This window comes from Giraffa tippelskirchi, chromosome 10 (assembly GCF_054371585.1).
Source record: "Giraffa tippelskirchi isolate mGirTip1 chromosome 10, T2T-mGirTip1v1.2.pri, whole genome shotgun sequence".
NCBI classification, from domain to species: Eukaryota; Metazoa; Chordata; class Mammalia; order Artiodactyla; family Giraffidae; genus Giraffa; species Giraffa tippelskirchi.
The window spans coordinates 42,045,980-42,190,158 of record NC_137284.1 but is presented as its reverse complement, the minus strand read 5'-3'; the positions used below and the strand labels follow the sequence as shown (position 1 = coordinate 42,190,158).

Here is a 144,179-nt window from a genome sequence, read left to right as displayed (position 1 = left end):
ACAGCCGCCGGGAGGGTCGCAGCCAGAGACCAGCTCCCCAGAACCGACACAAAGCACACCGGAGCCGGGTGAGCCCGTAAACCGAGGCAGGGACCAGGGAGGTGATAAGCCGCACTGCCCCAACAGGGGAGAGTGCGGTCGCCAAACTCCTGGCTGCCTGAGCTGCTCCGACCGGGAATGGCACAAACCGTGGGCCCAACCGAGCCTGCGCCTTTGTGGAGTACCCGGGAACCTGAACCTGAGCGGCTTAGACATGGGAAGTGCACGCATCTCAGGGCCCACTCCCCGGCCGAGTAACCTGAAGCCTGAGCAGGGTAGACGGGGAAAGCACACACGCCGTGAGCGGGGGCGAACCCAGTGCGACCGAGACACTGTGAGCTCTCCACACACACGCCAGTGATATTGGTTTGCAGTGCTCCTCCCTCCCCACAGCAGGACTGAACAAGCGAACCTAAAGAGACCACCTCTGCCCCTTTGTGGCAGGGAGGAAATTAGACAGTGAAGAGACCTCCAAACAGAAGCCAAATAAACAGAGGGAAGAGCGTTGGAAGTGACAGGCCAACAGATTAAAATCCCTGTAGTTAACACCGACTGCATTGAAAGGGTCCTATAGATCTTGAAAAGTATAAGCAGGAACAAGGATCTATCTGAAACTGAACAGACCCCACACTGCTCACAACAGCTCCAAAGAAAGTCCGGGATATATATTTTTACTATTATCATTTTTTTTTTAATTTTTTAAAATGTTTTTTCTTTCTTTTTTCTTTAAGTCCTCTATTACACCTTTAATTTTCAATTTCATAACCCACTATTACCTTGCAAAAAAAAAAAAGACCCTATTTTTAAAGCAAACTGCATACATATATCTTATAATTTTGTGTTTTCTTTTTTTACTGTTTTTTTCCTGTTTTACTTTTTTTACTGTTTTACTGTTTTTCTGTTTTTTTCTTTTTATACTGTTTTCTTTTTTTATTATATTTTTTATATGAGTCTAACGTCTACTCTATATTTTTAATCTTTGTTTTACATATTTGATATCAATTTTGTACATTTAAGAATACAGTCTTTAGTACCCATTTTTACTCAGGAGTGTTATTACTGGCTTGATTACTCTCTCCCCCTATTGACGCTCTTTCTTCTCCCCCAGGGAACCTCTATCTCCCACCCTCCTCCTTCTCTTCTCAACCCAATTCTGTGAATCTCTGAGGGTGTTCTGGGTACTGGAGAACACTTCAGGAACAGAATACTGCCCAGATCTCTCTCTCCCGTCTTGACTCCTCCCTCTGTACTCATCCTCACCTCTATTACCTTCCTCCCCGCTCTCTATGTGTCTCTGTGAACCGCTCTGAGGGTTCCAGACTGTGAAGAGCACAGAGGGAAGTGTTTACTGGCTAGACTGCTCTCTCCATGTTTCAGTCCCCCTCTTCTCCTCCTGGTCACCTCAACCCCCCCACCCCCCACTTCACCTCTCCATGTAACTCAGTGAACCTCTCTGGGTATCCCTCACTGTGGAGAATCTTTTCACCATTAACCTAAAAGTTTTATTATTGATGCTGTATGCATGGAGAAGTCTTGAGGCTAATGCAAGAATAAGACTGAAAGCCAGAGGAAACATTAATTAATAAGAGATCATCCAATAGCCTCCACATATACACTGAAACCAAGCTCCACCCAAGAGCCAATAAGTTCCAGAGCAAGACATACCACGCAAATTCTCCAGCAACGCAGGAACATAGCCCTGAGCATCAATATACAGGTTGCCCAGAGCCACACCAAATCCACAGACATCTCAAAACTCAATACTGGACACTCCATTGCACTCTAGAGAGAAGAAATCCAGCTCCACCCACCAGAACACCGACACAAGCTCCCTCAACCAGGAAACCTTGACAAGCCACCCGTCCAACCCCACCCACAGTGAGGAACCTCCACAATAAAGAGGAACTTCAAACTACCAGAATACAGAAAGGCCACACCTAACACAGCAATCTAAACAAGGTGAAAAGGCAGAGAAATACTCAGCAATAAAGGAAAATGAGAAACGCCCACCAAACCAAACAAAAGAAGAGGAGATAGGGACTCTATCTGAAAAAGAATTTAGAATAATGATAATAAAAATGATCCAAAATCTTGAAAGCAAAATGGAGTTACAGATAAATAGCCTGGAGACAAGGATTGAGAAGATGCAAGAAATGTTTATCAAGGACTTAGCAGAAAAAAAAGGAGTCAATATATAATGAATAATGAAATAAAGGAGATAAAAGACACTCTGGAGGGAACCAACAATAGAATAACAGAGGCAGAAGATAGGATAAGTGAGGTCAAAGATAGAATGGTGGAAATAAACGAAGCAGAGAGGAAAAAAGAAAAAATAATCAAAAGAAATGAGGAAAACCTCCGGGACCTCTGGGACAATATGAAATGCCCCAACATTCGAATCATAGGAGTCCCAGAAGAAGAAGATAAAAGGAAAGGCCATGAAAAAATACTCGAGGAGATAATAGTTGAAAATTTCCCTAAAATGAGAAAGGAAATAGTCACAGAAGTCCAAGAAACCCAGAGAGTCCCAAACAGGATAAACCCAAGGCGAAACACCCCAAGACACATATTAATCAAATTAACAAAGATCAAACACAAAGAACAAGTATTAAAAACAGCAAGGGAAAAACAACAAATAACACACAAGGGGATCCCCATAAGGATAACAGCTGATCTTTCAATAGAAACCCTTCAGGCTAGAAGGGAATGGCAGGACATACTTAAAGTAATGAAAGAGAAGAATCTACAACCCAGATTACTGTACCCAGCAAGGATCTCATTCAGATATGAAGGAGAATTCAAAAGCTTTACAGACAAGCAAGAGCTGAGGGAATTCAGCACCACCAAACCAGCTCTCCAGCAAATGCTAAAGGATCTTCTCTAAACAGGAAACACAGAAAGGATGTTTCAACACGAACTCAAAACAACAAAGTAAATGGCAACGGGATCATACTTATCAATAATTACCTTAAATGTAAATGGGTTGAATGCCCCAACCAAAAGGCAAAGGGTTGCTGAATGGATACAAAAACAAGACCCCTATATATGCTGTCTACAAGAGACCCACCTCAAAACTAGGGACACACACAGGCTGAAAGTGAAAGGATGGAAAAACATATTCCATGCAAACGGAGACCAAAAGAAAGCAGGAGTCGCAATACTCATTTCAGATAAAATAGACTTTAAAATAAAGGATGTGAAAAGGGACAAAGAAGGACACTACATAAAGATAAAAGGATCAATTCAAGAAGAAGACGTAACAATCATAAATATATATGCACCCAACATAGGAGCACCACAATATATAAGGCAAATACTAACAAGTATGAAAGGGGAAATTAACAATAACACAATAATAGTGGGAGACTTTAATACTCCACTCACGCATATGGATAGATCAACTAAACAGAAAATTAACAAGGAAACACAAACTTTAAATGATACAATAGACAAATTAGATTTAATTGATATTTACAGGAGTTTCCACCCCCAAACAATCAATTTTACCTTTTTCTCAAGTGCACATGGAACTTTCTCCAGGATAGATCACATCCTGGGCCATAAATCTAGCCTTGGTAAATTCAAAAAAATTGAAATCATCCCAGCCATCTTCTCTGACCACAATGCAGTAAGATTAGACCTCAATTACAGGAAAAAAACTATTAAAAGTTCCAACATATGGAGGCTAAACAACACGCTTCTGAATAACCAACAAATCACAGAAGAAATCAAAAAAGAAATAAAATTATGCATAGAAACGAATGAAAATGAAAACACAACAACCCAAAACCTATGGGACACTGTAAAAGCAATACTAAGGAGAAGGTTCATAGCAATACAGGCGTACCTCAAGAAACAAGAAAAAAATCAAATAAATCAACTAACTCTACACCTAAAGCAACTAGAGAAGGAAGAAATGAAAAACCCCAGGGTCAGTAGAAGGAAAGAAATCTTAAAAATTAGGGCAGAAATAAATGCAAAAGAAACAAAAGAGACCATAGCAAAAATAAACAAAACTAAAAGCTGGTTTTTCGAGAAGATAAACAAAATTGATAAGCCATTAGCCAGACTCATCAAGAAACAAAGGGAGAAGAATCAGATCAACAAAATTAGAAATGAAAATGGAGAGATCACAACAGATTCCACAGAAATACAAAGGATCATAAGAGACTACTACCAACAGCTATATGCCAATAAAATGGACAACTTGGAAGAAATGGACAAATTCTTAGAAAAGTATAACTTTCCAAAACTGAACCATGAAGAAATAGAAGATCTTAACAGACCCATCACAAGCACGGAAATCGAAAGTGTAATCAGAAATCTTCCAGCAAACAAAAGCCCAGGACCAGACGGCTTCACAGCGGAATTCTACCAAAAATTTAGAGAAGAGCTAACACCTATCCTGCTCAAACTCTTCCAGAAAATTGCAGAAGATGGTAAACTTCCAAACTCATTCTATGAGGCCACCATCACCCTAATTCCAAAACCAGACAAAGATGTCACAAAAAAGGAAAACTACAGGCCAATATCACTGATGAACATAGATGCAAAAATCCTTAATAAAATTCTAGCAAACAGAATCCAACATCATATTAAAAAGATCATACATCATGACCAAGTGGGCTTTATCCCAGGAATGCAAGGTTTTTTTAACATCCGCAAATCAATCAATGTAATACACCACATTAACAAATTGAAAGAAAAAAACCATATGGTTATCTCAATAGATGCAGAAAAAGCCTTTGACAAAATTCAGCATCCATTTATGATTAAAACCCTCCAGAAAGCAGGAATAGAAGGAACATATCTCAACATAATAAAAGCTATATATGACAAACCCACAGCAAACATTATCCTCAATGGTGAAAAATTGAAAGCATTTCCCCTAAAGTCAGGAACAAGGCAAGGATGCCCACTTTCACCACTACTATTCAACATAGTTTTGGAAGTTTTGGCCACAGCAATCAGAGCTGAAAAAGAAACAAAAGGAATACAGATAGGAAAAGAAGAAGTAAAACTCTCACTGTTTGCAGATGACATGATCCTCTACATAGAAAACCCTAAAGACTCTACTAGAAAATTACTAGAGTTGATCAATGAATATAGTAAAGTTGCAGGATATAAAATTAACACACAGAAATCCCTTGCATTCCTATACTCCAATAATGAGAAAACAGAAAGAGAAATTAAGGAAACAATACCATTCACCATTGCATCAAAAAGAATAAAATACTTAGGAATATATCTACCTAAAGAAACAAAAGACTTATATATAGAAAACTATAAAACACTGATGAAAGAAATCAAAGAGGACACAAACAGATGGAGAAATATACCGTGTTCATGGATTGGAAGAATTAATATAGTGAAAATGAGTATTCTACCCAAAGCAATCTACAGATTCAATGCAATCCCTATCAAGCTACCAATGGTATTTTTCACAGAACTAGAACAAATCATCTCACAATTTGTATGGAAATATAAGAAACCTCGAATAGCCAAAGCAATCTTGAGGAAGAAGAATGGAACTGGAGGAATCAACCTGCCTGACTTCAGACTCTACTACAAAGCCACAGTCATCAAGACAGTATGGTACTGGCACAAAGATAGAAATATAGATCAATGGAACAAAATAGAAAGCCCAGAGATAAACCCACGCACATATGGACACCTTATCTTCGACAAAGGAGGCAAGAATATACAATGGAGAAAAGACAACCTCTTTAACAAGTGGTGCTGGGAAAACTGGTCAACCACTTGTAAAAGAATGAAACTAGAACACTTCCTAACACCGTACACAAAAATAAACTCAAAATGGATTAAAGATCTAAACGTAAGACCAGAAACAATAAAACTCCTAGAGGAAAACATAGGCAAAACACTCTCCGACATAAATCACAGCAGGATCCTCCATGACCCACCTCCCAGAATATTGGAAATAAAAGCAAAAATAAACAAATGGGACCTAATTAAAATTAAAAGCTTTTGCACAACAAAGGAAACTATGAGCAAGGTGAAAAGACAGCCTTCAGAATGGGAGAAAATAATAGCAAATGAAGCAACAGACAAACAATTAATCTCAAAAATATACAAGCAACTTCTGCAGCTGAATTCCCGAAAAATAAATGACCCAATCAAAAAATGGGCCAAAGAACTAAACAGACATTTCTCCAAAGAAGACATACAGATGGCTAACAAACACATGAAAAGATGCTCAACATCACTCATTATTAGAGAAATGCAAATCAAAACCACAATGAGGTATCATTTCACACCAGTCAGAATGGCTGCTATCCAAAAGTCTACAAGCAATAAATGCTGGAGAGGGTGTGGAGAAAAGGGAACCCTCTTACACTGTTGGTGGGAATGCAAACTAGTACAGCCACTATGGAGAACAGTGTGGAGATTCCTTAAAAAACTGGGAATAGAACTGCCATATGACCCAGCAATCCCACTGCTGGGCATATACACCGAGGAAACCAGAATTGAAAGAGACGCGTGTACCCCAATGTTCATCGCAGCACTGTTTACAATAGCCAGGACATGGAAGCAACCTAGATGTCCATCAGCAGATGAATGGATAAGGAAGCTGTGGTACATATACACAATGGAATATTACTCAGCCATTAAAAAAAATACATTTGAACCGGTTCTACTGAGATGGATGAAACTGGAGCCCATTATACAGAGTGAAGTAAGCCAGAAAGAAAAACAACAATACAGTATACTAATGCATATATATGGAATCTGAAAGATGGTAACGATAACCCTATATGCGGGACAGAATGAGAGACACAGATGCATGGAACAATTTTATGGACTCTGAGGGAGAAGGTGAGGGTGGGTCGTTCTGGGAGAATGGCATTGAGACATGTGTATTGTCATATGTGAAACAGAGCACCATTCCATGTTCGATGCATGTGACAAGGGCTCGGGGCCGGGGCAGTGGGATGATCCAGAGGGATGGGAGGGGGAGGGAGGTGGGTGGTGGGTTCGGGAAGGGGAACACATGTAAACCCATGGCTGATTCTTGTCAATGTATGGCAAAAACTATTACAATATTGTAAAGTAATTAGCCCCCAAGTAAAATAAATAAATTTATAAAAAAAAAAAAAAAAAAAAAAAACAACAAAGTAAATGGCAACGGGATCATACTTATCAATAATTACCTTAAATGTAAATGGGTTGAATGCCCTAACCAAAAGACAAAGACTGGTTGAATGGATACAAAAACAAGACGCCTATATATGCTGTCTACAAGAGACCCACCTCAAAACTAGGGACACATACAGACTGAAAGTGAAGGGACAGAAAAACATATTTCATGCAAACGGAGACCAAAAGAAAGCAGGAGTCGCAATACTCATTTCAGATAAAATAGACTTTAAAATAAAGGCTGTGAAAAGGGACAAAGAAGGACACTACATAATGATCAAAGGATCAATCCAAGAAGAAGATGTAACAATTATAAATATATATGCACCCAACATAGGAGCACCACAATATATAAGGCAAATACTAACTAATATGAAAGGGGAAATTAGCAATAGCACAATAATAGTGGGAGACTTTAATACTCCACTCACACATATGGATAGATCAACTAAACAGAAAATTAACAAGGAAACACAAACTTTAAATGATACAATAGACAAATTAGATTTAATTGATATTTACAGGACTTTCCACCCCAAAACAGTCAATTTCACCTTTTTCTCAAGTGCACACAGAACTTTCTCCAGGATAGATCACATCCTGGGCCATAAATCTAGACTTGGTAAATTCAAAAAAATTGAAATCATCCCAGCCATGTTCTCTGACCACAATGCAGTAAGATTAGACCTCAATTACAGGAAAAAAACTATTAAAAATTCCAACATATGGAGGCTAAACAACACGCTTCTGAATAACCAACAAATCACAGAAGAATTCAAAAAAGAAATCAAATTATGCATAGAAACGAATGAAAATGAAAACACAACAACCCAAAACCTATGGGACATTGTAAAAGCAATGCTAAGGGGAAGGTTCATATCAATACAGGCATACCTCAAGAAACAAGAAAAAAAAAAATCAAATAAATCAACTAACTCTACACCTAAAGCAACTATAGAAGGAATAAATGAAGAACCCCAAGGTCAGTAGAAGGAAAGAAATCTTAAAAATTAGGGCAGAAATAAATGCAAAAGAAACAAAAGAGATCATAGCAAAAATAAACAAAACTAAAAGCTGGTTTTTCGAGAAGATAAACAAAATTGACAAGCCATTAGCCAGACTCATCAAGAAACAAAGGGAGAAGAATCAGATCAACAAAATTAGAAATGAAAATGGAGAGATCACAATAGACTCCACAGAAATACAAAGGATCATAAGAGACTACTACCAACAGCTATATGCCAATAAAATGGACAACTTGGAAGAAATGGACAAATTCTTAGAAAAGTATAACTTTACAAAACTGAACCAGGAAGAAATAGAAGATCTTAACAGACCCATCACAAGCACGGAAACTGAAACTGTAATCAGAAATCTTCCAGCAAACAAAAGCCCAGGACCAGACGGCTTCACAGCGGAATTCTACCAAAAATTTAGAGAAGAGCTAACACCTATCCTGCTCAAACTCTTCCAGAAAATTGCAGAAGATGGTAAACTTCCAAACTCATTCTATGAGGCTACCATCACCCTAATTCCAAAACCAGACAAAGATGCCACAAAAAAAGCAAACTACAGGCCAATATCACTGATGAAGAGAGATGCAAAAATCCTTAATAAAATTCTAGCAAACAGAATCCAACATCATATTAAAAAGATCATACATCATGACCAAGTGGGCTTTATCCCAGGAATGCAAGGTTTCTTTAACATCCGCTAATCAATCAATGTAATACACCACATTAACAAATTGAAAGATAAAAACCACATGATTATCTCAATACATGCAGAAAAAGCCTTTGACAAAATTCAACATCCATTTATGATAAAAACCCTCCAGAAAGCAGGAATAGAAGGAACATATCTCAACATAATAAAAGCTATATATGATAAACCCACAGCAAACATTATCCTCAACGGTGAAAAATTGAAAGCATTTCCCCTAAAGTCAGGAACAAGGCAAGGATGCCTACTTTCACCACTACTATTCAACATAGTCTTGGAAGTTTTGGCCACAGCAATCAGAGCTGAAAAAGAAATAAAAGGAATACAGATAGGAAAAGAAGAAGTAAAACTCTCACTGTTTGCAGATGACATGATCCTCTACATAGAAAACCCTAAAGATTCTACCAGAAAATTACTAGAGCTAATCAATGAATATAGTAAAGTGCAGGATATAAAATTAACACACAGAAATCCCTTGCATTCCTATACTCCAATAATGAGAAAACAGACAGAGAAATTAAGGAAACAATACCATTCACCATTGCAACAAAAAGAATAAAATACTTAGGAATATATCTACCTAAAGAAACAAAAGACTTATATATAGAAAACTATAAAACACTGATGAAAGAAATCAAAGAGGACACAAACAGATGGAGGAATATACCGTGTTCATGGATTGGAAGAATTAATATAGTGAAAATGAGTACAGTACTCAAAGCAATCTATAGATTCAATGCAATCCCTATCAAGCTACCAACGATATTTTTCACAGAACTAGAAGAAATCATTTCACAATTTGTATGGAAATATAAGAAACCTCGAATAGCCAAAGCAATCTTGAGAAAGAAGAATGGAACTAGAGGAATCAACCTGCCTGACTTCAGGCTCTACTACAAAGCCATAGTCGACAAGACAGTACGGTACTGGTACAAAGATAGATATATAGATCAGTGGAACAACATAGAAAGCCCAGAGATAAACTCACGCACTTATGGACACATTATCTTTGACAAAGGAGGCAAGAATATACAATGGAGAAAAGACAATCTCTTTAACAAGTGGTGCTGGGAAAACTGGTCAACCACTTGTAAAAGAATGAAACTAGAACACTTTCTAACACTATACACAATAATAAACTCAAAATGGATTAACGATCTAAACGTAAGACCAGAAACTATAAAACTCCTAGAGGAAAACATAGGCAAAACACTCTCCGACATAAATCACAGCAGGATCCTCCATGACCCACCTCGCAGAATATTGGAAATAAAAGCAAAAATAAACAAATGGGACCTAATTAAACTTAAAAGCTTTTGCACAACAAAGGAAACTATAAGCAAGGTGAAAAGACAGCCTTCAGAATGGGAGAAAATAATAGCAAATGAAGCAACAGACAAACAATTAATCTCAAAAATATACAAGTAACTCCTGCAGCTGAATTCCAGAAAAATAAACGACCCAATCAAAAACTGGGCCAAAGAACTAAACAGACATTTCTCCAAAGAAGACATAGAGATGGCTAACAAACACATGAAAAGATGCTCAACATCACTCATTATTAGAGAAATGCAAATCAAAACCACAATGAGGTGCCATTTCACACCAGTCAGAATGGCTGCTATCCAAAAGTCTACAAGCAATAAATGCTGGAGAGGGTGTGGAGAAAAGGGAACCCTCTTACACTGTTGGTGGGAATGCAAACTAGTACAGCCACTATGGAGAACAGTGTGGAGATTCCTTAAAAAACTGGGAATAGAACTGCCATATGACCCAGCAACCCCACTGCTGGGCATACACACCGAGGAAACCAGAATTGAAAGAGACGTGTGTACCCCAATGTTTATCGCAGCACTGTTTACAATAGCCAGGACATGGAAGCAACCTAGATGTCCATCAGGAGACGAATGGATAAGGAAGCGGTGGTACATATACACAATGGAATATTACTCAGCCATTAAAAAAATACATTTGAATCGGTTCTATTGAGATGGATGAAACTGGAGCCCATTATACAGAGTGAAGTAAGCCAGAAAGAAAAACAACAATACAGTATACTAATGCATATATATGGAATTTGAAAGATGGTAACGATAACCCTATATGCGAGACAGAATAAGAGACACAGATGCATAGAACAGTCTTATGGACTCTGAGGGAGAAGGTGAGGGTGGGACGTTTTGGGACAATAGCATTGAAACATGTATATTATCATATGTGAAACAGAACACCATTCCATGTTCGATGCATGAGACAAATGCTCAGGGCTGGGGCAATGGGATGACCCAGATGGATGGGATGGGGAGGGAGGTGGGAGGGGGGTTCAGGATGGGAACACATATAAACCCATGGCTGATTCATGTCAATGTATGGCAAAAACTACTACAATATTATAAAGTAATTAGCCCCCAACTAAAATAAATAAATTTATTAAAAAACAAAAACAAAAACCAAAACCAAAAAACATACCTTTCTGAACACATTAAAATGTGTTACTTTTCAACAACAACAACAAAAAAACTGCCAAATTGTATTCATCAATATTAAAATTTTCACCCTTCAAATGAGGTATTTAACAAAATTAAAAGATAAGCTATAGATTGAGAGAAAAAATTTGCAAAACACGTATTAGCTAAGGGTTTTGCATCCAAAAGAACACTTACAATTTGATAAGACCAATAATCCAAAGGAAACCATTGCACAAACTAGAAGACTTGAGTAAACACTTCACCAAAGAAGGTATTAATATCTGGATGGCAAATAAGGCCATTGCCTTTGTCTGTTCTAGCTTCAATGACAAAAATACCATAGAATGGATGGCTTTTAAGCCCCAGAAACTTTTTTTTTTTATAAATTTATTCATTTTAGTTAGGGGCTAATTACTTTACAATATTGTAATAGTTTTTGCCATACATTGACATGAATCAGCCATGGGTTTACATGTGTTCCCCTTCCTGGAGCCCCCACCCACCTCCCTCCCCATCCCATCCCTCTGGGTCATCCCATTGCCCCGGCCCTGAGCCCTTGTCTCATGCATCGAAACTGGAATGGTGTTCTGTTTCACATATGATAATATACATGTTTCAATGCTATTGTCCCAGAACATCCCACCCTCACCTTCTCCCTCAGAGTCCATAAAATTGTTCTATGCATCTGTGTCTCTTATTCTGTCTCGCATATCTCACAGTTCTAGAGGCTGGAAAGTCAAAGGTCAAGATGCTGGCAGATTTGCTGTCTGCTGATGGCCTGCCTCCTGGTTCACAGACAGTGTCTTCTGGTGTCGTCACATGTTAGAGTGAGTAAGGGTGCTCTCTCTAATAGGACTCCAATTCTGTTCATCATGGCTTCACCCTTATAACCTAATCATCTCCAAAAGTCCTACCTCCAAATATTATTATGATGTTGATTAGCCTGTTAGGCTCCTCTGTCCTTGGAATTCTCCGGGTAAGATACTGGAGTGGGTAGCCATTCGCTTCTCCAGCCCAGGGATTGAATCTAGGTCTCCTTCAAAAGGCAGATTCTTTACTGTCTGAGCCACCACGGAAACCTGATTAGGCTTTAACATATGGATTTTGAGGGAAACAGACAAGTCTAGCATACATAAAATGATGCTCAACATCCTTAGTTATTAGTAATACATGTGCAAATTAAAACTACAATGAGCTACCACTACACAGTAAAAAGTGAAATGGCTTAAGTAATGAAGGCAAACAATACTAAATGCTGGTGAGAATGTGGAGGAATTAGAACTCTTATAAACAGCTGGTAGCAAAATGAAATGGTCCAAAAATAAACAAAATGGTCCAGCTATCCTGAACAACAGTTTTACAGACTCTTAAATGACTAAATATATAAAAGTAACTCAGCACTTCCACACATTAGTATCTACCCACAATAAATGAAAGACACATGAAATTTCATAGCAGTGTTATTCATACTAGCTAAAAACTCAAAATAATCCAAATGCCCATCATTTAATGAACAATTATGTAAATTACAATATATTCATAAAATGCAATGCTACTCAGCTAAAATGGAATAAATTACATTTATGAAAAAGGCATAATAAACTCAAAACATTTTGTTAAGTGAAGGGGGCCAGACACAAAGGACTATGTGCAGTATGATTTCATACATGTGATGATTCTAAAAAGACAGAACTATAGAGACAGAAAGCAGGTATCTGGTTGCATGGAGCTGCGGATGGGAGTAGGGACTGACTGTGAAAGATCAGGAGGGATCTTTTGGAAAGATGGAAGTATACTAGAAGTGGACGTGATGATGGTTGAATAAAATAAACTTAACAAACATTTATTAGAAGTCATTAAACTGTACATATTAAGTGGGTGAATTTTATGGTATATAAATTGTATCTCAGTTAAACTAATAAATTATTGTAGAGTCCCACAAGCTTTTTGTTAACTGGGCTTTTTTTTTTAATGTCATAATATGCCATATCCCCTGGAGAAGGAATAGCAACCCACTCCAGTATTCTCGCCTCGAAAATTCCATGAACAGAGGAGCCTGGTGGGCTACAGTCCATGGGACTGCAAAGAGTCAGACACGACAGAGACTAACACACACACACACACACACACACACCATATTAGAAATTAAATCTAAACATAATTAAATATTTATTTACTAAATAATTTAAAATAACATTTATAAAACCATCTAGGCCACAGGACAAATATTCTCTAAATATTATTTTAAATATAATTTTGACTTCACAGATTCCCACGGTTCTCATAACCACACTTTGAGAACCTATGTAATAAGGACATATTTCCTGTGAGGTCGGGATAGGGAAAGGAATGATCCCAAGGTGGGCTCGCTGGGCCCCTGGACAAGAGGCCTGCACCTTGTTGCTTGATTTTCTGGGCCCTGCAAGCTAAGGATGCATGGCGGTACTCTTGCACTCCTCCTGAGGCCCTGTAGCTGTTTGAGCGAAAGAGCCAGCATTTTCAGCCACTTCATTCTTTCCACCACCGACTATAAAGGGTGATAGTTGCAAGGTCACAGTGCACTTCCAGCCTGTGCTTCGCAATAAGATTCTTTTTAAACTATCCTTCCTCGTACAACCTAAAAGTATCACCTGTAATAGACGTAGTCTCAGTCAGAGATTCTCAAATTATGGTCCAGGAAGCAACACCAGTAACAGCATCTTGTGAGCTATACAAACTCATCTTTCATTAGATATGCAAATTCGCATCTCACTAGATATGCAAACTCTGTGACCCCAGACCTACTGAATCGAGAATCTTTGTGGTTGAAACCTAGCAGCCCGTGGTCTACCAAGCCCTGCAGGTGATTCTGATGTACCTACTGGGCTACATCAGCCTTGACAATTAACATCAAATCGGCCTAGCATCCCTTCTCAGAAAGGAAACAGCACAGCTGGGAAGGGCAGCTTCTTTCGCTCTCTCTCGTCTCCTCGCCTTCCTGAACGTGGATAGCGGGCAGAGACAGAGAATCAGTTCTGGTGTTGGGGACAGACAAAATCAGGCAACAGAGGTTCCTTGAGAAGAAGCACCAACTGAAAGGTGAGAAATGTGAGTTGTATAAAACAAGATTGCCTTGCTTTTGGTTAGTGTTTGTCTTTCCTTGTAGTTTTAATTGAGCTTTTAAGAAAGCCTGTAATCAAAGTTCCAGCCTCCTCTCTGACCTTGTTTGAATAAAAATGAAACCAGGACCATATTATGTGGAACAAGCCCACCTGTGGTCCCCTCGATGGTATCGGGGTTATTCAAAAAATCTTCAAAGAAGTGGAGTTGTGGTGAGAGCTGCTCTCTGCACCTGGAGACTCCCCTCTGGATGCCTTAGTGGTTCTGAGTTTGCTTCCGTTAATGAAAGAGGCTTCATTAAAGTTCATTCTAAGGTCTGTGGATACCGCAGAGACAGCCATCTACATCCTCTTTCCTAATACAGTCTTGCACTCCTATTTTTGCTACTTGCAAATTTGTAAAGTACCAAGTAACAAAAATAAACTACTTTAACCCATAATACATAATTAGCATCTATTAGTGATTTTGTTAATGTTTGTTAATATTTTTGGTATGAGTATTTTCTTTATTTTAATTTTGTGTTTCATTGGAGAAAGTTTTATTACAAAAATTAGCCAACAAAATTTACTGAGATGGACTGGTAAGGTTGCTTTCATATATATTGAAATAAGGATTGAGGGGAAGATAAATAGAAAAGATCTTCATGGTGTGAAATCAGTTATAGGGTTGATATCTTCTTGGGAAAAATTCTGAAACACATATCAATTCAGTTCAGTTGCTAAGTCGTGTCCGACTCTTTGCAACCCCATGAACCGCAGCACACCAGGCCTCCCTGTCCATCACCAACTCCCGGAGTCCACCCAAACTCATGTCCATTGTGTCGGTGATGCCATCCAACCATCTCATCCTCTGTCGTCCCCTTCTCCTCCTGCCCTCAATCTTTCCCAGCATCAGGGTCTTTTCAAGAGTCAGCTCTTCACATGAGGTGGCCAAAGTATTGGAGTTTCAGCTTCAACATCAGTCCTTCCAATGAACACCCAAGCACATATTCTAGGGATTAAATAATGTTTTAAAATGTATTTCACAAATCACAGCAATCTCTGTATTTTTTAAAGACTCTTAAGTGTTAGTGTGGTCTGGCAGGCGCACATCCACATCAGAAGGGTAGAGAAGAAAGTCTGATATTCCCACCTTTCCAAAAGATTTTGTCATCTTTGAGGGGAATCTTGTCTCTGGAGAAAAATAGCCTGGTGGGCTATAGTCCATGGGCTCACAGAGTCGGACACAATCGAGCGACCAAGTACAGCACAAGATCCTCTTTTTCCCCAAAGACCCAACTCAGCCCACAATCAGAATTCAGCTTTCCTTTTGCTTGATGAGACCCATAGTCCGTCAATTGTCCCTGAATACAGGGACTTAGAACCCTGAGTGTGGAAAACAAATGAAATCTCCAACCTGGATTATAAACACAGACATATCTGTTTTCCTACATCATTCTTCTATAATAAATTTTAAAAGTTGCAAAAATCTTTTAAATGCTTTTGCTAAACTGAGCTACCTTTCGATGAGGTTGTTTTTCTTTCATCAACTGCCATCTCAAATTTGGTTTTTCTTTTCTCTCTTGCTTTATTTTTATTAGCTTTTCCTTAAGTCTCTCGACTTTTCTTCCCATTCTTACCTTTTTGTCTTTCTTGTGACTGAGCTCCCTCTCTCTTTTGTTGTCATTTTATACTTGATAATAGTAGCAATTAACTATTCTACAAGGTGCTGATCCAATTACCCCTCTTTGAAATAGGTACCTGGTTTGTTTTGCAAATGGAGATATAGAATAGTCTCAAGATGGCAGGGTCTAGAGAACAATGGGTCTAACTCAGCAATTTAGCTTCAGGATCTGTACTGTTAACCACAGACCATAGTGGTATCCGATGTCTTTTTCATTTTGGGTGTTAAACTGCAGAAGCTTCATGCCAACTTCTTGAAATGGGAGTTTTCTACCACCAAGAATTGGAGAAGGAAATGGCAACCCACCCCAGTATTCTTGCCTGGGAAATCCCATGGACAGAGGAGCCTGGTGGGCTATAGCCCGTGGGGTAACAAGAGAGTTGGACACAACTCAGCAACTAAACAGCAACCACCAAGAATAATTTTGAAAAGTGCAGAAAATTTTGCCTGTTGCCCCCTTTATCAGTATCTCATATTCTCTACAACTTTGCTGATATTGCCCAAGGATTATCTTTCTCTTGGGTTCATCAATTAAAGCAAGGGCAGTTTACTTTGGACCAGGCACTGTTTGAACCTCTTTTTCTCTATAACTGCCTGCAAGGTCACTGTAACACTTTTAAGCAACTTTCTCTACAATTACATTTTTTTTTTTTGTACGCTTTCTCTAAGTGCCTCTCTACTCCTGATATCTCTTTTGTTTCACTCTCACCTCTGATCCTTTGGACTTTACTTTCTTCTTCCTCTCTTCCTATGATGTAATACCCCAAATCCCTTGTCCTTTAAGTCATGACCTCCTCATATGTTTGTGGAATCAGTCAAAACAGGAGACCCTTCACTCCAGTTTCTTGAAGTCACATCATAGGAAAAAGACTGAACATTCTGGAAAACTTCACCTTTTGTACCTCCTGTTTAGGATCCTATATACTTATTGCTAGTTCTCAGGTAAGAACTGGCAGCCCTGATTCTTCATTCTGGGATATTTAGACAATCAACACACCTTATGTTATGAAAGCAAAAAGGAAGAGCAAAGCCCTGGAACGTAGCTTTGTACTGAGATCTGGGCCAGACAGGGAACTGGAGGAGAAGGGAAAGGATTGCAGGGGCTTTGTCGGACATCCTGATTCAGTAGGACCAGAGTAGAGATACACACAGGAACACAGTCAAAACTGTGTGGCAAGGACGGGTCCTGTTCCTTCACAGCAGAATGATAATACAGGCACTAGATTTTAGCAAAGAGGTGCCATGTCTCAGAGACCACATCAGAAGAGTGGGAGGTCAGCAGAGCTTGCCTGACTGTCCCTCAGAGTCTGGTAGGCACAGAGACTGTGCGAACACAGCAGTTTCTAAAGATGGGGCCAGGTCTCCAGCTCTGCAGGCCGCACTGACTGGTAAGGTCCAGGGAATGGTTCAGCTACGGGTTTTGAACATCTGTCTATTACAGGCAGGATATGCTACCCTCTCCTCAGGAAGACACACATGGACAGAAGTCCACAAGGCCTGTGTTTCTACTTTTTATCATTTTATTTACTTATTTCTGTCTGTGCTGTGTCTTTTTTGCAGTGCACAGCTTCTTAGCGTGGTGGCTTCTCTTGCTGTAGAGCGTGAGCTCCAGTAGTTTCGGCAAGTAAGCTTGGGAGTTGCTGTTTCCCAGGTCCAGAGCACAGCTTCCACAGTCATGGCACCTAGCCTTAGTCACTCCTCAGCATGAGGGATCTTCCCAGACCAGGGATTGAACCTGTGTCTCCCACACTGGCAGGCAGGTTCTTTTACCACTGAGCTCCCAGGGAAGCCCCAAGACCTGTATTGATGAGACTTTCCAGTGAAATATGGAGACATCAGAAGGGGCTTCCTGCTGAAAAGAGGTACTGACCTTCTTTACTCCATTGGCCTGGAATTACCAAGTCTGTTCCTGGTGCCCATCTTCTCCTCTGGAGGAGATGAACATCTCTCCCATTCAGAATTGTGCATATCTGTATCAATATGCCTCTTACTGTGTTATGTTCAGAGTGATTGTCCAGTTGACACCAAACCCTTAAAGGGCCCTCCTACATAAAAAAATATTTATTGTACCAAATTTCCAGAGAGCTAGATAACCATTTAATAGAAATCTGGATCTTGAAAGGTAGATCTATAAAAGACTCATTGAATCCAGGGCCTTCACTCTCTGGATTCAGATCCCTGAGGTCAACTTATCAGGAAGAGCAGATATAGCAAGATTTATTCCTCCCCTCCTCATCCCCAAATAGACTCAACAATATCCCATTTCCCATTCTTTTCCTACAATGTAACTTCAGTCCTGCTCACAATTGAAGGTGTCCCATCCCTTTGAATCTGGGTAGGGTTATGACCACAACAGGCGAGATACTCTGAGTTGTACAATTCCTCCTGACAATATTGGGATGGAAATAACTAGGAAACTAACTACCAGGCTGTGAGGAAGCCCATGAAGCTACATGAGTGATTAGGTGAAGATATTCTGGGCAACAGCCCCAGCACAGGTAACCCAGATGGTGTCATCTGCCAGACTTGTGAGTGAGGTCTTTCGTGTTTCCAATACATATTCAGCTTCCAAGAGAATGACTACTAGGTGGGTCTATAGACCCAAGAAACTCAGGATACTCTGGAGTCTTCCAGAGCTGCTTTTCTTAAATGATTCTCATTTGTTTTTAGTCTAACATGAAATGAGGATTATGCTTCAGGTCTTCAAGTGTCAATTAAAACTCCTACCTTGTGTGAAATCAAATTGTATGCTTATTCCCATTTTTCTAAGTCACTTTAGTTATTGACCATAGGTCCCTTTGCATAAGGACTGGGTAATCTCTACAGTATATACTCGTCATGATGTCACAGAGAACTTACTCCTAGGGATGTGGTCACCTTAGCAATCAAGGAGCTCTAAGTCTGAAAATAACCTCAGTCTGGAAAGAAGGATCATTAATTAGAGAAAAAACCCCTCTGCCTCCTGATCATACTTTCTTGATTTCTTCTGTTTATATCTTATAGCAGTTTTCTTGGCTTCTCTTTTATCTATTCTGCCCCTGGGGGTGCTATTCATTTTATTAACTATCTTTGCAATTCCAGGTGGGTCAAGCCATCTTGGTTCCTGTTCAACCCTTGCTAGTCATTACACAGATGCAGTCTGCTGCCACCTGGCAGTTAAACTCCCTATCATCTGATTGAGATCAGTAGCCAAGCTCTGTAAAGACTTTTATCACCATCCCAATCCTGGGGAGGACAGCTGCCATTGAACTTCATTTTGACGCTAGATCTCTCTCAGCAGCACATTTGTGATGATCTGGGTGGATAGTGTATCCTCTTGGCTTTATTGATAAACACAATGCTGTGATTGATCTTCTGATTTCATAACATATTCACTTCAACATGAAAATGCCCTTTTGCTTTTTAATCCTGTCCTGTCCCATCTTACACAGCAATTCTTGCATTTCATTGTTAAGCATGGGCCATCATTTTTCCAGGCTTGTAGGAGCCTGCAAGCATCAAATGTGCCCCCATCTTCTAATGTCCTTGTCAGACTGTTATATTCTGTATCCTGAGGAAGTGTCCCCAGACCAGTAAACTCTCTCTTATCCTGTTTTATGTCCCAGCTCCTTGATCAAGTATTTCAAAATCTAGTCCTAAGGGGACTCTCACAATCTCTGCCAGTGTACACTGGATAATTCTCCCAGCTTCTTTAGGATATAGTCCCTTAATTCTCAGTTAGACCCAATGTCTTCATGGTTAGGTTTTGCTGAGGATTAAGGAAGCCAGGAGAGAATCTGAAGGGCTCCCTATTGACTCTTAGGGGAGAAACCTCTATTGTGTCTACATAGCAGTTCCAGGTTTAATAGGAAGAGTGAGATACCTCTGTAATCTTTGTGGATCCAGAGAAGTCTTATCTTCTGTCTAGTCAGTCTATTTGATTCATTTGGATAAATATGTTGGAGTGAAATAGAATCTGCTTGCAATGCAGGAGACCCAGGTTTGATCCCTGGATCAGGAAGATCCCCAGGAGAAGGGAATGGCAACCCACACTCCAGTATGCTTGCCTGGAGAATTCCATGGACAGATGAGCCTAGTGTGTTAATTTCTTTCACAGATTGTGCTTTTGGTGTTTTATCTGGGGAAAGGCTATTCTTTCTCCAGTGAAGTGCTGATGAAAGTGAAGTGAAAGTCTCTCAGTAGTGTCCAACTCTTTGAGACCCCATGGATTATACTGTTCATGGAATTCTCCAGCCCAGAATACTGGAGTGAGTAGCCTTTCCCTTCTCCAGGGAATCTTCCCAACCAAGGATCGAGCCCAGGTCTCCCGCATTGCAGGCAGATTCTTTACCAGCTGAGCCACAAGGGAAGCTGAAGAATACTGGCTACTGTTACACTTGTTAAAAAAAAATCAGCTGACTCTATCTCTGCAGGTCTCTACTTTCAGTTTAGTTCTAGTAATCAGTATGTCTTTCCTTTTCCCAATACTGTGTGTTTTTAGTACTATACAATTATAATAACTTTAAAAATCAAATAATGTGAGTATTCTGATTTTATTTATTAGTATTGTTTTGGCTATTCTATTTGTTTGGTAAGCCATAATACAGTTTAAAACCAGTTTGTATATACCTAGAGTTTTATTAGAGATTACATTAAATTTAAAGATCATATAGAGGAAAATGGCCATTTTAACAGTATTAAATTGTCCAGTGTATAAACATGATATAATTCTCCATTTATATAGATCTTAATTCTTTTCTTCCATTGATAATTTATCAAAATTATAACTCAGTTCAGATCAGTTGCTCAGTCGTGTCCGATTCTTTGCAACCCCATGAATTGCAGCACACCAGGCCTCCCTGTCCATCACCAACTCCCGGAGTTTACCCAAACCCATGTCCATCGAGTCAGTGATGCCATCCAACCATCTCATCCTCTGTCGTCCCCTTCTCTTCCTGCCCCCAATCCTTCCCAGCATTAGGGTCTCTTCCAATGAGTCAACCGTTCGCATAAGGTGGCCAAAGTATTGGAGTTTCAGCTTCAACATCAGTCCTTCCAATGAACACCCAGGATTGATCTCCTTTAGGATGGATTGATTGGATCTCCTTGCAGTCCAAGGGACTCTCAAGAGTCTTCTCCAACACCACAGTTCAAAAGCATCAATTCTGTGGCACTCAGCTTTCTTCATCGTCCAACTCTCACATCCATACATGACCACTGGAAAAACCATAGCCTTGACTAGACGGACTTTTGTTGGCAAAGTAATGTCTCTGCTTTTAAATATGCTGTCTAGGTTGGCCATAACCTTCCTTCCAAGGAGTAAGAGTCTTTTAATTTCATGGCTACAATCATCATCAGCAGTGATTTTGGAGCCCCCCAAAATAAAGTCTGACACTGTTTCCACTGATTCCCCATGTATTTTCCATGAAGTGATGGGACTAGATGTCATGATCTTAGTTTTCCGAACGTTGAGCTTTAAGCCAACTTTTTCACTCTCCTCTTTCACCTTCATCAAGAGGCTCTTTAGTTCTTCACTTTCTTCCATGCGGGTGGTGTCACCTGCATATCTGAGGTTATTGATATTTCTCCCGGCAATCTTGATTCCAGCTTGTGTTTCTTCCAGCCCAGCGTTTCTCATGATGTACTCTGCATATAAGTTAAATAAGCAGGGTGACAATATACAGCCTTGATGTACTCCTTTTCCTATTTGGAACCAGTCTGTTGTTCCATGTCCAGTTCTAACTGTTGCTTCTTGACCTGCATACAGGTTTCTCAAGAGACAGGTCAGATGGTCTGGTATTCCCATTTCTTTCAGAATTTTGCACAGTTTATTGTGATCCACACAGTCAAAGGCTTTGGCATAGTCAATAAAGCAGAAATAGATGTTTTTCTGGAACTCTCTTGCTTTTTCGATGATCGAGCGGATATTAGCAATTTGATCTCTGGTTCCTCTGCCTTTTCTAAAACCAGCTTAACATCTGGAAGTTCACGGTTCATGTATTGCTGAAGCCTGTCTTAGAGAATTTTGAGCATTACTTTCCTGGCGTGTGAGATGAGTGTAATTGTGCGGTAGTTTGAGCATTCTTTGGCATTGCCTTTCTTTGGGATTGGGATGAAAACTGACCTTTTCCAGTCCTGTGGCCACTGCTGAGTTTTCCAAATTTGCTGGCATATCGAGTGCAGCACTTTCACAGCATCATCTTTCAGGATTTGAAATAGCTTAACTGGAATTCCATCACCGCCACTATCTTTGTTCGTAGTGATGCTTTCTAAGGCCCATTTGACTTCACATTCCAGGATGTCTGGCTCTAGGTGAGTGATCACACCATTGTGATTATCTGGGTCGTGAAGATCTTTTTTGTACAGTTCTTCTGTGTATTCTTGCCACCTCTTCTTGATATCTTCTGCTTCTGTTAGGTCCATACCATTTCTGTCCTTTATCGAGCCCATCTTTGCATGAAATGTTCCCTTGGTATCTCTAATTTTCTTGAAGAGATCTCTAGTCTTTCCCAATCTGTTGTTTTCCTCTATTTCTTTGTATTGATCGCTGAGGAAGGTTTTCTTATCTCTCCTTGCTATTCTTTGGAACTCTGCATTCAGATGGGAATATCTTTCCCTTTCTCCTTTGCTTTTCGCTTCTCTTCTCTTCCCAGCTATCTGTAAAGCCTCCTCAGACAGCCATTTTGCTTTTTTCCCTTTCTTTTCCATGGGGATGGTCTTGATCTCTCTCTCCTGTACAGTGTCGCGAACCTCTGTCCATAGTTCATCAGGCACTCTGTCTATCAGGTCTAGTCCCTTAAATCTATTTGTCACTTCTACTGTGTACTCATAAGCGATTTGATCTAGGTCATATCTGAATGGACTAGTGGTTTTCCCTACTTTCTTAAATTTAAGTCTGAATTTGGCAATAAGGAATTCATGATCTGAGCCACAGTCTGCTCCCGGTCTTGTTTTTGCTGACTGTATAGAGCTTCTCCATCTTTGGCTGCAAAGAATATAATCAATCTGATTTCAGTGTTGACCATCTGGTGATGTCCACGTGTAGAGTCTTTTCTTGTGTTGTAGGAAGAGGGTGTTTGCTATGACCAGTGCGTTCTCTTGGCAGAACTCTATTAGCCTTTGCCCTGCTTCATTCTGTACTCCAAGGCCAAATTTGCCTGTTACGCCAGGTGTTTCCTGACTTCCTACTTTTGCAGTCCAGTCCCCTATAATGAAAAAGACATCTTTTTTGGATATTAGTTCTAAAGGGTCTTGTAGGTCTTCATAGAACCATTCAACTACAGCTTCTTTGGCATTACTGGTCAGGGCATAGACTTGGATTACCGTGATTGAATGGTTTGCCTTGGAAACAAACAGAGATCAATCTGTCGGTTTTAAGATTGCATCCAAGTACTGCATTTTGGACTCTTTTGTTGACCATGATGGCTACTCCATTTCTTCTAAGGGATTCTTGCCCACAGTAGTAGTATAATGGTCATCTGAGTTAAATTCACCCATTCTAGTCCATCTTAGTTTGCTGATTCCTAGAATGTTGACGTTCACTCTTGCCATCTCCTGTTTGACCACTTCCAATTTGCCTTGATTCATAGACTTAACATTCCAGGTTCCTATGCAATATTGCTCTTTACAGCATTGGACTTTGCTTCTGTCACCAGTCACATCCACAGCTGGGTATTGTTTTTGCTTTGGCTCCATCCCATCATTCTTTCTGGAGTTATTTCTCCACTGATCTCCAGTAGCATAGTGGGCACCTACTGACCTGGGGAGTTCATCTTTCAGTGTCCTATCTTTTTGCCTTTTCATACTGTTCATGGGGTTCTCAAGGCAAGAATACTGAAGTGGTTTGCCATGCCCTTCTCCAGTGGACCACATTCTGTCAGACCTCTCCACCATGACCCATCCATCTTGGGTGGCCCCACACGGCATGGTTTAGTTTCATCGAGATAGACAAGGCTGTGGTCTGTGTGATCAGATTAGCTAGTTTTCTGTTATTTTAGTTTCAGTGTGTCTGCCCTCTGATGCCCTCTCGCAACACCTACCATCTTACTTGGGTTTCTCTTACCTTGGATGTAGGGTATTTCTTCACAGCTGCTCCAGCAAAGTGCAGCCGTTGCTCCTTACCTTGGACAAGGGGTATCTACTCACGACAGCCCCTCCTGACCTTGAATGTGGAGTAACTCCTCTCGGCCCTCCTGTGCCCACACAGCCGCTGCTCCTTGGGCCTGGGGTAACTCCTTTTGGCCACCGCCCCCGGCCTCGGGTGCCGGCTAGCTCCTCTCGCCACCGCCCCAGGCCCCCGGCCCAGCCTAGCTCCTCTTGGCTGCCGCCCCCAGCCCCCAGCATGGCGGCCGCCCCCGGCTCCCGGCCCGGCCTATATTATAACTAGTTAGTTCATTTTTTTGGCATGCACATGTGCCAAGTCACTTTACTTATGTCCAACTCTTTGCGACCCTATAGACGTAGCCCCCCAGGCTCCTCTGTCCATGGGATTCTCCAGTTAAGAATACTAAAGTAGGTTGCCATGAACTTCTCTAGGGAATCTTCCTGACCCAGGGATTGAATCTGCATCTCTTATGTCTCCTGCATTGGCAGACATGTTCTATATCACTAGTGCCATCTTCATTTTTTTTTAATTTAATAATTGTGTTCAGACATAATTGACAAAAAATAAACTCTATTTACTTAAAATGTACAATTTGACAATCTTTTGATACATGTATACACTTACAAATCCTCCATCAAAATCGGGATAATGAACATATCAATGCATTATCTGCAAAAGTTTCCTTTGCCCTGTTTTTTTAAATTGTAGTATAAGAACATTTAACATGAGATATATCCATTTAATACGTTTTTGATGATACAATACAATATCATTAACTATAAGTACAATGTTGTTTATCAAATCTCTAGAACTTATTGCATTTGGCTAATTCATTTTTTGAAGTTATTATAAATGTGAGGTTTAAAAAAATTCAAATATAAATTTTTCATACAGGTATGTGGGATTAAAATCAATTTTTATATATTGATCCTTTGTTTTCTGACCTTGCTAAATTTGGTTATTACTTCCAGAATGTTTTTTAGTAGATTCTTTGGGATTTTCTACACTCATAGCCTTATCATCTATGAATATAAGTAGTTAGCTTAAAATATTGTTGTTGTTTAGTCACTAGCTCGTGTCTGACTCTTATGCGACACCAAGGACTGTAGCCTGCCAGGCTCCTCTGTCCATGCGATTTCCCAGGCAAGAATATGGAACGGGGGTGGAACAGGTTGCCATTTCTTCTTCAGGGAATTTTCCTGACCCAAGGATCAAACCTGCATCTCCTGCATTGCAGGTGGTTTCTTCACCACTGAGCTACCAGGGAAGCCCCATTCAAAATATACCTCTTTAAATAATCTTTGTCCACTTTCAGTAATACTATATTGCTTTTCATTTAATGTAAAATCCATATAATAGTTCCAATTCCTCCTTTCTATTTCTTGTGTCATTTTTGTCATAAGTTTCATAAACACATGGTACATTGTTAAGCTATTGCTTTAAATAGTGAGTTAAAGAAATAAAAATATAAGAGCTTATGTTCTCCCTTTATTCAATTTCCAGTGTCATATTTTTTTGTGAGTAGATCAATTTTCTTCTTAGCATTATATGCTTGTTTTTATTTTTATTTTTTATTTTTTTTATAAATTTATTTATTTTAGTTGCTTTTAAATGAAGAGCTTCTTTGTGTATTTCTTGTGGCTTAGACCTGATAGCACCCTCAAGTTTTCTTTCTTCTTTTTGAAAAATTCTAATATTTTACTTTTGAAGTATATTTTCACTAGATATGAGAATTTTGGGTTAATAGTTGTTTTCTTTCAGCAATCTAAAGATGTCACTTAATTGTTTTCTTGTTTGCATGGTTTCTGCTATAATTTTTATCTTTATTTTTCTGTGCATAATCTTTATTTTTATTTTTCCTATTTCTGTGGCTCCCTTAATGAATTTCTCTTTGTAAAAAAAAAAATAAAAAGAAAGAAAAAATTTCTCTTTGTTATTGGTTTTTATTCAGTTTTAATATAACTTGCCTAGTTGTGTTTTTGTTTGCTTATTTGTGTTTTTGTTTGCTTATTTGTTTTGTATTTTTCTGTTTGATATTCTCTGAATATCACAGATCTCTTTTATGGTGTCTGTCACTAATTTTGGAAAAGCCTCTAAAATTATTTCTTTAAATGCTTCTTTTGCCCTGTTGGATTTCCCTGGTGGCTCAGCTGGTAAAGAATCTGGTGTAGTGTGGGAGACTTGGGTTCGATCCCTGGGTTGGGAAGATCCCCTGGAAAAGGGAAAGGCTACCCACTCCAGTATTCTGGCCCAGAGAATTCCATGGACTGTATAGTCCATGGGGTCACAAAGAGTCGGACACGACTGAGTGACTTTCACTTTACTTTGCCCTATTATAGCTTCTTTTTCTTTCTGGAAATCTAATCATACAGATGTTAAACAAAGTTGAACAGCATTTAATGTTGTCTTACTGCTCTTTGATGCTCTGTTCTGTTGTCACTTTTTACTCTTTGTGTTTAGTTTTTGTATTTTACACTGACATACTGCCGTGCTCACTGATAATTTTCTTACTTGTATTGCACCTACTTCTGAACCCAAACATAAAATTCTCTACACATGTTATATCTAGCCTATCTGCTTGTCTTATAGTTTTCATCTGTCTCCTGAAATTACCTATCTTACATGTTGTCATTTCTTTTCCATGGGGATTTTCTTGATCCCTGTCTCCTGTACAATGTTACGAACCTCTGTCCATAGTTCATCAGGCACTCTGTCTATCAGGTCTAGTCCCTTAAATCTATTTGTCACTTCCACTGTGCACTCATAAGGGATTTGATCTAGGTCATACCTGAATGGACTAGTGGTTTTCCCTACTTTCTTCAATTTAAGTCTGAATTTGGCAATAAGCAGTTCATGATCTGAGCCACAGTCTGCTCCCGGTCTTGTTTTTGTTGACTGTATAGAGCTTCCCCATCTTTGGCTGCAAAGAATATAATCAATCTGATTTCGATGTTGACCATCTGGTGATATCCACGTGTAGAGTCTTCTCTTGTGTTGTTGGAAGAGGGTGTTTGCTATTACCAGTGCGTTCTTGTGGGAAAACTCTATTAGCCTTTGCCCTGCTTCATTCTGTACTCCAAGGCCAAACTTGCCTGTTACGCCAGGTGTTTCTTGACTTCCTACTTTTGCATTCCAATCCCCTATAATGAAAAGGACATCTTTTTTGGGTGTTAGTTCTAGAAGGTCTTGTAGGTCTTCATAGAACCATTCAACTTCAGCTTCTTCAGCATTACTGGTCGGGGCATACACTTGGATTACCGTGATATTGAATGGTTTGCCTTGGAAACGAACAGAGATCATTCTTTTGTTTTTGAGATTGCATCCAAGTACTGCATTTTGGACTCTTTTGTTGACCATGATGGCTACTCCATTTTTTCTAAGGGATTCTTGCCCACAGTAGTAGATATAATGGTCATCTGAGTTAAATTCACCCATTCCAGTCCATCTTAGTTCACTGATTCCTAGAATGTCAACGTTCACTCTTGCCATCTCCTGTTTGACCACTTCCAATTTGCCTTGATTCATGGACCTAACATTCCAGGTTCCTATGCAATATTGCATCTCACATGCTAGTAAAGTAATGCTCAAAATTCTCCAAGCCAGGCTTCAGCAATACGTGAACCGTGAGCTTCCAGATGTTCAAGCTGGTTTTAGAAAAGGCAGAGGAACCAGAGATCAAATTGCCAATATCCACTGGATCATCAAAAAAGCAAGAGAGTTCCAGAAAAACATCTATTTCTGCTTTATTGACTATGCCAAAGCCTTTGACTGTGTGGATCACAATAAACTGTGCAAAATTCTGAAAGAAATGGGAATACCAGACCATCTGACCTGTCTCTTGAGAAACCTGTATGCAGGTCAGGAAGCAACAGTTAGAACTGGACATGGAACATCAGACTGGTTCCAAATAGGAAAAGGAGTATGTCAAGGCTGTATATCGTCACCCTGCTTATTTAACTTATATGCAGAGTACATCATGAGAAACGCTGGGCTGGAAGAAACACAATCTGGAATCAAGATTGCCGGGAGAAATATCAATAACCTCAGATATGCGGATGACACCACCCTTATGGCAGAAAGTGAAGAAGAACTAAAGAGCCTCTTGATGAAGGTGAAAGAGGAGAGTGAAAAAGTTGGCTTAAAACTCAACGTTCAGAAAACGAAGATCATGGCATCTAGTCCCATCACTTCATGGGAAGTAGATGGGGAAACAGTGGAAACAGTGTCAGACTTTATTTTTTTGGGCTCCAGAATCACTGCAGATGGTGACTGCAGCCATGAAATTAAAAGACGCTTACTCCTTGGAAGGAAGGTTATGGCCAACCTAGGTAGCATATTTAAAAGCAGAGACATTACTTTGCCAACAAAAGTCCGTCTAGTCAAGGCTATGGTTTTTCCAGTGGTCATGTATGGATGTGAGAGCTGGACGGTGAAGAAAGCTGATCGCCGAAGAATTGATGCTTTTGAACTGTGGTGTTGGAGAAGACTCTTGAGAGTCCCTTGGACTGCAAGGAGATCCAATCAATCCATCCTAAAGGAGATCAATCCTGGGTGTTCATTGGAAGGTCTGATATTGAAGCTGAAACTCCAATACTTTGGCCACCTCATGCGAAGTGTTGACTCATTGGAAAAGACCCTAATGCTGGGAAGGATTGGGGGCAGGAGGAGAAGGGGACGACAGAGGACGAGATGGTTGGATGGCATCACTGACTTGATGGACATGGGTTTGGGTAGACTCCGGGAGTTGGTGATGGACAGAGAGGCCTGGCGTGCTGCAATTCATGGGGTCACAAAGAGTCGGACATGACTGAGCGACTGAACTGAGCTGAACATGTTGTCAACATTTTTTAAATAAAAGTCTTTAGTATACTAATCATAGTTATTATTTTTTTAATGAATTAATTTATTTTAATTGGAGGCTAATTACTTTACAATATTGTAGTGGTTTTTGCCACACATTGACATAAATCAGCCATGGGTTTACATATGTCCCCATCCTGAACTCCCCTCCTACCTCCCTCCCCATCCCATTCTTCTGGGTCATCCCAGTGCACCAGCCCTGAGCACCCTGTCTCATGCATTGAACCTGGACTGGCAATCTGTTTCACATATGATAATATACATGTTTCAGTGCTATTCTTTCAAATCATCCCACCCTCGCCTTCTCCCACAGATTCCAAAATCTGTTATTTACATCTGTGTTTCTTTTGCTGTCTCACATATAGGGTCATCGTTGCTATCTTAGTTATCTTAATAGTTCTAATATCTGTTTTATATCTAACTATGGTTCTGATGACTGCTTTGTCTGTTTAGACTACATTTTTCTTGCCTTGTGATATCCCTCATGATTTTTGTTGAACCCCTGACATATTATATATAGCAATAGATACTGTGCTAAGTTCTTTTTGTATGTGGTGGGAAACACAAACTTTCTTTTGCTAGGGTTTTAAGTGTAGAGATTTGTGTTAATTTAGTCAGGAATTGGCTTCTTCAGAATTAGGTAACTATTGTTCAATGCCATTGTTAAAAACCATTTCTTTCCATGTTTTTGTTCTCCTTAGACTATTGGCTTTTCTCCTCAGGCTAGCTCATGCTGTGATCACAAAATGGCTATGCAAGTGGGCATTATATCTGGAAAATGTCCAGAAACAGAAAAAGCCATCTGTTTATTCTGTGCATCTCTTCTGGAACATGAAAATTTTTTCTAAAATTGTCCTAGGAGTTTTAACATCTTATTTCATTGGCCAGGATTGGAACAAATACCTTGTGCTAACCAATCAGAGAGAGTAAAAAAGGGGAAAATTGTGATAGCTTTGGACACAGTGTGACCAGCTGCCTATGAATGATCCCAGAACCTCTGATTTCTTTGTCTTTGAAACAGAGATAATATATGTGGAAAATACTGGATTTCTAATAGGGAACTGAGAAGTAATGCTGGAGGCCAATAGTGGAAAATAATAATGCATTTTACTGGTCTGTAGGACTCTCTTTTCCTTACCATCCTCTAAACGTGGGCTGCCCTCCTATAGTACATATGTGAATTAGCGAGAGAAAGCTTAAGCTCAGCTCACATGCCAAGCGTAAAGAATGTCCTTTCCTTTTGTTTTCTTAGAAACATGGCGTTTGCTTCCACACAGTGTCTCCCCAGTGAGATCGTCTGCTCCATCTGCCAGGACACGTTCACAGACCCTGCCACCATTAGGTGTGGGCACCGATTCTGTACTCCCTGCCTCTGTCTCTTGTGGGAAGATGCCCCAACAGTGACTTGTTGTCCTGTGTGCAAGGCGGTGTCTCTGAAAATGGACCTCAAAAGCACTATTCTTGCTAAGAAGCATATTCGTTCTACCAGAAACTCAGTTATCTGCCAGTTACCTAGCTCTGCCAAGCAGATGTGTAGGACACACCAAGTGATAAAGCTCTACTTCTGTGAAGTTGACAAGAGCCTGCTGTGTTTGTTCTGCTCTCGTTCCGCAGGGCATGCCACTCATGAACACTATTCAATAATGCAGGTTGCAGAGCACTACAGGGTAAGTAATATCTCTGACTGCACTTTACAATGTGGAGGACCCTGTATCTGAGAGACACTGAGGAAAATATTTTGGTTAATAACCATTATCATTTTATGCTATTAACAAATACAATTTCTGAACACCGTGTGCCAGGCACTATTCTGAAATCTAGAGATAAAGCAGTGAAGAAACTAGGTAACATCTTTGCTCTCCTGATGTTTAAATTCTGTTGGGCTGAAAGAGAGGAATGATGATGAAATTGATGAGGATTAGGATGCTGGTATTTCAGAAGTAATGTGGTAGATGGGCTTCCCTGGTAGCTCAGACAGTTAAGAATCTGCCTGCAATACAGGAGACCTGGGGTTGATCTCTGGGTCAGGAAGATCCCCTGGAGAAGGGAATAGCTACCCATTCTAATATTCTTGCCTGGAGAATCCCGTGGACAGAGGAACCTGGTAGGCTACAGTGCATGGGATCACAAAGAGTCAGATACAACTGAGCCACTAAGCATGCACACAATGTGGTAGATAAATAATCTAGTTTCAGTAACAGTCATTGGCTACTACAAACATGATTATAATGATCCTGTTCTAATTATAGCAGATTTAGAAACATTGGCCAACATTTCCTAACAGTGCCACAGGAAAACTGAGGGCTAATATTTCACAATTAAATATAAAGCAAGAGACCTCACAGAATGAATTAAAAGGTATTCCTTCCTCTTCTATTATTTTAGAAGAGTTGGAGAAAGATTAGTATTGATTCTTCTTTAAATGATTGGTGCATTTCATCAGTGAAATCATCTGGTTCTGGCCTTCTCTTTGTTGGAAAATTTTTCACTATCGATTCAATCTCTTTACTACATACAGGCCAGTTCACATTTTCCATTTCTTCTTGAGTTAATTTTAGTAATTTGTGTCTTTCTAGGAATTTGTTCATGTTGACTTAAAAAAAATGCATAACGTGAAAAAAAACAAAAACAAAAGCAAGATTCTCTTCTGAAAATTGACCAGGTTATTATAAATTCAATGCTAGATTCCTCAGATAATGGATTACATTTTTCAAATTTAGACATTCCATCTTTGGTTGATCTCCCCAGATTTAGGAGTTAGTATTCCAAAGGAAAATCACTGACATCTCTGCTCTCTTTACTGTTTGTTCCATGTTCATCCTCTTACATCTTCTTTTAAGTATCTGAAATGTACTAACTTTGCTTTTCTAGTGTTCCAAATTATAGTTATTTTTCAGGAGAATCTTCTGATGCAAATGAAGTCTATTTGGAAAAAGAAACAGGAAAATCAACAAAATATAAAAAAAGTGACCAACATATTCAGAGCATGGGAGGTAAGCCACAGACCCTGAATCCCTTGGAGCTAGTTTGGAACTAATATCCTGGTAACTTACAGTGGAAGAACTTGAATTAAATCATAATGTCCCCTGAGAGGGTGATCAGAGAGAGAACTGCATATGGAAAAACATGACCTTCAATGTAGGATTTCATGCTGAATGACCCCAGTATGTAACTAAAAGATTTTTCCTGATTTTCTTGATAAAGCAATATCTACCACTAATACCTCAGCAGAGACAAGAAAATGCAGTATCACAAAACAAAATGCAATGGTCAATCGGATGGAGGTAAAAAAAAAAAAACAGTTCTATAGGAGTTTAATAAACTTTGAATGTTAAGCTTCTCAAACAAATAAAAATCATCCTGAAGGTAACGTTTTAGTAGAACCTGTAAATTCATAACACAGAGGTCTAAGGGACAAGAAAGCTAAATATGAGAAAAAAATCATGGAATTATCTGGGGCATGTAGATAGCTCCTATTAATTAGTATATAGGATATGAGGCAGGCAGTGAGAGACATGGCTGGCAATGTAATTATAGCCATGGCAAGATGCCTAGCTAAGGATTTGGGGCTTTATTATTCATTGGTTCACATTTATGAATGGAGAACCTGAAACTAAAGAAGTTAAACTACATTTTCATTTTCAAAGAACTCAGTCACTTCTAAAGAAGGCATATCAGCAGGCTATATTACAGAATATTTCATTAAAGAGAAATCTGTACGTAGTGCTGTGAAAATACTAAAGGGCAATAACAAAATTACCCTGATCATTTAGGATGGCTTTCCTAATGAACTATTCTTTCATAGGAGGGTGTGTGATGTGTTGCTCACTGTTCTAGGTCCACAGAGAGATATGGAAATAGACAAAAAGAAACAAATCAATGACTTCAGTAGGATATAATCTTGTAAGAGGAGTCATATAACAAATAAAGAAGAATAACATTTATAATACATCACATTTGTAAAGTTCTTGGAAGAAAATTAAAACAGGGATATATATAAATAGTACAGGTTTGGGGGACATATGCTGGCCCGAGAACACCCATCGTGAAGGTTCCATGTGGGTAGACATCTACAATATCAAAGGGAGTGAGCCAGAAGCTCTCTGAGAACACATCCTTCTGGAGCACAGAAGACAGAAGTCTGAAAGTTTGGGTCCGCCCAATTCAAATGTTGAAATTCTAACCCCCAAAGTGATAGTGTTAGGAGGTTTGGCCTTTGGGAAGTGATTAGGTCATTAGAAAAGAATCCTTATTAATAGGATTCTTATAAGAGAAGCCCTAAAAAAGAAAAAAAAGAAGCTTAGTAGAGACTTGCCCCTTCTGCCATGTGAGGACACAACCAGAGGATGGTTCTCTAGCCAAGGCATAAAAGAAACCTAAATGTTCGTTGACAGAAGAGTTGATAAAGACAATGTAGTATATTTACACAATGAAATACTGCTCAGCCATGAAAAAGAATGAAATAATGCCCTTTGCAGCAGCATGAATGGACCTAGAGATTATCATACTAAGGGAAGTAAATCAGAGAAAGGCAAATATCATATGATATCACTTACATGTGGAATCTAAAAGAATGATACAGTTACACTTATTTACAGACCAGAAATAGGCCAATAGTCCCAGAAAACAAGCCTATGGTTATCAAATGGGAGAGTGAGGGGAGGGATAAATTAGGAGTTTGGAATTAACATATATACACTATTCTACATAAAAATAGATAAACAACAAGGACCTACTTTATAGCACAGGGAACTATCAGTTCAGTTCAGTCGTTCAGTTGTGTCCAACTCTTTGCGACCCCACAGACTGCAGCACGCCAGGCTTCCCTGTCCATCACCAACTCCTAGAACTTGCTCAAACTCATGTCCATCTCATCCTTTGTTGTCCCCTTCTCCTTCCGCCTTCAATCTTTTCCAGCATCAGGGTCTTTTCCAATGAGTCAGCTCTTCGCATCAGGTGGCCAAAGTATTGGAGCTTCAGCATCAGTCCTTCCAATGAATATTCAGGGCTAATTTCCTTTAGGATGGACTGGTTGGATCTCCTTACAGTCCAAGGGACTCTCAATAGTCTTCTCAAACACCACAGTTCAAAAGCATCAACTCTTTGGCACTCAGCAGGAAACTATAATCAATATCTTATAATAACCTATAGTGAAAAAGAACTGGAAAAAAGAATATAGCTATACACATGTCTATGGATAACTGAATCAGTTTACAGTATACCTGAAACTAACACAATATTGTAAATCAATAATACTTCAACAAAAAAATACATGCATATGGTAAAAAATGAAAACCAACTATGTGAATGTGCTTTGTAAAGTGGAGTATATTTTAATTATGATTAAGTGAAAAAAAAAAAAGATGCCTATTTAAGAGGTGGGCTCTCACTGTACATCAAACCTGCTGGCACTAATCTTGTATTTCTTACCTTATTGAACAGTGAGAAGTAAATGTCTGTTATTTATAAGCACTCAGTCTTTAGTACTTTTGTTATAGTAGTCCAAATGTACTAAGACAAGCATTCTATATATAACACATAGACAACAGATGATATGGGAAGAATAAAACCATCCAAATACATTATCTAATTAATCCAATGTCACTGCAGGGTTTTATAAATCTACGACTGGTGATGATACGAGCTGAATACCCTAAAGTGTGTCAGTATCTCCAGGAAGAAAAGCAAAAACATTTAGAGATGTTGGCAATTGAAGGCACAGTTATTTTTCAGCGACTCAGTAGAAACGTAGCCAGAATGATTCATATGGGGAAACTCCTGAGAAAAATATACGAGGAACTGAAGGAAATGTGCCTTAAAGCAGATGTGGACATGCTCCAGGTAAGGACTAAGGAAGAATGTTGTGTGCAGAACACCAACCCGCTTGGAAAGCATTTATATCATTTGACATTATATACTCTTTGACTTCTGTTATTTTTCTGACTCCAAAGTCCAGATTCTGACTCTTCTACCTCTGTGATGGCAGGTTTTGTTCCTCCAGTATAACTTGGAGACAAAACATCAGTTTTGCCTTCTATGGAAGAAGGAGGACTATGTGGAAAGATTCAAGTAATAGAGCCAGAAAAAAAATTTCCCAAACCTTCTTATATTCTTCTACCCTACAGTTGCCCTTCCAACTTTCTACAGGTTTTGCATCTGGGGATTCAACAAACCACCGATGGAAAATATTTTTTAAGAAAATTCAGAAATTTCAAAAAAGAAAAACTTGAATTTGCCAGTGCTGACAATGATTTACATAGCATTTACATTATATTAGATCTTATAAGTAATCTTGTTATTTAGTCACTAAGTCGTGTCCAACTTTTTGCGACCCCATGACCTATAGCCTGCCAGGCTTCTCTGTCCATGGGACTTTTCAGGCAAAAATACTGGTTGTTCATGGTTCAGTTGCTAAGTTGTATCTGACTCTTTGTCACCCTGTGGATGGCAGCACGCCAGGCTTCCCTGTCTTTCACTATCTCCCAGAGAATACTGGAGTGGGTTGCCACTTCCTTCCCCAGGGGATCTTCTCAACTCAGGGATCTAACCCTTGTTTCCAGCTGGGCAGGTGCATTTTTTTACCACTGAGCCACCTGGGAAGACTTTAAGTAATCTAGAGATGCTTAAAGTATACAGGAAAATGTGTGTACATTATACGGATATACTGTGCTATTGTATATAGGAATTTGAACACCCGATGGATTTTAGTATCCAAGGGGGATCTTAGAATTAATTCCCTTCATATAATGAGGGATGACTGTATTGAACAGATAATTTAACTTTATATCTGCACTTGATAATATGTGTAACATGTGTAACCATAGGATGTATTCATCCTTTCCATTGTGAAGTTCTAGATTTGGAGTCCACACACCAAAGAACTTTGGGGAATCCCCTGTGAATACTTCTGTATATCAGGACAAAGAACAGTCACTCGTGCACCCTAAGAACATTTGACTTTCAATTTTATCAAGATTGTGATCTTGTCAATTGTATGTAAATGTGAGACTGGATTTCATATTTATAAGGATAAGGGAAATGACAAATGATTTTATCCAAGGAAGAAAACCGGAAATAATGAATTTCCCAGTATAATCTCATATCCTCAAACCAGACTTAACAGGAGAGTTTGTGCTGAAACCTAAGCCTTCCTCTCTTTTTCTTTATAGGGTGTGGAAGACGCGATGAAAAGGTAACTTTGCCCCTTTATTTAAATCATGATAATTGTGACAGTGATCAGGCGATTTCTGCTAAGATGAACCCTCCCTTTCAATGAGAAGTTTCTTTCTCTCTGTATTTATTCCTTCCTTCTCTAATAGTCTGCCAGGTTTTATATAGTCTACCTTTGGTGACAGTATGGTTGAGAGGAGTGCAGTTTCTATTACAAGGCTTTCTGTAGAAGTTTCAAAGAGATGACAATTTATCCTGCCCCTAATTTCCAAATCCTAGTTATCCAAGGATTATTCCTGGTCATCCATGGGAAAGGCAGATAAGCTCAGAGAAGCAGTAGGTAGAAGGATGCTGAGAAAAGGAGTGAGGTAGAATTCATCAGGAAAGAACATACAATAGTGCTGATATTTCATATGTATTAAATGGCAAGTTTCAACAATTTTCCGCCCATTAGATTTCAGGAATTAGATGAGAATTGCTGTGTGGATCCCCTAGGGAAGCTAGAAGGAAGGAAACAGACACAGTTTTGATTGAGGCATCACATTCTACTAGGTTTGATATGCCAAGAGCAAGGAAGCAGATTGTAAAATATAATGGCAACTGCAGTGTTCCTCCATCTGAGCAGTTAAATTCATACCCTTTAAAGGTAATTATGAGGATTTTGTTGAAGCATCATCAGTGGGTTGCTAATGATACCTTTGGGCCTATTAGTAAGTGGGCCTTTCTCTTTACAGGAGTCAGTTAATGCAGCTGTACATTCCCCAGCCTTTGGATCCACAGCTCAGTACATGGACCATCACTGGGATGTTGGAAAGGCTTAACGGCTTCCGAGGTGAGAGGCAGCACTCTGCGTGAAGGCAATCACATTTCCTACATGAATAGATAATACGTTGACGATATCTCTTCACCACTCTGTCTGTTCTTTGTAGAGAACAGGGGAGCAGGTACATATGCAAACCCTTATAACTTATTTATTTTATTGCTAATTATCAGTCAGAAAAGTTAACTGAAGCCTGTCAAATATAATCAAATATGACACATAGTTTTTTACATAACTACTTACAGTGAGTTAAAATAATAATAATTAAAAAGAACACTTTGACTTATAAAAATGCATATCCATTCAGTGTATTTCATCTTTTAGTTAGCTGTGGATATTTAGAGTATATGAGGATATTGAGATTCTTAGAATTACCTTAATGCTGTTATTTAAATGTTTACCAGAATATTAAAGGTAATGATTATATGTGAAAAATCACAAGACTTTCAAAAAGCTTGAAAACAATCCATAATTCATTGTGTAGAGGCCTCCCTGAGACAAATGCAACTGGAGGTGAGCCCAGCAGACAAAGGAGAAGCTGGACTGAGATGGGATGAGTTGGATTCTGATTTAGCAGTGACTCCATTAGAAATTCTGAGAGAAATCACTGCAAAAAAAGAGCATATATAGATACTTGGTTTATTTTATTTTCACTTCCTTAGATGTTAAGCCCTTATATCCTAGGCAATGTGATCCCTATTTAGGACTAAAAATAACAACAGTGTCATATAAAATATAATATATATTTATTACGATTATTTTTCATTTTGTGATGATTGATTAATGAGATGACTTGAGGGTCATTTTGCTATTTTCTTGACATCTATGAATGGACTCCCAAATTTTTGGTCAGGTAGTGAAAATAAGCCAGAGTCTGACATCCTATATCTTTATGTATTCTCAAAGTTTTTCTTTCTCCAGTTGTACAATTAGAGATTTTCTGGCTCTTTAGATAGATGAGAAGCCCTTCCTGTTCTTTCTATGTATTTCCAGTGACACACTCTGTATAAAAGGGTGTGGTAACACAGGATATCTAACATCTGTGATTAACAGGTATTCTGGAACTAGCCAGTGCTGCCACACTCAATGGGAGCTAATTGTTACAAGTTCCAGAATTTTAGGAGCAATTACCAAAGGACTGGTGCCTTGAAACTGGTCATGGTGGGTTGAAATATTCCCAACAAATAAAACAAATCAGTTTTGCTTCGTTTCAGAGATTTGGTTGCTAAACATTTGTCACAACACCACTGCACTTACATGTTCCTCAGAACTTGAAACCGCTGTTCTCTGACTTCATTGTTTTTGTTTTACTGAAGTGTATATTACGTTGGATGGTAAAATAAGAAACTGTCGCATGCCTCTGATTGAAGACCTGAGACGTCTACAATGCGGTCCTGTCCGTCGAGATGTGCCCTGGGCCCCAGCACATGCAGAGAACACTCCTACATGGGGTGCTCAGACCTTCACCGCTGGCAAACATTACTGGGAGGTGAATGTGGGAGACTCCTGTCATTGGGTTATAGGACTCTGCAAGGAGTCCTGGACAAGCAGGAATGATATGCTGCTTAACTCTGAGGACATTTTTCTACTTCTATGTGTCAGTAAGGATGGCCATTTCAGTCTCTTTTCTACCTTCCCATTCTTACCCCACTATATTCAAAGACCCCAGGGCTACATAGGGGTGTTTCTAGATTATGAATGTGGTATGATAAGCTTTATTAATGTTGCCAGAGGTTCCCTCATTTGTAATTTCCTCTCACAATCTTTCTCTTTCCCTCTCAGACCTTTCATTTGGTGTGGACACAAATGATCAGGAACAGGTCACAAACCTGACCAAGGTTTTGGGAATTCTAGTAGCTGAGGGGGCTGCTATCCTGGTGACTTCTAGAATGGGGAAAATCAATTATAACTTCACTGTGTTTAACTTCATTTTACCTTTAGGACTTATAATGGCTGCATTATTTTTTTAAAGTGGTGGTAATGTTAATGATGTACATTTGTCTTTTATATTTTATTTAAATAAAAGCAATCACTTTTATTTTTGGGGGTAGGATATAGGCACTTTTCATTTGTCATCTGAACTTGCTAGAGATGAAAGAACACATGGGCGTGGAAACCCAGTCAAATGCATGGATGCAAAGCACAGAGGATTCTTCTTCCAGAGAATCCTTGTCAAAACTCAATGGCAGCATAGAATTTTCCTCTTCTTCCACTCATCTGGCTAAATTCTATTCCTCCTTTAATCCTTGGTTTACTGAAGTAGAGTAGATCAATTATAATATGACCTCAAGAACAGCTTATTCTTTCCCTTTGCAAAGCTTACAGTAGATTTTGGATCTTCTTTTGTAGTTTTCAGACTCCAAAAAAGGAAGGCCAATGTCCGTCCTCTTCATAACCACATTCCAGGGACAAAACACCAGGTTAAGGATATGAAAGACATCTGAAAAATATTTGAACAAACAAATGAATATGTAGGAAAAACATTAAAAGCAAAGGCTATATAACCAAAAACATTTACTATCATGTAGACACAGTCAGTAGCTCGAGAAGTGATGAGAAACATTAAAGAAGTGAATTAAGTTATTGTTCAGGTTCATGGCTCAGAAATTCATTTCAGTGGGCAAGGTATAGATTTTGTATGATTTGATTCCCTCGGTGCTGCTCTTAGTTCTCAATGATGAACAGATTTTCAGGAATACACACATATTTTTACCAGAGTGATAGTAGTACAGATAATATGGCCTTAGCTGCTTGGAATCTGTAGTATTTTTAAGGAAGATACACAGAGTGAAAATACTCTGAATATGTATTTTCAAGGATGGAAAATGAACTTTATTTCTCACATATACAAAACATCCAAGCTGTCAACAAATTTCATTTCAAAGAATGTTACTGACTTAGAGATTTAAACTTTGCAAAATAATGAGACATTGAAATCCATCTCTTTGGGGATGTATTGCCCAACATAATGACTCTAGTTAACACTGTTGAATGATAGATAAGAAAGCTGTTAAAAGAGTAGATTCTAAGAGATCTCATCATAAAGAATTTTTTTCTTTTTTCTTCTATTTTCATATATTTATATATACATATATATATATATATGAAGTGAAGTGTGAAAGTGTTAGTCACTCTACAGTCTGACTCTGACTGATTCTGTCAGTTGTGTCCAACTCTTCCTGACCCCATGTACTGTAGCCTCTGTCCATGGAATTCTCCAGACAAGAATACTGGAGTGGGTAACCATTTTCTTCTCCCAGGGATCTTCCCAACCCAGGGACAGAATTGGGGTCTCCTGCATGGCAGGCAGATTCTTTACTGACTGAGCCACCAGGGAAGCCCATATATATACATATAAATATTTCTCTTCCCACTCTCCTTTCTTCCATCTCTGCATCTTTTGTTCACTCTCTTTACAGAGAAAGTGGCTTAGGGAATAATCTCAGGATTAAATGTATTTCTATGAGGTTGTAGCAGAAAATAAATTTTAATTAGAGTTTCAAGTATTTGCTTAGGGATTATTTACAGCAATCTAATAATGCCCAGGTGGCGCTCAGTTCAGTTCAGTCGCTCAGTCGTGTCCGACTTTTTGCAACCCTACGAAGCACAGCATGTCAGGCCTCCCGGTCCATCACCAACTCCTGGACTTTACTCATACTCATGTCCATTGAGTCAGTGATGCCATCGAACTATCTTATCCTCTGTCCTCCCCTTCTCCTCCTGCCTTCAATCTTTCCCAGCATCAGGGTCTTTTCCAATGAGTCAGTTCTTCGCATCAGGTGGCCAAAGTATTGGAGTTTCAGCTTCAGCATCAGTCCTTCCAATGAACACCCAGGACTGATCTCCTTTAGGATGGACTGGTTGGATCTCCTTGAAGTCCCAGTGACTCTCAAGAGTCTTCCCCAAGACCACAGTTTAAAAGCAGCATTTCTTTGGCGCTCAGCTTTCTTTATGGTACAACTCTCACATCCATACGTGACTAGTGGAAAACCATAGCTTTGACTAGACCGACCTTTGCGGGCAGGTGGCGCTGGTGGTAAGGAAACCGCTTGCCGGTGCAGGAGAAACGAGATGAGGGTTCCATCCCTGGAGGAGGGCGCAGCAACTCACTCTAGTATTTTTGCCTGAGAATCCCAGGGACAGAGGAGCCTACCGGGCGACAGCCTATAGAGTTCCAAAGAGTTGGACACGACTGAAGTGGCTTAGCACACACGCACAGTAATGTCCTTATTTTTGGAAGGGATCCAAAAATTGTTGCATACCTAAACTTTTTAGATTGATTCTGGCACCGGCCAAAATGGGATAAATTATCAACAGTATGTCTCACGTACAGATAACTGAAAACTCAGAATTGACTATAAACAGTAACTATGTGAAGACTGCGAAAAATTAAAAGTGAAAAGTGAAATGAGGAGAGAAGTTAAAACTGGAATCTTGACCGCAATGGAGTTGGATTTTGTGGAATTGTTTTTCCGCTTCTCTTTCCCGGCATTGACTGAAAGGAAGGGAGACAGAGCTCTGGGGTCTGCACGGCTTGATCATGCAGCTAAAGGTCACACACAGACGCCCGCTCTCTGGTCAAAGAACCGGGAAAAGATGTTTCTGCAAAAAGAAAAGTGTGGCAGAAAGATTTTTTTTTTTTTCTTTTTTCTTTATATCTGCTGGGAAGTTTCCCTCCGGGCCCTGGATGGGTAGGCCTCCCGGCTCTCGGCGGCCCCCGAGGGCCTCAGCTCCCTTTAGGAGGCTGGGGCGCCCCGGCCACCGGCCTCTCCGCGCGCAGGGCTGCCACTCCTCCCGGAGGGTCGCGCAGCACCGGGGCTCGGGAAGCGCGGCGGCCGCCCTCTGAGTCCCTACTGCGCTCGCCGAGTCCTGCCTTGGCCCCCGTGACTGCTGCAGCCCCTGTGGCCGGCTCCCTTCCCCGCAACTGAAAGAAGAATTTACTAGGTTGTCGGTGACCTATGCACGCGTGAGCAAGCGTCTGTGCTCCTTGACTGCCATCGTGGCCTTCCCTCGATGACCCCATGGACTGTAGTCTCCCAGGCTCCTCTGTCCTTGGGATTCTCCAGGCAAGAGTACTGACTGGACAGGGTAGTCATTCCCTTCTCCAGGGGATCTTCCCAACCCAGGGATCCATCCCAGGTCTCCTGCATTGCAGGCAGATTCTTTACCATCTGAGTCACCAGGGAAGCCCCAAACCACCTATTCTTCAATTTAATAAGGAGGGGAACATTTTCTTTCGCAATACAGTTGTTCAGGGGCCCAGTCGTTTGGGACTCTTTGCAACCCCATGGAAGGCGGTACGCCAGGCTCCCCGTCCCCCACCGTCTTCCGGAGTTTGCCCAAGTTCGTGATCATTCATCGGTGATGCCTCCAGCCATCTCATGCTCTGACGCCCTCTCCTCCTTCCTCCCTCAATCTTTCCCAGCATCAGGGACTTTTCCAGTGAGTCGCCTATTTGTATCAGATGACCAAAATACTGGAGCTTCAGTGTCAGTACTTCCAACAAGTATTCAGGGTTAATATCTCTTAAGATTGACTGGTTTGATCTCCTTGCTGTCCAAGAGACTCGCAGGAGTCTTCTCCAGCACCACAGTTGGAAGGCATCAATTCAGTAATACGGTAGTAATCAATTAACAATACAGTAGGCTGTATCAAAAAACTGTTTAGATCTTTCAGAATTCAAAGATATTGCTGGCCATGTCCACACTTCAAATTTCGCACATTGGTAAACAGCTTGGTATTGTGACTGGTTATTTCTTAACTAAAGGAACTTGCCACTGTGGCAAAAACAGAATATTCCAGTCAAAGTCAGATTTAGAATTATTATAAAGATTTCCTAACTAAGAGTCATCACCCTCTCCAACAGTTTTCCTCTTGTATAAAAAAACAAAACAAAATAAAAATACGGTTTTGTTGTTGATGTTAGTTTCCTCCAAACAGCTTGGACTTCCGCAGTTTGATTCATCCTATAGCTCCAGGTAACGAGTCCTATTTGGTCTGAAAAATCAAACAATACTAGTACCAGCCAGGGACTGGTTTAACAAAGAGTAGTTAACTAAACTTTTCTACTTCCATTATTTCATTTAAGTGTCACAACCATCCAAGCAGGATTTCTTGTTCAAAATCACCCTGCTGAGACATGTGGGAGTAAGAAATCACTTTTGACCCAAATTAAAATCCTCAAGTCATCAAGTCTTCTAGATCAGGCAAAATACAAGCAACATGTTGTTTTCTAAGCAACTATGTTAATTCAATCAACAAGTGTTTTCTGGCAAGTTGACAGTTCAAGGGACAATCTACCAGCTTGAGGATATAATGGTTAATAAAACAACATCCTTATAAGAGATAATCAAAGATTAAAAAAAAACCCACAGCTGTTAAAATGAAGAAATGTACACAGTGCCCCTGATCTGTACTTCTTCTGCCCTCACCCATGATCTAGAAAATGCTTTAAGGCCTCCTCTGGCGGTCCAGTGGCTAAGATTCCTCACTCCCAATGCAGAAGGCCCAGGTTCCATCCCTGGTCAGGGAACTAGATCCTATATGCCACAACTAAGATCGAAGTTCCAGTGTGCTACAACTAAGACTCAGCACAGCCGAAATAAAATAAATAAATAAAAGTAACATTAAAAAAAAAGTTTAAAAAATGCCTTTATTGCAACCCACTGATTAAAATGCAGGAAAGTGTGCATACACAAGATACAGTCACAAACTAAGTGGTTTCCTTTGATATCCTTTATCTCAAATAGAATTTGTCATTAAAAATCAGTTTCCGAGTTTATGAATTAATAGGATTAATTTTTGTAAAAGTGGGTTAGATTTCAACTAAAGTCTTCTTATATGAGTATAGCTACATTTTAAAATTTGCCCTTCTATTTTTATTATGGACACCTTTGCACTTAAAAACAAAACGTTGAGGAGAAGGGATTATTCTAAAGTTCTTTGAAACTATTATCAGGAACTCCTCCCCACTGTGATGTAACTCTCATTCCTGACAGACAACACCAGAAAACAAATCCTTTTAACATTTTATTTTGTAAAAAAACATTTCAGTTCAGTTCAGTCCTCTCTGACTCTTTGTGACCCCATGAGCTGCACCACGACAGGGTTCCTTGTCCATCACCAATTCCCAGAGCTTGCTTAAACTCATGTCCACTGAGTCGGTGGTGCCATCCAACCATCTCATCCACTGTCGTCCCCTTCTCCTCCTGCCTTCAATCTTTCCCAGTAACAGGGTCTTTTCTAAGGAGTCAGTTCTTCGCATCAGGTGGCCAAAGTACTGGAGCTTCAGCTTCAGCATCAGTTCTTTCAATGAACATTCAGGGTTGATTTCCTTTAGGAGGAATTCCCTGGTGGCTCAGATGGTAAAGCATCTGCCAACAATGCGAGAGACTCAGGTTCAACCCCTGGGTTGGGAAGATCCCCTGGAGAAGGAAATGGTAACCGACTCCAGTACTCTTGCCTGGAAAAATCCCATGGACGGAGGAGCCTGGTAAGCTATAGTCCATGGGGCCACAAAGAGTGGGCACGACTGAGCGACTTCACTTTCTTTCTTTTCCTTTAGGATGGACTGGTTCAATTTCCTTACTGTCCAAGGGACTCCAAGAGTCTTCTCCAACAACAGTTCAAAACCATCAGTTCTTGATCTTAATTTCTACATCCCATGAATAGTCACTTTAATATTTATGCACAGTTACAAATGCCACTTTCCTATAGATACATTCATTGTTGCTTGCTGCAAGTCAGAAGCTTCTGAAGAGTCATTTGCCAACACTCAAAACCAACTTCTTTTTTTTCTCAAATCATTTACTGCACTATCTATTTATCTATTGCTAAACATTCTCTCTAACACACACACATATTACCACTTGTAATATGTTTATATGAGTAGAGCAGGATACCCTTTTTAGGAGCTACACAAATAGAAAACTAAACAGCACCTGGAAACTACATTCTGAGTGCTTAAAATCTATGTAAATGACCAAGGAATTCATAGATAACAGACCTAAAATTAATCATAATCATCAAATTATTCCAAAAATATATAGCAAGACAAGATGGCAAAATGGTTTAACTTATAGAACGGTTGAAAGAATGTAATACTTTTAAAAATTTGACAAATGAGATCATTACATACAAACAACCTCAGCTTGGCCTCTGAAATCCCATGCCAAATCAAATCCCAGAGACAGTTTTGGGTGAAGCAGAAAAGGATAGCTTTATTGCCTTGCCAGTCAAAGGGAGACATACCAGGCTTCTGCCTCAATAAACTATGTGCCTCAACCCCAGAGGATTTGATGAAGGTTTTTTGTAACATTGGATCAAAGGTGGGGTCTGACAAAATTAGGGTGTGAGCAGGGCTTGCACTCCTTTAATCTCCTCTCAGCAAGTCTGTCTCCTAATCGTGATGAGCTTCTCCAGTCCCTTTAATCTTACCGAAGGTGGTTTTTTGGCTGTTCCTCCCTTGATTAGCAGCTGTTTGAATCCGCCCTTTGGAGCTCAGGGAACATCATGGAGGCTGGCTTCATGCCTACAAGAAATGGAAGCAGAGAAAAGCCTCCATCCTGGGGAGCGGTCCCCAACCTTTTCGGTGCTAGGGACAGTTTCATGACAGACAGTTTTTCATGGACTTGGGAGGGGGCATGGCGCAGGCGGTAGCATGAGGGATGGGATGGACACACGACCCTCGCTTGCTCACCCGCTGCTCGCCTCCTGCAGCATGCCCTGGCTCCTTCCAGCCCTTGGACTGGTGCCGTCAGCGCCTCAATGTTGGGGACAACTGCTCTGATTCCTCTGAGGTCTGGGAGCTTCCCTGGGGTTAGCTGTGCAGGGTTAAGGCAGAAGGTGCTTTTTGGTTCTGGGACCAGAGGACGGGGCTTCAGCAGGAGACCCAGTGAGCCGGTAACCAGAGTGTGTGACAAGTGTGGGTAACGTGGGCTGTAACCTTGAGGAAGCTGCATGGCCTGCAGTTCTCCTGACTTGAACCGGGTCAAATCAGTTCTCCCTGATTTGAACCTGGGGTCTCCTAACCAACTGAGCTATCAGGGAAGCCCTGTTTTGATGCTACTAGACTGAAAATCCCAAGAGGGTAGGGAAAATATTTTTTATTATTCCCACTATCTTATACATGCTTAGAACATAGAATACTATAAAAATGTGGTGAATGAATGAAAGAGTGAATATAAACAATATTATTCTGGCATTAACAAAGTTTTCCAAAATGCAGCTAACATAATAGGACTGAAAATACTAAAGCATAATGTCAACAAAAGGCAAGTCATAAATTGATTTCCAGATTGATAGGCCAAGGAAATTCCATTATTTTGAGATTTGAAATGATTATATATACTATAATTTTATTCTACAGGTTTGATTTTGAGATTTCCTCAGGGATGGGCTTCCCTGATAGATCAGTAGGTAAAGAAACCACCTGCAATTCAGGAGACCCCAGTTCCATTCCTGGGTTGGGAAGATCCGCTGGAAAAGGGATAGGCTACCCACTCCAGTGTTCTTGGACTTCCCCTGTGGCTCAGCTGGTAAAGAATCCACCTGCAATGCGGGAAACCTGGGTTCGATCCCTGGGTTGGGAAGCTCCCCTGGAGAAGGGAAAGGCTACCCACTCGAGTATTCTGGCCTGGAGAATTCCATGGGGTTGCAAAGAGTCTGACACAACTGAGTGACTTTCACTTTCAGGGATGCCAAATATATATTATGGAAGATAATGTTCCCAGTGATAAAAAAATGGAAAACAATACTTAGAATGAGATAGGATTTTTATTTTTAAAGTTTTTATTGGAGTATAGTTGATTCACAATGTCATGTAATTAGTTTCAGGTGTACAGCGAAGTGAATTGATTATACATGTATCCACTCTTTTTTTAGATTTTTTCCCCCATATAGACCATTACAGAATATTGAGTAGATTTCCCTGTGCTATCCAGTAGGTCCTTTTTAATTATCTATTTTATATATAGTAGTGTGTATATGTTGATCCCAATAGCCCACTTTATCCCACACAAACACACTTACCCCTTGGTAACCATTGTTTTGTTTTCTACACCTATAACTCTAATTCTGTTTTTGAGACTAGTTCATTTGTACCCCTTTTTTAGATTCCACATATAAGTGATATATGATATTTGTCTTTTTTCAGACAGTCAGGATTTAAATAGACATATATACAAAATCACCTCCTGGGACTTCTTTGGTGGCAGTTGCTAAGACTGCACTCCCAATCCAGGGTGCCCAGGTTTGATCCCTGGTCAGGGAACTAGATCCCATATGCCACAACTAAGACCCAGCACAGCCAAATAAATAAACATTAAAAAAAGAATCCTTACTAAAGCTTTAGATGATATAAACATTACACATTGAAAAAACAAAACAGATTTGCTTTTGAAAGAATGATGCACATGACTGAGAATTCACATTTCTATAAACAAAATGATAACATGCCTCATAAGAAAGAAAGAAACCAAGAAAAAAAAGCAGGGAAAATACTTTGGGATTTGGTTCTTGGGCTCCAGAAGCACTGCAGATGGTGACTGCAACCATGAAATTAAAAGACGCTTGCTCCTTGGAAGGAAAGATATGACAAACCTAGACAGTATATTAATATTCATTGGAAGGACCACAGCTGAAGTTGAAGCTCCAATAATTTGGCCACCTGATGCGAAGAGCTGGCTCATTGGAAGAGACTCTGATGCTGGAAAAGATGGAGGACAGGAGGAGAAGGGGACGACAGAGGATGAGATGGCTGGATGGCATCATCGACTCCATGGATATGAGTTTGAGCAAACTCCCGGGAGATAGTGAAGGACAGGGAAGACTGCTGTGATGCAGTCAGTGGGGTTGCAAACAATTGGACACGACTGAGCAACTGAATAACAACAAGATGGCATGTTAAAAACCAAAGACATCGCTTTCCCTACAAAGGTTCATCTAGTCAAAGCTTTGGTTTTTCCAGGAGTCATGTACGGATGTGAGGATTGGACCATGAAGAAGGCAGAGTGCCGAGGAATTGATGCTTTTGAATTGTGATGCTGGAGAAGACTCTTGAGAGTCCGTTGGACTGCAAGGAGATCCAACGGGTCAATCTTAAAGAGAATCAGCTCTGAATATTCATTGAAAGGACTGATGCTGAAGCTCCAACACTTTGACCATATCATGTGAAGAACTGATTCATTGGAAAAGATCAATGATGCTTTGATCTTTTCCCTTTTTCCTGATGCTGGGAAAGATTGAAGTCAAAAGGAAAAGAGGGTGGCAGAGAATGAGATGGTTAGATAGCATCATTGACTCAAAAGACAGGAATTTGAGCAAACTCTAGGAGATAGTGATGGATAGGGAAGCTTGGTGTACTGCAGTCCATGATATCAGAAAGAGTTGGACATGGCTTAGCGACTGAATATCAACATGGCCTTGGGATAAATGATGACTTAAATGTGAAAAAATTACACAATTTGTAATGTACTAAATTTCATGAAACCGGGAATTCACTTCTTACATATATTTCAGGCAAGTGAAAATCTCTCAAACAAGTTAGAGGACAGGCTAATTTTCTCTAACAAACACCCCCAAACTTAAATGAATCAGAGTGTGTATTTCCCAGGTTCTCCTCCTGTCACCTTTCCTTTGATTTGTCGCTAGTGACTAAGAATTCAAGATTATGTTAAATATAGTTACTGTTATTAGATAATGAAAAGTACAGAAAAATGTGATTTTTTGGCCTCACTTCCACTACTGATGTAAGTATGATTTTGGTCAAATTTCTTCATATCTCTTTGATTAAAAAATTTTTTTTTCTTTCCTTTTTAAACTTGGCTACATTTCATGGCACGTTGGACCTTAGTTCCCCAACCAGGGATCCAACCATAGCCCCTGCATTAAAAGGCAGAGTCTCAACTACTGGCCCAATAGGGAAGTCCTTTTTTTATTGCATGTTTAATAGAACATTTTTTAAGCATTTTATCTAAGTTTCTATCCCTTTAATAGGATTTAATTTCCAGTCACCTAAAACAGTGGTCTTTTAGACTATGGAAACTTTCAAACTTTGGGGGGGGGGCAGGCTCTGAATTCTACAAGCGTGCCATTGTTTTAAAGGGAAAGGCCTGAGTTTATTGTTTTCTTACTAGAGAAAATAATAAAGGAAATTTCTTTTTTGAAAAGATAGGCGTAAAATCTACAAAAAAACTGGGAGGAGGGACAAGTTATTGCTGTGTTGAAAGGCGATTAGTAGCAATTGTTCCCTTCAATCTCCTTTTAGGACAAACCCTTATTCATTCATTCTCTGTTTCTTTACCCTCAGCTACTAGGAAATCTTCCTTGATGAGTTTTTCTCCTCACAGTTCATTTCCAAAGATGCCTGGGAAACAGCCACAACTAAATACTGTATTAGCATAATCCTTTTAAGAAGAAAAATATCTATCTTCCTTCCATTTACAGAAAGAAAGCAGCCCAGTAAGAATCAAAGAAGGACATGGAGAAAAAATTTGCCTGATTTGTGTAGCCTCGTGGTTGGAAGATCAACACAGTTTTTAGAGAGCTAGAATCCAGAAAAGCTTCTTACATGGAATAAAGGAAGGATTGCCTCCATAAAAGTTCAGACTAATCCAACAGCATTTCTCAACAATTTTGCACGAATATTGTTCTTCATCAACCAGGTAAGAAGATACCATAGAGTCTATTATTTCCCTCAACATCTTATCTTTGAACACAAATCTGTAATTCTGTGTGTATGAAAAGTGGGAATGTTAGGAAATATGTGACTGGACTATATAATTTTTTTTGGTATTTTTTTTTCTTTCCATTTTATTTATTTATTTGACTGAGCTGGGTCTTCCTCTCTCTAGTTGTGGTGACTAGGGGCTACTCTAGTTGCAGTGAGCTGGCTTCTCGTTGTGGTGGCTTCTCAGAGCACAGGGTCTAGGTGCTGCAGCTTCAGTAATTGTGGTTCAGGGGCTTAGTTGCCCTAGGGTCTTCCTGGACCAGGGACAGATTCTTTACCACTGGACCACCCCAGGGAAGTCCCTTTTTTGTATTTCTCTTTCATATTATTACTTATTTGCTTCACTAGCTTCTGTATTGTTGCCTTGCATGCTTTAGATTTTACAGTTTTAAGAATCAGCATATCTAAGCTATTTTATGGATCTTACTGTTGTTGAAAATTCAATTAACAATCAAGTGGAAAAAAAGAGCATTTTACTCTAGCCAAACTGAGGAGTATAACTCAGGAGACAGACTTGCAGAAGCTCTGAGAATTACTCTGCCTGTTAGAAGTGGAAGGCACAATCACAAACCTTTCAAGACAAAGTAACAGACATCAAAACTATATATTGATATTTTATATAAAGCTCACCAAAGATATATAGTACAGGTGAAAAAAGAAAGTGTTAGTCACTCAGTCATGTCTGACTCTGAGATCCCATGGAATATAGCCTGCCAGGCTCCTCTGTCCATGGAATTCTCCAGGCAAGAATATTAGTGTGGGTTGCCATTCACTTCTCCAAGGGATGTTCCTAACCCAGGGATTGCACCCAGGTCTCCCACATTGCAGGCAGATTCTTAACCATCTGAGGGAAGGTAGGGGAACCCCCATTCTTTTAGCACTAGCAGTGTAACCTTTTAAAGAAGAGTGTTCTTTCCCAGCTCTGTATCAGGGTGTCATGATGACTTGCTGCTTATTTTGCATGTTGTTACCTAGACTATGAGCATAGTGGCTCAGAATCCACCTACAATGTGGGAGACCTGGGGTTTGATCCCTGGGTCAGTAAGATCCCTAGAGAAGGGAATGGCTACCCACTCCAGTATTCTTGCCTAGAGAATTCCACGGACAGAGGAGCCTGGTGGGCTACAGTCTACGGGGTCCCAAAGAGTTGGACACAACTGGGGGACTAACACTTTCAAGTTACATTGCTAGCATTAGAAAAAAGGGAAAAGAAATTTCTTTATGTTCGGACGGACACCTGCATCTTTGAGGAGATCTGGTTAGTGTGGAACGCAGATGGACACTGCACACTAGGGAAGGAGGGAGGAGGCCCAAATGAACACTGGAAGAGAACTTTATGTTTCAATTTTCTCATCATAACTAAAAATACAAATTTTATCATGAGCAATTTCTCATTTATTTTTTACACTACAGTGGTTTCAATTGGGGGTGATTTTTCCTTCCAGAGGGCAATTGTTGATATGTGGATAAATGTTAGGTTGTCACAATTGCATGTTACTATTATTTGGGTAGACACCATGGATTCTGTTAAGCAGCCTACAAGGCAGAGGAGAGCCCAACAAGAAAGAAATAAGCAGTCCCAAATGTCAGTTGTTCTGATTTTGGAAAATCCCTGAGCTAGAGAATCTTAACATGGATTAGTAATAAGACTTTTAATTAGCCAGTTCCTGAAGAAAAGAAGCAATCAGTAAAAAGTCCTGAATAAATGAAAAGCTAAGACTTTAAAGAGAATTTTTTTTTTTTTTTTTGCCTAAGATTTATGTGGAATTCCTTGAAATCACTCTGGATTATTAAATTCACATCTACTAGCCAACAGTATTTTGACTTGAGATTTTGTCACTGTGGTTTGAGACTTTGCCTTTCAGTCTGTAAACATATTTTCAATACTGTGAATACCACATCTGAATGCATTCTTGGGTTATTCTGTTGCTTATGTATTAACATTTGTTTTAAGTACCAAGGGGCAGTTATGAACAGCATAGACATCCTTCCTACTTTTATGAAGATTATAGTCAGGGAGCAAGGAATTGAATAAAACTATAGGAATTCTCAGAGAAGGCAATGGCACCCCACTCCAGTACTCTTGCCTGGAAAATCCCATGGACAGAGAAGCCTGGTAGCCTACAGTCCATGGGGTCGCTAAGAGTCGGACACGACTGAGAGACTTCACTTTCACCTTTCCCTTTCATTCACTGGAGAAGGAAATGGCAACCCACTCCAGTATTCTTGCCTGGAGAATCCCAGGGACGGCGGAGCCTGGTGGGCTGCCGTCTATGGGGTCGCACAGAGTTGGACACGACTGAAGTGACTTAGCAGTAGCAGCATAGGAATTCTAGTTACAATTTGGATCAGTGTAAGAAGGGGGGAAAAGGAGAGTACTAAAGGAATACATAATGAAGTATAAACTTAAGGCTAGTGTAAGGAAGTGGCATCTGAAGACAGACTTGAAGGATAAATAGGGTGGGATGGGTGGAGATCCTGAGGTGGGAAAGAGCTTTGATACTTTTCAGTACATGGCTGAAAAAGCCATTGAATCAAACAGAGCAAGAAAACAAAAGTATAATGAGGTAAGTAAGGCTGAGTTGGCTTCCTTGGTGGCTCAGTGGTAAAGAATCTGTCTGCCAATGAAGGAGACTTGGGTTTGATCCCCATGTTGGGAAGATACCTTGGAGAAGGAAATGGCAGCCCACTCCAGTATTCTTGTCTGGGAAATCCCAAGGACACAGGAGTCTGACAGCTACAGTCCACTGAGTTGCAAAAGAGTTGAACACAACTAAATATCACCAACAAAGGCCTAAATATTCAGAGTTTTGTTAGACTCAAAAAGTATTTTAATCTTGAATACGTATTCCTACTTCTTTGCTACTTTTGAAAAACAATCTATTGGTATAAGAGTTTTTCTTTCTTATAAGATCCTGTATGGATATCATCTTATGCACAGTTTTCTTTTCAATACTATAATTTTGTTTCCTTCTCTTTCCCACCACCATTTTTATAGATTACATCTGCTGGGACCTCCCAAGAGAATTGCATGGAAGCAGTGATATTAGCTGTAAGTGAAAGTCGCTCAGTCATGTCTGACTCTTCGTGACCCCCATGGACTGTAGCCTGCCAGGCTCCTCTGTCCATGGAATTCTCTAGGCAAGAATACTGGAGTGGGTAACTGTTACCTTCTCTAGGGGATCTTCCCAACACAGGGATCAAACCCAGGTCCCCCGCATTGCAGGCAGATTCTTTACCGTCTGAGCCACCAGCAAACTGATAGTGACTATCCTTGATCTTATTTCTGGTTTTAAAGAGAATGCTTCTAGTGATTCCCCATTTACAATGGCATTAGTTATATTTATTTTATTTAGTTATATTTATTTTAATCTTATACTTTCTCAGATTTAATAATATTCCTTTTTATTTAAACCTTTCTAAAAGTTTTTATTGTGACAATATGTCACAGTGTTTTAGACTTCCTTTAGGTCTTAGAAAATGGTCAACATGTGTTTAGAATAATGTATTTGGTAACTATTGGATTTCGTTTCTGTTAATAAGGTTAATCTTGTTAACTGAGTAGTTCAATTCCTTAATGTCTTTACTGAAACTTTTTTCCCTGCTTGATTTATCCATAAATGAGATATATGTTCATTGCTTAATATAAGTATATATGTATATATATAAATATAATATAAACTTGGGTACACTGATTTATCGCCATTGTTTCTATCAGTTTTTTTTTTTTTTATAAATTTATTTATTTTAGTTGGGGGCTAATTACTTTACAATATTGTAATAGTTTTTGCCATACATTGACATGAATCAGCCATGGGTTTACATGTGTTCCCCTTCCTGGACCCCCCACCCACCTCCCTCCCCATCCCATCCCTCTGGGTCATCCCATTGCCCCGGCCCTGAGCTCTTGTCTCATGCATCGAACATGGAATGATGTTGTTTCACATATGATAATATACATGTTTCAGTGCTATTCTCCGAGAATGTCCCACCCTCACCTTCTCCCTCAGAGTCCATAAAATTGTTCTATGCATCTGTGTCTCTTATTCTGTCTCGCATATAGGGTTATCGTTACCATCTTTCAAATTCCATATATATGCATTAGTATACTGTATTGTTGTTTTTCTTTCTGGCTTACTTCACTCTGTATAATGGGCTCCAGTTTCATCCATCTCAGTAGAACCGATTCAAATGTATTTTTTTTTTAATGGCTGAGTAATATTCCATTGTGTATATGTACCACAGCTTCCTTATCCATTCGTCTGCTGATGGACATCTAGGTTGCTTCCATGTCCTGGCTATTGCAAACAGTGCTATCTATCAGTTTTTTAAAGTGATTTTTCAAATTTTTATTTATGTATTTATTTTTGGCTGAGTTGGATCTTCACTGTTGTTCACTGGCTCTTCTCTAGTTGCAGGGGGCAGGCTTCTCATTGCAGTGGCTTCTCTTGCTGTGGAGCACAGACTCTAGAGCATGTAGGCTCCAGTAGTTGCAGCGCTAGGGCTCAGTAGTTTGGGCTCATGGGTTCTAGAGCACAGGCTCAATTCTTGTGATCTCTGGGACTTGGGATCAAACCAGTGTCCCTTGCATTGCAAGGCGGATTCTTAACCACTGAACCACTAGGAAAGCCCTCTATCTTTTTTTTTTTTTTTCATTCTAAGGCTATCAGTTGTCTACATGTTTCTATTTGATATGTATTATTGAATTGAATTTTTATTGTGTATTCACCTTTCAAGACACACTAGATGTTTAATATTTTGTCTGACAGCAAATCAAAGCTGTTAGTTTTCTCTCACTTTACCATTTTCTGCTATTGTATTTTCAAGTTTTCTCTGTCATGTACTAGTGTCTCTTGTAAATATATATCACAATTTACTTTCTTTTCCTCCAATATTAAAAAAAGAAAGCATTTCTTAACTGGTAAATTTAATCCATTTATGTTAATTTTAATTAACCTTAATCTTTTTAGATTGGCTTCTTTGAGTCAGCAATAACATTTAAAATCTCTCCATGTCTACTGCTGGCTTAATAGCTTGTTCTATTTAGCACTGCATTATATATCATTTTCTGATGTACTGCAGTTTATCTGTTAACCTATCCTGAGGGACTTCTTGATTTCTTTCAAATTTTGGCAATTATGAGTAAAGTTGTTACACACATACATGTGCAGATATTTTTGTGGATATAAGCTTTCGACTCATGGTGGGTAAACACCAAGAAGTATGATTGCTGGATTGAATGTTAACATTATGTTTTGTTTTCTAACTAAAGCCCCCATGGAGAAACTCTATGCCAAACTCTTTTTCCAAAGTGGCTGTACCATTTCCCATTCCCATCAGCAATGAATGAGAATTTGTGTTTTCTGTGGCTCCGTATCCTTGCCAGCATTTGTTGTTGCCAATGTTTTGCATTTTCATCATTTTAAGAAGTATGTAGTGGTATCTTATTGTTTTAATTTGACACATTGTTTGATGATACATGCTGTTGAATGTTTTTTTACGTGCTACTTTCCATTGGTATTTTGTGTATGGTTTAGTGACTGTTCAGGTCTTCCGCCACTTTTTAAATAAGTTTATTTTCATTTGAGTTCTGTTGAGTCTTAAGAATTCTTTGCATTTTTTGAAAGTGGTGTGTTATATATGTTCTTTGCAAATACTTTCCCTCAGTCTTTGGTTTGTGTTTTCATCCTCTTGACAATGTCCTTTGCAGGGTAGAAGTTTTTTAATTGTAATGCAATCTACTGTATGAATTATTTTTTTCATGTATCATGCCATTGGCATTACATGCTAGGAGTCATCACCATACTCAAAGTTATCTATATTTTCTTCTCTGTTATCTTCTAAACGGTTTTATAGTTTTACATTTAGATCTATGCTGTGTGTATGTGCATGCGTGTGCTTGGTCATGTCTAACTCTGACCTATGGACTGTAGCCCTCCATATTCCTCTGTCCATGGAATTTTCCAGGCAAGAATACTGGAGTGGGTTGCCATTTCTTCAACCAGGGGATCTTCCCAACCCACTGAATCTAGGTCTCCTGCCTTGCAGGTGGATTCTTTACCACTGTGCCACCTGGGATGCCCCAGATCTATGACGTAGTTTAAGTTAGTTTTTGTAAAAGGTGTAAGATCTGTGCTTAGATTTTTTTTTTTTGTATGTGGTATCTTTTTTTCCTGCACCATTTGTAGAAAAGCATGCGTTTCCCCTCTCCTTTATATTGGCTTAATTCCTCTGAACCATAATATGTATAAAAATATAGACCTATATATATATAAAGTGAGAACAAATAGATATAATATACAGAAGAGCTAGACTGCCCTAAAATTATTTTGTGATCACCTATTCATCAATCCCCCACCGTAAACCTCTGAAACCACTACCATCACCATGTGTGTTCAGGCGTGTCCAATTCTATGTGACCCCATGGACTGTAACCTGCCAGGCTCCTCTGTTCATGGAATTTTTCCAGGCCAGAATAATGGAGTGGGTTGCCATTTCCCCCTCCAGGGGATCTTCTTGACCTAGGGATCGAACTGGCATCTCTTGCATCTCTTGGATTGGCAGGTGTATTTGATTCTTTACCACTAGTGCCACCTGGGAAGTTCAAACTCCTGAAAATGACAAGTTATTTCACCATCTCCAAATTTTTGTTTTTCTAGAATGTCTTATAGTTGGACTCATGAAATACATATTCTTTTCAGATTAGCTTCTTTCACTTAGTGATATGTATTCAAATATACTCCATGTCTCTTTCTAGCTTGATCTCTCATTTCTTTTTAGCACTGAATAATGTTCCATTGTCTGTAGGTAGTGTAGTTTCTTTATCCAGTCACCTATCTAAAGACATGTTGGTTGCTTTCAAATTTTGACAATTATGAACAAAGCTGCTAAAGCATTCCTGTGCAGGTTTTTTTTTTTTTTTTTTATGAGTACAGGTTTTCAGCCAATTTGGTTAAATACAAAGAAACATGATTACTGAATAATATTAAGAGGATATTTAGTTTTATAAGAAAGTTCCCTGTTATTGTTCAGAATGCCTGCATCATTGTGCATTTCCATTAACAATGAATCAAAGTTTCTGTTTTTCCAAATTCTCTCCAGGATTTGGTAATGTCACTGTTTGGGATTTTGGACATTCCAATACTTGTACCATGGTATCTCATTGGTATTTTAAAGTCCTTTCCTTTTCAGGAATTTTAATTTTTTAAGTTTTGTTTCATTTTCACTCATTTTCTTCCCCCTGAGGGGGCAACCACTCTTTTGTTTTGTTCATTTGTATGTAAAACACCCTGTGGTAAGACTGATTGGAAGGCATGTTGGGAAGTCACCTGAGGATTTTTAATTTTGCAAAAAAAACTTCATAATGTTCAATAAGAGTCTCAACTCAGAGGTTGGGCCAGTTTTCATTTACATTCTTAAGGTAAATGAAATGATGGAAAGGACATATCTCAAGCAGGGTGTGCTTCTCTCATGTATCACATAGAAGAACTTCCCTTTTCTTTCTCCACAGAAACATAGAATTGCACACTGCAAGACTTCAGAAATAACTTACCTGCTGAATCTTGAGAGTGACAAAGCTGAAGATTCTGCTGAGGTGTCTGAACTGCTGGGACCATTTAAGTGTCCCAAAGACCTAGAAAAGGCCATGCCTAAAAGTCAAGATGACTGGTCCAAGGAAGACATCGTGCAGTTACTGGAATGTATGGAGAAAAACATTCCATCCAATGACAGGCACGTGTTCAAAATGACCCAGTCAATGATGGACTGGGGTAAAGTAGCTTTTAAAGATTTTTCTGGAGAAATGTGCAAACTCAAATGGTTAGAGATTTCCTATAACTTGAGAAAGTTTCGTACTCTGAAAGAATTGGTACTGGAAGCTAAGGAAAATGTTAACAATTTCAAAAGCAGAAAACACAAGAAACATCCTGATTTACCCAAGAAGCCCCTGACAGCTTACCTCCGCTTTTTTAAAGAGATGAGACCGCAGTACCTCCAAAAACACCCCAAGATGAGCAACCAGGAGCTGACCAAGGTTCTGTCTGAGGAATACAGGAAGCTGCCAGAACAGCTCAAGCTGAAATACAGTCAAGATTTCCAGAAAGAGAAACAGGAGTTTCAGGAGAAAATGGCTCTATTCAGAGAACAGCACCCTGACCTAGTCCAGAACTCCAAGAAACCTGATGTCCCCAAAGGAAGTCAAAGCAAAGTGCCAAAGAAGTTTCAGGAAAATGTGCATACAGTGAAGTCTCCCCCAGAAAACCATTTACCCATGAAGTGGAAATTCCACGGAGAGCCCAAGAAGCCCCCGATGAATGCCTATCACAAGTTCCACCAGGATCTCTGGTCGAGCCGGGAGCTAAAAGTGGTGCCCCCGAGGGAGCGCATGGTGGAGATCAGTAGACGCTGGCAGCGGGTCCCCCAGGACCAGAAGGAACTTTATAAGAAGCAGGCGGAGGAACTGCAGACACAGTACAAGGTGGACCTTGATCTCTGGCTCAAGACTCTGTCTCCTGAAGAATATGCTGCTTACAGAGAGGGGACCTGTGCTAAGCGTAAGAACATGAGCGTGATGGGGGGCCCGAACCCCAAGATAAGAAGAATGGATCTGCAGTCCCCATCATCAGGGAATCTGCAAGCAAGGCTTAGAGAGGACCTGGGGCTTCAGGCTGCAGAGTTAGCATCATCAGACACGATTGGAGAACATTCTCCTGCCTCAGGGAGATCAGAAGAAAATGAGGAATATGCAGAGGAGGATGCCACTAACTCCTCAGACCAGCTCAGGGAAGATGAAGACTGTGAATTTGAAAGCAGTGGAGATGAAGATGAAGATTGTGATGTTGAGAGCACTGTCTCTAACTCATCTTCCTAAGGGGACTCCTCTGACTCAGACTCCAAAATTAATTTTTTTATCCCTTAAATGGTGGAACAGAGGACTTTCCAGCAAAACTCTAGGGAAAATATGTCAAAGGGAGTGGAGTCTCCTCCTTGCCAGTTTCCCTCCCTCTTTTCGTTCCTTCCTTCTTTCTTTCTTTCCTTTCCCTTCCTCCTCCATATAAAGTAGGATAGGTTTGGAAGAAGAGGACTTGAGAAGTATTCACTGCATCAGGTCCATATACATGAGAGGAGGGTGTCGGGAGCCGCATTAAGCATTACTGACAAAATGGAGGCACAGCCCCAACCCCCTCTCCTCATCCCGCAGGCATGGTCCCAGGATGAAGGAGTTAGGTCTTGTGATTCTGACTTGTCTTTTCTTTCCTTCGGTTGAGTTGGCTGGAAAGTATGTTAAGGTGCTTATTGTTCTTGCATGAGAAAGCACAAAGCCTTCTGCAGTTGCCCAGGAAATAATCCATAAAGTTACATTTGTTCAAGGACCTTTACAAAGAATGTTCCAGGATGAGCACATAGGCTGCAGCTTGAGGCCGTGGGAAAGATTGTTACTGAGACGTGCTTGTGAGGTAAATGTTTATGGCAAAAGTAGTTTGCTGAGTTTAGGGTTTAGAAATAATTAAGAATAGTTAGAAGCTAAAAGTTTAAGGTATGCTGTAGTGTTGGCATATTTTACTATAGCTTATAGAGTAGGAATTTTAGAGATACTAATAGCTAGAAGACTTTTTAGGAGATAATGAGCTTAAGTTACTAGGGGATAGCAGGATTTAGAAAGATAAGAAATAAACTGAAGAATGTGGTATGCAGCCCAGAGGCAAACATGAGTTACAATGTAATCACAAGGACACTTAAGAGGGAACTCTGAAGGACAACAATGATTTATGGAGACAGTAAATCTGGGTGAGGGGAAAGTGAAGATGTCAAACCTCTGACTGAATGCTTTTGTAAAAGTATAAAAGAAAACCTAGTGCTTAAAATAAACACGCAGTCCAGTACTTTGAGTGAGAGGCTACATCATTCTCCACCGACACCGCTCCTCCCTTCAGGGCAATTCCCAGGCTGCTGGAGCTGGACTCCAACAGGAGGGGACACTGCTGGGAGAATAAAGGTAAATACAAACTAGCGTTGCTCCATCCTCCAATACCACCCATCCCTCCTCCTGAGAACCAGAATATATTGGAAAATCTGTTTAAGGTTAATGCCCTCTCATTATTTTTTCTTTTTTTCCCCCTAAAAGTTCCTGGCTTCTTTCATTTTTTTTGTTTTCATGAAAACTTGCATTTACTAAGTAGTTGCATCTTTCATATATGTAAAAATAGGTGTTAATTTTGTTGCTAGAAATCTTAGAGGTTTATTTTATTATTCATAACTGTGTTTCTCAGTAAACAATTATAATAACAGAAATAATGATATTTACACTTGTTATACCTGAAATTTATTTCATACTATGTCTTGCCATATGTATAAAATGATGTTAATAGTGAAGACATGTTATTGTCCTGACTGTGACTTTAAAGCTGATGCTTCAAAGCATTAAGGCAGGGTTTCCACTGATGATGGAGGCTGAGTCGTGGTACCTGGTGTTCTTGGGCTTCAAGGAGCACTTCCAGCCCTATGCATGCCCTGCTTGAAGGCCATGTTCTCCTTCAAGCCACCACAACCCACTGAAGCCCAAACGCACCTGCAGCTTGGCTCCCTACTGTGTCTTCACACTAAGAACAGAGAGCAGGCAGGTAGCCACCTGGAGAAGGCATAGCCACCTGGAGAAGGCAGGCTGATATCACAGCAAAACCCGCTGTTTCAAAATGCTAAATCTGAAGCAGTGGGCTTTTGTCTGAATTATGCTGTCAAGAGACTTCCATTTATTTAGGAAAGTCGCTGCTGTGAGAAGCAATCTAGATTTCACAGCAGACCTTGTGCTGGCACTGCCACTGCTGCTTGGTCTTCCAGCTTACACGACTGCACACACTCAAGAAGGACCCCATGTCAGCCTGCGACCTTCAGCGTGTGGGGCCGCATATGCCCGGGTGGTGGGGTCTGAGTACACACGGGTGCTGTTCTCGCTCAGCAAGGGATGCGGCTGCTATTGCAGGAAGTCTACCCACAGTTGACCCTCCGTGGACAGATAGTAGAGGACCCGCAAGGGAATCCCACTCAGAAAGTCTCTGTGTATCTTCTTCCTGGTGCTCCAGGTAGGTGCTCCTGATGCCAGGCAGGGAAAGAGCATGAAGCAGCAACAGCAGTGCATCTAGACCGTCTCCACACTGCGCTTGAAGAGAGTCTGCCGATCCAGCAAACCCACCGACCTCTTCCACCCGTTCGTTACCCAAGGAGCACGCGTGCCCACTTATCAACGTGGAGACTGATGCACTCCATGCAAGCCAGCTACCAAGAGAAGGTGCAGAAGCACACAGACTTGTCCTCATGCGGCTGGAGAAGCTTAAAATGCTCGATTGCAGCCCATCCTCTCCTCCTTCCAAATAATCCTGCGTGAGTACACCAGCACGTGCAGGCTGGGCAGAGGATACGGGCCACTGGGCTGCAGGAGGTCTCCCAGGTCTGTTGGCTGCGCCAGCAATGCGACCCCCGCCTTCCCACCCTCCTAGCCACAGAGCTCAGCTGTGTACCCTGCCGGGCCTGGCCTGTGTCTCTGCCAACGGCATGGACAGTGCTGAAGCCCAGTTCACCACAGCTTTGGGGCTCACCAATGACTGGGAGCTGTGGGCCTTCATCGTCACCAACCTGGTGAGACGGTATGTAAAGGAAGTAAACAGTCACCCAGAGGGAACTGAACAGTTCATTGGAGAGGGTCAGTCCAGACCACAGCCTCGCTGTCAGCTCCTACTACCTCTGAGTGTGTGGCTTTTTTACCTGTGTGTGCTCTTTTTCTTCCAGAGCCTATACAAGGAGGTTAGACACGCTCTACATCATGTTTATCTCTCTATGTTTAAGCCTTTCTTTGCTTCTAGGGCATTTTGTATGTAGAGCAGTTTAAATAAGAACCTTAACATTTAACATCTGTCTTGATATTAAAGTGCTTGTAGTGACCATTCTGTTATCTGTATACATGTAAAGTTAGGGATAAGCTCTTAAGTTGACAGTTAGAAATTCAGTGTGTGCCTGTGTGCTCAGCCACACAGCTGTGTCCAACTCTTTGTGACCCTATGGACTGTAGCCCATGAGGCTACTCTGGAATTTTTCAGGACAAATACTGGAGTGGGTTGCTATTTCCTCCTCCAGGTGATCTTCCCGATCCATGGATCTAACCCATGAGCTCTGGGTTCACTGGCTGAGGCTTCTGCATCTCTGCCAACTCAGTCCTGTAATAAATGACATACAGACATGTCAAGGCCAAAGAGCAATCACATCACCATTGCAAAAAAAGCATTTTTTAACCCAGGAAATTTTGTTAGAATTCTATTTTTGGTTAATTGCATGTACAATATATTCTACACAGTTTGGAATATAAAAACATTACCAGATTTTTTTCCTAAATATAAATTATATCAAATTTCAACTTCCCCATTGTTTTCAGATATTATTCCAGTTTTCAACTCATTGAACCTCATTCCCTTCCTCTATTCCATATAGAGGGCATTTTACAGACAGAAAATTCCGGCTAAGCCTTTGGGACTTCAGTCAGTAAGTAGTCATCAAGGATACATTCAGTGTCTACAAGGAAGAGTTCATTGAGCCAGACCTGTTTGCTCTTGTCAGCCCAGCAAGAGAGTCCAATTCCAACCTGGTTATTTTGGTCCAAAAAGTCTACCTCCTCAGTGGGCAGCAGAAAGCCACTCCCTCTGAGGTTCTGCCTACAAGGGACTTTGCAATGATGGAACAAGCTGAGTCACTGCTGCTCCTCAAAACAAAAGGCAAATTCTTAGGGAATTCGCCTCTTTCAGGCCTTTTCCACTTTCCAACTCATTAGCATAGGTGCTTCCTCTGTGATATCTTGGAAAATCCCTTCGCTAAGTTTAACATGGTGAGGTTGGAGAGGATTGGGTGAGTGGGTAAAATAAAGCCCAGAATGTCAGAATGTTTTCAGGTATATTTGATTTCAGCCAAATGAAAAGGAAATTTCTGAGGCCAAGGATTGAAATTCTTTTGAAATAAAATAGGAAATAGCCAAAAAGACAATATTGGTCATCTATATATGAAGGTGCTGCACCTATGAATTTACACACGGATTCGATTTATAAATTCTAAGTTATTTGTTTATGTACTTGTTTATTTACACATTTGTTTATTTCATGGGAGGTACTTCTTGGGCCAACTATTTTAAATATATTTTAAATACAGCAGTGTATATATGTCAACTCCAGATTCCCAGTCTATCCATTCCCCCATCCTCACTCCCGGTTTTGAATGGAAAATATTCAGAAAAAAATTCCAGAAAGTAAAACTGGAAAATGCCACATACCAGGGAACTATTTACAATGCATTTAATTTACGTTGTGTGTGTTCGTTGTTATAAGTCATCTAGCAATGACAAAGTGTATGGCAGTATGCTTGTAAGTTAACTGCAAATACTATGGCATTTTGTATAAGGAATCCTGCATCCTGGAACTTAAATGTTGAGGAGGACCTGAAAACACTCTCCCATGGTACCGTGCATCTACTTCATCAAAAAGAGACCAACTTTTCCAGAAATAAAAAATTAGCGTGTAGTCACATTTCCAATACATTTGCCAAGACTTGCAAAGAAAAACAAAGATCATGTTAATCATGAGACTTCTGTCGTTTTGCATCTTCTTCTCTATTCTTTATTCAATAAGATATTGTTTTTTAAATTATCTTCTAAGGAATACTCAGAAGGCATCCTAATAACACAGCCTAAGCTAAAACATGGAGGGCTTCCTTAGGGCACATTATGGAAGGAAGGAGGTCAGAAGAGTCTGCGTAATGATGCGGCAACATCTAGGATTCCAGTATCACCCACTGCCAGTGCTGTTATCAAGGACAGAGCTCATTATTTAACAAAGCAATAGCGAAAACAGGGGACAGTATTTAAAGAGTGAAATTGATGATTGGTTGTAACAACCTTGCCTAGAGAACAGGCCAAACTTCAGTGTCTCTGGAAAATTTGGGGTAATGGGGAGTGACAAAGGTTTAGGGGAACACGTACTGAGATTTACTCCAAGAAAGTTAACTTTCCGCTGATCACAGGATTTTGCTGATTTTAGATCATCTGTCTGGATAGTACTTCTGACCACACTGAAAAAATACTCCTATTTTAGCTAAGAAATGGACAAAAACCTTCCAAAGATTACCAGAATATGTTGAACTAGGGGACTGGACAAATACAATAATGGGGGTCAAGGAGCACCATCCCTCAGCCAAGAGTAACCATATGTGAGGTAATATTTCAGAGTCAGAGCAACTCGTCTAGAAGAGTGTTTCACTCTCTGAGGACGGACCCTCCTTTCTCACCTGGAGCAGCTCCGTGTCTGGCTTGCGGCACATCCCAGTCAGCTCTCTGTACATTTCTCTCAGACGTTCTCTGCACTGAGTCATTCTGAACACACTCTCCTTGAGTTGTTCACAAATCTCCTTGGCTTCTCGCTCCAGGGCCTCCAGATGCAGTTGGTCCTCCTCCCAGAGCAACAGAAGCATCCTCTGATATTCAGCTGTAATCATCTCCTTCCTTAAGGCCACATAGTCCTGTGGGGATGGTGGATTCGAAGTATTGCTTATGCTCACATTCAAAAGAAAACTTCAAATATTATTTACTTGATGTCATCAAGAAAGCTCTTGACAAACTGTTGACCTCAAGTATCTTCCTGTCCACAGTTTCTCTGAGTTCCTAGTCTCTTTCTCTGTTTGAATCAAGCCATCTGAGGGATCCCAAGCTCTCCCCTTAGAAGGATTCTTCAGGGCTCTTACTCTATCAATTATTTCCTCTTTAATTTGGACCGTGTTTTTCTCTTGTTCCTTGCCCTGATTTTTCTAAATATTCTTTCATGGGGTAAACCCCATTTTGTATAGTTTTAAAAGATGCTATATTTTCCCTCTGCTACTACTAAGTCGTTTCAGTCGTGTCCAACTCTGTGCAACTCCACAGATGGCAGCCCACCAGGCTCCACCGTCCCTGGGATTCTCCAGGCAAGAATACTGGAGTGGGTTGCCATTTCCTTCTCCAATGAATGCACGCATACTAAGTTACTTCAGTTGTGTCCAACTCTGTGCGACCCCATGGACAGCAGCCCACCAGGCTCCTCTGTCCATGGGATTCTCTAGGCAAGAATACTGGAGTGGGTTGCCATGTCCTTCTCCTTTAATTTTCCCTCTAGGTACTTCTATATTCCTCTCCCCTACTACAGAGTAACACTTAGTGCAGTGTTGTCTTCTACTTCATTTCTGAGTTTTATTCAAATCCTCAAAATTTGGCCTAGGAACACTTTTCATGCCGAGGTTTTCCCATGTAAGGCAATGGCATCCCACTCCAGTACTCTTGCCTGGAAGGTCCCATGGACGGAGGAGCCTGGCGGGCTGCAGTCCATGGGGTCGCAAAGAGTCGGACATGATTGAGCGACTTCACTTTCACTTTTCACATTCACGGATTGTAGAAGGAAATGGCAACCCACTCCAGTGTTATTGCCTGGAGAATCCCAGGGACGGTGGAGCCTGGTGGGCTGCCGTCTATGGGGTCGCACAGAGTTGGACACGACTGAAGCGACTTAGCAGCAGCAGCAGCAGCATTCCTTGAACTAGCATGTATTGGCCTGTTCCAATTGTGATTACTGATAGGTCATCTGAAACCACGCCTTTTCAAGGGAAGAGATCAATATCCTTTAATGGGAATGTAAATAGACCTAAAAGCTAGAATTATATCACTATCTATAGAAATAAATAGGGGCATTTTTATTCTTATCTTAAATGACCGAGTTTTTTTAGCTTCCTGGTTCAGAATGATTTGCATTTCTTCTGTGATTTTCCATAAAGAGCCCATTCCCTTTGAAGTTTCTCCTGCAAAATACCCAGAGGATTTAATCACAGAAGATGAAACTGTAAATTTCATCCCCTTATTCATGAACAAAGGCACTTGTTGGTTACACAGAAACCTTGAGTTAGAATGCTGCGGTCAGATTTTCCCACATTAATCTGAATCTAACACCAAGATAATAGTGACAAAGTGTATGCTACAGAACTGGGGATATGTTACAGATCATGAAATCCAATCCCTAAGAAACTGAGACACATATATATAAAGCTTGATTAGGAAAGCCTCAAGCTCCCATCAGAAGCCTGTGGCCCTGGTGCCACCTGCCCCGCGATGCTGCATTTCCACACGTGTGGACAATTGGGCAACAACACTGAGAGGACACATCATATGTGAGGATCCACATTCAGAAATCCCACCTCCACTATCGCCACCCCATCACCGTCATAGCATCCTCATCTTCCTCTCTGACTTAGGAGCCTCTAGATCCCAAACTGCTCTAGAGTCATCACCTACCCGGGACTCCTCAGCAGCCCTGTATATAGGACTGTGGCTGTGAGCTGCGTGCTCGGGGCGTTCAGAGCAGGGCCCACACAGCAGGCTCTGCTCAGCCTCACAGAAGAGGCCTTTGGCTTCCTGGTGTTTCACACAGACCTGCTCCTCAGAGCTGTGGTCGTGATCAGCTCTGGCCTGTCTGACAAGGGAAGCCAGCCTCTTGAGGGCAATATCAGTTTTGAAATCTGATGTCTCTCATATTCCCCTGCACTCAGGGCAGCTCCTTGGAGTCTGGTCTTCTTCCCAGCAAAGGCTCAGACAGGGACGGCAGAAGCTGTGCCCAGTCTATGGTGACGGGGTCCAGGAAGCAGTTCATGCAGATGGAGCAGGTGAGTTCACTCTGGAAGGCTTCCAGCTTGTCTGAATCCATGTTTCTGAAAAGTAGAGAGAATAGAAATGGTAAGAGAGAGTCTTTCTTCTGTCCTGATAACGGAAGCATAAAGCCTTTAGCATGGTCCTCTCTTGAACTCTATCTAATCTCCATATGTCCTTACTTTCAACACAAACTTAGAAATGGTGACTACAGACAGGTTACGTCCATGCTATCATACAAAGGATAAAACTAGAGGAGAATCGCTAGAAACTTTTTTCTCTTTAAACTCTGATCTTAATCATACCTAAATTACATGGAAAAGGTTAAAGATTAGACCTGAAGGTAAATGTTAGGATGACTCCAGAGTTAATTTTGTCAGCTGATTGGTACAAAAAAACATATATAATCTCAACCTGTCTCTCTTTCTCTCCATTTCTCCCTGCTTGGAACCAACACTGGTACACACTTCTCCTCTACACTAACATTCTCTATCTCTTTTGACTTCAAAGTGACATGTGTTTTTTCTAAAGACAAATAAAATTGTTTATGAATAATTTAAACTTAATATAATCCTTGTTGACTTGAACTTTGATGTCCTGAAACTGTTAACAGGTCGGTGTTTGGATCTATTCTGAACACTTTTCATTTATGGTTGCAAAGTGATGGCTTAAAAATGATAGTAAATGTGACCATTTCAAGAAGTTTTTCTGATTAATTCAACCCTTTTTCATCTGTGTAAACACTATGAAATGTATACATGGTGTTGAACATTTTAGAAGTATTATATATTTTATAAATACATATGTCTCTAGAAAACTCTTTTAAGACTTAAAAACATCTAATAACATATAAGGTCATGAAACAAGTTTAATTAAATAGCTGAATATTACAAATATCAGTATATTAAAATTGCTTTATTAACAGTTATTTTAAATTTTGATATCATTTTAAAACCCTAAGAACACTACTTGTTTTCTTGGACAAGACCCATGGAGGGAAGCTGGTAATAGAAAGTATTGGATAAGAGAAAGTGGGCATGAATACATAATTTCAGTTATCATACATTGTAACTAAATATTTGCTCTAACTACATGTTTCCTGTTTTCTTTCTTCTCAGTGAGAAATTGAATAGAAGAGGCTGCTTCTTTCCAAAGCTGAGACTTTAGGTCTGGTTACAAAAAGACAGAAAAAAAAACCTTTTGTTTAATTGAGCAAGTATAACATCAGCTTTAAGATGCCTTTTTAAAAAAGATTAACAGTAAAGCCATGGTACACAGATCTATTTATTGATTAAAGACTGTTGAGAGGGGATTTATGGAATTCTGAAAGATAACAATAATTTTCAATAGCATAGAACTGAAAGCCTTTGGCTAAAACATGCATCAATGAGGAGATAGCTGATGAACAGGGAGAAAGTATAAATAGGTCAAGTGTAGAGTGGGCTAGAAATTGACCAAGAATTCTTTATGAAGAAAATCACTTTTATACTAATGACATTAATGATTATAGTATATTAAAATAAGAGGAGAACTTCATGGGCTTCCCAGGTGGCTCAGGGGTAAAGAATCAGCTTGCCAACGTAGGAGATGGGGGTTCGATTCCTGGGTCAGGAAGATTCCCTGGAGAAGAAAATGGCAACCCACTCTAGCACTCTTGCCTGGAAACTCCCATGGACAGAGGAGTCTGGTAGGCTGCAGTCCATGGGGTCGCTAAGGGTAGGACATGACTGAGCGACTTCACTTTCACTTTTCACTTTCATGCATTGGAGAAGGAAATGGCAACCCACTCCAGTGTTCTTGCCTGGAGAATCCCAGGGACAGGGGAGCCTAGTGGGCTACCATCTATGGGGTCGCACAGAGTCGGACACGACTGAAGCGACTTAGCAGCAGCAACTTAGCAGCAGTATTTCTTGGCATTGAATTAACTCCTTTTATAGAGATTAACTATTTTAATCTTCTCAACAATGTTTACTACTTTCCCCCCTCATTTTATAAGGGTTACTAGACATAGTGTGGGTAAAAGAAATTACTTGTCTTCAGATCCCACAGAAAATAAATCCTCAATGCAGTGTTCACATATAGATATTAGTGACAAAAAAACAACAACAACAACACAAATTACATTTCTGTCCACAATTACCGTTAAATTCCATTTCTAAGTGAACATAACAGAATTTAATTCTACCTTGATTAGAACTCACCTCTGGGTACAGTTAATGAAATGTTCTACTTCTGTTCCATAACTCTGTTAAATTCAGTTCAGCTTAGATGCTCACCTCCTCCTGGCAGAAATATTCTGAAGTCTGTACGGTGCTGCCAACTCCAAACCCAACAACTCTGGACTCTGGAGAAGAGTGAGCTTGCATTGTCACCAGGTGCTTTATATATTCTCTGAACACCACACCCTTTTCTTCCAAGTGATATGGTTATCAGTCTTGTGAAAAGGTATAAGTTGACATGATCAGATTTTGCAGAGTTGAAAACACTTTCAAATGCTAATGATTGAGGTCAAACCTTTGAGACCTACTTAATCCAATTGCCACAATCCAATCTCTGCTAAAAAGTCACATCTTGAGTTTACAGTTGTAATCCATGAAGTTGTTGTTTGGACAATAAATGAACTTCCCAAATATGAATTTAATATCTCCATTTAATAAATTATATTATAGTTCTAATTCCAGATGACAAATATACTTATTACTTTGGGCAAGAATCTCTTAGTAGAAATAGAGTAGCCCTCATAGTCAACAAAAGGGTCCAAAATGCAGTACTTGGGTGCACCCTCAAAAATGACAGAATAATCTCGGTTAGTTTCCAAGGTAAATCATCCAACATCACAGTAATCCAAGTCTATGCCCCAACCACTAATGCTGAAGAAGCTGAAGTTGACTGGTTCTATAAAGACCTACAACACTTTCTAGAATCAACACCAAAAAGCTTGTCCTTTTCATAGGGGATTCAAAAGCAAAAGTAGGAAGTCAAGAGACAACCAAAATATCAGGCAAGTTGAGCACTGCAGTACAAAATGAAGCAGGGAAAAGCCTAACAGGATTTGTCAAGAAAACACCAAGCTGGTTATAGTAAATACCCTTTCCAACAACCTATGAGATGGCTCTACACGTGGACACCACCAAATGGATTATGTACTTTGCAGTCAAAGATGGAGAAGCTCTATACAGTAAGCAGAAACAAGACCTGGAGTTGACTCTGGCTCAGATCCTGAGTTCTAATTGTAAAATACAGGCTTTAAATTGAAGAAAGTAGGAAAAACCACTAGGCCCTTCAGGTGTGACCTAAATCAAATCCCTTATGTTTATACAGTGGAGTCATGACTAGATTCAAAGGCCGAGATTTGGTAGACAGAGTGCCTGAAGAATTATAGATTGAGGTTCATAACATTGTGCAGGAGGCAGTGACCAAAACCACCCTAAAGAAAAAGAAATACAAGAAGGCAAAGTGATTTCCTGAGGAGGTTTTACAAATAGCTGAGGAAAGAAGAAAAGTGAAAGGCAATGGAGAAAAGAAAGAGAGTATTCACTTCAGTTCAGTTGAGTTGCTCAGTCGTGTCTGACTCTTTGCGACCACATGAATCGCAGCATGCCAGGCCTCCCTGTCCATCACCAGCTCCTTGAGTCCACCCAAACCCATGTCCATTGAGTCGCTGATGCCATCCAACCATCTCATACTCTGTCGTCGCCTTCTCCTCCTGCCCTCAATCTCTCCCAGAATCAGGGTCTTTTGCAGTGAGTCAGCTCTTTGTGCATCAGGTGACGAAAGTATTGGAGTTTCAGCTTCAACATCAGTCCTTACAATGAACACCCAGGACTGATCTCTTTTAGGGTGGACTGGTTGGATCTCCTTGCAGTCCAAGGGACTCTCAAGAGTCTTCTCCAACACCACAGTTCAAAAGCATCAATTCTTCGGCGATCAGCTTTCTTCACCGTCCAACTCTCATATCCATACATGACCACTGAAACAATCATAGCCTTGATTAGACAGACCTTTGTTGACAAAGTGATGTCTCTGCTTTTTAATATGCTGTCTAGGTTGGTCATAACTTTTCTTCCAAGCAGTAAGCGTCTTTTAATTTCATGGCGGCAATCACCATCTTCAGTGAAAATAAAGTCAGGCACTGTTTCCGCTGTTTCCCCATCTATCTGCCATGAAGTGATGGGACTGGATACCATGATCTTAGTTTTCTGAATGTTGAGCTTTAAGCCAACTTTTTCACTCTCCTCTTTCAAGAGGCTCTTTAGTTCTTCTTCATTTTCTGCCATAAGGGTGGTGTCATCTGCATATCAGAGGTTATTGATATTTCTCCCGGCAATCTTGATTACAGCTTGTGCTTCATCCAGCCCAGCATTTCTCATGATGTACTCTGCATATAAGTTAAATAAGCAGGGTAACAATATACAGCCATGATGTACTCCTTTTCCTATTTGGAACCAGTCTGCTGTTCCATGTTCAGTTCTAACTGTTGCTTCCTGACCTGCATACAGATTTCTCAAGAGGCAGGTCAGATGGTCTAGTATTCCCATCTCTTTCAGAATTTTCCACAGTTTATTGTGATCCACACAATCAAAGGCTTTGGCATAGTCAATAAATCAGAAATAGATGTTTTTCTGGTACTCTCTTGCCTTTTTGATGATCCAGCGGATGTTAGCAATTTGATCTCTGGTTCTTCTGCCTTTTCTAAAACCAGCTTGAATATCTGAAAGTTCACAGTTCACGTATTGTTGAAGCCTGGCTTGGAGAATTTTGAGCATTACTTTACTAGTGTGTGAGATGAGTGCAGTTGTGCGGTAGTTTGAGCATTCTTTGGCATTGCCTTTCTTTGGGATTGAAATGAAAACTGACCTTTCCCAGTCCTGTGGCCGCTGCTGAGTTTTCCATATTTGCTGGCGTATTGAGTGCAGCCTTTCACAGCATCATCTTTTAGGATTTGAAATAGCTTAACTGGAATTCCATCACCTCCTCTAGCTTTGTTCATAGTGATGCTTCCTAAGGCCCACTTGGCTTCACATTCCAGGATGTCTGGTTCTAGGTGAGTGATCACACCATTGTGATTATCTGGGTCATGAAGATCTTTTTTGTACAATTCTTCTGTGTATTCTTGCCACCTCTTAATATCTTCCGTTTCTGTTAGGTCCATACCATTTCTGTCCATTATTGAGCCCATCTTTGCATGAAGTGTTCCCTTTGTATCTCCAGTTTTCTTGAAGAGATTTCTAGTCTTTCTCCCTCTATTGTTTTCCTCTATTTCTTTGCATTGATCGTTGAGGAATGCTATCTTATCTCTCCTTGCTATTCTTTGGAAATCTGCATTCAGATGGGTATATCTTTCCTTTTCTCCTTTGCTTTTCTCTTCCCATCTTTTCACAGCTGTTTGTAAGGCCTCCTCAGACAGCCATTTTGCTTTTTTGCATTTCTTTTTCTTGGGGACGGTCTTGATCCCTGTCTCCTGTGCAATGTCATGAACCTCCACCCATAGTTCATCAGGCATTCTGTCTATTAGATCTAGTCCTTTAAATCTATTTCTCATTTCTACTGTATAGTCATAAGGGATTTGATTTAGGTCATACCTGAATGGTCTAGTGGTTTTCTCCACTTTTTTCAATTTCAGTCTGAATTTGGCAATAAGGAGTTCATGATCTGAGCTACAGTTTCTCATGGTCTTATTTTTGCTGACTGTATAGAGCTTCTCCATCTTTGGCTGCAAAGAATATAATCAATCTGATTTTGGTGTCGACCTTCTGGTGATGTCCATGTGTAGAGTCTTCTCTTGTGTTAGTTGGAAGAGGATGTTTGGTATGACCATTGCGTTCTTTTGGCAGAACTCTATTAGCCTATGCCCTGCTTCATTCTTTACTCCAAGGCCAAATTTGCCTGTTACTTCAGGTGTTTCTTGACTTCCTACTTTTGCATTCGGGAGTTAGTTCTAGAAGGTCTTGTGGGTCTTCATAGAACTGCTCAACTTCAGCTTCTTCAGCGTTACTGGTCGGGGCATAGACTTGAATTACCGTGATACTGAATGGTTTGCCTTGGAAATGAGCAGAGATCATTCTTTCGTTTTTGAGATTGCATCCAAGTACTGCATTCCACACTCTTTTGTTGACTATGATGGCTACTCCATTTCTTCTAAGGGATTTCTGCCCACAGTAGTAGATATAATGGTCATCTGAGTTAAATTCACCCATTCCAGTCCATCTTAGTTCACTGATTCCTAGAATGTCGATGTTCACTCTTGTCATCTCCTGTTTGACCACTTTCAATTTGCACTGATTCATGGTCCTAACATTCCAGGTTCCTATGCAATATTGTTCTTTACAGCCTCGAATCTTGCTTCTATCACCAGTCCCATTCACAGCTGGTTGTTGTTTTTGCTTTGGCTCCATACCTTCATTCTTTCTGTAGTTATTTCTGTAGTTATTTCTCCACTGATCTCCAGTAGCGTATTGGGAACCTATTGACCTGAGGAGTTCATCTTTCAATGTCCTATCTTTTTGCCTTTTCATACTGTTCGTGGGGTTCTCAAGGCAAGAATACTGAAGTGGTTTGCCATTCCCTTCTTCGGTGGACCACATTCTGTCAGACCTCTCCACCATGATCCCTCAGTCCTGGGTAGCCCCATACGACATGGCTTAGTTTCATTGAGTTAGACAAGGCTGTGGTCCATGTGATCACATTGGCTAGTTGTCCGTGACTGTAGTTTCAGCCTCTCTGCCCCCTGATCCCCTCTCTCACTGCCTACCATCTTGCCTGGGTTTCTCTTACCTTGGACGCAGGGTCTCTGTTCAGGGCTGCTCCAGCAAAGTGCAGCTGCTGCCCTTACCTCGTAGGCGTGGTAGCTCCTCTCGGCCACCGCCCCTGGCCTTGGGGGCAGAGTAGCTCCACTCGGCCATGCTCAGTGCAAAAAGGAAAGATACATCCAACTAAACATGGAGTTCCAGAGAAAAGTGAGGAGAGATAAGTCCTTTTTAAATGAAAAAATGCAGTAAATAGAGGTAAACAATAGAATACAAAAAGCTAGAGATCTATTCAGGAAAACTGGAAATATCAAAATCTCAGAAATGGGAAGGACCGAATAGAAGTAGAAGGGTTTCAGAAAACATTGCAAGAATTCCCAGAACTATACAAGAAAGATCTTAATGACTCAGATAACCACAATGGTGTGGTCACTCATCTAGAGCCAGATATCATGAGGTGGAAAGTCAAGTGTGTTTTAGGAAGCATTACTATAAACAAAGCTAGTGGAGGTGAGGGAATTTTAGCTCAGCTATTTAAAATCCTAAAAGATGATGCCATGAAACTGTTGCCCTCTATATGTCAGCAAAATCGGACAGCTCAGTAGTGACCGCAGGACAAGAAATGTCACTTTTCATTCCAATCCCAAAGAAGGGCAATACTAAAGATTATTCAAACTACCCTACAACTGCCCTCATTTCACATGCTAGCAAGGTTATGCTCAAAGTCCTTCATCCTAAACTTCGATAGTGCACACACTGAGAACTTTCAGATGTATAAGCTGGATCTCAAAGAGGCAGAGGAACCAGAGATCCAATTGCCAACATTTATTGAATCATGGGGAAAGTAAAAGAGTTCCAGGAAATCATCTACTTCTGCTTCATTGACTACACTAAAGCCTTTGACTGTGTGGACTGCAAAATTGTGAAAAATACTTAAGGAGATTGGAGTACAAGACTACCTTACCTGTCTCCCAAGACACCTGTATGGAGGTCAAGAAGCAACAGTTAACATCGGACATGATACAATGGAACAGTTCCAAATTGAGAAAGGAGTACAACAAGGCTGTATATTGTCACCCTGCTTATTTAATTTATATACCAAGTACATCATGCAAAATTCTGGGCTGGATGAATCGCAAGATAGAAGCAGGATTGTCAGGAGAAATGTCAACAACCTCAGATATGCAGATGGTACCACTCTAATGGCATAAAATGAAGAGGAGTTAAAATTCTTTTAATGAGAAGAGGAGAGTGAAAAAGCTGGCTTGAAACTCAACATTAAAAACACTAAAAGCAAAAATAAAAAAATCAGGGAAACAGTGGATGCAGTAGAAAATTTTATTTTCTTGAGCACCAAAGTCACCAGGAATCATGACTACAGTCATGAAATTAAAAGATGCTTGCTTCTTGGAAGAAAGGTATGACAAACCTAGGCAGCATACTGAAAAGCAGACCTTGCTGACAAAGATATGAATAGTCAAATCTGCGGTTTTTCCAGCAGTCATGTATGGATGTGAGAGTTGGTCCATAAAGAAGGCTGAGAACAGAAAAATTGATGCTTTCGAACTGTGGTGTAAAGGAAATCAATTCTGGACATTCATTGGAAGTACTGTTGCTGAAGATCCAATACTTTGGCCTGCTGATTCGAAGAGCCAACTCATCGGGAAAAAAAACAAAACCAAAAAATCATGACTCGGGACAAGATTGAAGGGAAACGGAGAAAGCGGCAGCAGGAGATTAAATGGTTAGATAACATCACAACTCAATGGACATGAATCTGAGTAAACTCTGGGAAACAGTGGAAGGGAGAGGAGCCTGGCATGCTAATGTATGAGGTTGCAAAGAGTGGGACATGACTTAGTGACTGAACAATAACAACCTCAGGAACCAAAGCATGATCTATCTTTCTTTTAAAAATAGACCAGATTTTGACTCCATTTTATAAAACAGGAAAAAAAAAAAAAAGAAACTTCACTTTACAGGTAAGAAACCTTCCAAAAACTACATTAACCAACAATCACGTTTAACAGCAACATTATTATGTTTAACATCAACTTATATCAGGTTGATGGCAGATACTGCTGATTGGACCTGATAAGAAGAATGATGCATCTTCTTGTTTCTCTCTAAAGCATTTGTTCAGTTGCTAAATAGTTGAGTAGAATGTTTGAAAATTCTACAACGTAGAGAATAGTTTATTAAAAATACTGTACTCTGTATGGGCTTCCCTCGTGGCTCAGAGCGTAAACCAGCTGCCTGTAATGCGGGAGACCCAGGGATCCTCTGGAGAAGGAAATGGCAACCCTCTCCAGTACTCTTGCCTGGAAAATCTCATGGACGGAGAACCCTGGTAGGCTACAGTCCATGGAGTCGCAGAGTCGGACTCGACTGAGCAACTTCACTTTCTTTCTTTCTTCCTACCCTGTATACACTACAATACTGTATATTACAAAAATGATTTTTAAAATAATGGTTGAGTCTGTGATATCTCTTGTGGGTTTACTGACTTAGGACTATTTTGAAACCAATGAATCTAATTGACAGCAATCATTACAAAATAATTCAAATACTGAAGAATATAACATTAAATATTAAAAGCCACAGATATCAGCCAAGATCACATAAGGTGATTTAAGGTACCAAAATTTCAATATTAGCATTACCATATTATTATCACTGCAATCAGTAGCGTTTCCTAAATTGTTGCATTTATTGGGAAGTAGAGTGTATATTCAGGTCATCCTCTAGGTGGGCAGTTCCGTGTACGAAGCTTAAATTGGTCAAATTTGTAATTAATTTATAATTTATTATAATTAATTATTGTTTATAATTAATTATGCTTAATGGTATATGGTCTTATAATGGGTTTCTGTTGTTTCAACCTGGCTAGGCTGTAATACAAGGATTTAAGGTAGTCCACCAGATTTGAACACTCACATCTTCTGCCATTATTCAAACAGATACTAATCTAGGTGATGCTGTGAAGAGGTTTTGAGGATGTAAATCCATGATATAGACTCTAATCAAAGGAGATTATGCAGATGCACCTGATTTAATCAACAGGAGGTCTTTAAAAGAATGTAAAGAAACTCCTGGAATAAAAGTCCAGAGAATAAGTGGATCAGCACTACTCCCAATGCCTCAGCCTCCTTGAGGGCAACAGCTTTGCCCTGAATAACTCGGATTCCAGCCTGCTTGTATTTACCCTCTCTGAGGAAGCGCCCTCCTGTCCTCACACTTTTCCGTAGCCATCACAGGAGCAAATCCCCTGTGACCAGGAGCTCTGTCTTTCTCTCACTCTCCTTCTATAATTGAACCCTAGCTGATGCAAACCTGATACACTTATGATAACTATTCGCTTCACTTTAACTATAAATCTTATAGTCCATTGACTGACAATGCAACTCCCAGTATATTAACATAGATGTGCCCAAAATTTTCACGAAAAATGGTGAGTTTTTATTGCTGCAAGTTCTTAGCAATAAAACTTACTTCCACTGCTTCTTCTTGGGTCAAGGAAGAAGGGGACCACTCTTAGACCTCATTAAAGACCTTGCCCGGGTTATTAGGAGATGCCAGTTTGGAAAATTTACATTTAGGAAGAAAATATAAATGTACCTTCTTAGAAGAAATGTATCATCAGTAATTTTCTGCTTGTTATTCCTGATTGCATGTGAAGTGTAGTTTTCCGGTGCTTGCTTGTTGCCCTCCAGGCTATCATCTATATATAGCTTCATCAATCACCAACTTGCATGATTTTGTTTATACAATTTGCTTTGTATGCTTATTTTATTTTGTTCATGTATTTTTATGATTGTGCTCATTACAACAAATTTAATTACTAAGGAGTTTATAAAGGAAACATTTTACAAAGTAAAGCCCCAATCATAATTACCAACTACAATGTTCTCATCATTGTTCTATGATCCATTCCTTTTCTGTGGATCTCTCCTCATGGACCCCTGTACTGGAACTGCGGTGGGGAAATTTTAATGAGAGATGGGCTAGGTGACATTAAGAAAGTTTCCAAAGTCTTGGTATCTCACTTCCTTACTTCCTTAATTTAGAAGTAGGCCACTCTCCTACTGGGAGTGAATAGACTGGGGCAGAACTATTTCCATATGTCTAGTTAAGCTCTGATCTGCCAATAATGTGTTTCTTTCTGACTTAGAAAAGTAAAAATAGAAAAAAAATTCATGTTTGATTTGAATGAGGTACTCCACTTATTTTCCAGCCAGTTTCTGCATTTATTCTTAGCAGAAATCCTGACTCTTTTTCACTAATACATATCCCACTGATGTATGAATGATATTGGAAGATTAAGGCCTTCTCATTATTTGTTCTTTTCTCCCTCTCTAGGTTCCTGGCTTTTTTCCTTTTTTTGTTTTCATGAACAATTGTGTCTTTTATAAGTAGTTGTATCTTCTATATACAAAAAAAATTGAGTTTGAATATTAATCTTGTTTCTAGAAGTAATCTTAGTGATTTATTTTCTTTTGTTTTTTGTATACTTTTAATTTTTTTAATTTATTGTTTATTAGGGTGTTTCATATGAACAATTGTTACATGAGAAATAATGATCATACTTGAGGTTTTATACTGTGTTGTGCCAGTTGTCTAAAACGACATTAATAGTGATGATATATTATTGTCCTGATTGTGATCTTTAAAGTTGACGCTCCAAAGCTTTAAGACAGAATTTCCAATTACTAACATGATTTAAATTTATGTTTAAATTAATGTAAGTTTAAATTATTCTTAAGCATCTATTAACTTATTTTGTTTTAGGTTTTTAGCTCAGTTGGTAAATAATTCACCTGTAGTACAGGAGACCCTGGTTTGAATCCTGGGTTGGAAAGATCCCCTGGAGAAGGGATAGGCTACCCACCCCTGTATTCTTGGGCTTCCCTTGTGGCTCAGCTTGGAAAGAGTCTGCCTGCAATGTGGGAGACCTGGGTTCGATCCTTGGGTTGGGAAGATCCCCTGGAGAAGGGAAAGGTGACCCAATCCAGTATTCTTGCCTGAGAATACCGTGGACTGTATTCCATGGGGTTGTAAAGAGTCGGACACGACTGAGTGACTTTCACTTTCATTTCAGTTCATGATGTGTACTAATATGTTTGTGTCATCCTTTCTTTCAACTATCTGTCTGATTATTCTTCAGACACATTAATATAAGGCAATTGTATTAACTGGTTACTTTCAAAAATCCTGTTATTTTTCAGAAATAACCCACATATTAATGCTTTATTGACAATATGACAAATTCAGACAAATTCTCTTTGTTATAGTGGAAATTCATATTTATGCAAGGCCCCATGGTATACAAGGTTCATTACTTGCTGTTTTTTTTCTTTTTCTTTTTTTTGATGACCTAGTTGTTAATCCTGTGTTCCAGAGTAACATGACCCACAGGAAAACTTAGAAATTATTCAAAGTCCAAACACTGCTCTCACTCCTTTCTCTAGATTATTATTTTTTTTAATATACAGTAATCCACTCATCTGCAGTTTTGCTTTTCTTGATTTCAGTTACCCAGGGGGTTAAAACCTTTTTCAGGAAATATTAAATGGAAAATCTCAGAAATAAATTATTTACATTTATTTAATTGTGAGCCATTCTATGTAGTGCAATGAAATTCCACACCATCCAGCTTTATCCCAACAAGAACATGTATTGTCACTGTGACCTGCTTATCCCACCCTCATTGACTTAACTTTCTGGGTTATCATATCCATGGTCCTAAAAATCACACCAGGTGTCTTCAAGTAGTCCTATTTAACAATGGCCCTCAAGTATGGTGATAATGATGGTTATATTTCAGATATGCCAAATGGAAGCCTTAGGGTCCTTCCTTTAGGAGATTGTTTCTGTCTATCTTTTCCCTTATACTATTGTATTAGAAAAAGACAGGCAAATTCTGAGTTCTCTAAAAGAAATGCTTTTCCCAGTTTCCAGGGCAAAGGCAATTTCTCTGCAAATCAGATTTCATCCTGAGGGTGAATAGATGTATTTGGGGCAGAGTAGATTATCAGGAAGCAGAAGTTTGCAGGCTGACGGAGGCCTGGTTGGTGACCAGGTCTGCCTATTCTGTGCAGGTTCTGGGTTGCTGTATTGAGGTCCAGGAAGTGGGAAGCACATGGTCATATTATGGTGAATTTAGGAACCTCATGAAGTAAGTGAAAAACTACAGCATATATTCTGGACACATGGTAACAAGAGAAGAATTTATTGTCAGGAATGTGGAGGACAACCAAGTGAAGTTTGCATTTGACACTAACTTCACATCAAATAACAATAAAGGAGGATCCATTACAGTAGAAAGAGCCTAAAGATCAGGAAGTCTCCTTGATATGCTGCAGTGGACAAGGGCTCCCTCAGAGAAGGAATCCTGAGCATCCCATCTGGGCTGTGACTCAGCCTTCTCACCTGTGGCCAGTGCAGATGAAGGGCCTGACAGGGAAAGTGCACACGCCATCATCGTACCTCCAAAGGAGGGTGCGCTTGACAACATCCATAAAACTAATACTCCCACTGTCACAATCAAGGAACACCCCAACCCTGCCCAGAGGTCTCTCTATGTACAGAGGTGTGGTGGGGGTGGTGGTCCAGAGTTGGTAATGGTCATCCTGTTTTACACACACAAGGAGAAAATTGTCCCTGTTGGACTCTTCCAGTATGCCGTCATCCTTCCTTATCCAGGAATCCTTACAGACGCCTACAGCCCAGTCCCAAGAGCTGTCCACGAGCATTTCCCAGTACTGTTTGCCGGAGGTGAAGCTCTGGTCTCCCCATGTAGCAAAATACTTCGATGTTCCACCATCCAAAGACACAGGGAGGCTGTCATGTTCATACTTCAGATTTCTTGCATCATCAAACAGCCTGATGTGCTGACTGCTGACTTCATTACTGAATGAAAAGTTGACTGTGGAGAGATGAGAGAAAATGCCAGTCAAAATCAATGTTAAAAATCAAATTATCTACCAGAGAAGGTGGTCCACCTGGAGTCTTACTGGAAATATATTGTAAGATTGGAAGGGAAGTTCTGATTGGAAAGTATTGAATTTAAATATTGCTGGCATATCTGCTGAAGAAAGAACTAAGTAAAATGGAAAAAACTTCCTGCAAGTTCAGAGATTATAAGTTAGAGGGAGGTCAAGGTGACTTTTGGTTGGGTGTAATATTGTATATTTATGACATCTAAAACATTGGACTCCTGGGCATCGATCACCTCTAAGACCATGACAGCATATCTTATCCCCACTGTCACCACCATCACTGTGCAAGGAAAAAAAGCTACATTATAGAATGGAAAATTGGTGATAACTCTACCAATTAAGTTAAGTTAGCAAACAGACACTGAAGAAGTAAAGCCTAAGGATGGCCTCTTCAAAGTGGTTTCTTTGTAGGGCTTTTCTGTCTTTGATCTGTGGTTCCAAACTGAGGCCTAGTCTTCCGCTTCCTGCTCAGTCACCCTGCAGGGTGCGGTTTATCATGGAGCTCACTGTGGCCTCATCAACCAACCATTTGCTTCCTTCTGATTTCTGCATTTGATTTTTGAGGCTTATGCATTTTGTCAAATTATGTGAATGGAAAAAGCACTTTATACCTTCAATTGCTAAAATTTTAAAGCAAGAATGTTTTTAGGACTTCCCTGGTGGCACAGTGGATAAGATGCTTCCTGCCAACTTAGGGGACAGTCCTAATCTGGGAAGATTCCACATTTGTGGAGCAACTGAACCTGTGGATTACGACTACCGAGCCTGTGCTCTTGAGCCCAGGACCCACCACTACTGAGCCCACATGCTACAATTACTGAAGCTCACTCATCAAGAGTGTCTTGTGCTCTTCAGCAAGAGAAGCCACTGCAAAGAGAAGGCCACCACTGTAATGAAGAGGAACCTGGCTCACCACAGCTAGAGAAAGCCTGGGCAAAGCAACAAAGACCCAGTGTGGTTAAAACTAAATAAAGAAATATTCTAAAAATAATATAAATAAAAAAGAAAATGTATTCTTAAAAAAAGTTTTAAAACTCTAACTGCACTTAAACTCTGAAATTTTAATGTCCTGTATTAATTACCAGTTTTCTAGAACTCAGTGAACAACTGACATGGTACGTGATGATATTTCTAGGGATCCAGGAGCCATTTTTGGAGTATGTCCTTTTCTTCATTATACAGGTTATTCAAATTTATAAGTAATTGATGATGAGGCATGAATCGCATCAGTGCCTGCACCAGCCTGTGTGTATTCTGTAGAGCATTTTAGTGACGCTGTGACCGCACACGTCTGTACATGCCTTTTGCAGGCTGTTCTGAACAAGCTGAGAGATGAAGAGGGAAAGACTGTCTACAGAAACCATCTCTGAGGGACCCTGCAGAGCAGACACATCGGTGGGTGATACTCACCCTGGAAGCGGCTGAGCCCGTCCATCAGCCCGGACATGGGGCGCGCAGGGAGTTCTGGGAGCAGAGGCTGCGGCACGTGCAGCTGTGCGGACTCATGCCTGTAAGAGGAAGATGCGGTTCATCCTTCTGCTGCCCAGGGCTTTTATACACAGCCTTTACGGTAAGTCAGTGTCCTTTAGCGCAACATTCTTCATCTAAATCCCTTCTCCACCCTCATGGGATAGAATTGTGCTGTTCGGGGGAATTTATTCTCACTCTTCTTCTTGCCCTGATTCCAGCCCATTTCTCAGAGGTAATTGCCTCTCTAACCTCAAACCTGGGAAAAACTAGTCTTTGCACTTCTATGTGCTTATGATTTTAAAATCTAAATCAGAAATTACTGACCTTTAAGAAATTTTTGCATTGAGCTGGATAATACCTCTCGCTGCCACAGGAGCAAAAAGGCTAACTTCCTTTTGAGCAAGAACTCATACTCAGTAAACCCGGTGCAGACACACATACACAAGCAATCTAGCATTATCTAGGTAAGTTACATCATCACGTTGTTAAATGCTGCTGTATCTCTTTCAGAGCCCCCAGGTGCCCTCATCAGCATCAAAAAACTTACCATTTCAGTTTGTCTTCCAATTCCTGTCAAGAAAAACAAAAAAAAAGGCAATTTAGACCTTATACATAGGCAACCAGGATTTGGGTTGGCAAAACTTCAGAATTCTAATCACCACCACCAGAAACAGTCTGAGAAATCTATTTTGCTTTTCTTTCTTAAAAAAAAAAACAGCTCTGGCACAACATATTTTATATGGATAGAATGTATTTGTTGATGAGTTAATAAAACAAAAGGTGAAAGAGAAAGGACAAGAGTACTGATTATTCAACCCTCAGCTCTCTGCAAATTGATCTTTCCTGGGGCTTTTCCACAAAGGGTAATAAGGTCCAAACTAATGTCTAATGAAACCTGGTATATCCCAACAGGAAGTGGAAATATACATGTACACATATATGTAACTATACACATATATGTGTATATACACACACGTGTGTGCTTTCTCCAAATGTCTCCCATTGTACATTTGGAGACCAAAAAATGGAATGAGTACATAAGCTGTTCCTTTCTGGTTTTAATAGAAGCAAGCTACAAAAGGAGATTTTGAAACTGGAATGTTCCCTGGGGAATGTCTTGGACCAGAATACTGTAAAGCTTGCTCAGTCATGATTTGCATGAGTTGCACTTTATCTATAATATTTCCAAGTAGGAGAGAACCCCACCTTAGTCTCAGGGGATGAAGAAATATACCATGTCAGGGAAGTCAAAGGTGTGAACTTCAGGTAATGTAATTTCAAACACATCCTCAGTTCTTACCTGGAGCAGCTCCACGTCTGGTTTAGAGCACATTTGAATGAGCTCCTTGTGTATTTCTTGGAGCTCTCTCTTCTTTCCAATTATTTCCTCTTGCCTTCTTCTGAGTTGATTGCATATGTTTTGGCCTTCTTTTATGATACTTTCTACACAGTAATCTTCTTCCTCCAGGAGAAATGGAGGTGCCATCTGATAAGTTCTCCTAATCATGTCTACATGTCGATACACATAAAACTGTTGGGAGATGAATTTCAACATCATTTAGTTTGCTCTGATTCATATTCTCTCCCAAGAAGCTACATCCAGCCTAAATGCATGCCCTCTCTATTCTCAGAAGCCAAGTTCATCCCTCTTTCCTTCACTTTGTTTTCATTCTTTTTAATTGATCAGTAACCAAATCCACCCTTTCCTCAAACAACTTTTATCAAATTCAGGAGTTCCTGAAACACTTGGAGAAAATCTTTTCATGAATCATTTCTTTCATATGCTTCCTGTTAAATGTGAAGGAGCCCATGTAAGCAATTGAAATTTATAGATGATTCATATGTCATATGCAATATCCTCATTTCAATGCTAGTAAGTAAGCGTGTGTTTCACCTAGTATCTCCTGGCTTTCTCTCTTAGCAGCCATGTTACATAATACTTTCAGTGCTGGTAATCTCAGGAAACATCTTCCTAAGAATTATTACCTGCCCTCAAACAGTTGTCCAGCCTCATATTCATTTCTTTCTAGTGTTCTTTTCTCTATGAATCAGTTTTCTTCCTCCCTGTAAGTTCACAAGCTTCTTCCCACATTGTTTGGAAGATCATTTCTCTTCATTCCATTTTATATTCCTCCTAGTATTGAATGATTCGCTCTCTCATGCTCCAACTCTTTCTCCTTGTTCCCTTCCCCCTGAATTGTTTGTTTAACATCACATTTTCTCCAGCTTGAACCAATTATCACTCATTAGCCAGAGAGCAATCACTCTTCACCATGATGGGCATACTCCTTAAACTGCTCTTCATGTTTGCTTTGCATCACCTGGGCTCATGTACTAATCAGATTGAAGTAGTTTGTGGTTCCCAATGACATGCCTGTTACTTTCTAGAATGTATGACTGGCAGTAGTCTGTGCCTGAAATAACTCATGGATTTTTAAACATTTACTTGAACTTCAGAACTGGAATTGCTCTTAAATTTGAGAAATTTTCCTTGAGATCCTGAATCATGTCTATGTAATCATCCACATCACACCATAAGCCTCCACCTTAGAACTTTCTTCTAATGAATCTTTTGATTTAATTATCAATCCACTGGATTCTAAAGAGCTCGAGAGGCATGAAAATTTTGGTTGAATGGTGATTAGAAGATTTTTTCTGATGGTATTCAACCCACTCTGAATTTCATTATACATGGTGATTTCAGCTCACATTATTAATGGCTAAGTTTCTCCCTTGTCTGCCTCAATCTGTGTTTTCAGAGAAATATGTTCTTCTACTTACCATCCAAGAGTCAGCTCCTCTGCCACTTTTCTTGAGATTTCTTTCAATTTCTTGGATCTTTTCCCATAAAGATCTCATTTGGTTTGCCAACTTTTCCTGTAAAAGAGTTATGAATTTTAGTACAGGAAAAGCAAATACATTGGAGTTTCAGAGCCCAAAGATTGGGGTGTACTGACGATTATTAGATAAAGGTCCTTGAGGGAGACACTAAAAGACCATGACAGGTCATCAGGTTTCCCTATTTTTCCTCTCTCATGACCTGTTGTATGAAATTCTACACTAAAAATCCACACACAATTAGGTAATTATCTGCCTAAGGTATGAAGAATTTTCAGCTTCTGTGGCATCTTATGTCACAATTTGGATATAGTTATGTTTATCTCCTGTCAAATCCAATGTACTATATCTTCCTTCTTTGTCCAGGATTAGAAAACCAGTATCCAATGAAAAGTCTTTTTGCACTTGTAGATTTTACAGTCAGTTTCTTTCTTAAAATGAATGTCCTACAGTGTCATTAGCATAATAATATATCACCCAAATAATTTCAGTTAACTTCATCAGCCCGCCATTGGATACAAGTTCCATAAAGCAGGTATACTGCTCTATTTGCTTCACCACTTTATTATCGTTAACTAGATCTGTACGTGGCACTCAATTAAAGTGAAACTTGTTCAGTTGTGTCCGACTCTTTGTGACTCCATGTACTATACAGTGCATTGAATTCTCCAGGTCAGAATACTGTAGTGGGTAGCCTTTCCCTTCTCCAGGGGATCTTCCCAACACAGAGATCAAACCCAGGTCTCCTGCATTGCAGGCGGATTCTTTACCAGCTGAGCCACAAGGGAAGCCCAAGAATACTGGAGTGGGTAGCCTATCCCTTCTCCAGGGGATCTTCCCAACATAGAATCAAATGGGATCTCCTGCATTGCAGGTGGATTCTCTACCAACTCAGTAAAGAGAGGGTTTAAGCATCATCATTTTAATCTCTTAGGTGTACCTTCCCCAAGCTTCCTAAGTGTTCTCGGAGGCATCACTCACCCAGGATTCCTCAGCAGCCTCTTCAGCAGGACAATGTCTGTGAGTCTTGTGCTCCTGACTTTGAGAGCAGACCAAACAGAGCAAGCTCTTGTCGACTTCACAGAAGATCTTCTTTGTCTGCTTGTGGGTCCTACACAGGTGTTCTTCACACTTCAGGAATTGCCTGAGATTGGCTTTTCTGACAGTGGACACCAGATTCTTCAGAAGAAAATTGGTTTTGAGGTTTGTCTGTTCTGATCGTTGTCTGCACACCGGACAGCTGGCAGGGACTTTGGCTTGTTCCCAGGAAAGACAAAGACAGGACCGACAGAAGCTGTGCCCACAGCCTATGGTGACTGGGTCTAGAAGGAAATTCAGGCAGACGAGGCAGGTGAGCTCCTTCTGAAAGGCTTCTGGGATTTCTGAGTCCATTTTCCTGAGGGAAGAACATCAAGAGTTTATTCCTCTTTCTCAAAGACAAAAAAGGAACAAACACAATTAGACTCGGGTTGTGACTAAATAATACACTGCTTTAGGAGCAGGAGAATCTGGATTTTTCATTGGATACAAAGGGAAAACAGAAACACAAAGAGAGCTTTCAAGAGCTGCAGGAAACTTTCTCACTGGCCTCACCAACGCTATCTATTTTCTGCCTCTTTCCCCTCTACCTACAGGAGAAGCTCAGTTTTGATGAGGTCTTGTTTTCCTCTAGATAGCAGGAGCTTCAGGAAATGAAAGTGAAAAGCGTTCAGTCGTGTCTGACTCTTTGTGACCCCACGGACTATACAGTCCATGGAATTCTCCAGGCCAGAATACTGGAGTGGGTAGCCTATCCCTTCTCCAGTGGATCTTCCTGACCCAGGAATCAAGCTAGGGTCTCCTGCATAGCAGATGGATTCTTTACCAACTGAGCTATGAGGGAAGCCCATGAGCTTCAGGAGCTTGATCTCACTGACAGCTCTACATGGTGGGTCCTGATTTCTGCAAATAGTCAGGATGTTCTATGCCAGTCATTGATTTTAGTGAAAGATAGTTGATTAAGCTTGTGTTATTATTTCATGTAATTATCATGCATTTTCTTTAGATGTCCTTTTTTTTTAATCTCAATCTGCATTCATATCCAAAAATATTGTTTCTTCTTAAAACACTTTGAATACATTCAGAGTTAATAAAGAGGAAAGTAAATGTTGGCAAATTTAACCTATTCCAACCAAAATTGATTTACATGAGGATACTGAATGGTTGAATTTTTCTTTCTATCTATACTCATCAGATGCATTTTACATGTTATAATAATACTTATCATCAAAAAAATCATGATTTTTAAATTTTACTTTGTAAAAAATTTAGGACCTTGTGCCTGTACTTGTTTAGCATAGAAGTGTCTTAACTTTCTGATATTTCCCTACGCTCAGCAGTGTCACTTTTCTGACTGCTCAATCATTCCCTAGCTTCTTTAAGATTTCAGTCAAAAATGTATATTTCTGGAGGGATGATAGTTACCGCACTTTAACAATATTTTCAGCAACTCATTGTGTGTATTATCTAGTTCAATAGTGTAGAGTATTCTCTCCTGTATATATAGACACTCCACTTTTTGGGTAAGTGATGATAGGTACTACATATTGAATCAAATAGTCTTAAGAAGCTACATCAAACACAACACATATCAGTCAATGACTTTCTGAGTCCTTAAAATGCATGGAGACAACTAAGAAAGAAATACAATCACAGAAGTATAATGAATCTCCATAATCATTCCACAGTGCATGCCAAGACAAGTTAACAAAAGTGGAACTGGATCATTTCACTAAATTGGTAAACAGGGTGGTTTCATTGAAAAGAAAAATCTCATTTTACTGATAAATTAAAATTAGGAAATTTAGTTTGTTTTCCCTCAGGAGAGTCCCAGGAGCTGCTCTGTGGTGAACTGTGTACTCACCTAAGGAGTTGTAGAAACAGTCTACCCTGGAGAATAATATGAAATCAGCTCAGGGATCAAGAGTTCCAAGTGTGGCTTTCAGAAGTCTCAAGATGCAGGCGAACTCCAAACACTCCCTCTCGGTTCTGGAGAAGACTGACTTGGCCTCCTGAAGTCTCCTTATATTGAGTCTCCGAACCCCACCCATTTGTTCCAAGTGATTACATTTCACCTGTCTTCCAATGGGGTTAATATGGATGATTAGATTTCCTTAAACAAGATTGCTTTAACAAATTGGCTTATCTTCATAAACATATCTGCAAACATCCTCTCATCAAGAGTCACTGTACCACAAACTCACCCTGTGACTCTCTGAATGTTAATTTTTATTTTTAATTTATCAAACAAGTTGGAAAGATTCTTTCATCTCGATAGAGTTTACCAAATGTCTTGAAAAACTTGGAAATTTGTTTTCTGAGGTTTCATTAAATATGTTTTGTCATGGAAGAAGAGCTTTATTGTATTGATTCATTGAATTTTGAATTGTAAAAAAGCACTTCAATGTAAGAACTCCTGTGGTCACCGCTCTAGAATGAAAATTTCTCTGCCCCATATCCTGACAGAGATCAAGCCCCCCGGTGGACCCCAGCAACAACAGGACAGGAAATTCTCTGCCTGGTGCTCCCCACCCAGCTCGTGGGAGACAGTAGAGAAAGGCCCCAGCTCAGACACCCCTTTGGGTCAATGTCTTTAATAGGTTACTCTCAAACAAAACAGAAACAACAGTGACCACTTTGGAAAAATTAAGCCAAAAAATATTTTCAAGAAATCACACATATCCTTACCTTTCTTCCCTGACATATTTTCCACTGAGCAGTTTGTGGATGCAGAGTTTGTGAAAGGAGTGGGAATCTTGACCCTGTCTTTAAGCCTTTTAAGACACATGTACCATTTGTGTACGTTTCAGGTGGCTGATGTTCCTAAGTGCTTATGAAGAAGCTTTTTAAGAATGACAGTATGTTGCAAAGGCACAACCATTCTTTGCTGGGGCAGACTCTTGTTAACATTAACCCCAAGGGATTTATATTCCAAGTCTTAACCAATTTCCTTAGCACTCTCCTTTCCTAAGTGAAATATGCCAATATAGGATAATTACTACAATAGTACAATTTGTTATAGTCATAAAGTCTTTTTAGGAATGCTGGCATGATAATGATTTTATTTTATTTCTCTGTTTCTGTATTTTACAAAATAATGACAAAAGTGAGATCACCAGACCCAAATACACTATTTCCTCTTGTGGAGACTCTGGTGCACTGGATCCCCTCAGAGGAAGACCTTGAAGATGGGACTAGCCCGGTGCTCCCTGTAGAGGACGACAGTGGGCCTGTAGGTGTGTGTTTATTAAAAGTCTGCCCTTCAAGCAACAGTGAAAAGATAAATCAGTGTAAGCTCTCTAGCTTAAAATCAGGATGAGATTCTTGCATGCAAACTTCCTTCATGGTTGCCTTAGCTTAGTGTAGTGCCTGAGGGAATAATCACAGAAGGTGTGTGCATGCTGCAATAGGACTGCTACTCTCACTTCCCCCTTTGTTGTCTAGCCCTGCCAAGTCAGCATGTCACAAAGCCATTGTGAGGTTCTGTGCCACAAAACTTATCAAATACAAGAGTAAATCTACTTGCTTCATTGTAAGTAGTGGCCACAGGACTGGAAAATGTGAGTTTTCATTCCAACCCCAAGGAAAGGCAATGCCAAAGAATGCTCAAACTACTGCTCAATTGCACTCATCTCACACGCTACCAAAGTAATGCTCAAAATTCTCCAAGCCAGGCTTCAGCAATTTGTGAACCGTGAACTTCCAGATGTTCAAGCTGGATTTAGAAAAGGCAGAGGAACCAGAGATCAAATTTTCAACATCCATTGGATCACTGAAATAGTGACAAAGCTCCAGAAAAACGTCTGCTTGTGCTTTATTGACTACACCAAAGCCTTTGACTGTGTGGATCACAACAAACTGTGGAAACTTCTTAAGAGATGGGAATACCAGATTGTCTTACCTGCCTCCTGAAAAATCTGTATGCAGGTCAAGAAGCAACAGTTAGAACTGGACATGAAACGATAGACTGGTTTCAAATCAGGAAAGGAATACGTCAAGGCTGTATATTGTCACCCTGCTTATTTAACTTATATGTAGAGTACATCATGCGAAATGCTGGGCTGGATGAAGAACTTGCTTGAATCAAGATTGCCAGGGGAAATATCAATGACCTCAGATATGCAGATGACACTACCCTTATGGCAGAAAGTGGAGAAGAACTCAAGAGCTTCTTGATGAAAGTGAAAGAAGAGAGTGAAAAAACTTGGTTTAAAACTCAACATTCAGAAAACTAAGATCATGGCATCCGGTTTCATCACTTCATAGCAAATAGTTGGGGAAACAATTTTTAAGCCGTGTCTTGTTGCATAGGATACTAACATAAAAGTTACAATTCTTGGCTTTATAATATTTCATCCTATTATTAAAGACTGACCACTATAATCAGTAATAGAAAGCATTGTTTTGTCAAAAATGTACAAGTATTGGAAGTGGGCAAAAATAGATCAAATTAAGAATTTGCTATTAACATAAGATGATACTGTTTAAAGTATTGAATTCTTTATCTGTTTCCTCATCTGTACTTTCAAAGAGAATAAAATCATAGTTGAATATGGTATAATTGAAGCTTAATATGGGTGAGTCCCTTCACTGTTAACCCGAAAACACAACATCATTAACAAGCCATATCACAATACAAAATAAAAAGTTCAAAAAAATGTAATGCCTGTACAATGTCTAGTTAACAGCAGATTCATAGAACATGTTAGGTTAAGCCCAGTGGGGCTGCTATAACAAAAATGTCATAAACTGGACAAATAGAAATTGCTTTCTCACAACTCTGGAGGCCGGAAGTCTCAGATCAGGGAACCACAATGATTGGCTGATGGCTCTGTTTTGGGGGCCAGACTTCTTGTATCCTCACTTGGTAGAAGAGCCTCAGGATCTCTCTGGAGCCTCTTTTATAATGCACTAATCTCATTCATGCAGACTCCAGTGTCATGCCTTTAAGCAACTCTCAAAGACCTCCCCTCCTAATGCCATCAGACATTAGGGTTCAATATATGAATTTGAGGGTAACATAGACATTTAGATCATAGCACTTGGCTTCCTTTATTTCTTTGTTTCATCCATCTATCATACTTCTCATTTACTGAATTCTAACAAGAAATCATTAATACATTCTTGATAGCAAAATAAATTACATTAAGACATTAAATACATTTAATCTACAATATACATACATCATGATGACCTACAATCTTGCTAGAATGTGGCTCTAACGCTGGCCCAAAGCATCATTCTAGAAATTTTTAAACCAGTGCTGTTGCTACATAGACATATTTACACAAAATAAAAGTAGAGGATTCGTGGCGCAATGGAAATTGATAGAAGTGCAGGACGTTTTTTGAGATGTAAAACTTTTTTGACAGGAAATTGTCCCCAAATTTGTCCTTGAATAAATAGGGATAAAGCAGAAAAGGAGCGGGGCTTCCCAGGGGGCGCTAGTGGTGAAGAAGCAGCCTGTCAAGGCAGGAGACATAAGAGACGCGGGTTCGATCCCTGGGTCAGGAAGATCCCCTGGATGAGGGCATGGCAACCCACTCCAGTATTCTTGCCTGGAGAATCCTATGGACAGAGGAGCCTGGCGGGCTACAGTCCATGGGGTCACACAGAGTCGGACACGACTGAAGTGACTTCACACACAGCCTCGGGAAAAGGGGTGGCGGAAGTGACGTCCAGAGAGAGCAGAGTCTGCTCAAAAATTCAGAGTAAAGCAGAGCATGTGCCTTAGAGAACTCCTTCTCCGGGAACAATTGCTCTGTGCTCCTTCTCTCTTATATACAGCTTATGGAAACTACAAAAACAGGGCAATTCAGATTGGCGCTACTTTTTGCTTATTTGTATAGTGCATTTCTCAAAAGTATACTTTGGAATTCTGGCAATATGTAAGTAGTACAATGTATCTTAAGACCATTTCCGAAATTCTAAATAAAGCGGAAGAAAAACTAGGATCCAAAATCAAAACTCCTGGGCTTCCCTGGTGTTTCCGTGGTAAAGAATCTGCCCGCTAGTACAGGAGACACGCGTTCGATCCCGATCCGGGAGGGTCTCTGGTGTCGCAGAGCAGCTAAGCCCGTGAGCCACAGCCACCAAGCCGGTGCTCTAGGGCCCGGGAACCACAACAGCTGAAGCCCACACGCCCCTCAGCCGCAGTCAGCACCAAGAAAAGCCACCACAAGGAAACGCCCTCACACAGCAACTAGAGAGGAGCCTGCAGCAAGGAAGACCCAGCACGGCCAAATAAAGAGACTAAAAAAAAAAAAAAAATCAAAACTCCTAAACACTTTCTACAACAAAACTGGTTGAAAGTCCCAAATATGAACTGGTGGAGACTAATCAGGGATATCTAAGTTCCGTGGGGGTAGCAGAATCTGTTTGTGTGCCTGTGCGCAGTCACTCAGTCATGCCTAACTCTTTATGATTCTATGGACTGTATCTTTCCTGGCTCTTCTCTCCATGGGATTCTCCAGGCAGGAATACTGAAGTGGGTTGCCATTTCCTCCTCCAAGGGATCTTCCCAACTAAGGGATCAAAACGACATCTCCTGCATCTCCTTGCATTGGCAGGCAGATTCCTTAACCACTGAGCCACCTTGGAAGCCCCATCAGAGTCTGTTTAGGAGGAAGCAAAAGGAAGAAACAGGATATCTGATCAATTTTAGAACCCCAAAAGTTATCAATAGAAATGGTTGACATGTTGGCAGGTCACTTTAAGAAGAACTGATGTACCTGAGTAGGCTGAGTGGAGACTCAAACATGCCAGGAGTCCACAACAACATGTGAAGCGACTGGTACCATCTGATCCCTGCAAGTCTCAGACGTAATCCATTAAAACTCCCTTCCAGGGCCAAGCTCCATACTGAGAAAGAAGTACTGGGAATGAAATTTGTAGGGAGAAAGACTGAGGCCATTGGAGCAGAGAAAAAGAATGTCTCAGGGAAAGAAATGGAAAGAGAAGCAGGAGATAGCACAAAGTGAAGAGTTCGCATTATTGAACACCTTATGAAAATAACAGAGAACTGTAGACTGATCGGAGAAGGCAATGGCACCCCACTCCAGTACTCTTGCCTGGAAAATCCCATGGACGGAGGAGCCTGGTAGGCTACAGTCCATGGGGTGGCTAGGAGTCGGACACAACTGAGCGACTTCACTTTCACTTTTCCCTTTCATGCACTGGAGAAGGAAATGGCAATCCACTCCAGTATTCTTGCCTGGAGAATCCCAGGGACGGCGGAGCCTGGTGGGCTGCCGACTATGGGGTCGCACAGAGTCGGACACGACTGAAGCGACTTAGCAGCAGCAGCAGTAGACTGATTTGTGAAGAAAGCTATCTTGACCCATGTTCACTCTTATGCAAGTCCAGGAAGACTAACTGCATATAAATACCATTAAAAGAGCAAATTTTTCACTTAATATTTAGGAAGCATCCAGAGAGAAGAAAGAAACTTTTCGAATATAAAAGAACTGCTAAGACTGTTCATGAAGTGGCTCTAGAGTCCCTAGGAGAGTCCTTGGGCCAGACCTCCATGCAGACTGCGCCTTGTCCTCCCATCTCGGGAGAACGTGGCTCTGAAAGGCCCTCTTTGCTCTTGGCCCCAGAAACCCTCAGCCCCACAGCCCCATCTCCCCAAATCCTTCTCCACCACGTGCGGGGCCACCTCCAGGTGTTCCTGAAGGTCAGTTCTGCAACGTTTCATATTCCTCTCTTCCACATGCCATCTCTAGTCCCTGAGGTCATTCCCTCTAAGGAATCATCTGTAAGTCATTTTGTCCTGGCTTGGCAATAGCAAACTATTCTAAGAAATCATTACAGAAAAAAAATGTATATATATATATATATACATATATATGTATACACACACACACACACACACACACATATGTAAAACCTCCCCTGAGTGTCTATGCTATCTTATTCCTAATTGTAGACCACACACCCAGCTATCACTAGGCTTTGATAATTTTCTGGTGAATATGTGATACAAAGGACCCAGATATGTCTGGGACCACAAGGTATTTCCAGTTATCTACTAATTTTTGGACTTGAAAAATGACTCAATTAAGCCAGCCACCTTCAAAGGAGGAGGGAGGAAATCAGAGGCCATAGATTTGATCCTGAGTATTCATTAGGACCAGTGACAAGACCCTGGGGGTGAGGGGCTGCTGGGGGCGGCTGGGTCTCTGTCTTGGGTGTGCGGGGCGTGGCATGGAGGGTGAGTCCTCCTCTGTTCCTCCGGGGCTAGCATGGTGGAGAACTTTGGTCGCTGGGACAGTGCCCAAGTGAGTGGAGAAATCCTGACACTTGAAGGTCATGAGGGACGGATCTGGGCTTAAACCTTTCATGGAGCAGAGGCTGCTTCCCTAGTCCATCCCAGCTCCAGGATTAAAGGGAACACTACATTCTTTCTAGGGGCTTCCCTGTAGCTCAGCTGGTAAAGATGTCTGAAATGTAGGAGACCCCAGTTCAATTCCTGGGTTGGGAAGATCCCTGGAGAAGGGATAGGCTACCCAGTCCAGCATTCCTGGGCTTCCCTGGTGGCTCCTCTGGTAAAGAATCCACTTGCAATTCGGGAGACCTGGGTTTGATCCCTGGGCTGAGAAGATATCCTGGAGAAGGGAAAGGTTACCCACTCCAGTATTCTGGCCTGGAGAATTCCATGGACTGTATAGTCCACGGGGTCGCAAAGAGTTGGACATGACTGAGCAACTTTCATTCTTTCTGCGCATTTCTTTCTGTGTTTATGAAAGTGTGATAAAGACTGCATGGGTGATAAATGAATGATCCCAAAAAGACTATGTCATTTTCAACAAAATCCACTGAACCACCACCAAGACCTACAGAAGAAGCCAGGGCTTGGCGAAGATGACCAGAGGCCTACTCGGCCTGGAGGGGCCCATTGTTCCCAGAGCTAAGACTCCTTGTGTGTCTTGGAAGCACAGAGGCTCCGTGGAGGGTGTGATTCTACTTCTCTCCAGGCTGAGAAGAGCCTAGGAGTCCTCCATCCCTGGAGCAATGTCTCCTTCTCCAATCCACAGGTGTTCAGACTGCGGATTCACCAGGCCGGTGTACTCACCACTGCCTCCTTCAGCCGAGGGAGGGGGCAGAGCCCAGAAGCCCACCGTTACAGCCGCAGCTCCTCTGGTATTCAAGGCTCATCAAGGCTCATGTGGACAATGACTCTCCAATGCTTGCTAGTGACCAGGGTTGCAGGTCGAGAACGTGGAGAGAGGGGAAGAAGGGTGCAGGGATGGGCTGTTTACCAGGCATGGAGTTGTTCTAGACACCCTGCCCCCAGCAGCTCTGTGAGGGATGCCTAAGGTCTACACAGCATGCCAGATCCCAGGATCGTCTGGGAAAGATCTGAGGTTCTGTCTGGCCAGGAGCTGTTGAGGCCGAGTAGGGAGTTAGGAGGACGTGAGCTGTGATGGGAGAACAGCCATATTCCTGAGGGTAAACAGGCTGCTCTTAAGGAACTCAGGAATCTTGCCCACAACTTCCTGGCAGTGTCAAGGAGCCCTGGCTGTCCCTTAGGATACTGTTGAGGGATGGAGGTGGTGCAAGTCTCAGAAAGAAGTTGGATCTGTGGGCACCATATGCAGGTTCCCTGGTGAAATTTAGGGTGAAAATAAAAGACACGGGACCATTAAGCCATCAGGGATTCTTAGGGCTTTTGTGACTGCAACCTCATCTCCGGCTCACTTACATAGCTCTGCAGGCACCTTAACCCACTTGTGCGTCTGCTCATCCCTCTCTTCTTCCTGGGCGAGGCCCCAGGGAGAGTTCTTTGACCAGAGCGACCCAAGACAAGAAGCCCTACAGTTGCTCACACCTCCCAGGCCAGCTGCAGGGGCAGGCGAGTGGCACTAAGGTGTTCCCAGCGCCAGTCTCCTTCCTTGGGAACAGATACAGCTGGGATGTCCTGATTTTTTTGCTTGTTTGTTTTCAGCTCTGAATATCATGCTATTTGTCTTAATCAATTTCTTTTTAAATAAAAGCTTATTAAGAAGTGCTGACTGTCGTATAAAATGTGAGGGAGTAGGAAATATCTCAAACACTGGCAAGCATGTGGAGTAACAGAAACTTTCATTGCTGGTAGAAATTTGAATAATAAAACAATCCAATAAATTATGAGTACGAGATTCAAACAGATAATTCCCCACAGAAGATACATAGGTGGTGAATATTTATACTGAATGATATTCAACATTAGTAATCATTCAATTCAGTTCAGTCGCTCAGTCGTGTCTGACTCTTTGCGATCCCATGAACTGCAGCACGCCAGGCCTCCCTGTCCATCACCAACTCCCGGAGTCTACTCAAACCCACCTCCATTGAGTTGGAGATGCCATCCAACCATTTCATCCTCTGTCGTCCCCTTCTCCTCCTGCCCTCAATGTTTCCCAGCATCAGGGTCTTTTCAAATGCAAATTAAATCAAAATAATATGCAACTTTTAAATCTTTAAAGGCTGTGCCTACTAAGTATTGGCAAAAACATGAAGGAACTTGAATACTCATATTCTGCTACTGGAAATATGAAAGAGTGCAGCTATGTTGTCATTTATTAGAAAGTTAGATGTACGATCTATTCATCTGAGTCCTAAATACTTACTTAAGAAAAATGAAAGCATATATCTATACAAATACTCCAGATATATATGTTCACAGCATCTTCTTTGCTGTTGTTTGTATGCAAGAGGGGAAGATGTCTGAATTTTATTGAATTTCAACTCTCCCATGGCAGAGGGGTTAGGAGTAGGAATCTAGGAAACAAGCGGAAAAGAGAGGGACTGTCCCCAGACCCCAGAGGGGACCCAGAACTGTTTCAGCTGTATTCTGTGCTAAGTCAGCCTTTTATGTCATCTTTCCTTTGCTAAGTGTGTTCATGAGTTCCGTGTGATACCAATCCATGGGTTTTACAGGAACTCTAGGTCTTTAAAGGTGTATATGCCTGATGGCTTCCCTAGGAAACAGATGCCAAAGTGATGCCCACTGTGCAGGTAGGGTTCTGGGGAGATGCTGAGAGGCACATGGCTTGTCTCCAGTCCGTGAGGAGGAGGAGGAGCCAGGTCTGAACCCAGATGCTTCCTCAGGGCTGGGGCCCTGCTACAGCCAGGCTTCCCAGGGACTGTGGGATGGGCTGTGTTGGTGTCACTGTGATGGACATGGCATGGGCTGGGCAGAGCAGTCAGCAGCTCACAGATGCCCTCGGGGAGCTTTGGGTAAGGGCGAAGCCAGGGCAAGCAGATCCTGGAACATGATCTCAATTCTCGGGCAAGAGAGCCCCCAAACTTGGAATCTGGGTAACCAGGCCCCCACTTCTAGAGAAGCCCCCTACACCCCTCACTGGGTGGGAGAGGATGAAGGGATTTGTTGGGTTGTGTCCCGACACCCCAAGGCCCTGGCCTCGGGAAAGTTCCCAGTGAGAGTGCTTTCTGACCTTGCAGACGCTGGGTCAGATCTCACCCCAGAGCCTTTGGCCATTTTCCCAGAGGGACCCAAAAGTAACCCCGGGAGGTGCAGGGCAGGCCAGCTCAGGACAGGCCACCCATCTGATCCCTGCCGGGTAGCCATACGTCCCCTCCCTGTACATGTGGAGGTGCAGGATTTACGTGGTGTGGATCAGCCTCCAGAAAGAGCAGACTGATAGGGGTCAGAATCCTGGCAGGCCAGTCACATGCACACCCAGGTCAGAGCTGGTGGAATGAGATGCGGAAAACCAGGGCAGCAGTCTTCCATCCAAGGTTTATCCCAAGCCCTCTAGACAGACCTCTTCCTACTGGGTAGAAATCTGCACAGACTCAGGTGTGGGCCTGCTCTGGGCGCAGAAGGTCCAGTGGGCAGAAGAGGCAGGGATAAGATAATGGCCACATCAGGCTCTGATACCTCCAGGCCAGGATGGGCTGCTGGTCACTGTCATTGCAGAGTCCCACCTTAGAGAAGCAAGGAGCTGATTGATGGGGATACCCCATCCATCTCCCCGAGTGAGGGGCCAGGGTGTCACACTTCCAGGGAGGGCCAACGTAAGTTCCTGGTGAGGGTGGCCACTGAGGGTTCTCCAGAAGCAGAGCCCAGAGGTGAAGAGGGAAGGCCTTCTCTCCACTCACCACAAGGCCACCCCTGAGGACTCAGTCCTGGGTCCATGCCCACTCAACACACTTGCTCAGACCTGGAGCATCATGTACACATTCCCGTGAGTCAGCTGGAGGACCTGGAGCCCGTCATGACAGAGCCCGAAGGTGAGAAGGCCATGATGCATACTTGTGAGTGTGTGAGGGCTGATCAAAGTGCCAACATGTACTGGATCATCGAAAAAGCAAGAGAGTTCCAGAAAAACATCTACTTTTTATTTATTGACATGCTTTATTTGCCTGTGGGGATCACAACAAAGTAGACAATTTTTCAAGAGATGGGAATACCAGACCACCTGACCTGCCTCCTGAGAAATCTGTATGCAGGTCAAGAAGCAACCATTAGAACTGGACATGGAACAACAGACTGTTTACAAATTGGGAAAGTAGTATGTCAAGGCTATATATTGTCACCCTGCTTATTTAACTTATATTCAGAGTACACCATGAGAAATGCTGGACTGGATGAAGCAAAAGCTGGAATCAAGATTGCTGGGAGAAACATCAATAATCTCAAATACCCAGATGACACCACCCTTATGGCAGAAAGTGAAGAAGAACTAAAGAGCCTCTTGATGAAAGTGAAAGAGGAGAGTGAAAAAGTTGGCTTGAAACTCAACATTTGGGAACCTAAGATGATGGGCTCTGGTCCTATCACTTCATGGCAGATAGATGGGGAAAGAGTGGAAACAGTGAGAGACTTTATTTTTAGGGACTCCAAAATCACTGCAGATGGTGACTGCAGCCATGAAATTAAAAGAAGTTTGCTCCTTGGAAGAAAAGTTATGACCAACCTAGACAGCATATTAAAAAGCAGAGACATTATTTTGCCAACAAAGTTTCGTCTAGTCGAAGCTATGAATTTTCCAGTAGTCGTGTATGGATGTAAGAGTTGGACTATAAAGAAAGCTGAGGGCTGACGAATTGATGCTTTTGAACTGTGGTATTGGAGAAGACTCTTGAGAGTCCCTTGGACTGGGAGGTGATTGAACCAGTCCATCCTAAAGGAAATCAGTCCTGATTTCATTGGAAGGACTGATGCTGAAGCTGAAGCTTCAATACTTTGGCCACCTGATGTGAAGGACTGACTCATTGGAAAAGACTCTGATGCTGGAAAAGATTGAAGGCAGGAGAAGGGGATGACAGAGGATGAGATGGTTGGATGGCATCACCGACTCAATGGACACGAGTTTGAGTGAACTTCAGGAGTAGGTGATGGACAGGGAGGCCTGGCGTGCTGCAGTCCATGGGGTCACGAAGAGTCGGACACAACCGATCGACTGAACTGACTGAGATTGGTGACTTCTGGGCCATAAAGGGAGGAGATCCACGAGCGAAGCCTGATCTCAGACCGCCCATCTGGTGGACTGCAGTTTGAGAAGACTTCCTATTGTGGCTTCCTGAGCTGGGACTTTTCTGGAAAGCTCTGTGAAGATTTCTCTTCTTGGAAACACACATGCAAAGGCAGACATGTAGGTCATCTTCTCTTCTCTCACAGTTCCACACTTCCACAAGTGACTCCATAACCAACATCTGTGTGACTAGGTGCGTGCTGAATTGCGTCCGACTCTCTGTGACCCCATGGACTGTGGCCACCAGGCGCCTCTGACCATGGGATTCTTCAGGCAAGAACACTGGAGTGGGTTGCATTTCCTCCCCCAGGGGGTCTTCCTGGCCCAGGGATCACACCTGTGTCTCCTGCGTCTTCTTCATTGGCAGGTTGATCCTTCACTGAGTCACCTGGTAAGCCTGCCCAGTATCCGCACATTCTGAGGTTTTAGGTAACTAAGTCCACAAGTAGACAGCTTCTAGCAGGGCTGTTCTTGGAGCTCAATGATGTCAGCAGGAATCATCTCTCCTGGCCTCTCAGCTCTCCTTAGTGAGGCCCATGGGCTCGCAAAACGTCAGACATGACTGAAATGACTTAACACACACACACCTCACTCAGGTGGCTCTGCTTCATGAGAGCAAGATGGCACCAACTGCTACAGGGTGAGACCACATGCCCACCACTCCCAACAGAAAGAGAGCTTCTCTTCTCCAGGATTTCAGCATAAGACCCCTAGCAGCTTTGTATGAAATATCAATAAACCATAGTAAGATAGCAGTAAAATAGGAATAACCCAAGTATCTACTCAACAGGTGAATGGATACATGAATTGTGGTATATCCATAAACCAAAGCATTACTTTATGATACATGAAATGACATTTATATTAAAACACACCACAAAAAGATGAATCTCAAAATAATCATTCTGAGCAAAAGAAAGTGAGATTAAAAAAGAAGAGGATGTAGTGTATGATTCTATTTATTTAACGTTCTAGAAAACACATCTAATCAATAACAACAGAATACAGATCAGTGATGCCTGGGGATGGAACTGAGGTGACTTGGATCCTTGTGTGGGGAAAGTTTGGTGAGAAAGACTATAAATGGGCAGAGAAGGTTTTGCAGGTGGTGGGGGTGCTCATTATCTCAATCTAAAGGATACAAAATAATCATATATCCCAGTCCTTGATTTTTGTTATTTTGATGTTTTATAGGGAAGAGGATGGGAGAGAGGACTCTAGTGTTGCTTTCATTTATTTCCTAGATTTCTTCCACCTAACTTATTTATAACAACATCTTTCTAGATTTTATTGTTAGACTCTAAAAATAGGGTTCCACTTCTTACCAAGTAGGTGAACATACAGTACAGCCCAATACAAAACTCTATGTAGACAGTTTATTCAAACCACATGGTGTGTTCAAATTTTCATATTTCCATCTGTCAGCTGATGTAGTCCAAGCTCACCTTTCAATTTACATAAGTGATAACGTTGGTAACAAAGTCTAGGGAGAGCATATTTGCAACTCTCCTCTTGTGGATTAAATTCTCCTTTGAATTACGGTGCATTCCAATTTGTGAACAGAAATGAGAGGAGCTAAAGAAGTGAAGAAAATAAAGTACCTGGAGCTAAGATCTTGAAGCCTTCAGCGAGGTCAAAATGAAACTTGTTACAAAGTCAACACTGCCTCTAGTCAGGGTATTTCTCACAATGAGGTATAATTTTTTTGTGGGAAGAGAGTGTTGGGAAGTTGGGCAATGAACAGAATTTCATATCCCTCTAAAGACCTGAGGATATCTTATACAATGGAATTGCACGATAATACACTATGATCTCCCCCCCCCCAAATACATCAAATTTGAAATTGCAAATTTATTGTTGTATGGCCAGTGGAACACAAAATAAAGCAATATCAGGGATAAACATATTATTATTAATCTGGAAATTCCAAGAGCAAACAGTATTAAAGATTAGTTTGGGGACTTTCTTGGTGGTCCAGTTGTTAAGAATCCACCTGCCAATGGAGAAGACATGGATTTGATCCCTGGTCTGGGAAGATCCTACATGTCACAGAGCAACCAAACCCATGCACCACAACAACGGAGCCTGTGTGCTGCAACTGCTGACGCCCTGAGCCTAGATCCTGTACTCTGCAGCAAGAGAAGTGGCAACGAGAGAAGCCACTGCAATGAGAAGCCCCTACACCACAGCAAAGAGTAGACCCTCTCACTGTAAGTAGAGAAAGCCCACACATAGCAACAAAGACCCAGGACAGCCATATATCAATAGATAATTTTAAAATATTAACATCTTAAGAATAGGCTTCACTTTTTTAGACATGGCTTTATGAGAAGAGCAGATTTGTGATGACTGATCAGCTCATGTAGCTGAAAGAGAATGTTTTAAATTTTCATGTCAAGTATACTTCCTGAGTGAAGGTCCATGCCCAACCATTGATTGAACAGGAAAATGTCTTATGGAGCAGGAAGAGGATGCAAACCAAGCCAAGATAAAGAAAACCTTTAGAGATATTTGATGAAACTTAGCAGATAATCTCATATTTCTTTCAGAAAAACTATGATTCCTTTCAGTCAATCATGTGGTATACAACTATGATGTGATCATTTAGTCTACAACATAGCATCAGTATTTCAATTGTGCTTATATATTGAATAATAGAATGAGAGGCCATGAGTACCTAGGGTACTAGGACAGGGGATAGACACTTAGAGAAGAACCACCAATAGCTACTGTGTGTGCAGTCATAGATGGAAAGAAAAAAAGCACTAGTGTGCTACCAAAAACAAAAACACAGAGGGAAGAAATTCGTGGAGAACCCAACGAACAGTATCAAATGTCAGAGGATGCTAGTTCAGATGAAGTTAACAAGACCCATCAAATAGTAGAGGGCTATTTCTGCCAGTGCTGTAAGTGGTATTGGGGCACTTGACTGAGCTGCATTGAAAAATGAAATGAGAATGAGTTCTATTTCTGAAAAAAATAGTCAAGGAAATAAACAGGCAGATTCAGACAAGTAATCAATCGATCAAGTGGGTGGTATTGGGTTACTGATTAGGATTGAAATATATTTTGTTAAGGGCTTCCCCAATAGCTCAGTAGTAAAGAATCTGCCTGCAATGCAGGAGCCTCAGGAGACGTGGGTTCGATACCTGATTGGGAAGATCCCCTAGAGGAGGATGTGGCAACTCACTCCTGTATTCTTGCCTGAGGAATCCCAGGGACAGAGGAGCCTGGTGGGCTACAGCCCATGGGGTTACAGAGAGTTGGACACAATTGAAGTGACTGTGCAGGAGCATAATCTGTTAAACGCATATACAAAATTCATATTTTGGAAATTCATTTGTTTTAAAAACAACACTTCCAGGGATTAAAAATGTGAATTTAGGGTATAGCTATTTTACTATAGATTGGATTGTGGCAACTGGATTAAGTAGGTTTCAGAGGTTTCACTTCATTAAATGGCATTAGGGTATGTTTTCAACTCTTCCAAAAGCTAATCATGTGCACCTTTCCACAGGTTTAATAACGTTGTCACTGGGAGGAAGTGGGTATGGTCTTTGGGGAATATATGAAGCATCCAGCAAAGAGCCAAGCTGATTCTTCTCCAGAGCCCAGAGCTGTTGTGCTTGGAGTTGGCTAAGTGGTGAAGACTTTTGAAAGTTACCACTACCAGGAGGTAAGCTCTTAATCCTTGATCTGAATTTAACTGAGTTACTTACTAAATGGAATAGGACAGTTCATTAATGGATCCCAAAGCTGAGTTATGATCAAGGTACAATGAATTTCTGATATGTTCACCAAAAAACGAAGGTTTATAGGTAATCCTCGAAACTAGAGCTAAGTTATGTTCCCTGTTGGTAGCATCTATATGTGAGTACTGGATCAATCATTTATTCAATGTGTGATTTGTAGACAAGTAACTTATCTGACCCACTCCATGTCAAATAACCTCCTTATAAAATGTAGGCAAAGATAGAAAATTGGTTAATAATGTTGTTGAGAAAATTAAAATAGGTAATCCATTTCAGAGAAGTTGATCCACTGTGTAGAATTAGTACACATAATTAAAATATTAATTAATATTAATATTGTCATTATCATTAGTATTATCAATATAGAAATGATTTTACTCATAGTGAACCTTGGCCAGTTTCCAGCCCACTTCTACTCAGAGCTCATCTATACTTTCTCCCTATTCTTCAAACTATCTCCTAATATAAGGCATATTTGTGAATGGCTTTATGTTGTATATTGGAAAAAAAATTTGTGGTCCTCAACTAAAGTCCATAACTTCCCTGTCAACAATTTTTATTTGTATAAATGTATCTGTGCACCATCATTTCCTTGCTACTCATTTTCAAAAGGTATTCTAAGTTGTTTTATAATTATTCACTTCAGTAATTGTTTACTTTCTGTCTACTTTGGACCAAAAATAAGCTCTCAGCCTAGTAAATAAGTAGCCTCCTACATTCAAGTTCTCATAGACTGGGAAGATAACAGTAATCATATAGTTAAATCAAATATTTAGCCACAATGTATGATAACCTAATTTAAATAAGCAGTTTAATATGACATGATGATAATAAAATGAGGAACTTATCAGCAAATAATCTTTGTGCTGTGCTGTCACTCAGTCATGTCTGACTTTTTGTGACCGCATGGACTGCAGCCCGCCAGGTTCCTCTGTCCTTGGGGACTCTCCAGGCAAGAATACTGGAGTGAGTTGCCATGTCCTCCTCCAGGGGATCTTCCCAACCCAGGGATCGAACCCAGGTCTCCTGCACTGCAGGCAGAAATAATCTTTGAGCTTATACTATTTCCCAAATGTTTTCACATTCACTGATGAGTCCTCACTGATTATCCTCTAATATTTATTGATTATCTTTACCAGAGTTGGTTATTTATTGCCTCCATGACATTGTCCAAAAGCCCAGGTCTCCCATTTCTCTGCTCCCTTCAGGTTGTGTGCTTCAGTCTCCAGGCAAATGCACTCTGAGGCCACGAAAAAGACAGCCTTGTGCATCAACTTCAAATTCTGTCCAGACTAACCCCAAACAGTTGACTCTTCCTTATATTTCTTTTAAAAAGCATTAAAAAGTTGGCAAAATCCTCCTAATAATATTTTCTTCAAACCTCATTTGCCAAAAAGTTTAAAAGGCCATATATCCTTTAACTTCTATCACAGGCAGAAGGATCAGGAGGGTTGTTTTTGGTGGAATATGAACAAGACTCTGTGGCAGAAGATTGTGTCAGGTTGGATGAGAGCTGAATCCCTGGTGGAAAAGCTGTGTCTGACAGCATCCTGTATGACTCTCATGATAGCACTTGGTTACTCAGCACCCTCTTTCCATTACATGCAATGCATCATCTGTCCTGCTCTATACACTAACGTGTTGCTATGAGTGGGAAGTAAGTCTCAGGCCCCTTGGTACTGTTTATGGTCTCATAGCAACATAATGTTCTTTTTTCTTTTCTCTCTTCAGAAACATGAGTTCCAAAAGCCTATGGAATGAAGTCACCTGTTCCCTGTGTGTGAAGTATTTCATAGACCCGGTCACGCTGGGCTGTGGGCACAGCTTCTGCATGCCGTGTCTCTGTCTCTACTGGGAGGAAGGCCAACGACAGGGAAACACCTCATTAACTGAACCTGAGAACAAATATCATTTTGAAGACTCGAGTATTCCTTGCCAGATGAACAGGACCCTATGGTGTACCTAGGTCTGCAGAAAAGATGTGTGAGCTTCACAGGAAAACAAAGAACTTGTTTTATAAAGTCACTAAGGACATGGTTTGTTTAGTCTGTCGTATGCCTGTGGAGCATGGGGCTCACACGCATTGCTCTGTTGAGTGGATGGCTGAGGAATACCGGGTAAGCAGTGACTAAGAGTGAAGTTTGAATCTGGGGGACTTTCTGTCTGAGAGTGAATGCCAAGGAAACTGAAGATAACTATTCTTCATTCATGTCAAATATAAAGCAGACAGCATTGCAGGCCAGGTCTCGGGAAAAACGGGCTTCCCTGGTGGCTCAGACAGTAATGCATCTGCAATGCGGGAGACTCGGCTTCGATCCCTGGGTTGGGAATATCCCCTGGAGAGGAAAATGGCAACCACTTCAGTACTCTTGCCTAGAAAATCCCATAGATGGAGGAGCCTGTTAGGCTACAGTCCATGGGGTCCCAAAGAGTCGGACACGTCTGAGCAACTTCACTTTCCCTTTCCTAGGATAAACTACTTAAGAAAGGAAGCCCTCAACTTAAACAGTTAAGGTTTTACATTTTAAATTTTTACAAATCCAGTTGATGGTGAGGATGAGGTTAATTGTGTGTGCCAAGTCTGTGTAAGACCAAGGTGGATAAATCCTCTTAATATCAGAGATTATTGTACACTGCAGTCATGGTGACAATAGCCTAATCTAGTAGAGTCTAATTAGAAACACTGTCTTTTAGCTAAAAGAATCGTGTGATAGGAGCTGAGAACTAGCAGCAGGACAACTAAAATCTGCGATGGAATTTACATAATGAAGATTAGTGAGGGGAAATCAAGTTTGAGGGCCAGTTCTTCTCTATGGAGAAGCACCCTTTCCAATGTTATATCTATTCTAGGATTACAAACATCCTACGCAGTAGACACTTGGTCTTAAAAGGGACAATAAGTGGATCATTTCCCTTCTTGGGTAATCATCTGATATTTTCTGCTATCCTTAATCCCCGAGGATCTGAAAAATTTCAATAGCAACTTCTCTGATACTCACACTGTTGGTTCTTTTGCAGCAAAGGCTTCTGAAGATAATGAGGTCTGTGTGGGAAAAGATACAAGAAAATAAAAGAAATTTGAACAGAGAAACAAACAAAATAAGAACATGGGAGGTAAGCAAGAAATTCTAATTCATTCAGCACAAGCTTGGGATGTATGGTGATTATTTGATAAGAGTTTAGTTAAAAATTATAATGTTTATGTTTCAATATACATGACAGGCCAATAACAAAGGCTTTCATCTCATCATGTAGAATTAGGCATGTCACTTTTATTGAATTTCTTTTTAAAATAGAAATATCGAACTTAAAGTTCTAATTACTTGGCTAGCACAAAAACTCACCAATGGTTATAGAAAAATCACAATCATAATTTGTCAACGAGATAAACCTAGGGTTTCTCAGAAGGAAAATTTTTGAAAATTCAGGAAGACATTCTCTAACTATTTGGATTCAGTTCAGTTCAGTTCAGTTCAGTTCTGTCATTCAGTCATGTCCGACTCTTTGCGATCCCATGAACTGCAGCATGCCAGGCCTCCCTGTCCATCACCAACTGCTGAAGTTTACTCAAACCCATGTCCATTGAGTCAGTGATGCCATCCAACCATCTTATCCTCTGTCATCCCCTTCTCCTCCTGCCCGCAAACTTTCCCAGCATCAGGGTCTTTTCAAATGAGTCAGCTCTTTGCATCATGTGGCCAAAGTATTGGAGTTTCAGCTTCAACATCAGTCCTCCCAATGAATATTCAGGACTGATTTCCTTTAGGATAGTCTGGGTGGATCTCCTTTCAGTCCAAGGGACTCTCAAGAGTCTTCTCCAACACCACAGTTCAAAAGCATCAATTCTTCTGTGCTCAGCTTTCTTTATAGTCCAACTCTCACATCCATACATGACTACTGGAGAAACCATAGCCTTGACTAGATGGACCTTTGTTGACAAAGTAATGTCTCTGCTTTTTAATATGCTATCTAGGTTGATCATAACTTTCCTTCCAAGGAGTAAGCATCTTCTAATTTCATGGCTACAGTCAACATCTGCAGTGATTTTGGAGCCCCTCAAAATAAAGTCAGCCACCATTTCCACTGTTTCCCCATCTATTTGCCATGATGTGATGGGACCGGATGCCATGATCTTAGTTTTCTGAATGTTGAGTTTTAAGCCAACTTTTTCACTCTCCTCTCACTTTCATCAAGAGGCTCTTTAGTTCTTCTTCACTTTCTGCCATAAGTGTGGTATCATCTGCATATCTGAGGTTATTGACATTTCTCCCAGCAATCTTGAGCCCAGCATTTCTGATGATGTGCTCTGCATATAAGTTAAATAAGTAGGGTGATAATATACAGCCTTGATGTACTCCTTTTCCTATTTGGAACCAGTATGTTTTTCCATGTCCAGTGCTAACTGTTGCTTCCTGACCTGCATACAGGTTTCTCAAGAGGCAGGTCAGGTGGTCTGGTATTCTTATCTCCTTCAGAATTTTCCACAGGTTATTGTGATCCACACAGTCAAAGGCTTTGGCATAGTCAATAAAGCAGAAATAGATGTTTTTCTGAAACTTTGTTGCTTTTTCTAGTGAAGAACAAATTGAAGGTCAAATTAATGGGAATGTCAGGCAGGTATATATGTGAGAGTTGAAGACTAGAAATTAGAAGTTATCTGAATATTGAGATTCTGCATAGTACATGTTAGCTGACACATGTATCATTAGAGAGGCAATGCTGAGAGATATGGCTGGAAATGGAGGATAGGTAAGTTTCAAATGTGAGCTAAATTCATGGCTGAGAAATTTGTATCTATCATTGTTGATTCAAAAATATGAATTGAGCACCACACATAGAAGTGGTGAAATAACAGTACAGCTAGATTCTCAAGGAAGTAAAGACTTAATGATGTGAAACAATAAACAAGCAATATTAAAAGCTACCTCTCACCACTATAAAGGTAATTTAAGTAGGGGTGTGTGAATGACAAGGAGATATAGTAAAACTGACTCAATTATTCAGAGTTGTTATACTTAAGGTTATAGTTTACAATGAAGAACCTGCTGTGTAATGATAACTATTATAAGCCAATGTAGAAATAGAGAAAAGAGGCAGATTTCCTTGTACTCAAGGATCAAATGTATCGAGGATCAAATGGAGTAGCAGGAGAATCAATGAACAATTCTAAAGGCAACATTTGAGATGTGATCCTTTGTGATTAAGTGCTTTTGAGAAAATTTTAGCACTAAAGGTAAATAATAAATAATTTGGACAAAATGAATTTTACATATGATCAGAAAAGGCTTATATAAAGGATCATGTATGGGTAGAAGCTTGGATGAGAGTAGAATTGGAGGTGGGTGCCTATTTGTGGAACAAGTTTTCAGAAAGAGATACGAAATCACATGTCTTACACTGAACTCATTCCTTTCCCACACCACACTCGTCACTGCTTCTCCGTTGTGTCACATTGATATGAAGGAAAGTGAGAGAACACAGAGACACTGGAAGCTAAATCTGAAAGTTGAAAAATTCTTAAAGCTAAGGTCAGGGATAGATTGAGCCCAGGTAGGGGGAAATAATACAAGAGATATTCTTGATGGTAGAGAAATGTCAGAAAATAGGACATATTGATGTGCAACGTAAAGAGGATAAAATATAAAACCTGAGACCTAGTTTCTGCTCTGAAGGTGGAGCATCACAGAGGATATAAACAAAGAAGAAAATGCTACTTTGGGTTAAGAAAATATTAGTTTGAGAAATGTTGCACTTGAGGTTCTGGCAGATATTCTAACAAATAGGTAGCAGGCAACTGGGTGAATGAGGATGGAACTTAGTGAATGATTTTTCTCTGGAGAGAAACATTTCACAATTTTCTGTATTGTCTAGGCATGAGATAGCTACCACAGTAGTGTTTTAAGGATGAAAAGGAAAACATTTTTACATGAGAAGATAACTGGAGGAATCTTTGTATTAATGGGTCCATCAGGGAAAGAGGAGCTATTAAAGTAAACTAATAGAGGGAAGCAAAGAGAAAGGGGCTTGTTTGAACCCGAAGGTGTATATATTCTATAAAGGAAGGATTGGTGTAGCAGGAAGACATTCTTAGTACAATAACATGCATAGTAAGAGCTTTGTGGATTCAGCAAAGGAGGTTCTTGATGATAAGATGAATGTGGTTTCAAAATGCTGGAAATTGAAGAGTTTATTGCTGTGTTGACAGATTACATATTCACCTGTTACTCAATCTTTCATCAAAGAAAGGAACTCTCTTCAATTTCCAGAATTATAATGAAATCACATTCATCTTATCAAGAACTTCCTTTGCTGAATCCACATAGTTCTTGCAGTGCATGTTGCTAAGAAATGAATCAAGTGAATGTGAGATTCACAGGCAGAGCAGTGGTGAAGAATCCATCTGCCGATGCAGCAGATGCAAGAGACACGGGATTGATCCCTGGATCAGGAAGATCTTGTGGAAAAGGAAATGGTACCCCACTCCTGTATTTCTGCTAGAAAATCACAAGGACAGAGGGTCCTGGTGGGCTATGGTCCATGGGGTGGCAAACCTGACAGAGTACACACTTACATGATATGTCCATACACTTGTGATTAAAAAATCTGCTAATTGAAAGTAAAGATGACACAAGAGCCAAATGAAGATTTGGTCACTGATTGATGTTTTCTTTTGCTTAAAGCAATGTGAGTCAAGTATTTTAAAATGTTAACAAGAAAGAAGGAAAAGAGACGCCTCTTTCGAGTGTGCGAGACCCTCGGCCCGCCTCCCAGGCTCTCCACCTGCGCGCCTTCCCTCGCCCGTCCCTTCGCGGGGCTCTGCGCCGGCGCGGTTCCCGCCGGGGCGCGCTGGGGAGCCCGCGAGACGCATGCGCAGTGCGGGGCCCGCCGCCGGGCCAGTGTCGCCGCTACCGCCGCCTCCCAGCCGGCAAGTGTGGGAAGGAGGAGCTGAGCGCCGCCGCCGCCGTTGTCGCCATGGGGAGGAAGTCGAGCAAGGCAAAGGAGAAGAAACAGAAGCGGCTGGAGGAGCGAGCAGCCATGGATGCTGTCTGTGCCAAAGTGGACGCCGCCAACAGGCTTGGAGACCCGCTGGAGGCTTTCCCAGTGTTCAAGAAATATGATCGGAATGGAGTCATCAGAAGGATTGGATGTAGTGTTAGTGCCTGGAACATACTAAAGGCTAGATCCGTGTTGAATGTCTCCATTGAATGTAAGCGAGTGTCCGGCCTGGAGCCGGCCACCGTGGACTGGGCCTTCGGCCTGACCAAGACCAACATGCAGACCATGTACGAGCAGAGCGAGTGGGGCTGGAAGGACCGAGAGAAGCGCGAGGAGATGACGGACGACTGAGCCTGGTACCTCATCGCTTGGGAAAACCGTTCGGTGCCCGTCGCCTTCTCTCACTTCCGGTTTGACGTGGAGTGCGGGGATGAAGTCCTGTACTGCTACGAGGTGCAGTTAGAGAGTAAAGTGCGGCGGAAAGGCCTGGGGAAGTTCCTCATACAGATTCTGCAGCTCATGGCCAATAGCACACAGATGAAGAAAGTTATGTTAACGGTATTTAAGCACAATCATGGCGCCTACCAGTTCTTCAGAGAAGCGCTGCAATTTGAAATCGATGACTCTTCCCCAAGCATGTCCGGTTGCTGTGGGGAGGACTGCTCCTATGAGATCCTGAGCCGGAGGACCAAGTTTGGGGACAGCCAGCACTCCCATTCAGGCGGGCACTGTGGTGGCTGCTGCCACTGAGTCCGAAGCTGGAACGCGCTCTCCAAGGCCTGTCCTCTCCCTGGTCTCACGCCGCTTGCCAGGCGGCCTCCTCAGCCCTGACCCTGGGGAGAGGTGGTCCGCCCACCCCTCCTGCTTTCCCCTGGAAGGGCAGGCTGCCGGGAGGGGCAGCGAGGAGCCAGGCACCAGGCGCGTCCTCTCACAGAGGCTGCCTTCTCACGCGGCCCTAAGCGTGGGGCTCTGCGACCTCCCTGCCACTGGATTCCTGACAAGCCCCTTTCCCGCCACACAGCTGGACGAATGGAGTGTTTGTTCCCAGCTTCGTGAAAATCCTGGAGCCCTGGGTCAGGGTCTGGCTGGTTCCCAAAGAGGAATGGACTCGGTGTAGGATCTTGTGCCGAGAGAGACTTCAGAGTGACTCCTCCCGTTCGGTGGAGGGGACACTCGACGGAGACCCTGGAAAGTCTTTTGTGTCACAATCCCGGGAAGCAAGGGCGCTCTTCCTGGTTGTGCCTTTGTGGATCCACAGTTAAAGTGGAGTTGTCCCAGGGACCAGCCGGCTCCAGGAGCCCGTGGTTGTCAGTGAGGTGCTGAGGGGACAGGAGGTGGTGTCAGTGGGGCCTGGGTGGGGACCGTGGCTTCTCTGGCTTCTGACTGGGTGGCATCCCAAGCTTGGCCCCATGATCTCAAGGCAGTGACCCGAGGTTTTTATTCATAGGAAAGAGCTGGAGCCCGGCCTGCTCGTCTCTGTCCCCTCTCTCTGCCTCCCTCTGCCTCTCGCCTGCCCCCTGCCCTGTTCTGACTCTCAAGGGGGAAATAACATCAGGGAGCCCCTCGTCTTCCCCCTTAAGACCCCTCGTTCCTGCCATGTTTAATGCCGTTTCCTCTCATATCTTGGTGCTGTTAGCTCTCTGAGGGTGGGTCTCCTTCCCCATCGCCACCCCTGCCACCCCCCTGGCCTTTGGAGAGCCCCCAGCCAGCAGCAGGCCTCCTGCCTGCACTCCCCAGCCTGGCCCCTGCTCCCTCAGGGAGGCCTGCCCTGGCTGGCAGCACGGGGCGCGGCCCCACAGCTGCCCTTCTCCCTGGTGTCACCGGTGGTGGCGGGCGGGCGTGGGGGCAGCTTCCTCTCCTCTCGTGGGGTGGACAGGGCACGGGGTCAGAGCTCAGGCTACCCCTCATCCCCAGACCTTACTCCCCTTCCAGGGAAGAGAATGACCAAATCCTTATCCAAGAAAAAGCACCTGCCTCCCCTGGGGCAGCCTGGAGCTCTGCCTTCCAGAGCATTCCAAAGGTCCTGCCTGCGGAGTGTTGCTCCCAGGAGGTTGGTCAGTGCTTCTGACCTCAGTCCACTCACACCCCAGCCCCTGCCCTGGCTCAGGCCGCCTGTGCTGGCCCGTCTCCCCGAAGCTGCTCTGGCTTCTCCCCCAGGCTCCCATGTGTGTGGGGCCGGGACACACAGCCTCCCCGCTGAGTGCTCTGCGTTGCTCTTGACTGGCCAACGGTGGACGTGGCACTGCCTTGGAGAGGGCCTCGCACCTTCACACTGGAATAAACCCACCTTTGCCCCACTTGGCTGGCTCCCAGGAGATTTTACCCAAAGGGGAGGGTTTTCATTGCTAGGAGGACATTAGGGTTCCTTCCAAGAATCATGGGACAACGGAAGCATATTTAGGAAGAGCTTTTCCTTTGATCCCTGCTGTGTCAAAGGACACAGAATGATAAATAGTCATCATTTTAGATCATGGATTTCTGATAACCTCCCACTTGGGGGCCCCAGAGGGACCCCAGTGTAAATCCCACATAAAGGGAGTGAAGCGTCCATGTCTCTTGCCCTTCACTGGACACCTGGCACTGAGCCCCGTTGGTCAGTGGGCACTTGGTGTGGGCCCTACTTGTCCAGCCGCCTCTGCCACCGCCCACAGGCTGCTGGGGAGGGTTGTCGGGCTGGGCAGGGAGGCGCAGCCTGAGGCTTGCAGTTCACCCTGCTGTTGCCATTGAGCCTGTTCAGTTCTCAACCATCAGTCTCCATTTCCCCAAGGTCTTGGTTTTAAGAAACAGCAAGTCTGGTACCAGGCTTTTTGGTTTGTTGTTGTTTGGGGCATGTTAAAAAATATTAATTTGAGATTTGTTTTTTGGTTGTTTTCCACTCTATTTCAGGTTATTTTCATTGATGTCAGATGTGTACATGATATGTGTGTGGTTCTTTTTAACCCTTCCTGGTTTTTTTTGTTTGTTTTGTTTTAGAGGAAACTTTGGAGATAAAATGCCTTCTTGATACATATATATATATTTTCTTTACCAACTTATTATCACTGGAATCAAAGGGAAAAGTGATCTCTCTTTGCATTGGTTGTGTTTGTGTGTCACAAATAAAAGACACTTTGTTCAAAAAAAAAAAAAAAAAGAAGGAAAAGAGAGAGTGGTAAAAAGGGAGAAGATGGGAATTAAGACCAGAAGGTGGTTGTTGATGAGTGCCTCTAAGGATAGAGTAGAAGTTACTTAAGAAGTGGACTGTACAGCAGAAGCAGGGGAAGTCAGTCTGTACTCATGCACACAAGGTTCTAGTCTGCATGCAGTTTGTGGACCTGAAAAGAAATATTTCAGAAAGGTCTTATCTTATTCAGTGAATTAATGTTTGCTATTATTTCCTAGTAGAAAGAGTCAGTCTGTAGATAAAATATCTGAGGATGAAAGTGAAACCTGCTCAGTCGTGTCTGACTCCTTGCAACCTTGTAGACTGTACAGTCCATGGCATTCTCCAGGCGAGAATACTGGAGTGGGTAGCCTTTCCCTTCTCCAGGGATCTTCCCAACCCAGGGATCAAACTCAGATCTCCCACATTGCAGGTAGATTCTTTACCAGCGGAGTCACCAGGGAAGCCCAAGAATCCTGGAGTGAGTAGCCTATCCCTTCTCCAGTGGATTTTCCTGACCTAGGAATTGAACTGAGTCTCCTGCATTGCAGGTGGATTCTTTACCAGCTGAGCTACTAGGGAAGGCCTGAAGTAGATTCAATAGATTTAGTCATTAGAGTACTCTGTAAGTTATATAACATGATTTAGTTGTTCAGTCACTCAGTCAAGTTCGACTCTTTGTAACCCCATGGACTGCAACACACCAGGCTTCCCTGTCCTTCACCATCTCCCCGAGCTTGCTCAAACTCATGTCCATTGAGTCGATGATGCCCTCCAGCCATCTCATCCTCTGCCATTCCCTTCTCTTCCTGCCTTCAATCTTTCCCAGCATTAGGGTCATTTCTAATGAGTCAGCTCTTCCCATCAGGTGGCCAAAGTACTGGAGCTTCATCTTCAGCATCAGTCCTTCGAATATTCAGGACTGATTTCCTTCAGAATGTCCTGGTTGAATCTCCTTGCAGTTCAAGGGACTCTCAAGAGTCTTCTCCAACACCACAGTTCAAAGCATCAATTCTTCGGTGCTCAGCTTTGTTTATGGTCTAACTCTCACATCTATACATGACTACTGGAAAAATCATTGCTTTGAATATGTGGACCTTTGTTGGCAAAGTAACGTCTCTATTTTTTAATATGCTGTCTAGTTTTTTATAACTTTTCTTCCAAGGAGAAAACATTTTTTAATGTCATGGTTGCCGTCACCATCTGCAATGATTTTGGAGGGCAAGAAAGTAGTCTGTCACTGTTTCCATTGTTTCCCCATCTATTTGCCATGAAGTGATGGGCTCGGATGCCATAATCATAGTTTTTTGGATTGGGTTTGAAGCCAGCTTTTTCAATCTCCTCTTTCACCTTCATCAAAAGGTTCTTTAGTTCCTCTTTGTATCTGCGATAAGAGTGGTGTCATCTGGGTATCTGAGGTTACTGATATTTCTCCCTGCAATCTTGATTCCAGTTGGTGCTTCATCCAGCTTGGCATTTGGCATCATGTACTCTGCATACAAGTTAAAAGAGCAGGGTGATAATATACAGCCTTGACATACTACTTTCCCAATTTGAAACGAGTCCGTTGTTCCAGTTCTAACAGTTGCTTCTTGACCTGCATACAGGTTTCTCAGGAGGCAGGTCAGGTGGTCTGATATTCCCATCTCTTTAAGAATGTTCCACAGTTTGTTGTGATCCCCACAGTCAAAGGCTTTAGCATAGTCAATGAAGCAAAAGAAGATAATGGAATTCTATCTTTTTTTTTATGTGATCCAATGGATGTTAGCAATTTGATCTCTGGTTCCTCTGCCTTTTCTAAATCCAGTTTGAATAACTGGAAGTTCTCGGTTCATGTACTTTTGAAACCTAGCTTGCAGAGTTTTGAGCATTACTTTACTAGCGTGTGAGATGAGTGCTATTGTGTGGTAATTTAAACATTCTCTGGCATTGCCTTTCTTTGGAATTAGAATGAAAACTAACCTTGTCCAGTCCTGTGGCCACTCCTGATTTTTCCAAATTTGCTGGCATAATGATTGCAGCACTTTATAATATCATTATTAAATCACAAATACCTGTTTTTAAGAAGTGGCTATTTGAGACTGTGTTTAGAATCAAAACATTGACTTCAGTTTCAGTGAAATAAAAAGCACTGAGAACAACAACACAAAAGCTTTCTGAAAGTTTTGTGTTTAATGAATGTACCAAATGTCTAAATGTGGAAGGAAAAAAGTAGATAACAGTTATGGATGAAATCAGTGGGAATACAAGACCTGATTAATTCATTGTCCCTCTAGAGTTATGTGACCATGTGGAAGAAGATGAACCAAACTGAATATTGGAAGGTGTTTCACTTAGTCTACTATAGAGAGAAACATCTTTTAGAGAAAATAGAAGAGGAAAGCGAGGAGATTTTTTAACAACTCAAAGAAAGTCAATACAATATGGACCTAAAGCAGAAACTTTTAAGGCAAATATATGAAGCGCTCAAGGATTTGTGCCATAAGCCAGACTTGGAGCTGATCCAGGTAAGAACCGAGGACTGGAGAGTCATGGTGTTCCCTGGATGATACCCACCTCTCCTTTGCCCTTCATCATGTGTTTGAAATCATGCTTTCTGTTGCTGTGATCAGAGTTTTATCTGTCTGAGTAATGCTAAGGACCAAGGACCATTCTTGCCATACACAAGAATTGCAAAGCTCCATGGAAAAGTAGGTAAAAGAAATCCTAGAGGATCCTTCTTAAATTCTCCTAATATTCAATTACTGAAAAACTGCCACAGAGAAGGATGTTTGAAGATGTACCAGTTGGTATGTGGACCTGGCCAGACTGAGAAATTTGGGAATCCCTGCAACTCATTTCCCTTTCTGTTTCTGTGTATGTGATACTGTGCTGAAATTTGGTTTCGCTCACCCTTGGAAATAAGAAACTATGTCTCTGCTCTGAATGCTGTGAAATATACTAAGACTTTTTTTCTGTTTCTCTCTTTACAGTATTATGAAAACATGTGGAAAAGGTAAGCTTGTCCATGTTTTCAAGTTTTGATAATTGTAAATGTGATCAGTCAGTTGACGCTGAAATGAGAGCATGACTATCAGGACACTATAACCTCTTTCAGGATATATTTAGATTTCCCTTTCTCCAAAGGTTGAGAGAGTTTTGTGTGTTGTTTTACCCAAGGTGGAGCTGGGCAAGGGAATTACTTGCAGGATTTTGTGCAAAGATCACGTGACGACAACTACCATTGCTGATTTTAAGTTTTAGAAAAAGAAAAAGACAGAGGGAATGTACCCAAAGTTATGACAGGATTATGTGCAGGAAATAAGGGTTGATAGAAACCTAACGTGGTATTAGGGAGAGAATGGGCCAACAGATCATCTGGGTGCAGGGTTTCCATGTGCAGCACGTGGGGAGGTGAAAACGAAAGACTCTATGATGCCCTCAGGAAAACTGGGTCTCAGGAGTTGGGATTGCTACCCAAGCTAAGCTCCTCAACTGCTAGCTGGAGTTGTACAGACACTGAACATTTCTGTGGTGACTCGAGTGGATTAAAAGTCAGAGTGCCCCTCTTGAATGTCCTTCATTTCAAGTCATTTTGCATAGCCCTGAGATTGGCTGCGAGAAACCAGATACTGTCATGACTGATTTGAACTTGATGCTATGATTGCAGTGTTAGCCCTGGGATAGATGAGGTAGACTATTACTTGATCTTGATAACATAAATCCTCTAGTTTGGGGGATTACTTTTATGGGATCTGAACCTAAGTTTGAGGACTGAACTGAAGCCTCTTCAGAGGCATGCAGCCGTAGTTACTGTGATGAAAATGTGAGCTCCAGAAGAATAATGAAGCATCCTTTCTTGCAGGGGTGAGTCAGTGCAGCTGCAGCTGCCCCTGCCCCAGCCTGTAGTCCCACAGCTCAGTGTGTGGCCCATCCCTGGACTCACAGACTGGCTCAACCAATTCCAAGGTAACAGGCAGCCCTCTGGTGGGGGTGGTATACACTGGCCTCTGATACTGTCCTATGAGTTACCTTTCCCCACTGTCCAATCTGTGGACTCTTTGCTGGAAATTTTGATATCCACACTTACCCTTATAGGAGAATAATGTATATGGAATAAAACTAAATGGTATCTGGAAAAAAAAAGACATTTATAATGAGTGTTAGTAAGCTATCTAGAGGGTAAACAATAGGAAAACATAATGGATGGTCTGTAGCAGGCTGAGGTATACCATTGACTGTTTAAAAGTAACATGTAACTTTGCATTTACATTCAGTACGTACCAGGTTTTATGGAATGAATGTTATCATTGGTTTTGAGATGCTTAGAGAATTTTAACTTGGCTTATAAAACTCTTTGTAATAAATACAAAATATAAATCCTCTTTATGGTCAAATTTATTACAAACATAAAAGGAAATTTTATACACAGTTTATACAAAACATTGGCAAAGTAAGCTGACAACTTCTTTCATTAGATTTATCCCTTTTCGCTTCAAGGTATGCTGGCAGAAAATTCTCACAATGAAATCATGCTTTCTGTTGCTGTGATCAGAGTTTTATCTGTCTGGGTAATGCTAAGGACCAAGGACCATTCTTGCCATACACAAGAATTGCAAAGCTCCATGGAAAAGTAGGTAAAAGAAATCCTAGAGGATCCTTCTTAAATTCTCCTAATATTCAATTACTGAAAAACTGCCACAGAGAAGGATGTTTGAAGACGTACCAGTTGGTATGTGACCTGGCCAGATTGAGAAATTTGGGAATCCCTGCAACTCATTTCCCTTGCCGTTTCTGTGTTTGCTTTCATTTTAACTTTGCATGCTTTAGTGAAAAATCTTGTTAGTAAAAGTGAAAACACTTTGGGAGTTATCACTATTATTGGTATTAATGTGCCTTTTCTGAGGAGAAGGGCGAGTTATATTGGTTTCTGATAGTGAACTTTTTAATTAATTGCCAATTTCAAATGTAGAAATTGTAGAAGTGATGGCCAAGATAGCAGTAGGTCTCATAGATACAAATCATTTCTTCCATTTGGTCTGGCTCAAATCTTCTTACGAAGACAGACCTATAGATCTTGGACTGCAAAAGATTTCTCAAGCTCACCTTACTGTCCTGTTTCCAATTCTAGCCACAAGTTAGGAAACCCGGAGTCTACCCAAACCCATGTCTATCGAGTCGGTTATGCCATCCAGTCATCTCATCCTCTGTCGTCCCCTTCTTCTCCTGCCTTCAATCTTTCCCAGCATCAGGGTCTTTTCCAGTGAGTCAACTCTTCGCATGAGGTGGCCAAAGTATTGGAGTTTCAGCTTCAACATCAGTCCTTCTGATGAACACCCAGGACTGATCTCCTTTAGGATGGACTGGTTGGATCTCCTTGCAGTCCAAGGGACTCTCAAGAGTCTTCTCCAACACCACAGTTCAAAAGCATCAATTCTTCGGTGCTCAGCTTTCTTCACCATCCAACTCTCACATCCATACATGACTACTGGAAAAACCATAGCCTTGACTAGATGGACCTTTATTGGCAGAGTAATGTCTCTGCTTTTCAATATGCTATCTAGATTGGTCATAGCCTTCCTTTCAAGGAGTAAGCGTCTTTTAATTTCATAACTCTAATCACCATCAGCAGTGATTTGGAAACCTAGACACTCTACAAAGCCAATGGCCATCATGAATTTATAACAGTAGTAGCTGATATAATTTTTTTCCCCTTCTTTCTGCAGTGTACATTGCACTGGATAATGAAAGAGTCACTCATCATGTCCCTGTGTTTGAAGGTTTGAGATGTCTGCTGGCTGGTCCTGATGGTCCTGGTGTCAACAACACTTCACCAAGATCTAAATATTTTCTTTCCTGGGGAGCTGAGTCATTCAGTTCTGGTCAATGCTACTGGGAGGTGGATGTGGTGGGCTGTTGCAACTGGGCCACTGGATTTTGTAATGATTCTTGGACAAGAGACAGTAACATGGTCCTTGACTCAGAGGGAATTTTTCTATTTCTTTGTATCAGAGAGAACAATCAGTGCAGTTTGTTTACCTCCTCCCCACTATCACCTCAATATGTCAAAAGGCCTCTGGGCTGGGTGGGGGTCTTCCTGGATTATGACAATGGTGTTGTGAGCTTTGTGAATGTGGCCAATAGTTCCCTCATTTGCAGTTTCCTCTCCTGCTCCTTTTCCTCTCCTCTTAAAACTTTTCTATCCTCTGGACACTCTTGATTAAGGACAATTTAGAAATCTGAAAATAGGTATCAGAAATGTAAATAATTGACATCACTAATTTAATGTCTGCTTGATTTTCTGTAACTTTACCTTCCTTTATGAAGCATATTGATTGACTTGTTTAAGGGTTGACATGTTAAGTGCATGGGCTTCCTGGATGGCTCAGCTGTAAAGAATCCTCCCGCCAAGCAGCAGACTTGGGTTTACTCCCTGGTCGGGAAGATCCCCTGGAGTAGGAGATGTCAACCCACTCCAGTATTCTTGCCTGGAAAAAATCCCATGGACAGAGGAGTGTGACAGCTACAGCCCATGGGGTCACAAAGAGTCGGACGTGACTGAGTAACTAAGCACATATCAACTGCATAAATGTATATAAAATTTTAAATAAAACCATCTCTTGAATACTGTGCAATTTTTATTCTGTTTTGTCTGTTAATTTTTAAGGTAGTTGGATGCCAAAGAACTCCTGGCTCTGTTTACCCAGTTTAGTGGGTTAAGGCAAGATTTGGAATTCTCTTATGTCTTCTGCGCATATACCTCATCAAGCCTCAGTTTTAAAACCTCTTTCATGATGTAATTTGTAAAGCTATTAGGCTAAATGAGGACATCTTCTTGGGTAGACTCAGCACATCTTGTACTTTTTTTCTGTAAAACTCACAACCTAATATTGGCTGACCCATCTAGCTTAGGAGGTTTATGTCTGCCATATCTACAGATAAATCCAAAGTAACAAAAACCAACCTACTTGAAATATAACTGTTTCAATAAATAGCTATATAACATCATAACTAAAAATATGCTCCACCACTGTTAAAAAGCTTATAAAGTATAACCAACATCAGAAGGAAGAACAATAATATTATTTAACAAAAATGTTGAATAGGCTACCTATAAAATTCATAAGCTCAAGAAATTCTCTATCATAGACAGGCTAAATATAAATGCATACATATCTTAACAGAATGACATAGAGAAAATAAGATTTCATACCCTGGAAGTTCAGAAAATTTTAACTGAGGAGAGACCTCAAGTCACAGAAATCTTGAAATTTCATTTACCAGGATAAACAGCAAAACTTTTCATTGAGTGTAATAAAGAATACTTAAGAAAAAGAAAATTGTATTTAAAATGCTTTTAGTTAATCCAATCTTAAGTTTCAAAATAATAGTACACTACTACCATGTGATCTAATAGGAGTCATAAATAGCACACGATCCAGCAAATCCATTTCTGAGTATTTATTGAAGAAAACAAACAGACTAACTGGGAAACATACATGTACCCCAATGTTCATTCTAATGAATATGATTCCGTGTCCCTTTATTGGAAGTTAGTCCGGGTTTTTTCCTCTCCTCCTGTGATGCAGGCGTATGTCTCGAAGGAGTCAAGGGGTAAACTGCTGCCTATGTTTCTAAGATTCAAACCCACAGATTTCTTCTGGTGTACAGGCTGTTTCCTCCAGGTAGCATCAACTGAAAGACAGGTCTGGCTGCTTACTGCTTGAAAGTCTACTCCAAAGATAAGGTTGGTCTAAAGGAAAGTCCGCTTTAGTTCGGAGATCAGCAATTGTCAGAGAGGGTCCACATGTCCAAATTGCCACTCCCCACTGATAATTTGAGGGTGAGGATTTTTAAGTGGAGCATTTAGGATGTGTAGGAGAAAGGAAAGGGCTCCACGCAGAAACAGTGCAGTCAGCTCCAACAGTCATCTTGAAATTGGTCATGTGGTTGTCTGACTAGCATCATTGGATTGTTTTAAGTACAATTAATTTTCAAGTCTGGAGTCATTTGTATTTTTCCAGTTTCTCTGAGGCCAGTTCTTGGAATTGTGCCGCTTACGCCATGGACAGTCTGCTTCTCATGCAGTTAACTTCTTCTGTCAGGCGGGGCTTTAGTTTCTACAAAACAGGTCAAAGCATATGGCTCGGAATATTATGCATAGTCTTTGGAGAGGAATTAAAGGTTCTTGACTTTGCTTAATGACTAAACTATTATTATTTTATCTTGTTTGACTGCTTTTCCTTTGTATCGAGGATTTCTCACTTCTTAGATCACATTTATTCTTTGCCTAAAGTTTTTCTACAGACAAAAGACAGGCTGAGGACGTTGAGGGTGGAGGGAGGAAGGAGCATAGGGCCCTGCTCTGTTTCAGGGGTAGGTGAGAGAGGCAAGAACCTCTGAGAGTCAGGACAGTGGAGTCAGACAAGAGAAAAATTAGAAAGATTCTCTAAGAGTGATGCAAATTTGTCTGATGTTTGTGCATGTATAATGTAATATGAGATAAAGTTTCGATGAAAACTTTTCAAGTGACTGTCTATCATTTGTAAATACATTGACGGAGGCCATGGCACACAAAAGAGAAACTCTTACAGGAATCTCTTTGCAGGGATGAGTCAGTGCTGCTGTCCATGTGCCAACTTATGAACCCAAATCTCAGTCCAGAAGTCATCACTGAACAGATGGGCAGGCTCAACCACTTTCAAAATGACTTTGGTCCGTTGGTGGAACCACACATCAGGGTCTTTCAATAATGGGTCTTTCAATAATGGTTCTGTATTTTCAATCTTAACCTCTTTACCAATCTTCAATTTAAATATTTAGAGTCGTATTTCTACCATGATAATATGGACAAATCTACCTGAAATTTGGTGAAATAATAATGGGATTCAAGCCTATTATACATTTTTTGGATAATGAGAGAAGAAGGGTTCCTTAAGACCTGGAATCATTCTTGGATATGTCAATTGCTCAGTGAGTCACATGCATGCTCAATCACTTCAGTTGTGTCCGACTCTTTGCAGTCCCTCCCATGGACTGTAGCCCAGCAGGCTCCTCTGTCCACAGGAATCTCCATGTGAGAATGCTGCAGTGGGTTGCTTGGCCCTCCTGCAGGGGATCTTCCAGACCCAGTAATCGAACGTGTGCCTCCCGTGACTCCTGCACTGCAGGCGGATTCTTTACCTCTGAGCCACCAGGGAAGCCCCAGAGTCACAGATAACTATAAATTAATTCAGGACATTTGAATTACAAGTTAAATGCAAATAGAAATTATGATAGGGTACCTTACGTTTACAAAAATTTCCCCTAAAAACTTCTACGTAGTTGAATTTGTTGGTTGGTGATGCCATCCACTGTCTTGTCCTCTGTCTCCCCCTTCTCCTCCTGCCTTCAATCTTTCCCAGCACCAGGGACTTTCCCAGTGAGTTGTCTGTTCGAATTAGGTGGCCAAAGTACTGGAGCTTCAGCTTCAGCATTAGTCTTTCCAGTGAATATTCAGAACTGATTTCCTTTAGGACAGACTGGTTTGACCTCTTTGCATTTCAACGGAGGAAGTTTAGGCCTTAAAAATCGTGGTTCTCCAGGAGCTCACAAAATTTCCCAGGGTGCAGAAAGCCCTGTGGCACCAAGGAATACTGGCAGCTTCTGAAGGGACTGGACCTAGGAGTGAGGTGGTCTCCCATCCGCCCAAGGCAAATCTGCCCACAGTGGTGCGGGGCTCCAGGAGACTCAGCCCTGGATTCAGGGGGTGGCTGCCTGCTAGGACCTTCCTTCAGGGCAGGAGGGGACCCTGCAGACCTTTGAGAGGGCAACAATGGGCTCTGTGTTTTTGTCCCCGCCTCCGTAGGCACTGAATCTCTGACAGCCCAGCGTGGTTTTGTCCAGAGAGGGAGTTTTGCCCTGAGGTCCCAGACCAGCTCGTGTACCTGGCACATCTGGGAAAGCGGGGGCAAGGCTCTGCTCAGCCCAGAGTCCCCCTTGGAGGATGTGCAGGAGGGGCCGGGGGGGGTGCTTCAGGGGTCCCGGAGCTGCTCTTTACACTCAGAGTCTTCACCCCTCACCTCCAGGGCCTGCACCCCCAGGGGAACCGGTGGGCTCCACTCCTAGAGAGAGGGGGCAGAGTAACTAGGAAGGACTCCAGGACTGAGAGTTCAACAACTCCTGCCCTTCATTGAAAGAGAAGCTGCAGACAAGGAAAAGGGAGACCGAGAATCCTGAGAGGTGAGTCCTTGACCCCCGCTTGCCTCCTGCTGCTTCCCTGCACCTGTCCTTCTACAGTGAAGGGATCAGAAGTGCAGGCCGGGCAGGTTCTGAAAAGGAAGGTCTAATGAAGTGGAGCATTGGGTGGTGCAGGCAAAAATGCAGAAATATCTCAGGGCTGAGTTGCTAGATTCCTGGCTTCAATTTCATTTCTAGGGGAAAAAGGAGAAGCTGTCTGGCCGTCAGTGAGTACTGTCTCCCTCTCTTCTCTGTGAGTTGTTCAATCAAAAGATATGTTTAGATTTGCCAGGAGGAAAGAAATCCACTTAACATTTTGCGGATGTGAATGAACTGTGGGTCAGTCCTTTTAGAAGCACTAAATATAATCTTAAATTAGATCTTTTATGATTGGAGTTTTATTTCCAGTTCATGAATGGGTAGATGAGGCAACAAATACAGATTTATAATTTTAACAAATGCCATCTTCTTCTATTAGACAATTCAGACTTTGAACTTATATTAATCTAGAATTTGCATTTTTCTGCATCTGTTTTTATAGCTTTTCATTTTGTATTGGCATGTAGCTGAATAGCTTGTGATAAGCCTTTTCTGGTGATCTAGTGGTTAAGAATCCCCCTGCCAGTGCAGGGGACATGGGTTCGATCCCTGGTCTGGGAAGATCCCACAGGCCATAGTGCAACTAAGTCCATGTGCCACAGCTGCTGAGCCAGTGAGCTGGAGACCGTGTCTGCAACAAGAGAAGCCATCCCAGTGAGAAGCCTGCACACTGCAAGGAAGAGGAGCCCCACTTCCTCGGCTAGAGAAAGCCCTTGGTCAGCAATGAAGACCCAGTGCAGCCAAAAAAAAAAAAAAATAAGTAATCACAGAAATATTGTGATGCTTTCAGGTGAACAGCAAAGGGACTCAGCCCCGCAGACACGTGTGTCCATTCTCCCCCAAACCTGCCTCCCATCCGCGCGGCCAAATAACCCTGGGCAGAGTTCCATGTGCTGCACAATCAGTTCCCTGCCTATATACTTACTTCACTAAGACATCAAGGAGTAAGATGAGCTCTCAAAACTCATCCCTTTTCATATGTAAGAACACTACTACTTCTGTGATACTGACAGTGCACGAGAGCCAGAAATGAAAACAGCCAAGAATATTTAGAAAAGTTTAATGAGATGACACTGGCTTTACACACATTTTCAAATATATAAATAAACCAAAGTATTAAAACAGTGTCATTCTGCTACACAAATTAGCAGACAGATTAGTAACCTATGGACTAAAATATTTATACATTATAACACCTATTTAATAAAATCTCATAACATAATACAAAAAAACCAAGCCTATGGGAAAAGTGTGATTCACTTACAATCTTCTGCATGAAGAATGGACTGGGGGATGAACCAGAAGAAATTTAGATGTGGCCTGGAAAATTAATGCTTTTGAGTCAAAGGATGCTGGTCTTAAGGGAAAGCTAACTCAAATGGAGCAGTTTTAAATTTTCATTTCTAATTTTCGAAATCAGTAAGAAAAATCCCACTGAGAGCTCAAATGATAAATATAGAGAGAGAAACACTGCTGCCCACATGCCCATCCTTGCTTCCAAGATAAGGAAGGTCCAGCTCCTCACCTCAGAGAGAAGGGCCAGAGACATCAGGGCCTGACAGCTTTCTTTAAGGCAAGTCTCCTTCTTCCAGTCAATCAGATCATCCCTCCCCAGCTCACTGCCTGAGTCCTGGGGGACAAGGTCACAGAGAAGGGGGTCACAGACCCCTGGAGCCCCTCACATGTCTGGCAGGCAGAGGGTGAGGAGAGCAAATCTTTCCAGTTCAGGAGACTCTGTCTAGTCCAGGGTGCCCCACAGCCCAGTCAGCTCAGGGTTTATTCCACGAGGCGTCATTGCATTGACTTTCTGTTGGGGTGAACTTGGGGTATATAAAGAGGCCAGAAATTATAGCACAAGATGCCTTCTATCCAACAGGTCCTACTTTGTATGAAGAGGGAGGGAAAGAAGGAAGGCAATGAAAAGGCATAGAGAGAAGAGCCCATGGACTTTTGCTGAAAGTTCTGTCCCTTCAGGTTGTGAACTAAACTCAGTCAGAATCTGAGTCAGAGGAGTCCCCTGAGGACGATGAGCTGGGGCCACGGTCCTCTGGCTCAGAATCTCCAGCTTCATCCTCACTGCTGGGGCCTGAGGAGCTGCCTTCCTCCTCTTCCTCATTTTCTTCAGATCTCCCCGAAGCAGGAGAATGTTCTCCAGTCGTGTCTGATGATTCTGACTCTGCAGCCTGAAGTCCCAGGTCCTCTCTAAGCCTTCCTTGCAGATTCGCTGATGATGGGGACTGCAGACCCATCCTTCTCATCTTGGGGTTCGGGCCCCCCATCACGCTCATGTTCTTACGCTTAGCACAGGTCACCTCTCTGTAGGCAGCATATTCTTCAGGAGACAGAGTCCTGAGCCAGAGATCAAGGTCCACTTTGTACTGTGTCTGCAGTTCCTCCGCCTGCTTCTTATAAAGTTCCTTCTGGTCCTGGGGGACCCGCTGCCAGCGTCTACTGATCTCCACCATGCGCTCCCTCGGGGGCACCACTTTCAGCTCCCAGCTAGACCAGAGATCCTGGTGGAACTTGTGATAGCCATTCATCGGGGGCTTCTTGGGCTCTCCGTGGAATTTCCACTTCATGGGTAAATGGTTTTCTGGGGGAGACTTCACTGTATGCACATTTTCCTGAAACTTCTTTGGCACTTTGCTTTGACTTCCTTTGGGGACATCAGGTTTCTTGGAGTTCTGGACAAGGTCAGGGTGCTGTTCTCTGAATAGAGCCATTTTCTCTTGAAACTCCTGTTTCTCTTTCTGGAAATCTTGACTGTATTTCAGCTTGAGCTGTTCTGGCAGCTTCCTGTATTCCTCAGACAGAACCTTAGTCAGCTCCTGGTTGCTCATCTTGGGGTGTTTTTGGACATACTGAGGTCTCATCTCTTTAAAAAAGCGGAGGTAAGCTGTCAGGGGCTTCTTGGGTAAATCAGGATGTTTCTTGTGTTTTCTGCTTTTGGAAGGATTGTTAACATTTTCCTTAGCTTCCAGGACTAGTTCCTTCAAAGTTCGAAACTTTCTCAAGTTATAGGAAATCTCTAACCATTTGAGTTTGCATTTTTCCCCAGAAAAATCTTTAAAAGCTACTTTTTCCCATTCCATCACTGACTGGGTCATTTTGAATGTGTGCCTGTCATTGGATGGAATGCTTTTCTCCATACTTTCCAGTAACTGCACAATGTCTTCCTTGGACCAGTCATCTTGACTTTTAGGCAGCACCATTTCTAAGTCTTTGGGACACTTATATGGTCCCAGAAGTTCAGACACCTCAGCAGAATCTCCAGGATCTGCACTCTCAAGATTCAGCAGGTGAGTGTGATGATTCTGTGAAGAAAGAAAAAGAAAGTTACTCTCCTATGTGACACATGAGAGGAGCACATCCCCCTTGGGATATGTCTCTTCTATCATTTTATTTACCCTCAAGAATGTAAACAAAAACTGGCCTAGTCTGAATCGAGATTCATATTGGGCATTATGAAGCTTCTTTTGCAGAGTTAAGTATCTTCAGACCCCATTCACTCTGCCTTCCAATCAATTTCACCAGAGAGAGTTTTACAAACAAATGAGCAGAATAAAAGACTGGCTACTCACTCAAGGGACAAAGAAGAAGAGAAAATAAAGGGACTTTAAAAAAGTAAATGCCTGAAAACCAAAGGACTTTAAAACAGCAATGGCATACCACAGCACATGGATAAGAATGGTCAAAATTCCAAAGATGGACATCACCACATGCTGCGAGAATGGGGAGAATCAATAACTTTGATTCATTAATGATGGGAATGTAAAACAGTACAGGCCTTCTAAAAGACAGGACAGGGGACTGGCAATGCACTCCAGTATTTTTGCCTGGAGAATTTTATGGAAAGAGGAGCCTGGTGGGTTACAGTCCATGGGGTCACAAAGGGTTGGACACCACTGAACAACTAACGCTTTCTGAAAGACAACATGGCGGTTTGTTACAAACTTAAATATCCACCAACAGTGAAGTTCCATAATCATGTTCTTTTATATTTGCCAAAATCAGCTAAAACCATTTAGAAAAACTGCAGTCGGATACTTATAGCAGCTTTGCTCATAACTACAAAACTTGAAAGCAACCAGATGTCTTTAGGTAGATGAATGGATAAAGAAACTCCGGTACATCCAGGCTATGGAATAGTACTCACTGCTAAAAGGAAATGAGTGAGCAAACCAGCAAGAGACATGGAGTACAGTTGAATCCATATCACTAAGTGAAAGAAGTTAATCTGAAAAGGATACACACTTCATGAGTCCAACTATAAGACATTTAGAAAAAGAAAAATAGAGAGAGAGTGAAATAATCCCTGGTTTCTAGCAGTTATGGTTGGAGGACTGATGAATAGGTGATCACAAATTAATTCTAGGGCAGTATAGCACTTCCGTATATTATACAGGTGGGTACCTGTCACTATACATCATGTAAAACTAGTAGAATAAACAACACCAAGAGTGAACACTAATGTAAAATCATGAACTTTGGGTGACAATGAAGTATCAGTGTAGGTTCCTCAATTGTAATAAATACACCACTCTGATACATTATGCGACAATGGGGGAAACTGTGTGTGTGTGTGCCTTTGTTTTAAGGAGGCAGGATATATATGGGAACTCTCTGTACTCTGCTCAGATTTAATGTGAATATAATCTTCTCTCAAATAGTAACACTCCATTGGATTTCAGGGAATAGCTGCCTTCTTATTTTTATTAACTTATTTTTAATTGGAGGATGATTGTTTTACAGATTGTATTGGTTTCTGCCATACAACAATGTGAATCAGCTATAAGTATATGAAGAAGCATGCAGGTGGCCGAGGACTGAATGTGAAATTGAGATAATATTTGATATGATTCATCTAAGAACAGAAGGTGCCATAGAAGATGAAGACAAGTGTAAACATGTGAATGTAAGGGTCAAAGACTTGAGGGGCTAAATATTTCTTTTCAGATAACATCAATAGACGTTGTATTAAGGCATATTAAATACAATTTATTTTCTTGGGCTCCAAAATCACTGTGGATGGTGGCAGCAGCTACGAAATTAAAAGAAGCTTGCTCATTGGGAGTAAAGCTATGATAAATCTAGACAGCATACTAAAAAAGCAGAGACATCCCTTTGCTGACAAAACTCCATCTAGTCAAAGCCATGGTTTTTCCAGTGGTCATGTACGGGTGTGAGAGTTGGACCCTAAAGAAAGCTGAGAGCTGAAAAATTGATGCTTTTGAACTGTGGTGTTGGAGAAGACTCTTGAGAGTCACTTGGACAGCAAGGGGGTCAAATCAGTCCATTCTAAGGGAAATCAGTCCTGAGTATTCATTGGAAGGACTGATGCGAAAATTTCTATACTCTGGCCACCTGATGGGAATAGCCAACTCATTGGAAAAGACCCTGATGCTGGGAAAGATTGAGGGCAAGAGGAGAAGGGGAAGACACAGGATGAAATGGTTGGATGGCATCACCCACTCAATGGACATGAGTTTGAGAAAACTCCAGGAGAGAGTGAAGGACAGGGAAGCCTGGATTCTTGTAGGCTAGGGGTCCCAAAGAGTCAGACACAACTGAGCAACTGAACAACAACAACAACAAAATAACATTGTATAAAATAAGACAGGGACTCTTTGTTTTGGTGGAGATACAAGGACAAAAATATATGTCTCATCAGAGGCTCATAGATATGAACAGATAAGATACCAATCGAAAACTCCCCTTATGGAAAATTGTGCAGGTACTTCAGGAGCTGGGAAGGCCACCACTTCTCTGCATGTGTCTCCTGAACTGAACTGACACTGCTAAAGTTTTTTCACATTTGGAAATATGCAGATTCCAAGTTAAAATGAAAACCAGTGCTAGCCCTTCCCTGGTGGTCCAGTGGCTAAGACTCTGTGCTCCCAATGCAGGGCGTAGTGTTCAATCCCCCTCAGAGAACTAGATCCCACAGGACACAGCAAAGTGCTCCCATGCCAGGACTAGTAGTTCATGGATGGTGACTAAGTGCTTGCATGCCTCAACCAAGTATCCCACGTATCTCCAACTAAGAACCAGAACATACAAATGAATAAATGAAATTAAAAAATGAATACTTAAAAATAATAGTGCTATCTAATAGAGTGGGCTTCAAAATAAATGACTGGAATTAATCAAGATTCCTGTTTCTTATCAGACTGAGTGAAGAATTTTCTCTGCTTTTTCGTGTTTGGTGTCACCAATGTTATGTTTTGAAAGTCATCACCAGTATCTGGGTTATCATTGGACATTTCAAATACCGAGCTCCCTCGTTTCCTGAAGAAATATTACTCTTCACATTCTACAACAATTTCTCAATCAAGTTTTAGGCATCATGCCAAATGTAAAAACTATCGTGTAGGATTTCTCATCGCAAAATTCACATTTTAGTTTTACACCATGTAAACCATAAGTTAGCAGAATCATTCATTTTCATTTACAAATTTCAAACATTGGAATAAAATTCACTAGCTCCAGAGTGAACTGAAAGCAACTACAAAATTTTTTATTAACTGTGAGTATTTCATCTGCTTCAGAAATTCTGAAGTCTGCTGAGTGTTAAAATTTATATATATGTATGTATACACACACACACACACACACACACACACACACACACACACACACACACACATACAGGTAAAGAAACAAGAATTCCAGTACTCAGAACTCTTTACTCACTATAAGATTGCAGAATCGGTCTCATCCATTCTGGTAGGAAAATCCATCCAATCAGGTCAGAGTCCTATGCGCTCTGGATGGGTCAGCACCTGTAACTTTCAGAGTTTCCCAGGGTTCAGACAACTCAAAACATCTCTGAACAGGAAAAAAAAAAAGAAAAAAAAAAGCATTGCTTTTAAGATGCCTGACTCTCAGATTCCTTGAAGTCCCTCCTTTGATTAGGTTACTACAGTTTCCTTGGATAAACCAAATCAACACTGATTAGATTCATGCCATTCCTCATCCCCATTAACATCCACTGCCAAAGTCCTCCAGGGCTGGTTTATTCTCACCATTGATTTTTATAAGTATCCATTCTGTTTTCATATTGAGGGTCTCAGATTCTGCTCCAATTCCTTCCATATTTTATTATATTTGAATAAGGTAGTTGAATATGCATCTTTCCATGTTGTGATAGTTTCTGACCTTTTTTTCACATGATCTAGGATCTACTAACAGGTCATGTTTAGAATGGACTTTTTAATCCCTTCAGTTCTAATCAGTTCCTACCACCATATAGAATACATGAATAATTATTGAGGATAATCTGGGAACTAGAAAAACAGAGGCTCTAAATTCTGTCATCCTTGGCTAATTTAATTCTGATTATATGGTGATTAAATGTGAGCAATTCATTTTTAAAAATCCATGGGAATTGTTGAAAGCAATTGGATTAAACCTGAGGTGGTCTAAAGTATACCTAGCATGATATGATTCTTATTAGATGAAAGAATGCTTGACATATCAGACTTCATGATTTTTTTGACACTGGCTTCATCTACTTTCAAATTGAATTATAAATATACTTTCCATCTAGTGATTAAGTGACAAACAACAGAATATGATTGGAAAAATGAAATCAATGAAATATTTACTTTAAAAAAACAGTAAAAAGATATGGCTTAATTTTGGATATATATTTTTACTTATTGGTATACACATGCATGTACAGAAATATATGGGGGAAGTGTTAAAATTCTTGGAAATGTTCATGGCTTTTAAAACAAATGTTTCATCTCTCTGTATATATTTTATAATATTTTGGTAATGAGAATGAACTGCTCCTGAAAACAGCACTATTTTTATTAGAATAACCCATCATATTCATAATGTTCATATAAATATTGTTCAGAGGTCTATAGTTCTAATTAGTTTTAATGTGCTATGATAAAAATTAATTAAGGGAATCAATAAATGTTGCATTTTTGTGCTTATAATATCAAATTCAGACTACATTTTAGCAGATTCAGTATTATTGAAAATAAATAACTTCCAATATGTTAATGAAGATTATCAATTTCTTTAGAGGGCAAAGACATTAATAATTAACCTATTATTATGAAGTATTAAACATTATTAAAATATGAATTTGGCAAACTTTAAGAAGGATAATATCCAGTTTTAATGACATTAAAAATGTATACCCTCATATACTTTGGTATGTTTGTGTGAGTTTAACAGAGGATGTTTTCATCATATGCATTAAAATTCTTAAAAAATAAGAGACACAGATAAATAGAACAGTATTATGGACTCTGTGGGAGAGGGCGAGGGAGCCATGATATGGGAGAATGGCATGGAAGCATGTAAATTATCATATGTGAAACGGATGGCCAGTCCAGGTTCAGTGCGTGATACAGGGTGCGAGGGGCTCGTGCACCGGGATGATGCGGAGGAATGGGATGGGGAGGGAGGTGGAAGGGAGGTTCTGGAAGGGGAAAACATGTACACCCATGGTGGATTCATGTCAATGTATGGCAAAACAAATTAAAAAAAGAAAGAAAAAAAAAGAAAAAAAATATGTTTGCCTCTGACCCACTAATCGCAGTCCTAGAAAAAAATTCTAAGGAATTCATTGGACTTGGCAAATCTGAAATCTTGCTTTAACAGTGTCTCTCCCTACTGCATATAACTACCTACAAAGCAAAGCAAGGAAAAAAAAACAAAAAAACAATGAGGTTTTTACTTCCTCCAGCAAAACAGGAGACCTCAGATTTGAGGGCAATAACCTTTCATTCTGTTAGATGAAGTAGTGAGATTAATGTCCCCCTTACCCCCTCCCAAATCATGTCCTAATCCCAAAAGCCAGTGCCTCTAAAAATGACCTGTTTTAGAAATAAAGTCTTTGCTGATGTAATCACCTGGAGGATGTCAGGATGAGACCATTCAGGGTACAGAGTGGATCCAAAATCTGCTGACTGGTGTCCTGATAAGAGAAAAAAGAGGGGTGTTTTAGATGCAGCAAGAAAGGTCATATGAAGAGGCAGAATTTAAGTTAGTCTGTCATAATTTAAGAATTCCAGGAGCCTCCAGACACTGAAAGGGACAGACAAATCCCTTTAGAGCCTTTGGGAGGAGTATCCAGGACTGTCAGAGAATACACTGGTTTTAAGCCACCCCATGTGGGTTCATGTGCTGTGGGAGCCCTAGGAAACTGATAGACACGGTGACCTCCGTGGACAGGGGCTAGCCCTTCATTTTCACCACCCTCTGTTCTGTGCCCTCAAGCACAGCACTTAGCACCCAAACATGAGGCAGCAGGGCTGTGAGACTCTGGCCTCTAATAATAATATGAAACCTGTGTGTGTGTGTGTGTGTGTGTGAGAGTGTGAGTGTGATTGTGTTAGTCGCTCAGTCATGTCTGACTCTTTGTGGTCCCATGGGTTGTAGCCTGTCAGGCTCCTCTGTCCATGGGATTCTCCAGGCAAGAATACAGGAGTGGGTTGCCATTTCCTTCTGTAGGGAATCTTCCTGACTCAGGGATCAAACCCAGGCCTCCTGCATTGCAGGCAGGTGCTTTACCCTCTGAGCTACTAGGGAAGCCCAAGTGCCAATTCAGTCATTTAGTGCTCTCCTAACTTCTTTCATGCACTGATAGCTGGACTATGAAATTTCTAACCCAGTACAGAAAATACTGGCGTTCCCAGGTGGTGTTAGTGGCGCTAAAGAGCCCACCTGCCAATGCAGGTGACATCAGGACTCAGGTTCCATTCCTGGGATCAGGAAGGTCCCCTGCAGGAGGGCATGGCAACCCACTCCAGTGTTCTTGCCTGGAGAATCCCATGGAGAGAGGAGCCTGGCGGGCTAGGGTCTACGGGGTCACAGAGTCAGAGAGGAATGAAGCGAATCAGCATGCAGACATGCACACAAAGAGAATATTAATCAATATATTTTAAATGATATGATCTTGACTCTAGTAAAAGGATGTACATGTTACTCCTTTTGAGTAAAATACAGACACTAAAGCACTGAATTCTCTCTCTTCTCCCTTCTCACGTGACTTTGTGGAAATTGTGGGAACTACTTATATGACTGCTTTTCCCTATGTTTTTTTCATTTGATGCTAAGGGGAAATAAACTTCTGTCTATCCCTTTCTGAAATACAGAAGAGATTTTAGTGTAAATTTGTATTTCCATCATTTCATCAGCAGAATTCAATTACATATACTATAAATGGATTATAGTAACCACAAAGGAGAATCATTCATCTGTAATTTTTTCTTGTAGAAGGAAATATTTCAGTTCAGTTCAGTCGCTCAGTCATGTCCGACTCTTTGCAACCCCGTGAATCGCAGCACGCCAGGCCTCCCTGTCCATCACCAACTCTCGGAGTTTACCCAAACCCATGTCCATTGAGTCGGTGATGCCATCCAACCATCTCATCCTCTGTCGTCCCCTTCTCCTCCTGCCCCCAATCCTTCCCAGAACTAGGGTCTTCTCCAGTGAGTCAACTCTTCGCATGAGATGGCCGAAGTATTGGAGTTTCAGCTTCACCATCAGACCTTCCAATGAACACCCAGGACTGATCTCCTTTAGGATGGACTGGTTGGATCTCCTTGCAGTCCAAGGGACTCTCAAGAGTCTTCTCCAACAACACACAGTTCAAAAGCATCAATTCTTTGGCGCTCAGCTTTCTTCACCGTCCAACTCTCACATCCATACATGACCCCTGGAAAAACCATAGCCTTGACTAGACGGACTTTTGTTGGCAAAGTAATGTCTCTGCTTTTAAATATGCTATCTAGGTTGGTCATAACCTTCCTTCCAAGGAGCAAGCGTCTTTTAATTTCATGGCTACAATCACCATCAGCAATGATTTTGGAGCCCAAAATAATAAAGTCTGATACTGTTTCCACTGTTTCCCCATCTATTTGCCATGAAGTGATGGGACCAGATGCCATGATCTTAGTTTTCTGAACGTTGAGCTTTAAGCCAACTTTTTCACTCTCTTCTTTCACCTACATCAAGAGGCTCTTCAGTTCTTCTTCGCTTTCTGCCATAAGTGTGGTGTCATCTGCATATTTAAAAGGCATCAATTTTTTGAGATGCATATCACAAAATATTATTGATTCAATCAAATATTATGGGCAGTAGCTAAGCCGTTTCTTATTTTCTTGCACACACACCCCTCAGAGTCATACACATACACACGCATGTACACCAATAAAATATTGTCGAGAAAATCTTTTCATTCATATACTCGTCCAAATACTTCTGCTTTCCTGGGTGCTAATACTAAGAAAATGAGATTTCTCAAAACAAAGAAAAATCATTAGTTGGGTGTTATGTTCACCCGATGGGATAATTTTTGTGGTGTGTCTCTCTTACTCTTCCTAGCTAATGATTTCCTTCTTTCTGTCAGTACCTTTAATTTTTGGAAGAAAATGTTGGCTGCATGTCAGTCTGTTACAAATTAAAGACCCATTGTTAGTATTCTTAATATTTAATTTGTAAGGACCAGCCTTGGTGCACTGGACACAGGAGACTCTGGACGTCAGAACTGCCGCTTCTCAGGAGAACTCTCCAGGTTCTGCTGATCCTTTGCTGTCTGTTTCACTTTATGCCACAGCAATTCCCACAGGACAGGACACAGTGCAGACATGCAATTGTTCTCTCAGTTACCCAGATGTTAAAGGGAGTCACTGCTCTTTAAGAAATAGAAATAATTGCCTCAGAATGCTCTGGGCAGACGATGTTCCAAGTCCAGTGATCTCCCTGTCATATCTGCTAAATCTGTGGGACTCATCTTTTCTTGGACAAGAAAAGTCTCCCAACTCCACAGAAACAGCTCAGGTTCTGGAACATATCTAGACCTAAGTTAGCTGCAACTATTTTGAGCTTACCTAAATTCAGATAAAAAAGAAATCTCTTTCTTTAATTTCAGTAATTTAAACGAACACAAATCTCTTCCAAGCACATAAAATTAAAAGTATTTGCTACTACAGTTTTCATCTTGTCCCTTTACAGCTTTTCCAGAATCTTGGTTCTCACCCCGAGATGGTCCTTGGCTCTCTCCCAAAGTCCCCTCTACTCTTTCCACAAACACAGATTTCCATTCTTTTAAGACCTAAAAAATCTAGGAATATATAAGGTAATGAAATAAGAATGATTGAATTACTTAATATTACAAATCAATAAGAGAAAAAATTAATGTTTGTGTCCATGATTACCATTAAAGTTTCAGTTTCAACTGAACATGGCACAAGTTCATCATACCTGGATCCGAACTCACCTCAGTATTGTTACAGAAATCTCTCTCTTGTTCACTAAGTAACTCTGTTAAATTCACTTCAGGGTTTAGGTGCTCACCTCCTGGTGGCAAAAACTTTCAAAGGTCTCCACAGTCCAGTCAATTCCAAACTCAACAGCTCTGGGCTCTGGAGAAGGAAAAGCTTGGCTCCTTGCTGACTACTTTATATGTTCTCCAAAAGTCATGCCCAACTGCTCCAAGTGACAGAGTTATCAACCCTGTGAAAAGGTATAGGTGCAGGTGATTCAATATTTCAAATGCATCCAGAGGACAATTGAACTCAAACCTTTTGAAACCTACTTAATCCAATTGTCATAATCCAATCTCAGGTAAAAACGTCAGAGGTTGCCTGCACATTCCTAATTCTTGAATTTGCTGTTTGGAAAATAATTGAACTCCCCAAATATGAATTCATATCTCCATTTATAAAATTTTATTATAGTCCTGATTACAGAGACCCGTGACCTCCCAATGTTTTTGGCAACCTGTCTGAATTTGCCTGCATTACTTTCTTGATATTTTGTCAGAAAGAGTTCTTCACATTCCATTTGTCACCTGGAGCAGTCAAGCTCCCCACTAATACCACTTAGTGCTCTTGCTTTCTGCTGTTTCATGGATGTCTCCACCTCTTGAGAACTAAAATCCTCTTAAATTTGATGCTTTTCATTCAGTTTTCCATGAAATTCTTCCCTCTGAGGATTTAATATTTGCTTTTTTTGTTGTTCTGTTTTGGTTTCGATTATACACTATTGCTTTTGCTCTGTCTATAACTGCACACACTGAACACACAATAGCTGTTGGTGGCTATTCTCTTAGACGCTGGCCGTTTAGTCATTACCTGCATGTCATCTCATACTTTACCATTCTATTACTCAATATGTATGCACATTTGAAATATTGATACTAGGTTGTGAAATTAATGATTATGGCATAGTTGTATACTACAGGGTAGACTAAAAGAATCAAAGACAATCTGTTAAACAAATGTGATATTGTCTGTGAAGTGTGGGCAATTATCTCTTAAGAGGTTCTTTATTTGGACTGTGTTTACATTCTATTCCTCAAAGCCTTTTCCAATTTATCAAAAAGGGCCATGATGCTCTACTCAGGGAAAGATACTAGACAGGAAAATTTATTACTTATTTTTAAATATTTTTGAAGTATCATTGATTTACAATATTGTGTTAGTTTCAGTTGTACAACATAGTGATATATATATATATCACTATGTATTTCATATACAGTAATGTGTATATGTCAATCCCAATCTCCTAATTAATCCCTCCCCACTTCCTAGCTCCTAAGATATTTTTTAGTAGGTTATCTTTTCCTACATCTGTGACTCTACTTTGTAAATAATTTTATTTGTACCATTTTCTTAGATTCAAATATCATATGATACTGGCCTTTCTTTTTCTGACTTCACTCAGTATGCCAGTCTCCAGGTCCATGCATGCTGCTGCAAGTGGCATTTTGGTTCTTTTTAATGGTGAAGTAGTACTCCATTGCATATATAACTTTTTTATCCATTCATCTGTCCATGGACATTTAGGTTCCTTCCAGGTCTTGACAATTGTAAACAGCTTGTCAGTGAATGTTTGAGCTCATGTATCCTTTTGAGCCACACTTTTCTCTGGATATATGCCCAGGAATGGGACTGCTGGATCATATGGTAGCTCTACTTTAGTTTCTTAAAGAATTTTAAGTGTTCTTCAGGGTGGCATTACCAATGTACATCCCCATCACCAGTGTAGGCAGATTCCCTTTCCTCCATATTCTCTCCAGAATTTACTGCTTGTAGTAATTTGATGACCACCATTCTGATTGGTATGAGGTTATATCTCATTGTAGTTGTGATTTGTTTTTCTTCTGTAATTATTTGATGTTGAGAGACTTTTCATGTGCTGCTTGGCCATTTATATGTCTTCTTTGAAGAAACGTCTATTTAAGTCATCTACCTATTTTTAATTATTTTTTTAACATTGAGCCATGCGAGCTCTTTATAAATTTTTGGAGACAAATCCCTTGTTGGGCCCATCATTTTCAAATATTTTCTTCCATTCTGTGGGTTTTCTATTTATTTTGTTTACAGTTTCCTTTTCTGTGAAAAACCTTTTGAGTTTAATTAGGTTCCATGTGTTTATTTTCTTTAAATATCCTTTACGCTAGGAGAAGGCTGGAAAAACATATTGCTATGTGATTTATGGCAAAGAGAGTTCTGCCTATGTTTTCATCTAAGAGTTTTATAATATCTTACTTTTAGGTCTTTAATGTCTTACTTTTAGGTCTTTAATCCATTTCAGTTTATTCATGTGTATCAAACCAGTCAACCCAAAGGGAATAAACTCTGAATATTCATTCAAGGACTGATGCTGAAAATAAAGCTCCAATACTTTGGTCACCTGATGTAAAGAGCCAACTCATTTGAAAACACTTTGATGCTGGGAAGGATTGAAGGCGAAAGGACAAAAGAGCAGCAGAACAGATGGTTAGATAGCATCACCAACTTAATGGACATGAATTTGAGCAAACTCTGGGAGACAGCAAACGCTGAAGGAGAGCGGAGCCTGCCGTGCTACAGTTTATGGGATTGAAGAGCTATGGACACCATTTAGTGCCTGAACAACAACAATGATGTTACAGAATGTTCTATTTCAGGTTTTCATATGAAGCTGTCCTGTTCTCCCAGAACAGTTTTTTGAACAGATTGTCTTTTCTCCCTTGTAAAGAAAGGAAGGTACTTTTAAAATAATGATTTAGGCTAATAAATATTTCTTTGTGTGTGTGTAAGCTAACTGGTTTATTAACATTTTGAGACCAATATGTCTAATTGAGAACAAGGATCAGCTGGAAAAAAAATAAACTTGATACACTGAAGAATATAAAAATAAAGATTAAAAGACCCTGATGTCAGTCAAGTTTAAATAGGGTGATATGATACCAAGATTTAAGATACCAAGATTTCAGTTATTATCATTGTTAGCATTCCCATATTATTATCGATTGCAATTAAAATGTTTACTAAAATGCCTCATTTATTCAGAAACAGAGTGCATATCCCGGTCATTTCCTGGCTAGGCAATCATTTGTAGTACACCAAAACTGAGAGAATATTTATGCGTTTATACTTTTTATGTTAAATAGCATGTGACCTTGACATGGATTTGTGGTGTGTCAGACTGGCTAGGTAAGTTGCAGGGATTTCAGAACACACTAACCACTTTCAGACACACACATCTCTTACAGCTATTCAAGCGAATATTAGACAAGGTGCTCCTGTGAAGGGATTTTGTAGGTGTAAATTCAACTAGGAGGACTACACAGGTACATCTGATGTAATCAACAGGAGGCCTTTAAAGAAAGGTTGTAGACTCCTTGAATAAAATTCCAGACAGGAAGTGAGTCTACATGACTCCCTTTGCTGCGGCAGCCTGTGGATAACATCTTTGTCCTGAACAAGTTAGCTTCCATCTTGCTTGCAGTCTCCCTCCTTGAGTAATCGCTCACTGTTCTCAGACTTGCTCAGCCAGTTTCCACAATCATCACATGAAGCTGTTCTTTATAAAGGTGAATTCTCTCCCTTGTTTTCTGTTTTTCCTTCTCTAGTGGACCACTGACTGACAGAAATCTGAGAGACTGATCATCACTATTTGGGTAAATGTGATCATAAACAATAGAAATATCAGGATAATCATTCCCCAAATTTCCTTCTTCTTTATGAATTTTCTTACAGAAACACAAATGTTTGGTATACAATAAAAATTAGGTGTAATATATATTGGAATATATATATGTATTAAAATGTATATTCATTATATATACAGATATATATATGAGGAATTTGTATATGAACAAAACTCATGGTATCTGAAACTATGCTCGAACTTTGTCTGCCAACAATCCCATTGTGTCACCCAGCTTCCTGCATGTCCCATTCCCAACATCAGCCTGAGCAGGGTGTCCAGGAAGTGACAGCACCTTAATGGAAAAATTTAAGAGATGTTTCTCTTGAGTTCCAAATTTTATTTCACTTAGTATCTTCCCCTTTTGACTTCCCTGGTGGCTCACCTGGTAAAGAATCTTCCTGCAATGTGGGAGACCTGGAGACCTGAGCTCGGTATCTGGGTTGGGAAGATGCCCTGGAGAAGGGAACGGCTGCCCACTCCAGGATTCTGGCCTGGAGAATCCCATGGACTGTGTTATATAGTCCATGGAGTCGCAGAGTTGGACACGACTGAGCAACTTTCCCTTTCATCTTCCCATTTTAGCACAAACTCTGAAGATTTAGAGTGTTGCAAGTTAATGGGATGTATTAATGATTATTGCCTTGGAAGAGTTTATGAAATTTTAGAACATTTCTTAAAAAAAGAGTTTATAGTTTGGTGTGAAGTGTAGTAAGAAAGAAAAACCTTAATGACATAGAGTCAAGAGACCAGGAGAGGGCGCTCTCAAGTCCTGGTAACAGGAAAACCCAACAAGAAGAAAGACTACTTGCCTTACAAGCCAATGAAAACCCTAAGAATCTTTCCTTACCATAGCATTTCCACTTCTTTTTCCTCTCTAAAGGAGAGCTTTTCTTAAACAGTAGTAAAATATTATGTTTTGCTGTAGCTAATGAGGACGACCTCATGTATGGAGTTTCCAGTCAACCAGTCAGATTCCTGATTAATCCCTTATCATTCGCATCCCGTATAAAAGAAAGACCTGGCAGGGACATTGAAGGACTCCTCTGAGTAGAAGAAATTCTTGGCGGTGTTCAAGAAACCAGCACCCCTCCTTCAACATCTAGGAATACACCAACCCTGCCTGCTCCCAAATTTTACTGTGGAATGAAAAACACATTGAATGGGGGCGGGGCAGGGGGAGTCAAAAGACTGTGGGAAATGTTCTTTCTCACACGTGAGAAATGTGTTTGGATTCAGTGTTCCGTCTTTCTTATCTCTGAGTCCTTACCCAAGGCTGGAGCTCGGTCCCAGAAACCCACTGTGCCCTGCTCCCGCTGATGTTGGGTAGAGCTGAGGGTCTTGGCTCCTCCTGGAGCTACTAGTTAGAGCACTGAGAATTCAGAAATGCATCTTGATGGTCATGTCTACACCGGTAACTTCTCACATTGTCAGACAGCCTGTGAGTGTAGTTGGGTACTTTATTTTAGGAACTTTACACAGTTGAAACAGAATAAGAATTCAATAAAAGTCTATTTTAAATGTCAAATTGTCTTTGACATAAGAGCTTCTTCCTAGAATCTACCTGGATAAGAAAAGCAGGCTTAGACTCGTAGACAGTTCTGGCTGGAAAATGTCAGACCCAAGGCCTGTGAGCAAAACTGCAGTAGAAGCTACATCTAACCCCAGACAACAAACTTGCTACCGTTTAGAAATTATAGAGGACTCTTTGTTTGCCTTTTGTTTGGTTTGGTTGCACACTATTGCTTTTGCTCTGGCTGTAACTGCACACACAATAGTGGATGGTGGTTATTCTCTAAGACTCTGTTCCTTTTAGTCATTCTCTGCATATCATCTTGTACCCCATCATTCTATTGTGCAATGTGTATGCACATTTGAAACAATGATGCTAGCTTGTGAAGTTAAGGATTACGGCATAATTGTACACTACAGGATAGACTAAAAGAAACCACAGACAACGTATGAAAGAAATGTGATACAGACTATGAATTTTGGCCACTGTCTCTTGAGATTTTCTCTATTTGACTGTTTGCATTCTATTCCTCAAAACATTTTCCTATTTAATGAAAGATGGGCCATCATGCTCCACTCAAGGAAAGACACTTTATTTTTGAAATTTTTTGAAGTATGGTTGATTTACAATATTGGGTTTAGTTTCAGTTGTACAGGAAAGTGAATCAGTTTATATATAAATATATATGTATATGACTCAGTTTATATATATAGTCAGTATATATATATGAATCAGTTTATAGATACATATATATATGTGTGTGTGTATATATATATATATATATATATATATATATATATGTATAAACTGATATCTCCACTCTTTTCTTCCTACTGTTTATGAGGTTCTTGAGGCAAGAACACTGAAGTGGTTTGCCTTTCCCTTCTCCAGTGGACCACATTTTGTCAAAACTCTCCACCATGACTCGTCCATGTCTGGTGGCCCTGCAAGGTATGACTCATAGCTTCCTTGAGTTACACAAGGCTGTGATCCATGTAATCAATGCAAGAAGGTAAAGTGTTTCTGAGGAGGCTTTACAAACAGCTGAGAAAAGAGAATGGAAAGGGAAAGATATACCCATCTGAATGCAGAGTTCCAGAGAATGGCAAGGAGAAATAAGAAAACCTTCTTAAATGAACAATGCAAAGAGATAGAGGGAAAAAATAGAATGGAAAAGACTAGAGATCTCTACAAGAAAATTGGGGATACCAAGGGAACATTTCATGCAAAGATGGACCCAATAAAGGACAGAAATGTTTGTCATATATTTTACATTTTTACAGATTAAAAGTTTCATAATATTATGAAGTTTTAATAATTGTCATATTGTTATTTTATTATCATAACATTTTTATTTTTAAAATATCATCCATTATTTTAAAGAGTTTCAAATAACAAAATAAAGCCTATATATTTACCCAAATAATTATAATTTCTGGTGCTCTCCATTTTGTGTGTATTTTCCTTGTAATGTGCTTATACATCTAGAAGACATGATTTCTTGCAGTTTTGGTATGATATAAGAAGAAAAACCTAGTCTCTATTTCTCCATCTTAAGAAGTAGAAGTCTCCCCTTGTGTAACTTTTGTAAATAGTAGTTAAATCTTAATAATGAAAAGTAAATGGACTCTCTATTAATTTTCTTTTACTAGAGTTTTAGTATTTTAAAAGTTGACTGCTTCCGGATTGCCAGTGAAAATATCTTACCTTGCTTATTTGGGACATGAACACTTAAGAAAATATTAAATTAAGATGCACCAGTGGGAGAATGAAAACTATTGTGATTGTTAACAATGACTTCTGTCTGGGTGATATTATTACAAACAAATGTGCAGTTATGTATTTTGAAAAACATGTGGAAAAATAAGTTTATTTTTCTTTATTGTCATGTACAATCCCATTATCTCTTTGAAAAAAATTAATATTGAACAATTAATTGTAAATGCGACAGAGTTTTGAGGTCATTAAAACACTTCTTACTTCTTTTGCATTTTTTAAATAAAGCTAATTTTTTAGAACAGTTTAAGTTTACAGCAAAACTGAGTGAAGTAAGGGGATTCTGATATACCGTCTCCCTCACACATGCATAGTGTCTCCCATAAGCAAAATCCTGCAGCGAAGTAGAATCTTTGTGGCCTTTGCAGACTGGCTTCCCTCACTTCCTTATATACAATCAGGCTTCCTTCCTGTCCTCCTGTGGTTTGATAGCTCCTTTCTTTTGGCACTGAATAACATTCCCGGGTCTGGACATGCCATGGTTTACTCATCCCTTCACCCTGTGAGGGACGTCTTGGTTGCTCCCATGTTTTCATAGTTATGAACAAAGTTGCTACAGACGGTCTGTGTACAGGTTTTGGGTAAGCAGACATTTTCTACGCCCTTGTGCAACTAACAAAGAGTGAGATTGCTGGACAAACACATGTTTAGATTTGAAAGAACTGCCAAACTTTATTCCTAAGTGTCTGTGCTATTTTGCATTGCCAATAGCAATAAATGAGTTTCTGTTACTCCCCGTCCTTGTTGGCATTTGACATGTTTTCTACTCCTTTATATTTTGCATGGCAGTCAGCACTTGTTGGTACATGTTTATTTGAAGAAATAAATTGAAACAAACAGCATGATATTCTGAGTTGAAAGCAAACAAATAAACAGGAAATCCCAGCTGTACTTATCTCAGAGGAAAAAGGCCAGTGCTAGGAGCGCACCAGGGCTTCGCAGGAGGCTCAGTAGTAAAGACTCTGCCTGCCAACGCGAGACAGACGACACGCCGGTAGGACGCGAGGTAGATGCTTGACCAGGGACGATCCGCTGGAGGAGGAAACGGCAGTCCCCTCCGGAATTCTTGCGTGGAAGACTCCATGGACAGAGGAGCCTGGAGGGTCGCAGTCGTCCTCGGGGTTCCGAGGAGGAAGAGAACCTGAGCGCACCCAGGCGCTCCCGGGCTTCCTTGTCCACAGCCGGCGGCGCCTGGCCTGGGGGGTTCCGGCAGCCCCGGGGATCCTCCTCTCAGGTCGCCCTGGACCCAGAAGTCCCCCGCGGCCTCGCTCCGCACACGGGGCGCTCGGCTTCCTTGCCCGCGGAGCCGGAGATGAGGTCGCAGCCACAGAAGTCCGCGAATCTCCTCTGGGGCTTAGCGGACGGCCGCCCCGTTTCCAGCACAGGGCCCGCAGATCCCGATGTTCTGCCGTGCGAACCGCCTCCCTCCCGCGACAGCATCCCCGAGGACGCAGGCTTCCTCGGCGCCGCCAGGCTCTCGTGGACAGAAGGAGCCGGGTCCCCTGAGGAAGCCGCCGTCTCCCACCCAGGAATCGGTCTGCTCTCCGTCGCCCTCCTGCGTCCTCTCCGGGCTCCGAAGCCCCTGCCCCCGCGCTCCGCCTCCGCGCTCCTCCCGGCGGCGGGCGCGCTCGGCGGGGACGCGGAGAGGAGCCCCCCGCCGCCCCGCGACAGCTCGGAGCTCGGA

At 41.0% G+C, this 144,179-nt stretch overlaps 6 protein-coding genes and 2 pseudogenes across 9 annotated transcripts; 5 read left to right on the top strand and 3 right to left on the bottom strand.

Moving 5' to 3' along the window:
- Positions 1–30,347: 30,347 nt before the first annotated feature.
- LOC145522770 (tripartite motif-containing protein 77-like) lies at positions 30,348–38,891 on the top strand. Of its 2 annotated transcripts, XM_081531742.1 has the most exons (6): positions 30,348–30,758; positions 31,989–32,084; positions 34,702–34,932; positions 36,261–36,283; positions 36,996–37,093; positions 38,398–38,891. In XM_081531742.1, exons 1-6 carry the CDS (start codon positions 30,348–30,350, stop codon positions 38,889–38,891), a joined length of 1,353 nt encoding a protein of 450 aa, XP_081387868.1. The 2 variants fall into 2 exon arrangements, with proteins under 2 accessions (XP_081387868.1, XP_081387869.1); XM_081531743.1 differs by lacking the exon at positions 34,702–34,932.
- A 13,382-nt stretch (positions 38,892–52,273) lies between these two features.
- LOC145522448 (upstream-binding factor 1-like protein 1) lies at positions 52,274–58,677 on the top strand. The gene is made up of 2 exons (XM_081531161.1): positions 52,274–52,375; positions 57,319–58,677. Exons 1-2 carry the CDS (start codon positions 52,274–52,276, stop codon positions 58,675–58,677), a joined length of 1,461 nt encoding a protein of 486 aa, XP_081387287.1.
- A 48-nt stretch (positions 58,678–58,725) lies between these two features.
- On the top strand, positions 58,726–61,548 carry LOC145522446 (MAU2 chromatid cohesion factor homolog pseudogene; annotated as a pseudogene).
- A 408-nt stretch (positions 61,549–61,956) lies between these two features.
- LOC145522445 (tripartite motif-containing protein 64-like) lies at positions 61,957–66,559 on the bottom strand (annotated as a pseudogene).
- A 12,901-nt stretch (positions 66,560–79,460) lies between these two features.
- Positions 79,461–85,945, bottom strand: LOC145522444 (tripartite motif-containing protein 43-like). The gene is made up of 6 exons (XM_081531160.1): positions 85,535–85,945; positions 84,497–84,592; positions 83,016–83,246; positions 82,263–82,285; positions 81,656–81,753; positions 79,461–80,172 (listed from the first exon to the last, which is right to left on the bottom strand). Exons 1-6 carry the CDS (start codon positions 85,943–85,945, stop codon positions 79,673–79,675), a joined length of 1,359 nt encoding a protein of 452 aa, XP_081387286.1. The 3' UTR covers positions 79,461–79,672.
- Positions 85,946–109,716: 23,771 nt separating this feature from the next.
- LOC145523326 (N-alpha-acetyltransferase 40-like) lies at positions 109,717–112,956 on the top strand. The gene is given in 2 exon segments (XM_081533373.1): positions 109,717–109,955; positions 110,004–112,956. Coding segments are annotated over 2 exon segments (726 nt in total). The 5' UTR covers positions 109,717–109,799; the 3' UTR covers positions 110,574–112,956.
- LOC145523327 (tripartite motif-containing protein 77-like) lies at positions 110,887–119,569 on the top strand. Of its 3 annotated transcripts, none has more exons than XM_081533375.1 (6): positions 110,887–111,139; positions 115,242–115,472; positions 115,938–115,960; positions 116,810–116,913; positions 117,445–117,577; positions 118,671–119,569. In XM_081533375.1, exons 2-6 carry the CDS (start codon positions 115,389–115,391, stop codon positions 118,687–118,689), a joined length of 363 nt encoding a protein of 120 aa, XP_081389501.1. In that variant the 5' UTR covers positions 110,887–111,139; positions 115,242–115,388; the 3' UTR covers positions 118,690–119,569. The 3 variants fall into 3 exon arrangements, with proteins under 3 accessions (XP_081389501.1, XP_081389502.1, XP_081389500.1); XM_081533376.1 differs by having other exon boundaries at positions 111,072–111,139; positions 117,445–117,581; XM_081533374.1 differs by lacking the exons at positions 110,887–111,139; positions 117,445–117,577.
- Positions 119,570–125,249: 5,680 nt separating this feature from the next.
- Positions 125,250–126,485, bottom strand: LOC145522443 (upstream-binding factor 1-like protein 1). Its single transcript, XM_081531159.1, has one exon. The coding sequence runs from the start codon at positions 126,471–126,473 to the stop codon at positions 125,250–125,252; it is 1,224 nt and encodes a 407-aa protein (XP_081387285.1). The 5' UTR covers positions 126,474–126,485.
- Positions 126,486–144,179: the final 17,694 nt, after the last annotated feature.

What these genes read in the sequence shown, in the direction of transcription:
- LOC145522770 (XM_081531742.1), top strand. Translation starts at nt 30,348, where the DNA reads ATGGCGTTTGCTTCCACACAGTGTCTCCCCAGTGAGATCGTCTGCTCC. An exon ending in AGGTTGCAGAGCACTACAGG is followed by an intron (nt 30,759 to 31,988) that starts GTAAGTAATATC and finishes GTTATTTTTCAG; the next exon opens with GAGAATCTTCTGATGCAAAT. An exon ending in ACATATTCAGAGCATGGGAG is followed by an intron (nt 32,085 to 34,701) that starts GTAAGCCACAGA and finishes ATGTCACTGCAG; the next exon opens with GGTTTTATAAATCTACGACT.
- LOC145522448 (XM_081531161.1), top strand. Translation starts at nt 52,274, where the DNA reads ATGGGTGGAGATCCTGAGGTGGGAAAGAGCTTTGATACTTTTCAGTAC. An exon ending in GAAAACAAAAGTATAATGAG is followed by an intron (nt 52,376 to 57,318) that starts GTAAGTAAGGCT and finishes CTTTCTCCACAG; the next exon opens with AAACATAGAATTGCACACTG.
- LOC145522444 (XM_081531160.1), bottom strand. Translation starts at nt 85,945, where the DNA reads ATGGACTCAGAAATCCCAGAAGCCTTTCAGAAGGAGCTCACCTGCCTC. An exon ending in AGGCTGCTGAGGAATCCTGG is followed by an intron (nt 84,593 to 85,534) that starts GTGAGTGATGCC and finishes ACTCTTTTACAG; the next exon opens with GAAAAGTTGGCAAACCAAAT. An exon ending in GAGGAGCTGACTCTTGGATG is followed by an intron (nt 83,247 to 84,496) that starts GTAAGTAGAAGA and finishes ATCTCCCAACAG; the next exon opens with TTTTATGTGTATCGACATGT.
- LOC145523327 (XM_081533374.1), top strand. Translation starts at nt 115,389, where the DNA reads ATGGACCTAAAGCAGAAACTTTTAAGGCAAATATATGAAGCGCTCAAG. An exon ending in CAGACTTGGAGCTGATCCAG is followed by an intron (nt 115,473 to 115,937) that starts GTAAGAACCGAG and finishes CTCTCTTTACAG; the next exon opens with TATTATGAAAACATGTGGAA. An exon ending in TATGAAAACATGTGGAAAAG is followed by an intron (nt 115,961 to 116,809) that starts GTAAGCTTGTCC and finishes CCTTTCTTGCAG; the next exon opens with GGGTGAGTCAGTGCAGCTGC.
- LOC145522443 (XM_081531159.1), bottom strand. Translation starts at nt 126,473, where the DNA reads ATGGTGCTGCCTAAAAGTCAAGATGACTGGTCCAAGGAAGACATTGTG.